Source organism: Panthera pardus, unplaced genomic scaffold, assembly GCF_024362965.1.
Source record: "Panthera pardus isolate Hobbes unplaced genomic scaffold, ASM2436296v1 HiC_scaffold_24, whole genome shotgun sequence".
In the NCBI taxonomy this organism is placed as follows: Eukaryota; Metazoa; Chordata; class Mammalia; order Carnivora; family Felidae; genus Panthera; species Panthera pardus.
In genome coordinates this window covers 69,585,621-69,729,799 of record NW_026526810.1, presented here as the reverse complement: position 1 = coordinate 69,729,799, position 144,179 = coordinate 69,585,621, and the positions used below count along the sequence as shown (strand labels likewise).

At 35.2% G+C, this 144,179-nt stretch overlaps 1 long non-coding RNA gene across 1 annotated transcript; it reads right to left on the bottom strand.

Annotated features, from left to right (window-relative positions):
* Window positions 1-43,736: 43,736 nt before the first annotated feature.
* LOC109254943 (uncharacterized) lies at window positions 43,737-115,787 on the bottom strand. The gene is made up of 3 exons (XR_002075031.2): window positions 115,600-115,787; window positions 103,139-103,249; window positions 43,737-43,828 (listed from the first exon to the last, which is right to left on the bottom strand). It is a non-coding gene; the product is annotated as an uncharacterized LOC109254943 (long non-coding RNA).
* Between the last annotated feature and the right edge of the window lie 28,392 nt (window positions 115,788-144,179).

Genomic DNA, 144,179 nt, shown 5'->3' with positions numbered 1-144,179 from the left:
TGGCTCACTTCTAGGTCTAATCTCGTTGTCAATATCCTTAGAGGTTTAAGTCAGTGTTCTTAACTTGCTGGTATGTTTCTTGCTCATTCTTTTAAAATCTGAACTGACAGAGTAGCAATCTACATAGTTACAGTAATATTTTTAGCTGCTTGTTTTTCCTTTTAGTATTTCTTTGATATTTTAATATTTCCTTTTTGGTTTTTACTTTTTTTTAAACAAACATTTGCCAATCTTGAATCTGTGTCTCTTTTTTATTATTTCAACCCATGGTGTAATGGCTACTATTTCTATAGTTTTTAACATATTTTCTGAAGTTCATATATTTGATGGCACGTCCTAATTTTTATTTGTATTTTTTAATCATGATCACTTTGTGCCAATAATAGAGTTCCATGCCCTAACTACCCTTTAAAAATTGTTCATCACCATGGCAGACAGATATTCAAACTCTTAACTTTTCAGCCAGGCAAATAAGAAAGGACCACTTCTTTTTGTTTTAACTGAATAAAAGTTCCCGTCAAAATGTGGATAAGTTTTTCTCATTTCACATCTATGTTTTCCTTCTTCGCTAACATTTTGCTAAAGTGTGCTTTCCATCACTCTATCATCACTAAATTCATTAATGTATTTACCTTGATAACGTGGCTATGGAGCACTATGACATATAAAGTGCTTAAAAACAACATGGATAGCTTATTTCTAGTTCACGACAGGTGCTCAAGTAGGCTTGGTAGTGGGAAGAGTCTTCTGCTCCATGTACTCATTCAGGGTCCCAGGATGACCAAGATCTCAATTACCTGGAATGTCCCAATTCATTGCACGTCAACCAGAGAATCATGTTCATATCACTTCTGCCCGTAATTCATTGCTCAGAACCAAGTATACGATTTTGCCTAATGACAAGAATTGGCATATAAATCGGATATTTGGTGAGAACCATTACCCCCACCTAGTTTGTGGATTACTTTGCATCTATATACTTCTTACCTCCAGCTCCTTTGATTAGAATTATTTCCTAAAAGTAACAGCCACATTCCAATTATGAATACTATTCCACTGAATTTCTGGTATATACCTACTAGCCACTTTTACTAAAGTATCAGGTCCTTACTTTATTTGCAGTTTTGCAAACAGTTATTGAAGCTCCACATATCAATATCTTTTATCTCTATATGTATTTCCTATGCATTCTCTCTACAATGATTATTAATATGACACACCTCCTTCTTTTATAAAATCTAGTTTGTGGGTTTGTTTTTGTTTTTGTTTTTGAGAATTCCCTCCTCTGCTATTTCATTTAAAATTATCCTGGTCAAATAGGAATGTTTTGCTAACCACATTACTCTGAGTACTGTAAGATCCAATGTCTTTGGCAATAAGAATTTTAAAATCCTATTTTTAACTTCATATCCACAGCCATCTGTTCACTGCTCATAAATACGTGTTCTTTCAAATTTTAACCTTCAATTGCAAGTGGCAAATAGTCCACATATGTTCCCAAATGCTTCTATTTACTATTATATTTACTAATTTGCTCATCAATATCACTCGAAAGACAGTCAAGTTCTCTTTATTCATTCATTCTTCATGTATTACTTAATTTAGCAAATGTGTATTGAATATCAACACTGCCAGACATCGTAATGGTGTTGCTTAGTATAATCTTTCCAATATATTTCAAGAAAAGCTGAAGATGAGTAGAAATTAAGGAAGGGATAGTTGGCTGAATATACATATGTCTATTTTGTTACCTAATGAAATTCTACGAAACCAACAACAAAGTGAATTTTTCAGTCATTAACCCATAAAAATGAAAAGAAAGAGAAAAAAGACACTAGCATCACAACTGTAGAAGCTGGAAAGCATATGAATGAGTAGAAATGCCTAATACAGTGAAGAAATCTGAATCATAAATCCGTAATGGGACAACTCAGAGTTAACTTAATTTTTTTTTTCCACAGGATCTGGAAAGTCACAGGGCAATCCTGGATTTGAAGGACAAGAAGGCTACACTAAGAAGGCCTAACTGAAAACCTGTCCAAGAAACACTCTAGCATCCAATTCCTTCCTCTGCTTTGTTCAACAAGATGATTTCTCCTTCGATATTTTGGAAAACAACTGGAAATTTATTTTGTGAGTAAAAAAGTTAAACAGAATAAGTAATAATGGAGTCTCATTATAGGCAAACTAGGCACCATACTTCAGACTGAAGAAAAATATGAGGATGCACAGAAAGGGTGCTGATGTACACTCAGTACCCTTTCTTCATTGCTTCCTTTAATTACCAAAACATGAGACAGATAATTGTTATCTAAGAAACATTTGAATCATTGTAGCTTGAGTTTTAGTAGCTTATGACAAGACACACAGGCAAACACAGAGAGAGAGAGACAGACAGACAGACACACAGAAATGGAGAGGGAGAGGGAGGGAGAAGGAGGGAAAGGGAGAAAGGAAAAGAGATAAAGAGGAAGGAAGGGAGAAAAAGGAAAAGAAAAGAGAGCCCATGATAGCACATTCTCAACTAAAATATCAAGTTAGATCACCCCTTAAGAAGTAAAGCACATATCTGCCCTTTCCACTGACAAGCTCAGTGCTTTCAAAAGCTTTAGTGTTGGGGTGCCTGGGTGGCTCAGTCGGTTGAGCGTCCGACTTTGGCTCAGGTCATGATCTCACAGCTCGTGAGTTCAAGCCCTGAATCAGGCTCTGTGCTGACAGCTCGGAGCCTGCAGCCTGCTTCAGATTCTGTGCCTCCCTCTCTCTCTCTGCCCCAACCCATGTGCATTCTGTCTCTCTCAAAAATAAACATCAAAAAAAATTTTTTTTAAGTTAAAAAAAACTTCAGTGTTGCAGTTTTAAATCTGAGCAAACAATAAAGGATAATTAAAAAGATTGGAAACATACCAATATGAAAGATGTGGACCAAAACAGGCAAAAAGAAAACATTTGACAAAAATCATTGCCTAGGGAGGAAAGAAAATATAAAAATAAAATCTATTAGAAAGGATAAGAGAACATACAGGAATTCTGAAACAAGAAAGGAGTGCTTTGGCAAAGAGACATTCAGTGAATTTCTAAAAATTTAATGTTTATTTTTATTTTTGAGAGATGAGACAGGCAGAGCATGAGTGGGGGAGGGGAAGAGAGAGAGGGAGACACAGAATCTGAAGCAGGCTATGAGCTCAGAGCCTGATGCAGGACTAAAACTCATGAACCGTGAGATCATGACCTGAGCTGAAGCTGGAAGCTTAACCAACTGAGCCACCCAGGTGCTCCACATTCAGTAAATTTAAAAGAAACTTCTGGACATTAACATATTGGTGGCAGGGTTAAAAATTCAATAGTAAGTATTAGAAGAAAATCCTGAAGATATCTCCTAGATATGACAACACCGAGACACAAAAATGAATTGTAGGATGGGGTGCCTGGGTGGCTCAGTCAGTTAAGCATCAGACTTCGGCTCAGGTCATGATCTCATGGTTCATGAGTTAGAGCCCCACATTGGGCCCTGTGCTGACAGCTCAGAACCTGGAGCCGGCTCTGGCTTCTGTGTCTCCCTCTCTCTCTCTCTCTGCCCCTTGCCTGCTCACACACTCTTGGTCTCAAAAATAAATAAACATTAAAAAAAATTTAAAAAAGAAATGAATTGTAGGAGATAAAAGAGCAAAAAATTAGAGAACCTTCTCAAAGGGCATAAATAACAACCACGTAGCTGGGCTTCTGGAGAAAAGAAAAAGAAAAAAAGATGTGAGGGAATACATTACTAACATTCATAATGCTAATTATTCCAGAATCTAGGATGTAAGGTCCAGATTGAAAGTGCCCACTAAGTGTTCTGTTCAAGGAAGACAGACCCACACCCGAGGCACATCATTCCAGAATGTCTGAAAACTGGGTAATAAAGAGAAGCTTCTAAAAGATTCTACAGAAAGAAAACAAGTCTTAGGCAAAACATGAGAAACCAAACTGGCATTATTCGTCTACCACACTAGAAATGACTTCGGAAAGTACTATGTACCTAAAATTCTATGATGACTCAACTTATCAATTAAGTATGTCTGGAAAATAAAAATATTTTAATATGTACAAAGTTGCAAAAATTTACCTGTAAATACCCTTTCTCAGAGAGTCAGAGAACTACATGGGAAACAAAAGAGTCCACTGCAAATACTACACTTAATAAAATACTTATTTAGGGGAAAAAAGTAAATAGTAAAATATATTACCATTTCTTTAATCAAAATTTATATCTAGCATTTGAGGTTTGTTTTTGGTTTCGAGGATGCTTGGGAGTGAACACAATACTAATGGTAACTTTGCTTTTTTGTGTTTTTCTTTTCCTGGTTATCTCACCAGTGACATTTTTTTCACTTCAGGAAATAGGTATAAATAAAACTATTTAGATACATCTTCCCTGATTGTTGTGGCTAGGAATTCCAGTACTATGTTAATTAACAATGGTGAGAGTGGATATCTGGATCTGTTTTATTCCTGACCGTAGAGGGAAAGCTCTCAGTTTTTCTCCCTTGAGGATATTAGTTGTGGGTTTTTCATATATGACCTTTATTATGTTGAGGTATGTTCCCTCTAACCCTGCTTTGTTGAAGTTTTTTATCATGATGTGGTACTTGGTCAAATGCTTTTTCTGCATCTATTGAAGTGAACATACGGTTCATGGTCTTTCTTTTACAATGTGGTTTATCACAGTGATTGATTTGCAAATTTTGAACTACTCTTGCAACCCAGGAATAAATTCCATTTGGTTGTGGTGAATGATTTTTTTAATGTATTATTGGATTTGGTTTACTAGTATTTTATTGAGAATTTCATCCATATACATCAGGGATATTGGCCTGTAGTTCTCTCTCTCTCTCTCTCTTTTTGTGGGACTGTTTATATGGTTTTGGTATCAGGCAACAAAAAGAAATAAAAGGAATCCAGATCAGCAAGGAAGAAGTAAAACTTTCACTATTTGCAGATGACATGATAGTAGATATAGAAAACCCAGAAGATTCCACCAAAAAACTTGCAGAACTGATAAATGAATTCAGTAAAGTAGCAGGATGCAAAATCAATGTAAAGAAATCTGTCTCATTTCTATACACCAATAATGAAGATCAGAAAGAGAAATTAAGGAGTCCATCCCATTTACAATTGCACCAAAAAGAATAAGATATCTAGGAATAAACCTAATCAAAGAGGTGAAAGACCTGTACTCTGAAAATTATAAAACACTGGTGAAAGTAATCAAAAGCAATTAATATTTTAGTTATAATAATATCAACATTGTCAAAGAGTTAACAATAAATTGAATAATTCATCATAAAGACAACATGGTGTAAAAACTAATATTATCCTTAATAAGCATGTGAATGAATAAACAGAAACAGAGACATTTAGCAAGTTGATCGGGGTCACAGAGCTAGTAAGTGATAGACTCAAGTATAAATTAGGCAGTTTGGATCCAGTTTAGAGAGAGACAGATCAAGAGACAGAGACAAATCAAGAAACATACTTTTTTTTAAAAAATTTTTTTTTAATGTTTATTTATTTTTGAGACAGAGAGAGACAGAGCATGAATGGGGGAGGGTCAGAGAGAGGGAGACACAGAATCAGAAGCAGGCTCCAGGTTCTGAGCCATCAGCCCAGAGCCTGATGCGGGGCTTGAACTCACCAACCGTGAGATCGTGACCTGAGCTGAAGTCTGACGCTCAACCAACTGAGCCACCCAGGCACCCCAAGAAACATACTCTTAACTATAGATGGTTACCAGAGAAGAGGTGGTAAAATAGGTGATGAGGATTCAGGAGTGCACTTGCTGAGATAGGCATCGGGGGTCGTGCAGAAGTGTTGAATCACTGTATTGTACACTTGAAACTAATATTACACTGTATGTTAATTTACCGGAATTTAAATAAAGACTTAAAATATTACATGTTCCCCCTGGTCCTAAAAGTTCCTGTAATTCCCTTTGAAGTAAAAATTAGAAAAGTTCATTAATGCTTTTTGCAGACTCTTACTATGGGAGTTCCAAAGGTTCTGAAAGAGGTTTCATCTTGAGTGCCTCCCAAACACTATTTAGACAGCGGAGTAAACTATAGAGAAGACTAATAAGATGGAAAAGTACAGAAAATTCTGTTGGCTTTCTCAAATTACTTTTAGATAGGGCATGATAAGCTATGATTACAATTAAATACTTATTTTTCCATAGAATACCATATTTATTTTTTCTTATACTTCTTACAGACATCCATGTAGAGGTGGAAAATATGATTGAAGAGAATTCTCTTTTGACTATCGCCATAATATAAAGTGAAAGAGAACAATGAATTTTATTTCTTTTTCCCCTCTTTGGTTGATAGGGAGCACATTGTTAAAAGATCATGGTTAGATTCAATCTCTCATCCTCATGTTTATCTTTCTATGTCATTTGCTAAGAGGTTAGTCTCACTATTTTCTTTTTTTTTAATTTTTTTTAATGTTTACTTATTTTTGAGACAGACAGAGCATGAACGGGGGAGGATCAGAGAGGGATCAGAGAGAGAGAGGGAGACACAGAATCCAAAGCAGGCTCCAGACTCTGAGCTGTCAGCACAGATCCTGATGTGGGGCTGGAACTCACAGACCGTGAGATCATGACCTGAGCCAAAGTCGGAGGCTCAACCTACTGAGCCACACAGACACCCCAGTCTCACTATTTTCAAGTTGTTAGTTAATGTTCATTTACTTCTATCCTGAAAATCTCCTTCCGAGTCACTTTTCTCTCCAATAATAATCTAATAAGCTGGTAATATTCAAATCATGTAGCCACTTTCAATTCTTTCTAACTCTTTGACTTAACTTCTCTGTGGCATGTGACCCTAGTAACTATTCCCTTTTACTTTAAATTCTCACTTCATAATTTCTAGGACACTGATTCTTTTCCTGACACTATTGCTATTTATTCTCAGTATCCTTGCTGGGCATTTTTCTTCTTTACTTAACCCCTTTATCTTTTTTTTTTTTTCCTGAATGATCTCACCTACCTCCACAGTTCTAAATGCTACCTAATTTTATTCACTCTCTTGTCTGTATCTCAAGTCAGGGATTTCCCATTACCTTCAGGTGAGAATTTGGCTGTCCCACAGAATTCTCATTCTTAATTTATCAGTTTGTCCAAACTTCTCCTCCTTCAATGCTCCTTATCCTATTACAGAAATCCCTAGAGATGGAGTAATTCTGAACTACTTTTTTTCTCATGTTCCTCTTTGCAGGGTGCCTACACTCTATCAAAGACTTTCTCTGTTACCTACTCCTTTCCAATCCTACAGCAGATGCTTTGGCAGGGACTTATGATTGGTATCCCAGCTCTCTACCTGTTAGTGCAGTACTTAAGCAATGTATTTAACTTCTTTCAATCTCAGTTTCCTTATCTGTAAAATGAAAATAATATGACATTAAGTCATAGTATAAAGTGTTAATTGAAATAATAGATGTAAATGCCTTTAGCATTTCCTGAAACTAATAACCATGTTTATTTTTAAGAAGTAGAAGAATAGCACGGATCTTTCTAAAATGTAAAAGAAGAGTAAGAGAAAAAAAGAGATAAGGAAAGGGAAAAAATAGTGTGCGTCAGAGCTGGTTATAATCTCAAGGTTTGTAGAACATTTAATTGTGTCCTTTCATCAGGATTTTGTGGCTGCAGGATTTTCCCTCACCTTCACTGAGGTCTTAGTTTTCATACAGTATTTATGATTTCTTTTCCTCTCTTTGAGGAAACTTTTCAAAAATCACTCTTTTTTTGCAGGTAGATTACCTTTAGTAATATTTTCAAATATTGTTGTAGTAACTTTCAAAACAGTTGCATTTCTACAGATTAGACTAGAAAGTGAATTTCTGTCAAACAAATCAGATTTTCACATTGAATTCTAATTTAATTCAGGGATATGTTCCCACCTTGCTGATGACAATGTTCAGTGGAAGATGCCAAGATTGAAGCTTCAGCTACCATCAGCACAAATCAGGAAGAGCCAGCTATGCAAGCATCAGCTCTTTACATAACATTTTCTTTCTTTCTTTCTTTCTTTTTTTCCCCAGGATGCAACAGATGTGAACAGCAGGGAAACAACTTTTATGTCTCTAGCAGAATTCCATCAATTTAAGTCTTCAGAGACTGCATAACAACTTTGTCATTGATTATCTAATTCCTTTTTGGCAATTATTTATAATGTGTGTCACCAAATAATGGGGATAGACAGGTATACATTCCACCAAAAAGTTTCTGGTATGGAAACTTACATCTTTAAACTCCTCCATAGTAAAGAAATCAACCGAGACATAGGCAAATCATTTATATATATATAAAAAAAATTATATTGTCCTAAATACCAGATTTATTTTAATTTCACTTGTGGATAGAAAGACAACTTCTTTAAAACTCAATTTTACAGTGCATTTTCATGTTAATTATCCACTGGAACGAAAATAATGCCAAGAAGTACACAATCTAAACTTGTTCATGTACATTTCAATTTGGCTTAATTTTCCTCTCATTTCAGGCTTTTAATTGAAACTGGTTCATCCTTCCAAAAATATTAACAGGAAGGGCTACAATTAAACTAACAAAATGGTGCTTGAATGCTCTGCAACCTTTAGCAAACACTAGAACATTTTAAGCTACTCAAGAAAAAAAAAAGGCAGAAATACTGAATGTTCTGCCCACACATAAGCATATGGGCTTTCCTTGTGTCTCAAATCATAGGAAATTTTTCATTTTACCCCCACAGCTTCAGTTAATGCATGTAATAGAAATGGATATTAGAAATCTATTCTCATTTGTTGTAATATGAACGCAAGCAGGGAAAACAGTAAAAATCTGCAGTGTCTGCACATTTACTAGCACTCTGGTTTGTGGGAGTAGGAATTATTTATGGACATTCCGGCACAGCTCTAATATTTAAAGGGCTACAAGTCTTTCTCAATCAAGAGAAATGTCCTATAGAGATTTCTATGAATTAACCTTGTTAAAAGTAAAGGGAGGAAAGTCTGCTTTTACATGGATTAAAAAGGACTTAGATGTGTGATGCTGGCATAAGTCTTTTATTATGCATTTCCTTATATTAATTTGCCATGTGACTTTATCAAAAAAAATTGAAGTGGTTATCATCTGTAGGAAAGATTTAAGACAAAAATACAGTGGCATTCCAAAATTCCTGAAATCTTGTGTTTACGCTGGTAGTTCTATGTCAACTTGTTCTCCACATACACAGAAATATATAAAAATAGGAAAGTAATGTTTTTAATAAAGTAGCTTAAATTTTTAAAAATATGTTGTAGATAAGAGAGTTCATATTCTTCTAATTAAAGAGTATGTTCCCTGGCCTACCAACATAAAAGATAGTTAAGATGATATTCTGCTTTTTCCCTAATTATAAACTAGGCCAGTTTCTATATTCTCATTCCACTCACCAATGGTGACTCACTTTTCTTTTTTGTTTTCATATGGCACTCTAGAACTATACAATAGTACCTCAAACAAATCTGCCCAGTTGCCTGTGCTCAAGGACAGAGCTATGCGTTTCTTTCAAAGAAAAACAGTCCTGAGTAAGCTGGTGAGCCTTTCCACTTTAATTCATACAGTTGAATATTTATATACCAATATAATTTTCATAGAGAGTAAACTAGAAATCTATGCAAAATAGGATATAAAAAATGAAATTGGTAAGTGAAATACTTCACAGTACTAGATAGAAACTGTATAGCTGGGAAGGAGCAGTAATCTTGCTAAAGAAAGAGACTCTTTTTAATCCAGATGATAGAAACCCATGTTGACTGCCAACACCTTTACAGGTAGGCAGAGCAGGTACCCACAGAATTAAAATCTCAGTTTTTCATGGCTCTTGACAAAGAATAACTACTTTCACTATAAACATCAATCTTCAGGGAAAGTTCCATGATATGGTATTACAATAAAAGGGGTATTTCCCAATCATATCATTGTTTTTCACCTATATCCACTTTATATTTTCTGACATAGTGTTTTTACCTGGTCTATGCAACACAGGTATGAAATACAGATTTAAACTCTTTAAAGATATAGTCCAGAAAAAAAAATACTTGAAAGAGTAACAAAAATACACTCCAAAGCATTTTTGGTACTGTTGCTTACCAGCTTCTCTTCTTTTGCACAACTCAATCCACAAAATAAATCCTGTGTGGAAATGTAAGATATTCTCTCCAGCTCTTACTGCCTCATATAGTCAGTTACCCCAAATGGCCCTACTTCAAGCAGGCAGCATGCAGAGATGGTTACTTAAACAGATTTCTGTCTGTTTCTGTAGTTACACTATAAAGGACATTCTGTATGATATTTCAATAAAATACTACCTGAAAAGTAATATAGGCCCAATCTGTAACCTGGAAATTAGCAATTACCGTTCTTAAGGCAAGTTACTTACGCACACTCTCTCTTTCCCCATTTGAAATCATGTCCCTATTTAACAAAGATGATGGAAACATTTGGAGATTGCCTTTAGGATAAAACAAACAAATAAATACTACATTATTAGAAAGATATGTGTATTGTAAGTTTGAAACAGAATTATATATATTTAATGGACAAATAGACATATATTTGAAGAGTGTTTGAAATCATATTTGACACCTGCAGAATTAAAGTAAACACAAGCAGTTTTGGTACGTTCACCTCCAGAATGAAAAAACACTAGATTTGGTAGCTGCCATTTCAGCCTTAATTTTCTATAGTTCTATGATTATATATTTTTAAAAATGTAAAGAAATTTATAAGCAAAGAATAATAAGCAAAGCCTTAAAATCACCATAATTTGTATTTAATTTTTTGTGATTAAAGAATTTGAGAGGAAAGAATAAAATAATGAAGAACTTGTCCTTCTTTTCATCCTTGCTCTGTTTTGGTCACTACTGTACCTACTGTACAGTATAATATAGTACTGTACAATATAATCAGATACGTCAAGGATGTGACTTGTGCAAACTTCTTTGTGTTTCTCATATATATAAAACCTGAGGTAAGAAAAATATTGTAAAAAATTAAAATATAGTCAAGATGGTATAAAATGTTGTAAAAAACTAATTATAGTTTGGATAATTGTAAAACTAATTATGGTGGATATTCCTTCATCTGGAAGACCTTTGCAAACATGAGGACAAAATAGTGATAGGATAGCTCCTTCTATGGACATGAACTTCTAGTAAAGTAAAAGTTCAATTAACAAATCATCAAAGAATATTCATAGTTGCATCTCTCTAAGAATTAAATAGACATCTTTAATAAAATCTATAGTAGAAAATATTAGAATCTAAGTCATGATTTTCAGGTATTGTCACCACCCATTTGATAAAAATTTAGAGGCAGGGCAGATAAAGTTATTCAGCCTATAAGAAATGACCGCTGGGGGCGCACCTGCGTGGCTCAGTGGGTTGAGTGCCTGACTTGATTTCCGCTCAGGTCATTATCTCAAGGCTCCTGAGATCCAGCCCTGCATTGGGATCCTCTCTCTTCCCTCTCTCTGCCCTTCTCCCAGCTCATACATTCTCTCTGTCTCAAAATAAATAAATAAACATTAAAAAAAAACCAGAAATGTTCCTTGAATGGCTTTGGCAATTTTCATAGCTCTTTGAAATAATTGGAAACAATATATATGGTACAAATGGCTAAATTAGAGATAATTCAATCACAAAAGGCAAATGTTGGCAAACAGAGAATTTGGGATTCAGAAAGTATCATGACAAACTCATTCTGAAAACATATATTGAGCTAGAACATTAGATTTTGTTTCGATTTTTGCCGAATTCTCTGGTCTAAAAAATCTATGCTACTGTTCCTATAACTCAGGAGTAGACTTTGGCCTTGAGTCTGTGCCTCACCTGAATACTGGAATGAAAGTTATTAGAGTAGTTGAAGATGGAGTGGATGACTGATGAGGCAATTTGCCCTCTCTATGCCCACGAAAGCTTTCTTGAATCTAACCTTCTATCCTGGAAAGAAAGGAAGCAGAATCTCTGAAATGTGACATTTCCCAAATAGAACAATCTGAGAAACCCAATTACCATCTCACTCATTCTCTCTACCACTCTCTCCTTCACAGAAACTAACATCAGAGGTTTAGTTACAGTCTCAACACTCTCACTGTATCTTTTCTCTATGAATGTTTGATGAAGCAGATTTCTTCAAATTTCCATCCAGCCCATGCACAAACCAGTTGCATTTGATCTACACTTTTAAATTATAAAATTCTGTATTGTGCTATACTTTAGAGGCACATCAAGCAGCAGAAGAGAACAGTTTGTGGTCAAAGAGTTTGCAGGATAAATATAATTTGCCCCGAGGAAAACTAGAATGAATATCCATGAGATACTCATCAGTCTTTCTTTTTAGCTCAGTCCCTGACAAATGCAGATAGTATAACGTGAACACGTTTATTTTCCATGTGACCTGGTCAGACACTTGGTAATGCTAGTAGCTGGCATTTCTTAGGGAAAAATCTAACAACTTAACTTTAATTGAGTGCACTGAAAGATAGCCACCAACATGATTTTATTTTTCAAAGATTTCCCAGGATGGGAGGAATGTTCATAGACCTGACAAGCATAGTGATTGCTTTCCCTCTGGGTAATAAAACCAGCTACATTTCTCTCACTTTTGCCTGTAGTTCCTAAATGCAGAAGAAAAGCAATTATCACATGAAATGTATGCCTAAGGTATTCTTCCTGCATTAGTCAGTAGGTATCTATTTCCTTTTCAATTCAGTATCTTTGGAAGGAAAGAAAAAAAATTCTAGGCTATGTAAGATATGTCCCCCAAATAAAGTATTTGGGAGATGTGGAAGGTTTCTTTTTAATCTGTTTTATTGACTTTAATCTAGACAGAAGTCAGTTTTTCTCTAATTATAGAGGGTTTCTCATAAGCCCATCATTTTAAAGAAAAAAAATTCAGAAACAAGAAAAGTCCTCTAAGTTTGTCACCTTCTAACACTTATTCTCTTTCATTTTTGAAGCCTTAACATAAAACAAGCATTTGAGATAGGTAATTAGCTGATTTGAGGTTTACATAAAAAAATTATTATGCTCTCTTTAATATGCTCTATGTGTTTACTTACAGATCTTTCATAGATGTTTTTGCTTTGAGCAGGAAGTTAACTTAGTGTATCACTGTTTCTTAAATAATATTCATAAGTGATAGAAAACAAAGACAAAAGAAAATTGTGACCTAGGTTTTGAGCATTCTATACTACATCTCAGGCTGAGAAGAAAAAAAAACCTCAAATACTTTTGGGGAAAAGTAATGAGTTTGATTAGACTGCAAAATATTCAGTTTTGATATTGGCAGAACCTTTCAATAATTCCACTTCTCACTCATATTCGGAGTGCTACTCTAGGTGGATCTAATATACATTTTGAATCTTCAGTGCCAAACCTAAGTCCAGGCAAAACAGAAATCTCAGAAGTCTTAAACATGTGTTCAAGAAATACATTAAAAATTTAATTGAATTTTAAAATGTTTGCCCAATATTTACCCAAATATCAGTACACACTCAAATACACACTTGCACATACATCAAGAACTGTGCTAAATAAAGGTGGAGAACGCAATGGTGAATGAGATGGACGTTATCTTAGCTGTCACGGAAGTTAATTCTTAGGGAGAATGAAAAATTATAAATACATTTTTTCAAAGGACCAAAAAATCACAACTGATGAATTCAATGGAAGCAATAAATGGGTGTGGGGAGGTGACTGGATACTTTGGTCAAGGGATAAAGATACGAATGGCAAAATGTAGGATGTATGAATAATGGATTGAATGAATGTACTGAGTATTTGGTGAGCATTTAGGTTGTAGGAGAGATGAAATTTAAGAAAAACCGAGCCTTGGAATTTCACTAAATAATTCTTACCAACTGGATAGCTAAAGTCAACTGAATTTGTAACAGTTAACAGACATTCTTAGAAGTGAATTCTAAGGTCGCCAGTGGGGATCAAGAGGTCAAAAGGTCAGAACAGATGTATGATTATTCTCCAGATAGACTCAGCACACTCTCAGAATCATACTTATAAACTCGTGAGGTCCTAAGGAAAATGAGGGAAGCTTCTAATAATCATCTGAAGAATTACAAAAGAATTTTGTACTGTGGGTATTTGATAATGATTGTGAATTGTTTAAACAGCAAAATGATTATAAGATTGTCCTCATCATAACTATAATTGGGAACAACAGTTTCATAATAATGCAGTTTGTGAATTTGAAAGCCAAATACCTGCCATGCATTTTACACACAAAATTGATTTTACTCATAAAAATGCTGAAAACAGGTGTCTTATCTACATTTTTAAATAGTACAGAATTGGTAGGATTTATTATTTTTATTATTATTATTCAAAAGTATACTCCCCCACACACATATTAACATACTAAAATGCCTCCAAAAGTAAAAATTACCCATTAAAGTAAAAGAAGTAAAATTTGCCTTGGTGTCTCTCCACAAAAGGAAACATTTCTAAGTTTTTGATATGTTAGACAGTATTTCTCTCTCGGCCTCCAAATTTTATGTTTCTTGTGTATTTATAATTGGAGTCAGATATATGCATATTTACATATATATACAAATATTTTTCCAAAGATTTTTAACACAATGTAAACCAACTACATTTCTCGATGGTTTTTTTTTTAATTAAAAAAATTTTTTAATGTTTATTTTTGAGGGAGAGAGAGACAGTGTGAGCGGGGGAAGAACAGAGACAGAGGGAGACACAGAATCCGAAGTGGGCTCCAGGCTCTGAGCTGTCAGCACAGAGTGTGATGCGGGGCTTGAACTCATGGACCACGAGATCATGACCTGAGCTGAAGTCGGACGCTCAACTGCCCAAGCCACCCAGGTGCCCCTTGATGCTTTTTAAAGCTAAAACCTTTTCATGTACATATTTTCAGATTATTGTGTCTACAAATAATTCATTTTGAGATAGTACAGCTAAAACCTTTTCATGTACATATTTTCAGATTATTGTGTCTACAAATAATTCATTTTGAGATAGTACATTCCATGTGTGTATCATATTTTACTCAACCATTTTCCTAATGAAGTCAATTGAGGCAGGTTCCAATTTTTGTTAAACACAAGATTGCAACAAATGCTGTGATGCATATATTTTTCTGTATTTTTATTTGTCATGCTCTTCTTTTCGTAGAACAGCTTCTTAGGATCACTGGATCATAAAATCTGAGAAATTTTTACAGATGAAAATTGCATTTTAAAATATTGTTCCAAGGGTGCCTGGGTGGTTCAGTCAGTTAAGCATCCAACTCTTGATTTCATCTCAGGTCATGATCTCACAGTTCATAAGACAGAGCCCCACATCAGGCTATGTGTTGAGCATGGGGCCTGCTTGGGATCCTCTCTCTCTCTCTCTCTCTCAAAATAAATAAGCATTTAAAAATAAATAAACTATAGGGGTGCCCGGGTGGCTCAGTCAGTTAGGTGTCCAACTTTGGCTCAGGTCATGATCTCATGGTTCATGGGTTTGAGCCCCAGGTCAGGCTCTATGCTGACAGTTCAGAGCCTGGAGCCTGCTTCAGATTCTGTGTCTCCCCTCTCTCTACCCCTTCCCACTCATGCTCTGTCTCCCTCTCTCAAAAATAAAGAAACATTTAAAAAAATAAAAAAAAATTATTGTTCCAACATATACTCCTATCAAAACTAAACTGGAATACCTATTTCTATTTCTCCCCACTTTAAAAAAGAAGTGTCATAAAACCTTTCTTTTTATTTTTGCTAATCTGTTAGAAAAGCAAAAGTTACAACTCATTATTGTTTTTAGTTAGTTTTTAGAGAGACAACTTATATTGTCTAAAGACAACAGTCAGGTATTGAACTGCAGTACGTAGGACTGTGTCCTATGCATGTATATAGAAAATAAGGCGTTTGGATTTGCCTTGAAGAATTGATTTTTGACCAATATTTGAGCAAAACACAGTGTGATTATCAAACAGTAGTGAACAATGAAAGTAGCACCAGTTTATTTTATCTTCAATTATCTTAGAATCTTTTGGTGAGCCTACTATTTACTCCTTTTGGAGAGGGTTAGGTCTAGGTTTTCAAGCACCAAGGTATGTGGATAAAATCTTATTTATCCCACTCACATCAAATACATTAACTTTTTACCCTTGAGATGTTTACAGTTTAATGATGAGTCTCATAAGTAAAACAAACACTTAAAAAATTTAAACCAATGTGGATGGCACTGTATGCCATGCATATGGGAGAAGTAAAATAGAAGAAAGCTGGGAGAGTTGCAAAGCCCTAAATTAACAGAATTTGTTTTTATTTTTAAATTACAGAAAGTACTTTCATATCTTCATGATCATCCCTGTTACCACAGATAACATTATAGGAAGTAAGAAAATTGTACAATCATCAGCAAGTAAGCTAAACTCATTGTGGCTAGTAAATTAGGAAAGATAAGAAAGCAAAGTTTAGCACACAAATAGAATCTGACAAAAGAAAGCCAGGCTTTCCCTCAATATTGGTCCTCAACAAAGAGTACAAAAGGAAAGCATTAAAGACCTATGTGGCTTTAGGGCGCAGCTATACTTACCATGCACTCTGTCTCTGTTGCTGTTTTGCTGACAGAATTTGACCTTAAGAGCCAGCATTTAGAGATAATAACAATGATTTATACACACTTAAAAATCTGAGAAAAACTTAAGAGTTTAACACAAATGGTTTATTTTCAAAAAATTAAGTTTATTTCCAAATATTATGCTATCAAGTAGAGGTCACAGGCAACATGTATATACCCTTGTAAAATAGACCTCTCTACCCGAGCTGCATATTTGACAGGGAGTAGAAGCACTCAAAGGCCTACACATGTGCAATATTCCCAGACAGGGACATAAACACACATATATACAAACCTTAGTTTTAGCTGTTGAATCTCTCAGCACGTTCATCCCAAGTATATACTCGCAAATCAGTCATGTTTATATACGGATGAATTTATTGAGCTCTCTTTCAAAACTGAAGTCTTGTGGCTCCTAATCTGACCTTGACTTTATGCTCTGGGCACACAGCTGAAAAAATCCCCTTCTGGTGTTTTAAGTTCTTGTGCCTGATTATCTGATTTCGTAACCCACCAACCAACCAAGTCTCTTTCTGGGATGGAGGATTTGTTATCTGAACAGGGCCACTTCAAGGACTGGAGTCTTCCATCTGAATCTGGGTTCTATGGCCAGAACTTCTTAATGACCCAAATCTGCTTAATTCTGTAAGGATCTGTGAATATCCTGTGCTATGGATTCGTAATGACCTCTTACTCATCACCAAAGGCCAAGGTAAGGAGTAAAATCATATGGACTTTTGAGTACTTTAAATTTAGGAAATTTAATTAAAGACTACTTTATTCCTTAAATTCATACTCTTACGTTATCAATACAAATGTTCCCTTTTTTAAAATACATGGAGGAGTAGATTGCTGTATAAAACTTCAAATCTGATATAATAGATGAGTGATTCATTTCAGCTTTCCAAAGCAAAGGCATTTCAACCAATCAGAGCTGCTATACAAAACAATGAAGCTCCCCCAGACAGATCTGCCATCTGGTCTCCATAGAGACCATGAAACCAGGGAGCCACAGAAGTGCCACAGATAGCCAGTCCTAGGAGGGAAGGCCAATAATGCCTCATCGTAACCTCTACCCTCCCTTGGAATATTGTGCCAGGAAAACGTTCTCATATTTTACTCATGCATTACCCATCTACAGAACCCAAAAGGCACTTTTTTTCAGGACGATACAAGTTCAAATGTCAAGCTAACACTGTAACAGTATAAAGTTTGTAGTTTGGTTCTAAGCCAGGACAAACATGAAAGAGGAGGTACAGAAGCTGATGGGTACAGGAAAGGAATGCCTGAGTTGGCATTCACAGGTAATTACCCAGACAACGAGGGAAGGCCCATATAGTGCGATGCAAGCTTATGTTAGCATCGCCATGAACTTCAGAGCACTCTCTTCCAACAAGAGCAGGAGTGTGCTTCAGAAAATTAAGAGACTGAATGGAAAGAACATATTCCAAACTTGCATAATACAAAGCATATAAAACACTAAGTGCCTATGTAGACTGTAAATGCTTCCTTAGAATGAGAGCAATTCCACTTTCCCCAAAGTACTTCATTTCAAATGGCTAGTGTAGGCACATTCTTTATCCTCAGTACTATTTCATTTATTGTACGCAGTCTAACAACTGTCAGATATTTTAGAAATAGTGCTAATATGGGCAAACACTAGAAAATCTTTAAAGCTTAACAAGAGGAAAACTTTATAGAGTGTGAAAAAATCCTATTGCATTCATATCTTTATTTTTCCCCTGGTGATTTTTATGTTGGAATGACTGCTGTGATTTTAATACTAACACAATCTGTTCACCCAGACCTAGGAGAGAGAGTGATTAGAGTTTTAAAATAATATACAAGATTCTTTATTAAAAAGATTTAAGATTGTCAGAAAATCTTTAAGTTGTAACTATTTCACTCCAAAGGGTTGTTTTCTAAGTATCCCTTTATTCATATGTAATTGACTGAGGATAGATGTATAAACAAACGTGTAATTTATTGCTTTTGCATTACATTCTTCCTGACTTTTGGCAATAACTAGACACAAAGGTTAAGTTTGTCTCAACCTCATAAATGTTCCCCCACAAAATTCTTATACAATGACAAGAAGTTGGTTTGGAGAAAAATGATCACACAGGTTTTGTTTTGTTTTAAATTATCTACACAACGTTTCAGAGTGAGAACATTCCCAATAAAGGATACTGCTAAAGGATGAATTTCTTGATTAAAAAGATAAATTTAGAATATAATTAATCATTAATCATTGAGTCATTTAAAATCTCATAAGTCTCTGTATGTATACATGCATATACCCAACGGATATTTTTGAGCACTTGTGATGCACAGTGGTGCTAGAAGAAGAAGAAAGTAGTGAACAGATGTGAAACTTGGCTCTGTCTTTCAGGAACATATATTGTAATAAATTTAGGAATAGCCCAGCCCTTAACGAATATAAACTCTAAAGTGTTAATGCAAGTGAACAAAATTACAGAACAAATGACAGTTTAGTGCAGTGCAGCGGAAAGCATATGTGCTGTAGAAATTCAAGTTTTGGGGCGCCTGGGTGCCTCAGTCAGTTAAGCATCCGACTTTGGCTCTGGTCATGATCTCACAGTTTGTGGGTTCAAGCCCTGCATCGGGCTCTGTGCTGACAGCTGGGAGCCTGGAGCCTGCTTCGGATTCTGTGTCTCCCTCTCTCTCTGCCCCTCCCCTACTTGCTCTCTCTCTCTCTCTCTCTCTCTGTCTCTCAAAAATAAATAAAAACATTAAAAAAAAGAAATTTAAGTTTTGGTCGGGTTGTGAGAGGAGGCTTCGTGGAGAAGGTGAGACTTGAGTGGACTTGAAGAATGTCTAAGATATGGAAGAGCTAATGTCAATAAAAGAACCTTTCTTCACAGTGGGTAGTAAGGGATGAAAGTACATAACCCAAAACATGGAAACAGATAGGAGGGAATTGCATTGGCCTAACTGAAAGATGGGCTAAGGAAGCTAGTGAAAAATAAGGCTGACGTAGTAGAGCATGTATCAGTGTATTATAAAGTTCAGTTGCATGTAACAGAGACTTGACTGCAGTGGCTTAACCGTAGAACTGATTATTTCCGCTGCAAAACAAAGAACCTGGCAGTGGACAGCTCACGGATAGCATGGCAGCTTTAAGGCACTATTAGATTCCAGATCTTTTTTCTTTTTCTGTTCTGCCAGTCTTACCATCATCAGCATGCTGGTTGCAACACAGTTCCTGCATTGTGATCTGAGTATCTGTGCTCGAGGCAGATGAAGGGCAAAATGAAACCTACCACTCTGGAAAGCTTCCAGTAAACTCACCTCTTTTTATCCAACATCATGTCACATGGTCACTTCCATGTACAAGGGATCTGGGAAATCATGTTCTATTTTATTTTCAACTGGCCACAGTGGTATACTTACATATCAGAGAAGAAAGAATAAGGGGGGAATGTATATTTGGAAAGCAACATGCAGTATCTGCTTAAGATTGGTCCAAAAGTTTCAAAGAAAAAATAAGATGCAAATGTGATAGGTAATAATGAACTATTGTAAGTTCCTTAACAAGGCAATTTGGCAGAGAACTTCCACTTCATTAAACTCAGTTTGGCAGCAATATGGAGCAAAGAGAGGCAGTCATGGAAGGAGAAAGGGGAAGGACCTAGAACAATGCTGCAGTCTCACAGAAAATGTAATGAGAGCCTGCGTTTGGGTACTGACAGTAGAAATGGGAAAGAAAGGAGCCATCTACGTATCCGAACAGGTACTATTTTACACAGGTGTTGAAGGACAGTGCATATTAAATGTTATGCATTTTTCAGCCTTGAAAAAATTTAAGAATTATTTGTAAGACCAGTTTCCCGATTTGAAAACTAAAACACAGGAAAGGCCAGAGATGAGTTCCATGTTACAAGGCATCGGTGACACACCTTGGACCAAACTCATTTTCTAATTCCCTGTCCAGTACTATGTAATTTTAAATGTCATTCCCATGACATATTTTGTTATATTATATATACTTTAAATAATTATATAAATTTTAATAATAATTTATATTTTATATAGTAAGTTCTTTGGAGTTGCATGAAGATTTAGGAATCTAGAAAGTCTAGTAGATTTAGATTATTTTTATTACTATTTCTTATATCATATTAAAAATAGTTATAGTGCTTCTGCTACTATAAGAATATTGCTAGAAATTATATTTCTAGCCTGCAGAAATAAGAACTAAACAAGATAAGACGCATAGGCTCCCTGTAAATGATTAGAAAGTGAAGAGAATTATCCTGTACTGATACAAATTGAGAATGTTGTTATTTGCATATTTATCATAGAAAAGTTGCGTCAGGAAAGAAATTATTCTAGAGGGGTTATTTTTAAAGTCCTGGTATTGGGGTGCCTGGGTGTCTCAGTCAGTTAACTGTCGGACTTCAGCTCAGGTCATGATCTCGCGGTCTGTGAGTTTGAGCCCCGTGTCAGGCTCTGTGCTGACAGCTCAGAGCCTGGAGCCTGCTTTGGATTCTGTCTCCCTTTCTCTCTGCCCCTCCCCCCCTCAAGCTCTGTCTCTGTCTCTCTCTGTCAAAAACAAATAAACATTAAAAAAAAAGTTTAAGTGTTGGTATTAGTTCTTTGATAAAAAGCCATTCACTTTTACAGTATTTACTTTACTTGTTTTCCCTGTATTCACCTGCCCTATTGTGTCTCCCCATCTCTAAAACTCTGCAGACCGTTTATTCCAAAGAGAATAGACATTTCACAGAAGACCTATCTTATTATCCAGGTTTTCCTGCGATATACTCCAGCTAAAGTGGTAAAGGACTGCTGATTTCCCATCTTCCCCAAATCCTATGCTCACCTTCCATTCAGCAAAACTGACTTCTCCTATCTCCCGTTTTCTTAGGCCTTTGCTTTCCTCTTAAGAATAGGTCAATAAACACTTTTCCAAAGAAGATATTCAGATGGCTAAAAGATACCTGAAAAAATGTTCAACATCACTCATCATCAGGGAAATACAAATCAAAACTGCAACAAGGTAATACTTTATACTTGTCAGAATGGCTAAAATTAACAATTCAGGCAACAACAGATGTTGGCAAAGATGCGGAGAAAGGGGAATCCTTTTGCATTGCTGGTAGGAATGCAAACTGGTGCAGTAACTCTGAAAAATAGTATGGAGGTTCCGCAAAAAATTAAAAATAGAAGTACCCTATGACCCAGCAATTGCACTACTAGGTATTTATCCTAAGGATACAGTTGTGCTGTTTTGAAGGGGCACATGCACCCCAATGTTTAGAGCAGCACTACTGACAATGGCCAAAGTATGGAAAAAGCCCAAATGTCCATCCACTGATGAATGGATAAAGAAGATGTGGTGTACACACACACACACACACACACACACACACACACACACACACTGCAAAATTACTTGGCAATCAAAAAGAAAGAAATTTTGTCATTTGCAACTATGTGGATGGAACTAGAGGGTACTATGCTAAGCAAAATTAGTCAGAGAAAGACAAATAATATATGATTTCACTCATATGTGGAATTTAAGATACAAAACAGATGAACACAAGGGAAGGGAAGCAAAAATAATATAAAAACAGGGACAGGGAGCAACTCAGCATTGCTGGAGGGGTTTGGGAAGGGGGGATGGGCTAAATGGGCAAGGGGCATTAATGAGGACACTTGGTGGGATGAACACTGGGTGTTACATGTATGTGATGAATCACTAAATTCTACTCCTGAAATCATTATTACACTATATGTTAGCTAAATTGGATGTAAATTAAAAAATGAATTAATTAAAAAAAGAATATGCCAATAAATTTAACAGGTTTACTTTCAATAATGACATGATACAGGGGCGCCTGGGTGGCGCAGTCGGTTAAGCGTCCGACTTCAGCCAGGTCACGATCTCGCGGTCCGTGAGTTCGAGCCCCGCGTCGGGCTCTGGGCTGATGGCTCGGAGCCTGGAGCCTGTTTCCGATTCTGTGTCTCACTCTTTCTCTGCCCCTCCCCCGTTCATGCTCTGTCTCTCTCTGTCCCAAAAATAAACAAAAAACGTTGAAAAAAAAATTAAAAAAAAAAATAATGACATGATACATTATCTCATCCTAGACAATTTTTGTTTTTAATCCTATATTTTAATAGAATAAAATGGGATTTCAGACTTCAATAGGGAGGTAGCAATTGCTCATCTCTTTAGGTATAATCAACAAATAACACATGATGCATTTATGCAATCCACAAATATTTCTAGATTGTCTACTACATGCCAAACACCAGAGATGCAATTTCAAGAAAAATAGATAAGGTGTCTGCTCTTATGGAGTCTAGAGTGTGGTGGAAGATTAGATGCTAGCCACACAAAGAAACAGAACATTCCAAACTGTGCTGAATTCCATACATATAAAACACAGGTTTTTACGAGCAATCTTACAGGTGAGTCTTTGGGGGACAGAAGAACAGAGAGAGATTTACTCATAAACACCTCTGTTCTTCATACAAGTATATATGTATTTTTTTCTTTTACTAAAACTTCTACCTAGTGTGCATATCTGGTCTTTTCTACTTCATACTCTGGGATTTAATATTATAAAACTTATACATTGATATAAGCATCTCACATTTCCAGCAAAAGTAGTCTTCCCTCTAAGTGTGTAGCTCATTCTACAGACTGTGCATCGATTGAAGCTTATGGAATTTAGAGATGGAAGACAAGTAGAAGTAGAGAATATTTTTAAGCCCGTATTGGAAAGAATTATCTTGGAATTGATATAGCATTTGGGGTCACAATTTAGAACTTTTCCAGAGCATAAACTCTGAAAAGCATGATTTCTCTATGTGTTCATCAGTGATGACTATCATTTTTATAAAACTGTGTCTTTTTTTTAAGATTCTAATTTTAAGTGACTTTGGAGAAGTAAACAAGAGGCGATGCACAAGACATAAAAATGATTTTAGAGCTGGCAAATTGGTCTTTTGAGTAATGATGAGACTGAAGAAATTGATATAATTTAGCTTGCAAGAGAGAGAATTTGGTGGTAATTTATTAGTAGTTTTCAAATGTGTAAAGGATTAGTGAGGAGGAGATGGTAACCAGATGTTCTTGATCTCTAAAGTGGAAAGAAAAGATTAAATCAGTTTAAAGTGCAGCCAGAGAGATCAAGGATAGATATAACTTCAGAAAATAAGGGAAGATAAGCACAAGAGCAGACCACCAAAAGAAATTATGCGGTTTCTGACATCTGCCACATACTGTTCAGATATAGCTCTGTTTGAGGGTCCCTCCTGCCTTATATATCTCTGATTATTTGCATACAACATTTGCAACAAGATTTCTTGGGAGAAGATTAGCTAGAAACCCAACTAGTAGTAAGACTTAAGCAGTCAGAAAAGGAAAAAAAGCAACATATTTCAAAACAATAATAATGATTTCATATATGCCCTCAAGACACAGAATAGGAGCTGAATGCAAAATTAGCTGAGCTCATGTCTTAAAAATTTCTTTACTGTAGTTTTCAAGATTATTTGGAGGCTAACTCCTTTCCTAGCTGTTATGGAAGAAATCTGATTAATGAACTCTGGATATCTAAGCAATTCTTCAACAGATCTTGGATCCTGACAACTGGTAACACATGGCCTCGAAGTTGAGCCTTTTAGAAACAAACTTGATAACACAAAACTAGCTTATTTCTCATTCTGTTATAGGTTGGGTATTAAGAACTGAAGTAAATGGGGCAAAATGGGATCATGAACAATTCAGGCACAACAAATGGAGATTTATATGCCATTTCTGAAGCTTCATGTTAATGGTAATAGTAGCAATTATAATAATATTATGTTATATACCAGGCAATGTGATAAATATATATTTTATTTTCTTAATCTTCACAATAACCTTATGAGTTGAGTACTTCCATTACCTCTAACTTACAGATAAATAATCTTAGATAAAAAGGTAATTTGCATAAGGTCACATATTCAGTAAATAACAGTCTCTGAATTGAACACAGTTCTTTTTGTTCCTGAGTGCAAATTCTCAACTGCTATGAAATGCATTTACCAAAATCCAATGAAGTCTACACTCCTCTATCATGGGAGAAATTTTCCAGACAAATTCTTCCTGCCATTCAGGTGCTAGATGTGACTATTTCTTAAAGAAATGGAAGCAAAGTAAAATTACAATTTATAATGATGTGTTTACACTATATTTAACATGTGTTCTAAATTAAAATTTGTAAAATTCAATTATTTAATTGATAGGATTATTACTTGCCACCTGCCAACCTTTGAAAAGCCTTATGGAAATTCATTGAGATGAAGGTTTTAATTACTTTAATGCAGAACACAAGAGAGACATCGCTAGAGTTACAAGAGTGCCAAATACTTTGTAAAATATAAGTGGTAAGCAAAAGGAACCAGACTTCTTAAAAAATGAATTAAAGACTAATATATAAAACTTCACTGTATTTAGAATGAAAAAATTTCTCCTTGACTCAATAGTGTCTCCATTATCTTCCCCACAGTCATTCTTCATTATTATCCCTACCCTTAATCAAGCCTTTAAAAAAATTATCTAGGGGCGCCTGGGTGGCTCAGTCGGTTAAGCCTTCAACTTTGGCTCATGTCATGATCTTGTGGTTTGTGGGTTCAAGCCCCGCATCGAGCTCTGTGCTGACCACTCAGAGCCTGCAGCGTGCTTCAGATTCTGTGTCTCACTCTCTCACTCTCTGCCCTTCCTCTGCTCGTGCTCTCTCTCTCAAAAATAAATCAACATTAAAAATTTTTTAAAATGTGTAAAATATTTTTCATGAAACGAATCTCCTTACTTCCTATATCTCTATTGCTTAGTTACACTTATGTACCATTCTTAAATTAATTTTCTTGAAATAGGACTATAATCACACTGCACTGCTCAAAATTTCTTGGTCATGTCCTCTTGACACAATAAAATATTATTATAATTGCCATCATTATCTAGTTCAGATTTCTTTTTTTTTTTTTTTTTTACCGAGCACCTTCTATGTGCCAAGAATTATGGTAAACACTTTGTACATTCTGTCTCATTTTATCTTCACAAAAATTCGAAATCTATATGTCGCGATCATGATCTTATAGATGAGAAACTGAGGCTCAGAGATGTTTCTGTAGCTGACCCAAATCCAGAAGACAGAACTTGGGTTCAAACAAGCTTTTGCTCTGCTCCTGCAAGAATAAACTCCAAGCTCTTTCTTCTGGCATCTACAATCTTAAATAATGTGTCCCAATGCCCTGGGTTTCATACAACTCTCCTTCAAACATTAACACATCTTGAGCTCAGCTCTTCTCAAGAGAGTCCATGTCTCTCCAACTAAAAGAAACTGGACATTCTTTCTGAACAGTAATACCACTATGTGCATATTTTTGTCATTAGTTACTTTCCACAGGTGTTTCATTACCTAGCTTATCATCTCTTTTGGAAGGCTAAACCATTTTATTTTTTAAAATATTTTATTTTTAAGCAACGTGGGGCTTGAATTCACAACCCTGAGATCAAATGTCATATGCTCTATTGACCGAGCCAACCAGGTTCACCTAGAAGACTAAAACATTTTGTAACAGCAAGACCAGTGTCTGATTAAAATATGCATGCTTTACAGAGACTAGCACTGTGACTTGCTAAAATAATTGTTAGTTGCTTCTGAATCAACAAATGAAGTAGATCTAAATTATTTTCAGGAATTTACTTAAGCCTTAGAAAACAGTATAAGAGGTGAACAATGTAGGATAGTTAACAAGGACATAAGTGGACGTTTCTCCTCTGAGAATCTTAACAAACAGGATAGATTTTTATCTTCTCTGAGAATTTCCAAGTGGTTCCTGGAGAATGGGGATGGGATTTAAAACCAACTAAAAGTATTTTCCAATTATTTAACTTTATGAATGAATAAAGAAGTTTGGGTCCATTGGCATTAACTATGCAGAAAATTAGAGGAAATACGCTACTAAGGACACATCTGTACATTTTTGTGTTTGTTTTGTTTTCATTTTCTTTTTGAGCGATGTAAGTGCCTCAAAAGATTTAGAAAAATTTGACTATAGTTTATTCACTCACTTAAATCTTCAAGGATAAGTTTGACATTCCATAAAAATTTTACATCCATATTTGAGTTTGGAAAGAAAGGATGGGAAGAAAACTGCTCATGTCATTTTATCACTTTCCCCTTTCTGCTCAAGGCAAAAACATAACCATATGAAATATAGGGCACGGGAAATAGACTATGTTAATATAGGTTGTAAAAGTCTAACATCATTTGCAATGCAGGCTGAGGCTATGAGGAAGGCAGGAGTTATTTCCCTGAAACTGTTTAACCTATAGACTCCTTCCCTCTTTCTTTGAGTAGAGATATGGCTGAGAGCATAGTGCTGAATGATGATGAAGTAATACTAAACGCGAACCTCTGCTCAGTTCCCAGTATGAAAACATGCCTCAGCCACAAGTAATAAAGTAAATACAGAAGCTGCAAAAATCTATCACCAGAGGAAAACAATAATTTAAATGAGTGATAAAAAAGGCATTTCATCTATGCATGATAAGAAACCGCTGAACAAAACAAATTACACACCACACCAGAATAGCTCAATGCCTCCAAAATTGCAAACAGTTTATAATGAGAGAGAAGAGAAAACCACAGAGACTCAGAAATGAAATGAGAGTGTCCCTCATATAAAGAATGCAAATATTCTGTTCCTGAAAACCCCACCTAGAGTATTCTACTCAGATGCAAGAATTGTATGCAAGGAATACATGAACATTAGTGATGAATATTCTGGATGGCATTTTGAATGAAAAAACAGTACTATCTATGAGGCATAATTTGCCACAAACCAAGATGCCTGGAAAATACCACCTATGTTACACCAGTATCTCCCAGTTACTGTTTTTTTCATGTAAAGTTAAAATATGCTCAAAATATGGCATGACCTTTGCTATCTAGAATAATATTTATTATTGATAACCATGGCTTTATTCTGATGTTTTATGCCTGAAATATTATAAAAGCAGTTTCCACTACAGAAACTGAAAAACAGAAATACTTGGAGATTTTCTGTGCTATGCATTAAGTCCATTTCTATCCACAGACAAAACTCAGATCTCATGAACTCCTCCGACATTAACTATAATAACAGCATATTATTATTGTTTTATTTCTGTTACTTTGTTGTTCTAAGCATTTATGGATGAAGTCTCACAATCTCAGATTCTAAAATGAGAAAAGAAGTTAGAAATTGGAAAGTTCTAGATGATCACATATTTAAAATAAATGCTCAGGGCTAATGGATAATAATCTAGAGTATGTACTGAGTTGGAGGTACACTAGATACTAAGATGTAGGCTTAGGTGGTAATCCATATGCATTGAGCAAATCACATGGGTAATTGTTGAGCACGAGAAACAATGATGACCAATTGAGAAATAAGACTGATGATTTTTATCATTTATTAACATGGAAAAAATTTGGTGAGAAAAACTTCTGAGAAAAAAATTAGGTGATTTAAGAGTCATGTCACTTTGTATGCAGTGACCATCACCTCCCCATTTCTGCCTTCCTCAAACCCTGGAAATCACCATTCAACTCTCTGCTTCTAGGAGTTTGACCATTTTAGATTCCACATAGAAGTGAGATCATACAGTGTCTGCCTCTCTGTGTCTGGCTTATTTCACTTACCATAATGTCCTCCAGGTCCATTAATGTTGTTGCAAATGGCAGGAGTTTCTTTTCTTTTTCTTCCCTTCCCTTCCTTCTTCCTTTCTTTTTTCTTTCTTTCTTTCTTTCTTCTTTCTTTTGAGAGACAGAGAGTGTAAGAGAAAGAGAGCATGCAAGCATAAGTGGGGGAGGGGCAGAGTAAGAGGGAGAGGGAAGGAGGGAGAGAGAAAGAGAGAGAGAGACAGAGAGAGAGAGAGAGAGAGAGAGAGAGAGAGAGAGAGAGAATCTCAAGCAGGTTCCATAACTGTGAGATCATGACCTGAACTGAAATCAAGAGTCAGATGCTTAACTAATAACTGAGCCACCTAGGTGCCCCTACGATTTTCTTCTTTTTAAAGGCTGAATAATATTCCCTCATATGTATATACCACATTTTCTTTCCATTCACCCATGATGGAAACTTAGGTTTTCATATCTTGGCTATTGTGAATAATGCTACTATGGACATGGGAAGGCAGATACCTCTCCAGGGTCCCAATTTCATTTTCTTTGGATATATATCCAGGAATGAGATTGCTAATCATATGATAGTCTTACTTTTTAATTTTGAAAAAACAAAACAAAAAAAACCCTCTATACTATTTTTCATAAGGGCAATACCAACTGACATTCTCATCAACAATATACCAGGATCCATCCCCTTTACTCCACATTCTTTCCAACACTTGTATCTTTTTTTTTTTTTTTTTTTTTTTTGATGCTCATCTTAACAAGTGTGAAGTGTAACTCATTTTGGTTTTGACTTGCATTTTGATTACTGATGTTGAGCATATATACACACACTTGTTGGCTATTTGTGTGTCTTCTTTGAGAAATACCTATTTAGGTCTCTAGACCAATTTTTATCAGGTTGTTTTTCTGTTTTGTTGATTTATAATAGTTTCCTTTATATTTTAGATATAAACTCCTTGGCATATAGATGGTTTTCAAATATCCTCTTCCTTTTTGGAGATGCTTATTTATTTTGTTGATTACTTCCTTTGTTGTGCAGAGGTTTTTTAGTTTGATATAGTCTCACTTTTTTTTTCTTGTTACTGTGCTTTTAGCACCATTCAAAAATCATTGCTGAAATCAATGTCAAGGAACTTTTTCCCTAAATTTTCTTCTAGAAGTTTTATGGTTTCAGATCTTACATGTAAGTGTTTAATCCAATTTGAGTTGATTTTTGTGCATAGCAAAAGATATGTCTCAAACATTATTTAAGTAGATATCCAATTTTTCCAAACTTATTTATTGAAGAAATTATCCTTTCCCCTTTTTGTATTTTTGGAGCCCTTGTTAAAAATTAATTGACTGTACATATCTTGGTATATTTCTGGACTTTCTATTCTGTTCCAATGATCTATGTGTCAACTTTTATGGCAATACCATACTGTTTTCATTACTATAGCTTTGTGATATAATTTGAAATAAGGAAATGTAATGTCTCCAGCTGTTTTTCTTGCCCAGGATTGCTTTGTCTATTCAGGATCTCTTGTGGTTCCACATGAATTTTAGATTTAACTTTTTCTCTTAATCTCTTAATCTCAGAAAAATGCCATTGGGATTTTGATAGGGATTACTTTCAGTCTGCAAATTACTTTAGGTAGTATGGACATTTTAACAATATTAGTTCTTCCAATCCATCAACATGGGGTACCCTTCTAATTATTTGTGGTTCTTCAATTTCTTTCATCATACTTTTATAACTTTTACTGTACAGATCTTTCATTTCCTTGGTTAAATGTATTCCTATGTACTTTATTTTTGATATTATCACGAGAGTGTTTTCTCATCTTTTTTGGATCGTTCATTTTTATTATGTAAAAAATGCATCTGATTTTTGTATGTTGATGTATCCTGTAACTTTACTGAATTCATTTAGCAGTGTGATTTTTTAGTGGAATACTTAGGATTTTCTATATGTGACCATGTCAACTACAAAAAGAGACAATTTTATGCCTCCCCTTTTGATTTGGAGAGTTTCAGTTATGCAAATAAATAAGTCTAAAGATCTGCATAATATACAGCATATAGCTAATAATAATATGTTTTATCTTTAAAATATTATAACAGAGTAGACTTTATGTTAAGTGTTTTGCAACGAAAAAATTAATACTAATAATAGGGGCAAGAGAAAGCTTTGGGAGTTGATGGATATGTCAATGGACTTGATGGTAGCGATGATTTCATGGGTGTATGGTTATCATCATAGCATACTGAGTTATATACATTAAACATGCCCATCCTTTAAAATTTCAAAAAATACATAAAAATAAAAATTACTAGAAAGCAGAGAGAAAGAGATAAAGAAAGAATTGTGTCAGAAGTAAAAGTAAAACCAACTAAAAAAGAATTGGGGAGGGAGAATTTAATAGTCACATGGGTCAAAGAAAGAAAATGAGTGCTAAAGAAGCTTTGGAAATTAGAAGACAATTTAAGAGGCCTTATAATAAAAAAAAATTATGTTATAGAATAAAGGATTATTTAATTTTCCTTAGCAATATTGTGATGAAAACACAAAAAAGAGAACAGATTAAAAACGGTAAAATGATTCTCTGTCCCTCCCCCATTCATGCTCTCTCTCTCTCAAAAATAAACATTAAGAAAAAAAAAAATTTAATGGCAAAACAATTGCAAAACTGTAACACAGTCTTAACTCTGGTGTTAAAAGTACATAGTATTTTTTTATTAAAAAATTCTGTAATAACTGTCAAATACCAGTAAACAATATGCTATCAGAAGACTACAGTTTGAAAGCCCATAAACTGAGTAGGTTAGGCCCCTTTCTGAACATTGTATCTACTACTGGTAACAGAAACACCTGATTTTGACACTGGAACAACAGCTATAGCAATTTGCACTGATGGAACAGGCCAGTGGCAAGACTCTAGAGGAGTAATACGGTCTCATACCCAGAAGTCAAAATTTTGGTATATGGTAGCATGTCTCACCAGTACCCATGGCTCATTAAAACAGGATTCGAGAGGGGCGCCTGGGTGGCGCAGTCGGTTAAGCGTCCGACTTCAGCCAGGTCACGATCTCGCGGTCTGTGAGTTCGAGCCCCGCGTCAGGCTCTGGGCTGATGGCTCGGAGCCTGGAGCCTGTTTCCGATTCTGTGTCTCCCTCTCTCTCTGCCCCTCCCCCATTCATGCTCTGTCTCTCTCTGTCCCAAAAATAAATAAAAAACGTTGAAAAAAAAAAATTAAAAAAAAAAAAAAAAAAAAAACAGGATTCGAGAAACTAGCAGAACATCAGAAAATAACTAGTAGAAAACTCAAAAACAAAGATGAGCATACAAACAAAGTTCTAAAAAATATTATTAGAGGAGCACCAAACTCAATAATCAGAAAGCTAACAGAGAAAATAGTTATTAGAATAACAAAAATATAAACTGTAAATAATACACCTAGTAGATAAAAGAGAACATTAAATTCATAATACTCTAGTTTTTTTAATATGGACTTTAGAACTAAAAATATACAATAACTTGCAAATAAATATCTTAGGTATTAGTACCTAATACCTAGATTAGATTAGATTAGATTAGTACTTAGGTACTGAAAAAGATTAGTAACTTAGAAAATTTAAATGAATGTTTCTGGAAAAACAAGATGGAAAAACCCAAAATGGTTAACATAACAAAAACAAAAAAATTAAAGATAGAGCCTCATAGAGGATAGTTTCAGAAATTCTATCTGGCACCTATGATGCAGAGTATAAAAGGAGAAAATAAAGTTATATCAGAGTTTTAAAATACATTTTCACAAATGAAGAAAGTTCACCCTTCAGTTTTAGAAATTTCAAAAGAAGCAAAATAAAAATCTAGACATTAAAAATACTGCTTTAAAATTTTTAACTAAATAGCTGAATGAAAGAGCAGATTGGAGATAACTAAAAAATAGAAACAATGAGGTAAAAAATAAGTCTGAAGAAATTTTCTAAAATCTAACATTAAGTTGTAAACTAACCAAACTAAAGTGAGATTAACAAACAAGAAAACAGAATGAGAAGTTCTAAATGGCTGAGATAAAAGAACCATTTTTAGAAAAAAATGACTAAGAATTTTTCATAATGGAATAAAAACATGAATTTGTAGATCTGAGAGATAAACACACAAGCAAGACAGATACCTAGACAAAGATTAATATAACTACAGAAACCAAAGACAGTGGCAAAGTTTGAAAATAGCTGAAGGGAAAAGACAGATTACCTATAAACAACTGAAAATCTACAGTGAAAGCAGATATTTGAGTGTTCGTGAACAAGAATCTTTACAATTGAGTGGTTTTTCTATTACCAAAAAAAAAAAAAAAAAAAAAAAAAAAAAGAAAAGAAAAGAAACAGAAAAAAGGAGATATCCTAAATCCATCATCAGGAAATTTAGTAAATAAATATTTGAATGTGTATGTAATCTCAAACTATATAGCTGTAAAAATGAAAAAAGTTACAGCTAAAAGTATCATAACAATAATTTTTATGCAAAATTATAGGTAGTCATAAATGTAAATAAAGTGGTTATCTATAAACAAATGAGCTTGGAATTTTAGGAATACCCATTAGTTTAGTGAGGTTTCAAGGCATGCAGTGTGTGCTATCTGGAGAAGGGGTGGGGTTATAAAAGGTTCAGCCAAAAAGCAAGGGTTACTCTGTTTTCCTCCAACATTGCCCAGGGGAGGCAGGTGCTAGCCAACAGCCCCAAGTCTCAGGTCAGCTTAAAAGACTCCACCCTACAGTGACCACAGAAGCATCTGGCTTGCGTACTTAATAGCCCCAGGCTTAAGGTCACTCAACAAACACTCCTCCCAATTACATTTAATTTGAAGGAAAAATGAAGGGAAAAAGACCAAAATAAAAGGGGAATAAATTTTGAGGATTTCATTATCATTATTATTTATTTTTGGAGAGTGCACAGGTATATGTACTTGCTTAGAAAAATAATTGCATAATGAATGGTGAAAGGCCAGAGAAGGGTAAGGTCACAGAGCTATTATAGTATAAGTATTTTGAAGGAAGGACAATGCTTCATCTAAAATTTGCAGATCAGGCAGAACGAAGGAAATTAGACAAAAATGAAGATGCCATTGATGGTAGAGCACATCATTGAGAAAGTTTATGTTAACATCTCTTTTTGTTGAAAGTGAAGTAGGAAAATGATGAGTTACTTTGAGGAGCAGGGGTAGGGATTACGAGAAAAGCAGTAACATTGAACAGCTATATGGGAATAAGAAACAAGAAACTGATCAAAAACAAACTGAAGACCATAGTTGGCTGAGGAATGCTGAGGGCCTAATTAAAGACGGAGAGAATACACTGTAATGGCTCAATCAACCTGGTATAATTCTTCTCTAGAAAGAAGTTCTTTGTTAGCCCAAGGCTGGGTGTGAGTGTGGCAAAGGAAAAAGAAATAAAAATAAAAATCATAGAGGAAATGAAAAAGCTAGCTAGAAAGTGGTTGACATTGAATTATAGAAACTACTGGATAATAAGTGAAACTAGAATATGTGAAAATGAAAATATCTGGGAGATGAAAATCTGATGTGACCAAAGGGATGGGAATGAAGGGAGAAAGTCGCAAGAATAAGAGAATATGATTAGAAATTAACTTCTTACATGCACTCAGTTATTCCCTATCTCACTACTCATTGTTTTCAGTACCTATTAATACATAGTATTTTCTTTTTTCTTCAGGACTGGAATTTTGTTTGTGTCATTTATTGATGCATCCTCATCACCTAGAGTGGCTAGTGGCACAGCAAGAGTATTCGATAATTATTTTTGAATTTCTGAAGAATTGTTGGAATTAAGATTTCGTTGGTGGTATGAATCTTGTTGTGGGCAATAAACTGGATGAAAGGGTTTACAAAAGTAAAAGGCCTTCACCTGAGAGAATTAAAAGGGAAACACTGACAGCAGAGTTTAATAGAGCATCTCATTCGTAGAAGATGTGCTACTATATATTAGTTCACAGGTAGACCCCTGGAGTAAATTTTAAATAACCTACTTGGTGCTGGCTCCACAATGCATTAGCAGTAGGATACTGAACTTAATTATCGTGAACTCCCATTTTCTCATTCACAAAAAGGACTAACACCTTTTTAACATTTTTGTAAGGATACAGTTAGATAAAAGTACACACTCACTTTGCACCTCATATGAGGATGAGTACACACTCACTTTGCATTCCTCATATAAGGAATGCTCATAATATTTTAGGTATTTTCAAATGCTCCTCAAATTACTGTGGTATAATCTACATTCCCCTTTTATGCACTTATTTTCTTTTTTTTTAATATATGAAATTTATTGTCAAATTGGTTTCCATACATCACCCAGTGCTCATCCCAACAGGTGCCCTCCTCAATATCCATCACCCACCCTCCCCTCCCTCCCACCTCCCATCAGCCCTCAGTTTGTTCTCCATTTTTAAAAGTCTCTTATGCTTTGGCTCTCTCCTACTCTAACCTCTTTTTCTTTTTTTTCCTTCCCCTCCCCCATGGGTTCCTGTTAAGTTTCTCAGGATCCACATAAGAGTGAACACATATGGTATGTGTTTTTCTCTGTATGGTTTATTTCACTTAGCATCACACTCCAGTTCCACCCACGTTGCTATAAAGGGCCATATTTCATTCTTTCTCATTGCCACATAGTACTCCATTGTGTATATAAACCACAATTTCTTTATCCATTCATCAGTTGATGGACATTTAGGCTCTTTCCATAATTTGGCTATTGTTGAGAGTGCTGCTATAAACATTGGGGTACAAGTGCCCCTATGCATCAGCACTCCTGTATCCCTTGGGTAAATTCCTAGCAGTGCTACTGCTGGGTCATAGGATAAGTCTATTTTTAATTTTTTGAGGAACCTCCACACTGTTTTCCAGAGCAGCTGCACCAGTTTGCATTCCCACCAACAGTGCAAGAGGGTTCCTGTTTCTCCGCATCTCCTCCAGCACCTATAGTCTCCTGATTTGTTCATTTTGGCCACTCTGACTGGTGTGAGATGATATCTGAGTGTGGTTTTGATTTGTATTTCCCTGATGAGGAGTGATGTTGAGCATCTTTTCATGTGCCTGTTGGCCATCCGGATGTCTTCTTTAGAGAAGTGTCTATTCATGTTTTCTGCCCATTTCTTCACTGGATTATTTGTTTTTCGGGTGTGGAGTTTCGTGAGCTCTTTATAGATTTTGGATACTAGCCCTTTGTCCAATATGTCATTTGCAAATATCTTTTCCCATTCCGTTGGTTGCCTTTTAGTCTTGTTGATTGTTTCCTTTGTTGTATGCACTTACATTCTTTACCAAGACATTAAAGATCCCAAGGAAGCTTAGTAACCTACCAGGTCTAAAAGTCAAACAATTGCACCTACTGAGCATCAGTAATGTATCTCTAAGTATTTTCATCAAGGAGCAAATAAATCACCATGGCAATGATATTAATGAGACCAACTAAATGTGTGTTGTATATAATGATGAATTTGCACTATAGAGCCGAGGGTGTCAATGTTTAAGTCATATCAACAAGTTCACAGAACATTTCTGGAGAGAGATAACCCTGTATCTTTAAACTCTGGTGCATCTTATCACATTGGAACAAGGCACAGCGTCATTGGCTTTTCCAACATGTTTACAGCTATTTGAGTCAAAGAGATGATGCTTCTGTTAAGAGGTGCTGAACTGAAGGGACAGGCGCTCATCCAGACAGCACAAAGTGTGAGCTCCAAACTTTGATGGCTGAATGCAGATTTTCATTTTAAGCTTCCTCTTGCCTTCTTATAAACTATCCTGCCTTTAAAAAGCAAAAGATTCACCAAAAACATGTTTAAATTGTATTCTGCCTTCTGTTTGGCCAATCAGAAATGATGCATCGAAATAGTTCCATGTGAAAAAGGCATGCAAGAATTATGTCCACCAATTCTTTTATAAAGAGTGTTTCAGACTGTCAAAATGGACTCTGGATAAAAAGGAATAAAAAAAATTCTCTACCACGACTAATGGAAATTCACTCTTTCCTTGCTTAAGAGTCTCAATTCATTAGACAAAAAGTTTAAGAAATTGTGTACACACACACACAAATATATTCACAGATAAAAAAAACACAAATAGAAATATCCATTGATAATAAAACATGTTTTATAAGGAAAAGACAATTTCCAAAAGAATACAGTTTTTACATAAAAGTAATGTAATATACGTTTCTTACTCTTGAGAAGGAAAAGAGTTGGTCATAGTGGTAGAAAAGATAGAAGAAAGAATTATTCTTTGGATGGTGCATTCTTTTACAGCACCACTTTCATTACCAATTTTTCATCCTTTTTGTGGCTCATGGTTATCTCATGTTCAAACTCCATTTAGTACATTTAAAACAAAATAGAAAAGCTAATCAATCATAAAAGCACTCTGAAATACATGGAAATTGTTCATGTGCACAAGAGATTTAAGAGTAAAAGAGATGTTATCTCTCCATTCCTTTTATTGGCATGCATACAAAAGAAAAACATTTGGGGTTCATCCAAACATGGGACACAATTCAAATTTTTCTATAATTTTTCTAGGAACTGTTTTGTCAAGTAAATTATTGAGTATGTCTTTGCCTGAAATTAAAATGTCAAAGTATCACTTTTTATAGCATATTAATTTAGTGTGCCTCTAACTGAAAAGTCATCGTACTGGAACAAAAGGAGACTTTGTCAAAAACACAGAAATATTCAAGGGCTATTATGGTAAATAGTTGTTAACTGAGCAGGCATTATGTTAGATAGGTCTGTTGTTTGCAAATTATTTTTAGCTCTATTTTTCTGAAAGAGAAAAACTGAGTCAGAGACATTAATAAAATCACTGCAATATTTTGTAAGGGAGTACAGATTTCAAAACACTGAGCTCTGAAAGACAGTTCACAGTAACGTTTTCTTAACAGAAACACACACACATAATTACTAATGTAACAGTCTGTCTATAGTGGAAAAGCAACAGTTTTATCACATGCTTATATCTGCAGACATCAGAACTATGGAAGTCAAGAATATCTTTATTTTCACTACAGTCTCAGAAAGTCATGAAAAAAGGCTCAAGGTTTCATTTAATTTAAGGACTATTGCTAGGCAAGATGCAATTACTTTTTGTAGAGTTTATTTCAAGAATAACTATGTTGTTTCCCCCACCCCACACTGTGGCATGATGTCCTTAATCGTAATGGCTGTAGGGCAAGGGCTCAGTTTGCTTCATCAGTTTATCATCAAGAAGACAAAAAGGACTAGATTAGAGATATTACACAATTCGGCCCTAAAGAAGATGTGCACAGTGTTGCTAGAGGCAGGACATGGTATAATCCGCTGACCCATGTGGCGAATATGCTGGTTTTTCATGGGCCCGGAATACTTTCAGCATCATTACGAAAGCACAAAATCTGCATGTCGAATTAATTTGTGCTCTCTTCACCTCACATTGATTAACACAAATTAAGTTTCACACTAATCACCTAGAGCAGTTAACAAGTAGTAGTATCAAATTCCATGACTTTCCCTCACTATAATTTTTAAACTACTCTTTCCCCAATTCCTATTTAATAGAATCCTGTAGTGTTCATTTCAAAGAAGTCATGTAAAATGAAGGTGCTCACAGCATGCCTCAGATTTTCTCAGCGTTGAAATATAGAGTTTGGAGACACTTGTGTATTTCATAGCTAACTTGGTTTCAAAAAATGGTCCCAATAATTAGTGAAGTAACAAGTGTGGTTTTAAACATCTTAAGTATTCTATGAATTTGCATCAAGAAAACCCAGAGGCATATCATCAAATCCTGGATTGTATTCATTTACATAAAAAACCAAACGTAGAGGTATCACATCAAAGCAAGTCCTAATACGAACAAATGTGAGGTTTTAAACTGCTCTTCTTATAATGTTGTTTTCTATTACCTCCTAAGGGAGTTAGTGAAAGAGGAAGTTTTGTTGAGAGTCCACATTTCAAGTGTTCGTATAACAACTCCCCTTAATTTTAGGTTTCATACACATAAATACATGGAGAGATACCATGAAAGACCTACAATAAAGCATATGCTAAATATCAAAGGGGGAATAGATTTTATTAATAAACAATACGGTTTTATATTTTATGATAGAGAACATGAGAATGATACACCAATAAAAAGTCAAGTTAAGTACTTAAGTCTAGTGAGAAGTTGTTCCCGCCAAGGTCAAAGAGGTTGCTGCCTGTGTTCTCCTGTAGGACTTTGACGGTTTCCTGTCTCACATTTAGGTGTGTCACCCATTTTGAATTTATTTTTGTGTATGGTGTAAAATAAGTGGTCCAGTTTTATTCTTCTGCATGTCACTGTCCAGTTTTCCCAAAACCATTTGTTGAAGACATTGTCTGTTTTCCATTGGATATTCTTTCCTGCTTTGTCGAAGATTCGTTGACCATTGTGGGTCTGATGCATAGTATCTTGTTAAATGTTTAAACATTTGAAATAAAATTGTGTCGGTAAAAATTTATACAAATTGGGGGGCTGGGGGGCTCAGTTAATTAAGCGTCAGACTTTGGCTCAGGTCATAATCTCACGGTTTATGAATTCAACCCCCATTCGGTCTCTGTGCTGACAGTTCAGAGCCTGGAGCCTCCTTCAGATTCTGGGTCTCCCCCTCCCTCTGCCCGTCCCTCACTCACGCTCTGTCTCTCTCTGTCTCTCAAAAATGAATAAGCTTAAAAAAAATTTTAAATTATAAGATACATGACGTCTTCAAGAGTGGACTTTTATCTTATATCCCTGGTACAATTCCTTGGTACGTACTGGATTCTTAATATATTTTCTGAATTGATTAATTAACAAAAAGTACTAGGCACTTTATAGGACATGAAGTATTAAAAATGGAATACACTGAAGACTCAGCCCTCAAAGAAATTATAGTCTAATGGAAGAGCTCATAGATACTGAGAAGTAATCAAACTAATTAGTAATGAGAATAAAATATAGATCTATGCAGTTCATTTAGATAAACATGAGTCCATATTTTGAAGCACTAAAATGGTGAGCCTAAAAAAATCCTACCAGAATAGTTGGAGCTATCATTTATAAACTTTGAATATCAGATGAAGTTCTTATGTGGTCCTATTTAATTTATGGAGTTGTAAATCACAGAGCAATGGTAGTGTTCCTGAACTACTCTAGTGACTGAATAGATTTGTTTCACTGCCTAATTTTGAGAATAAGGCTTACTCTGAATCATCTACCAAGTTCTTTCCTATCACATCATTTGAGTGATGATCTCAAATTCCTACATGTAGGGAAAGATGTATTGTTCTTTACTTTATAATTAGGTTACTAAACAGAGGCAAGTCTTTCTGAAATGATAGACTAAGGACCTCTGATAAATAACTCCTTTGTAAGAGCGATCAAAATACAGGAAAAATTTGTCTAAGTCAACTTTTTCAGAATTCTGGAAATGATAAAAAGCTTTCAAAATCCAAGAAGTATCTGTTCAAGAAAAATGTCTGAATCTCAGTAAGAAGAGTGGATTTGTGGTGTTTTAACTTGCCCTATCACATTCTCCTCTTGCCAGATCTGTGGTAGCCTTAAAAATCAGTAACCTAAGAGTCATTGGAGGGAGAGGAACAGATCTGGAGCTTCCATAAAAGTCCCATTCCTAGAGAAGTGTTACTATTTGAGCTCTGTAGCAGCTCTCTGGACAAGGCCCTCTTGCAAGGCTTTTCATCATTTGATCTGACTCAGCTTGTCCAGTGGAAAGTCTTATCTCAAGGTGTTTGTTGAAAGCAGTCAGCATCAGTTATTTAATCTTGAAGCTGCCAGAGACAGTGATACCAGGTGTACCAAATAAGAGGATAGCCAAAAAATTTTTTAAAAGGAAAAAAAACAGTTTATGAGGTACCCATATGGGACTTTGATAGACTCCAAAATAATCCTAGGTTTGTGTGTATGCCCCAGAATCCCTGACAGTCCCCTAACCCATCCATCACCTGTAGGTGACCTTCAGGATATGCACAAGCTAGAAATGAATAATGCATAATTGTAAACTGGAGAGTTGAAGTCATGTCCCATCACACACACAGGGCCCTTCTGCAAAGGTTGGAGACTTATCGGTTCAAGCCATTTAATAAAATATCTGTCCAATTATCAGCTGATCACTGTTAACTGTAGCAGGTACTTCAGTGGGCACACATGAATTAGTCAAGGAGAAACATTACACAAACAGTAACAACAACAAAACCTAATGATGAATAGGAATCTTTTTTTTCTAGAGTATCCACATAATATTATTTCAAATGTTCAGTTTTCTACAAAAAAAATGAGACATGCAAAGAAATAAGAAGTATGGCCCATATACAAAAAAAAAAAGATAGGAAGAAAAGAAGGAAGGAAGGAAGGAATGAAGGAAGGAAGGAAGGAAGGAAGGAAGGAAGGAAGGAAGGAACCCAATGAAGTTATTAAAACCATCTTTTAGGAAAACCAAGTGTTGGACTTACCAGACAAATTTAAACAATCTGCTACTATAAATATTTTCAAGAAACTAAAGGAAGTCATGTCTGGAGAATTAAAGGGAAGTATGAGAACAATATCTCACTGTATAAAGAATTGCCAATCAAGACACAAACATAATTCAAAAAGTACCAAATATCATTTTTTTAGTGGAAAAGTAAAATTACCAAAATGAAACTTCACCAGAAATGTTCAAAAGTAGATGTGAACTCACAGAAGAAAAAATCAACCAACTTGAAGATAATTCAGTTGACATTTCTCAATTATTTCTGTTGGAACAGAAAGAAAAAAGAATGCACAAAACTAATCAAAGTCTCAGAGAACCATTGGATAACTTTAAATGTACTAAAGTATGCATAAAGGTAGTCAAGAAAAACAGAAAACACAAGCAGATAGAACATTAGAATGAATAATTACTAAAAACTACCAAAATTTGATGAGGAATATTAATTCGCATATGTGAGAAGCTCAATCAACTCCAAACAGATTAAACTCAAAGCTATCCATACCCAAATATACCCACTATCAGAAATAGCGAAGGCCAAGTGATAACGGGATGATTCAAAGTGTTGAAGGAAGCTGTTGACCAAGAATTTCCACACTCAACTCCTGGACACAAAGTTTTTGTATATTATTGAAATTAAACTGACACTAATCTAAACTAGATTTTTTAAAAAATTTTTAAAAATGTTTATTCATTTTTGAGAGCAAAGCACAAGCAGGGGTGGGGCAGAGGGAGAGGGAGACACAGAATCCAAAGCAGGCTCCAGGCTCTGAGCTGTAAGCACAGAGCCCCACGTGGGGCTCGAACTCACTAATTGCGAGATCAAGACCTGAGCTGAAGTCAGATGCCTAAGTGACTTGAGCTACCCAGGTACCCCTAAACCAGATTGTTTTAAGTTGTTACTTTATAATCCCCAGGGCAGCCATTTTAAAAGAAAAAGATGTACCATGTAAAGAATAACCAAAAGGGAGCTGAAGTGGCTATATTAATCTCAGATCCAATAGACTTTAAGACAAAAATTGTTACTAGAGAAAATGAAAACATTTTCCAATGGAAAAAAGGTCAAGTCATCAGGAAGATATAACAATTATAAGCATTTATGCATGTAGTAAAAGAGCCCTCAAAATGCATAAATCAAAAACTGACATACATAAAGGGATAAAAAGATAATTCAACAATAATAATTGGAAACTTCAATATCCCACTTTGAATAACAGATAGAAAACTAGGCAGAGTGACAAGGAAATAGAAGACTCAAACAACATTATAAACCAACCAGATCTAAGAGACATCTATAAAACACTCAACCCAACAACAGAGAAAAACATTCTTCTCAAATGCATATAGAATATTCTCTAACACAGACCATATATCAGGCCATAAAACAAAACTCAATAAATGTAAAATGGTATAACTGATACAAAGTTAAAATACTAGAAATCATGAAGAAATGTGTTCTGTTACCACAATAAAATGAAATTAGAAATGGAAGAAGCAAATTAGAGTATTTCATAAATATGTGGAAACTAAACAATGCATTCTTAAGTTTCTAACGGGCTAAGGAAGAAATTAAAATGGAAATTAGTAACTACTTTGAGATGTATGAAGATAAATACACAATATGCCAAAACTTAAGGAATGCGGTTAAAACTGTACATGGAAAAAATATATTTATGGATACCTATGAATATAAAAGAAAGATTTCTAATCACCTTATTCTTCCACATTAAGAAACTAGTAAAAAGAGCAAAGTAATCTCAAACCAAGGTCAAAAAGGAAATAATAGAAATGAGAGTGGAAATAAATTAAATAAAGAAGAGGAAAAAATAGAGAAAATTGACAGAATAAAAACGTGGTTCACTAATCTTCCATTAGACTGAACAGAAACAGGTGTTGAGAAGGATGTGGAAGAACTGCAATCCACATACTTTACTAGAAACACAAAATGGTGCAATGACTTTGCAAAACTCTTTGGCATTTCCTCAAAATTGTTGTAAATAGAGGTATTGTATAACCCAGCAATTCCACTACTAGATATATAGCCAAAATACAGGAGAATAAAAACATACACATGACTATTTATAGTGGCATTAATCATAATGGTCAAAAAATGAAAACAAATCGAAGTCCATCAACCAATGAATGGATAAACAAAATGTGATATACCCATTCAATGTAATAGCCATCCAAAGGAATAATATTATGATACATACTACAACATAGATGAACCTTGAAAACATCCTAAAATAAGCCAATCACAAATGACCACATTTGTATAATTAAATTTATATGAAATGTTCACAATAGGCAAATCCATAGAGACAGAAAATAGATTAGTGGTCAGAGGCGTGGGGAGAGAGAGAAAGAGAAAGTGCATGCTAATAATGGGTATTCTTTTGGGGTGATTAAAAGGTCCTAAAATTAGACAGTGGTGAGAATTACAAAACACTGTGAATATACTAAAAAACTAATGAGTTGTACATTTTACAAAGGTGGATTTTATGCTATGAGAATTGTACTTAAAATAATTAAGGAAGATGAGAGTGAGGCAGGTACAGTCTTCTTATATTTGAGGTTAGATCTTTACATGATTGCTTCAGTCTCCATAACTGCCTTTCATTTCCTAATCATGCATAGCCAACAAATTCCATATTAATAACAAAGTAAAGGCACTTTTTTGACATGTCTGAACAATGTGTTGTTGAAATAAATTAACATAAGTTAACAATGTATAAGCCAAAAGCAACTTTTGAATAAGACATACTGCTAAAGAACTTAATTACATCGAGGTGCCAGATGAAGCTGCCACTTCCCTAGTTCAAGCCAACAAGGAGAAAAGGAAGCCAAAAATAAGAAGGGAAGAATGGAAACACTTACCTGAATGATCCAGTTTTGGTTGGTGACTTAAGACAGTTCCAAAGAACTCTCATATCTTCCTAGCATCGGGGCTTCTAAGTGAAGAAGGAGGAATTCTGGATATGAGACAAGAAGTTATGCTTTGTTAAGCATAAAGGTAACCTCCAAAGCAAGAATGAATATAGAACAAATGAGAAAAGAGATCCAAAAGTTAAATAAAGGTTTTTCTAAACTTTTTTCATTTGCAATTGTTTTTTCATACAGTCCACACAACTGTAGTGATTGCTTTCTCTGTCATGTAATTTAAAATGAATTTCAGACCACTATCATATAGGATTATATGTGTGTAAATAAAATATCTAAATTATTGCTTCTCAGTCAAGTGAATCAGAATAACCCATGAAAATATTGTAACATTGGATTCCCGTAACTGTGTCCCAAATTCATGGAATCAGAATATCCAGGGTTGATGACTAGTTGATGATACTGATGATGGCGATGGTGATGATGAAATACTTGGAGTATGACTTTTGTGATCAATCAGGTTTGCGAATCACCAGGTATCATTATGAAACAAACACACACATACAGTACGTATAATCATGCAATCTGAAATCTGGAATGTGTAAATTAAGGATATATAGAGGGGAAGTACTTTCCATAAAGATATATGGCCAGTTAGCAGCAGTGTTGCATAAGAACCTAGGTTGGTTAAAAACAGTCTTCTATAGGCTGAGCTTATTGTTTCCCTTTACTTCAATTCCCACTGATAGGCGATGAAATTTAAGACTTAATGTTATGTAGCATGGTACAGTTTCTTGCATTAACTTTAAAATCACTTTAAAACCACTGGCCAATAAAACATTTCACTCTTGTAAATGATAAATATCAGGAACAGCTGGAAAATAAATTATTCTTAAATTTCCATGTATATTTATGAATTTGGAAGACCATTTCATCAGAGGTGAAAACACGAAACAGTAAATGATGCTTGCCTCTGGGGAGTGGGAAGGTGAGGTAGATGTGTAGAGTAGGAGGGATGCTTATTTACATTGTAAATGTGTTATAATCAGATCTTCCCATTTTTAAATAATAAAAGGAAATAAAATTATTTACAGAATAAAAGGAAAGAAAATTAACTTATCCAAGAAAAGTTATTAGTTTTTCTATTGCTGTGTAACAAATTAGCACAAACTTAGCAACTTAAAAAAAACATGCATTTTTTATCTCAAAATTTCTGTGGTTCTGGGAACCAGATATATCTTAACTGAATCATTTAAAAGAATGTAATTAATGCAATGGCCAAGACTGAATTCTCATCTAAAAGACAGACTAACTAGGAAACAGTCCACTTCTAGTCTCACTCACATTGATGGAAGAATTCCTTTCCTTGTGATTGTATGCTGAGGTCCCCAACTTCTTGCTGCCTATTGTCTGGAAGCTACCTTCAGCTCCTAACGGCCTTCCTCAGTTCCTTACCATATGAGTATTTACTTCTTCAAAGCTGGCAACGGAGTCTTACATTACACAATCGTGGGAGTGACATCTTATTACCTTTACCATCTTCTATTGATCAGAAGAAAGTCACAGGATGAGCAAGGACTTGGTTTTTGTAGATCTTGCTGATATAACAGATTATATATTTTGAAAGGAAACAGGTATTTATTGAGACTCTTTTTGCGTCAGGCACTCTATTAAGCATTGTAAGATTCTGTATATATTTCTTACGGCATTCATATAAAATACTGATACTACCAGTTATACTCTGGGATGAGAACTTAGAGTCACTTTTCTTACGTGATGCAAGTAGCAAGTGTTAGAGCATGAATTTCAACAAAAGTCTTCCCTTAATCAGAGCTCTTCTATTTCTATTCTACTACATTACTGTGTTAGAAGACAGGGCTAAAAACAGGGGGTTTTTTTGCTCCCCAGTTTGCATAAGGTAGTACATGTTAAATGGGCAGAAGTGAAAAGAAGGGGACGTGGAAAAAATTAACAGAAGCATGACTAAATCAACTTACATAAGATTTCACAAGTGAATTCAGTTTATATTATTTGTAATTATTGAAGGCAAATACACAACATTGAAACTTAAAAAGACAGTACTTAGATATAAGCCTTGTGGATTATATAGTTTAATATCCAAGGGCACATAATCAAGCTTGTTTTTTGTTTGTTTGTTTTAAGGAACAAGTAAAGAATTTAAAGCTTTCTCCAAATAGACTTTCCTTTGACAGTTAAATAGTAATAAAATCCACTTAGAAGTTTCGATTTTCTCTTGTAATTGGCAACAGTAATTTCTACATTTTGGATTAATTACTAAAAATTTTCATTTCCCATAGGTGGCAGCATAAACTTCAATAGAATATACATTACTAGCAATGTTAGTTCAGATCTTCTTTTCTCATAATGGCAAACTACTATTTTGAGGGTTTTCTGATTCCACTGAGTCCATCTTTTGAATCTATTTAAAATGTTTTAAGTAGAGAATAATTTTTTTTAATTTTTTTTAATGTTTATTTATTTTTGAGACAGAGAGAGACAGAGCATGAACAGGGGAGGGTCAGAGAGAGGGAGACACAGAATCTGAAACAGGCTCCAGGCTCTGAGCTGTCAGCACAGAGCCCGATGCGGGGCTCGAACTCACTGACCGCGAGATCATGACCTGAGCCGAAGTTGGCCGCTTAACCGACTGAGCCACCCAGGCGCCCCTAAGTAGAGAATAATTTATTTTGTTAGAAGTACAAGTATAATGTAAGTAAAAGTAAATGTACAAGTATAATTTTGCATCATTTTTTGAGACAGCCTTATCATTCCATGATGAATAAATGAAAAAAGAACTAAGATTAAAAGCCAAAATCAATAGTTTTAATTGATATAGTTGGGTAGTTAACATGCCACTTTCAAAGTTGACAACATAAGATGATTTTATAATGATCAATGAATTCTTGTCATGCACTGAACTCTCCTTTTTGCAGTATGTACAAGTATGTAGGTGTATAATCTTATATGCAATCATGTCTGACTGGATCAGCTCTCTCAAACTCTTTATTTTAAGTTTGTTTATTTCTTTGGATTCCCAAAGCAGTTAGAAAAGGGTTCACATTTGTGTTTTAAGGAATGTCAAAATATTCAATCAACTGGTATTTTTCCATACCTTTTGAATTGGTTGAAAATTTTTCACTCTCCAAAGTACAATATTTAAATTCTACTTAATGAAGTTATATACAAAACAAAATAAATAAACAAAAATAAATAAAAATTCAGTTGTAGTTAATCTTAGGTTAACGTTCACCTGGAAATGTCTTGATTTAAGTGCATTTGTTTCCTTTTTCATGTTTCGATAGATCTCCTTTCTTTGTTTTTTGTATAAATTAGCTCTTGAGAATCCACTGTATTCCAGAGAAATCTCATACTTCACAGAAAGCTGACTGGATTTTAGTACAGGATATTTTAACACATTTGTCTACCTTTAGGTGTTTTGCTTTATATTTCAAAGGTATGATAGCAGTTCAACACTCAAATATCTGCCTTTTATAACTTATCTCCTAAGATATGTTCCAAAACAATGAGGTATATTGTTGACAAAGAATTAAATGTAATAATCAAGCAATTAACCAAGGGTATCTGCAGCACTATATAGAAAGACAAATTAAGAAGACTACCATGGTATCCAGAAGCCATCTGTTAACCAATGTCAAATTGATGATAAAGAAAATTGAGTTCCCTTGGCAGTTGGTTTTTCTCCAGCTGTATACAGCTATAAAAGAGCCATCAAAGACAAATCTGCATTTGTTGTTAATTCAGAAATGCAGTAGATAGGCACTGAGAAACCTCCAGTGACAACTTTTTATTCTGAAAGTTGATGCTAAGATTCCTGGGAAAGTTACACATTGGGCCTTGGATAGGCATTTAAGACCATCTTGACAGGGCAAAATGATGATCAGTACAATTTTCATATGCATGTATGTGCACGCAAATACAGTAAAAATCTGCTCAGACCATGAAATAATGAGATAATCACTTCTAAAGTAATCAACAATGCAAAGGTTAGTTGAAAACTTATACATTTCCCCCAACATTTATTATTGCAATATTCCAATGTGAGTCTCACTTTAAGAAAAGCCTATGACGAAGCAGTACTAGAAAATAATCATAAATTTGGACGGCCTTTAGAAGTAAGACCTGAAAAAGACTAATGTCAAAGACTTAACAAAGGGTCCTCAAGAATCATTATAATACCAACACTCAAAGGAAACTTTAAAAAGTTAACATAATGCCTTGAAAAAGGTTGGGATCTGGAGTCAGGCAAAAGTGATGTTTCAAATTCATACTTCATTTCTTATTAGTTATATGACCTTGGGCATATTACTTAATCTGTAGTGGTGTGTGTATAAAAATGAGACTGATAATAACCGTGCATGGATGTTGAAAGGATAAAATGAATTAATGGGTGTCAAAACTTATTTCTGTCAAATAAAACGTTAAATGTCTTATCAATGGATTATTGAAGTAATAATAATTGCTAAGGACTTTAAGCTTATTGTAGAGAGGTCACCAGGCTGAGGATCAGGAAATCTAGCTTGTTCTACCAGCTTTCACCCTGTACAAATCATTTAAGTTCTCTGGACCTCAGTTTACTCTTTGCTAAATTGAGGTTGGGATGGGGATAGAATTAAAATGACTATATTAATTCTAAAATCCACTTATTCCAAGGATTTGCGTTAGATTACAAAAAATAAAAGCAAAATATAAAATCACATATTTGCAGAAGAACAATGTTGAAACCATCGCAATCCGTTAGATGTGCTGTGTTTATTGCTAATTTCTTAAAATAAAAATTTAACAGTGGAAAAAGTCAGCTTTTATAGCCCACTTAAGGTTTATGTTTTTATTAGAATGTGTTTTTTTAATATATGAAATTTATTGTCAGATTGGTTTCCATACATCACCCAGTGCTCATCCCAACAGGTGCCCTCCTCAATATCCATCACCCACCCTCCCCTCACTCCCACCCCCCATCAGCCCTCAGTTTGTTCTCCGTTTTAAAGAGTCTCTTATGCTTTGGCTCTCTCCTACTCTAACCTCTTTTTTTTCCTTCCCCTCCTCCATGGGTTCCTGTTAAGTTTCTCAGGATCCACATAAGAGTGAACACATATGGTATGTGTCTTTCTCTGTATGGTTTATTTCACTTAGCATCACACTCTCCAGTTCCACCCACGTCGCTACAAAGGGCCATATTTCATTCTTTCTCACTGCCACATAGTACTCCGTTGTGTATATAAACCACAATTTCTTTATCCATTCATCAGTTGATGGACATTTAGGCTCTTTCCATAATTTGGCTATTGTTGAGAGTGCTGCTATAAACACTGGGGTACAAGTGCCCCTATGCATCAACACTCCTGTATCCCTTGGGTAAATTACTAGTAGTGCTATTGCTGGGTCCTAGGGTAGGTCTATTTTTAATTTTTTGAGGAACCTCCACACTGTTTTCCAGAGCAGCTGCACCAGTTTGCATTCCCACCAACAGTGCAAGAGGGTTCCTGTTTCTCCACATCCCCTCCAGCACCTATAGTCTCCTGTTTTTTTCATTTTGGCCACTCTGACTGGCATGAGATGATATCTGAGTGTGGTTTTGATTTGTATTTCCCTGATAAGGAATGACGTTGAGCATCTTTTCATGAGCCTGTTGGCCATCTGGATGTCTTCTTTAGAGAAGTGTCTATTCATGTTTTCTGCCCATTTCTTCACTGGGTTATTTGTTTCTCGGGTGTGGAGTTTGGTGAGCTCTTTATAGATTTTGGATACTAGCCCTTTGTCCGATATGTCATTTGCAAATATCTTTTCCCATTCCGTTGGTTGCCTTTTAGTTTTGTTGGTTGTTTCCTTTGCTGTGCAGAAGCTTTTTATCTTCATGAGGTTCTAATAGTTCATTTTTGCTTTTAATTCCCTTGCCTTTGGGGATGCGTCAAGTAAGAAATTGCTATGGCTGAGGTCAGAGAGGTCTTTTCCTGTTTTCTCCTCTAGGGTTTTGATGGTTTCCTGTCTCACATTCAGGTCCTTTATCCATTTTGAGTTTATTTTTGTGAATGGTGTGAGAAAACGGTCTAGTTTCAACCTTCTGCATGTTGCTGCCCAGTTCTACCAGCACCATCTGTTAAAGAGACTGTCTTTTTTCCATTGGATATTCTTTCCTGCTTTGTCAAAGATTAGTTGGCCATATGTTTGTGGGTCTAGTTCTGGGGTTTCCATTCTGTTCCATTGGTCTATGTGTCTGTTTTTGTGCCAATACCATACTGTCTTGATGATTACAACCTTGTAGTAGAGGCTAAAGTCTGGGATTGTGATGCCTCCTGCTTTGGTCTTCTTCAAAATTACTTTGGCTATTCGGGCCTTTTGGGTTCCCTATGAATTTTAGGATTGCTTGTTCTAGCTTCGAGAAGAATGCTGGTGCAATTTTGATTGGGACTGCATTGAATGTGTAGATAGCTTTGGGTAGTATTGACATTTTGACAATATTTATTCTTCCAACCCATGAGCACGGAATGTTTTTCCATTTCTTTGTATCTTCTTCAATTTCCTTCATAAGGTTTCTATAGTTTTCAGCATACAGATCTTTTACATCTTTGGTGAGATTTATTCCTAGGTATTTTATGCTTCTTGGTGCAATTGTGAATGGGATCAATTTCTTTATTTGTCTTTCTGTTGCTTCATTATTAGTGTATAAGAATGCAACTGATTTCTGTACACTGATTTTGTATCTTGCAACTTTGTTGAATTCATGTATCAGTTCTAGCAGACTTTTGGTGGAGTCTATTGGATTTTCCATGTATTATATCATGTCATCTGCAAAAAGTGAAAACTTAACTTCATCTTTGCCAATATTGATGCCTTTGATTTCCTTTTGTTGTCTGATTGCTGATACTAGAATTTCCAGCACTATGTTAAACAACAGCGGTGAGAGTGGACATCCCTGTCATGTTCCTGACCTCAGGGAAAAAGCTCTCAGGTTTTCCCCATTGAGGATGATGTTAGCTGTGGGCTTTTCATAAATGGCTTTTATGATCTTTAAGTATGTTCCTTCTATCCCGACTTTCTCGAGGGTTTTTATTAAGAAAAGATGCTGAATTTTGTCAAATGCTTTTTCTGCATCGGTTGACAGGATCATATGGTTCTTCTCTTTTCTTTTCTTAATGTGATGTATCATATTGATTGATTTGCGAATGTTGAACCAGCCCTGCATCCCAAGAATGAATCCCACTTGATCATGGTGAATAATTCTTTTTATATGCTGTTAAATTCGATTTGCTAATATCTTACTGAGAATTTTTGCATCCATATTCATCAGGGATATTGGCCTCTAGTTCTCTTTTTTTACTGGGTCTCTGTCTGGTTCAGGAATCAAAGTAATACTGGCTTCATAGAATGAGTCTGGAAGTTTTCCTTCCCTTTCTATTTCTTGGAGTAGCTTCAGAAGGATAGGTATTATCTCTGCTTTAAACGTCTGGTAGAACTCCCCTGGGAAGCCATCTGGTCCTGGACTCTTATTTGTTGGGAGATTTTTGATAACTGATTCCATTTCTTCGCTGGTTATGGGTCTGTTCAAGTTTTCTATTTCCTCCTGATTGAGTTTTGGAAATGTGTGGGTGTTTAGGAACTTGTCCATTTCTTCCAGGTTGTCCAATTTGTTGGCATATAATTTTTCATAGTATTCCCTGATAATTGCTTGTATTTCTGAGGGATTGGTTGTAATAATTCCATTTTCACTCATGATTTTATCTATTTGGGTCATCTCCCTTTTCTTTTTGAGAAGCCTGGCTAGAGGTTTATCCATTTTGTTTATTTTTTTCAAAAAACCAACTCTTGGTTTCATTGATCTGCTCTACAGTTTTTTTAGATTCTATATTGTTTATTTCTGCTCAAATCTTTATTATTTCTCTTCTTCTGCTGGGTTTAGGGTGGCCTTGCTGCTCTGCTTCTATTTCCTTTAGGTGTTCTGTTAGATTTTGTATTTGGGATTTTTCTTGTTTCTTGACATAGACCTGGATTGCAATGTATTTTCCTCTCAGGACTGCCTTCGCTGCATCCCAAAGCGTTTGGATTGTTGTATTTTCATTTTCGTTTGTTTCCATATATTTTTAAATTTCTTCTCTAATTGCCTGGTTGACTCATTCATTCTTTTTTTTTTTTTTCATTCATTCTTTAATAGGGTGTTCTTTAACCTCCATGCTTTTAGAGGTTTTCCAGACTTTTTCCTGTGGTTGATTTCAAGCTTCATAGCACTGTGGTCTGAAAGTATGCATGGTATAATTTCAATTCTTGTAAACTTATGAAGGGCTGTTTTGTGACCCAGTAGGTGATCTATCTTGGAGAATGTTCCATGTGCACTCGAGAAGAAAGTATATTCTGTTGCTTTGGGATGAAGAGTTCTAAATATATCTGTCAAGTCCATCTGATCCAATGTATCATTCAGGGCCCTTGTTTCTTTATTGACTGTGTGTCTACATGGTCTATCCATTTCTGTAAGTGGAGTGTTAAAGTCCCCTGCAATTACCACATTCTTATCACTAAGGTTGGTTATGTTTGTGAGTAATTGTTTTATATATTTGGGGGCTCCTGTATTCGGCACATAGACATTTATAATTGTTAGCTCTTCCTGATGGATAGACCCTGTAATTATTATATAATGCCCTTCTTCATCTCCTGTTACAGCCTTTAATTTAAAGTCTAGTTTGTCTGATATAAGTATGGCTACTCCAGCTCTCTTTTGACTTCCAGTAGCATGATAAATAGTTCTCCATCCCCTCACTTTCAATCTGAAGGTGTCCTCAGCACTAAAATGAGTCTCTTGTCGACAGCAAATAGATGGGTCTTGTTTTTTTATCCATTCTGATACCCTGTGTCTTTTGGTTGGCACATTTAGTCCATTTACATTCAGTGTTATTATAGAAAGATATGGGTTTAGAGTCATTGTGATGTCCGTAGGTTTCATGCTCGTAGCGATATCTCTGGTATGTTTTCTCACAGGATCCCCCTTAGGATCTCTTGTAGGGCTGGTTTAGTGGTGATGAATTCCTTCAGTTTTTGTTTATTATGGAAGACCTTAATCTCTCCTTCTATTCTAAATGACAGAATGCTGGCCAAAGGATTCTCAGCTGCATATTTTTTCTGTTCATCACATGGAAGATTTCCTGCCATTCCTTTCTGGCCTGCCAAGTTTCAGTAGAGATATCTGTCATGAGTTTTATAGGTCTCCCTTTATATGTTAGAGCACGTTTATCCCTAGCTGCTTTCCGAATTTTCTCTTTATCCCCGTATTTTGCCAGTTTCACTATGGTATGTTGTGCAGAAGATGGATTCAAGTTATGTCTGAAGGGAGTTCTCTGTGCCTCTTGGATTTCAATGCCTTTTTCCTTCCCCAGATCAGGGAAGTTCTCAGCTATGATTTCTTCAAGTACACCTTCAGAACCTTTCCCTCTCTCTTCCTCCTCTGAAATACCAATTATGCATAGATTATTTCTCTTTAGTGCATCACTTAGTTCTCTAATTTTCCCCTCATACTCCTGGATTTTTTTATCTCTCTTTTTCTCAGCTTCCTCTTTTTCCATAATTTTATCTTCCATTCCCCTATTCTCTCCTCTGCCTCTTCAATCCTAGCTGTGGTTGTCTCCATTTTATCTTGCAGCTCGTTTATAGCACTTTTTAGCTCCTCCTGGCTGTTCCTTAGTCCCTTGATCTCTGCAGCAATAGATTCTCTGCTGTCCTGTATACTGTTTTCAAGCCCAGTGATTAATTTTATGACTATTATTCTAAATTCACTTTCTGTTATATTGTTTAAATCCTTTTTGATCAGTTCGTTAGCTGTCGTTATTTCCTGGAGATTCTTTTGAGGGGAATTCTTCCGTTTCGTCATTTTGGATAGTCCCTGGAGTGGTGCGGACCTGCAGGGCACTTCCCCTGTGCTGTGGTGTATAAGTGGAGTTGTGGGTGGGGCCGCAGTCAGACCTGATGTCTGCCCCCAGCCCACCATTGGGGCCGCAGTCAGACTGGTGTGTGCCTTCTCTTCCCCTCTCCTAGGGGCGGGATTCACTGTGGGGTGGCGTGGCCCGTCTGGGCTACTTGCACACTGCCATGCTTGTGGTGCTGGGGATCTGGTGTATTAGCTGGGGTGGATCGGCAAGGTGCACAGGGGTGGGAGGGGCAGGCTCAGCTCTCTTTTCCTTCAGTGATCCACTTCAGGAGGGGCCCTGCAGAACTGGGAGGGAGTCAGACCTGCCACCGGAGGGATGGATCTGCAGAAGCACAGTGTTGGGTGTTTGTGCGGTGCAAGCAAGTTCCCTGACAGGAACTGGTTCCCTTTGGGATTTTGGCTGGGGGAGATGGCGCTGGCGAGCGCCTTCGTTCCCCTCCAAGCTGAGCTCTGTCATCCGGGGCTCAATAACTCTCCCTCCCATTGTCCTCCAGCCCTCCCGCTCTCCAAGCAGATCTGTTAACTTATAACCTTCCAGATGTTAAGGCTCGCTTGCTGTCAGAACACACTCCGTCAGCCCCTCTGCCCTTGCAAGCCAGACTCAGGGGCTCTGCTTGGCCGGTGGGCCGCCCCTCCGCCCCAGCTCCCTCCCGCCAGTCCGTGTAGCGCGCACCGCCTCTCCGCCTCCTCCGTGGGCCTCTCGTCTATGCTTGGCTCCAGATAATCCGTTCTGCTAGTCTTCTGGTGGTTTTCTGGGTTATTTAGGCAGGTGTGGGTGGAATCTAAGTGATCAGCAGGACGCGGTGAGCCCAGCGTCCTCCTACGTCACCATCCTAGAATGCGTTTAAGTAAAAATTTATTTAATTTATTCATCCCAGCCACCTAGTTGAACAAGATTCAGCCAGAACTGTGTCTGACTTTTCTTGTACTGGCAGCTTAGAACTTTAGAGTTAGACAAGATTAAAAAAAACAAAAACAAAAAAAAACAACAAAAACAAAAACCAAAAAAACAACTTATCCACTCCCCACTTAATGGGTGGGAAAAAAATACCATATGAGAGATATTTGTAAATGAGAGAGTATTGGTTCTAGAACCCACATCTCTTGACCCCTAGATCAATCTTTGTTCCACATCACATTTCACTGTTTTTAACAATCTTGAAAATGCATTCCATCTCTTGTCACTGTCTCTGTTCCTGATTACTTATCTGATTTGATTAACTTTGAATGAAGTTACCACATTTTAGTTTAGTACTGCTATGTTGAACAAGCATTTCACATTGGATGATCTCAAAATACAAATGTGTTTGGTCTCCCATTGCCACTTGAAAATGTCTCCCCCCTACCATCGTACAAAAACTTAGCAACCCTCATCATTTTTCAGCTCATTCCTAAATATCAGACATTCAATAGTCATTTCAGGTTACAGCATACAGTTTCAATTCAGAAATACTAAATGCTGCTTCAAGATAGTAACCAATATTTGAATCTTCATTAAAAAATAAGAATCTTTTCCTTTTAGGCATGGTTGGCTTCTTCATGCACTTCTCCTTCCATTAGTTAGCTGCTGTACTGAGCTTACATGATCAGTGAATTCAGAATGAGAGTGAAAGCTGAAGAGCAAGGCTGTTTCTGTTTGCCTAGTTACTGCTAATGCAGTAGGCAAGCTTAAATTAAATTTAAATTATAAGAAAAATATGCAGGATACAGTAGGAGTTTGGATATAGAGAACAAATAAAAACAGTTAAAAGTAAAACACTGATCTTTGACACAGAGCAAAGGCAACACAATGGAGAAAATTCAGTCTTTTCAACAAATGGTGTTGGAACAAGTAGATACACATGCCAGGAAAAACAAACAAACAAAAAAAAAAAACAAAACACAAAATAGAATCCAGACACAGACATTTCATCTTACAACCTGATTTTTAAAAATGGGCCAAAATCTTAACAGGCATCTCACCAAAGAAGATATACAAACTCTAAATAAGTATATGAACTATGTTAAACATCATATGCCATCAGGGAAATGCAAATTAAAACAATGAGATAGCACTGCACACCTATTGAAATGATGAAATTCCAAAACACTGACAAGCACCAAATGCTGGAGGGGATGTAGAGCAATAGGAACTCTAATTCATTGATGGTGGGAATGCAAAATGGTAACGCCATTTTGGAAGACAGTTTGGCAGTTTCTGATAAAATGAGCATCCTTTTACTATACAATACAGCAGTCACACTCCTTGGTATTTACTCAAATGAACTGAAAACTCATATCCACACAATAATCAGCACACAGATGTTTTCAGTAGCTTTTCCAGAATTGCCCAACCCGGAAGTAACCAAAAGGTCTTTCAGTAGGTGAATGGATAAATAAACTATGGTATATCAACACACTGCAATAACAGCCAGTGCTAAGAATAAATGAGCTATCAAGCCATAAAAAGACTTGGAGGACATATTACTAAGTGAAAGAAGCCCATCTGAAAAGGCTGCATACCGTATGATTCCAAAATTATGACCTGGAAAAGGCAAAACTACGGACAAAGTAAAAAGATCAGTGGTTTCCAGAGGTCAGAGGAGAAGGAGGGATCAATAGGCAGAACACATAGAATTTTTAGGGCAAAGAAGCTATTCTGTGCGATACAATATTAGATACATGTCATTATATGTTTGTCAATACCCATAGAATGTACAACCCCAAGAGTGAAACCTAATGTGAATTATGGACTTTGGATCATAATGTTATGTCACCATAGTTTATCAGCTGTAGAACGGTACTAGTTTGGTGAGGAATGGTAATAGTGGGGGTGGGGTGGGGTGGGAGTACATGGGAACTCTGTATTTTCTGCTCAATTTTGCTGTGATATAAACCTGCTCTAAAAAATAAAGTCTATTTTTTAAAAGATAAGGCAGAAGAGTTTAACTTAATACTTTTAAAAAAAGATAAACTGGGACACCTGGGTGGCTCAGTCGGTTCAACGTCCAACTTCAGCTCAGGTCATGATGTCATGGCCTGTGAGTTCAAGCCCCACATCGGACTCTGTGCTGACAGTTCAGAGCCGGACGCCTGCTTTGGATTCTGTGTCTTTCTCTTTGCCCTTTTCCTTCTAGCACTCTGTCTTTCTGTCTCTCTCAAAAATAAATAAAAACATTAAAAAAATAAATAAATAAAATTAAAAAAAAGAGAAACTGAAATTTTTGTTAGATAATTATATAAAGAGTTAGCTTTGGGCACATTCAGTTGGAGGTAAGAGTAAGTTTTAAATAAATTTTTAAAATGTATAAATGTCCTACTACAAAATGAATTCCCCTACAAAAGAAAGGAAGAACAAAAACAGAGACAACAAATCAACTATAATTCATGTAAGACTACCTATCAATCTTGGATCTGTTTTAAACAATATCTAAGGTAAGAAAAAACATTAACCGAAATATAGATGATCACATCAAAATCACTAAACAAATATGATTTGTCATAGAATATAAACCAAAATATATCTAATTCATATTCTAGAATAAATTAGACGTGTATAAGCAAAATAGAAAGAAAAGAAAGCACTCTCTGTCCCCCGTTCATGCTCTCTGTCTCAAAAATAAATAAATGTCAAAAAAAAAAAAAAAATAGGGGCACCTGGGTGGCTCAGTCGGTAAAGTTTCCAACTTTGGCTCAGGTCATGATCTCATGGTCCATGAGTTTGAGCCCCACGTCGGGCTCTGTGCTGACAGCTGAGAGCCTGGAGCCTGATTTCTGTGTCTCCCTCTCTCTTTGACCCTCCTCCATTCATGCTCTGTCTCTCTCTGTCTCAAAAATAAATAAATGTCAAAAAAAAATTTTAAAAAAAAGAAAGAAAAGAGAGCGTGAGGTACCTACCATAAAGGTTAGAAACAAAATGTGACAGTTTCTAATGTTGAGATTCAACATTAGGATGTTTACCCCCCAGCTAGCTTTAATAAACCGTATTCATTCTTTAGAAGCAAAGTAATGGTTAGTGTAGTATGAAATAGAAAATGTATATACTTCCATGTATTTCAGTATATACCTCCATAATAGCATTTACTACAATATATTCAATCACTTTATTTAAATATACATATAACCTCCTATGGAAAGGATTTGTATGAAAAACACTTGGCACAGTGGCTGCAATACAGCTGTCTCTCAAATGCATGAATAAATGAATAACCAGAAATATATTGAGCTGTAGGGGAGAGTAAGCATAATTATACTATTTATTATTTTCTAAATGTATATTCTTAGCCAGTAATTATATACTTTAAAAATATTACTCTGCTTAATTATATGATTTGTGATTATCCATTACTATATCTGAAATAAGGAAATGTCAATTAAGTTCTTTGACCACACAGTCCATAAATGGAACTGAGTATATATACCCAAGTACATATATCAAAAACATTTGCACTTCCATTATACCATATACCTAGGAATTATATGGTTTCACTAAGTTATATTACTTGAAAAATAAATAGTAAGTGGCATGACCAAGGTAACATAGACAGAACCTTAATTCCAGTGTTCATTTGGCTCAAAGAAAGGATTATCACTCAGTCTGTATTCTTTTTGTGTTCATATGTAACAAAGAACCATGACTAATAATGTCTAGCTAAGCAAATGGCTACTAACCTCTAAGACATATGAAGTTAACAGTAGAAAACGGGGAAAAAGAGCCAGGGCAGAGTAAAAACAGCATGCCAAAAAGCCTCCAGGAAATAAATAAATAAAAGTTGAAGTAAATAAATAAGATGTTATGACAAGATTTAGAGGAAAATGTTCCCTGGGAACTCCAGGAAAAGCCACAAAGGACTGTAGTTTTGGCGTTGCCTGTGGGAAACCAGTGCGATTATTATTCCAATGACCTTCAAGATATTTACTACATCAGTCTTTCCTGCCTAAGGTAGGGACCCATGATGTGTGGTACAAATACAAGCCAGTAGGTGAACAGGTTTAAGACGCAATGTTCTGTTCACTGGTTTATCATGTACAGAATGATGAGATATTAATATGATAGAATGAAATTATGCACAAAAGCCTGAAAAGAATAGTCTGAGGATGAAAAAAAAAAGAGAGAAAGTCATAGTTTTTATATCATCTGGGGCCTTCTTTGGGCCTTTCTTTTCTTGGGTCTCCTTAGCAGACATGGCTGAGAAATTTTTACATGCTTAAAATAAACATTGAAGAGTTGCAGGTCACTTCCCAACTATAGTTATTGTAATAAATAAAATTAGGGAATAATAGCTAGCTTGAAGTCACTTCCTGGTAGAGAACACAGACAAGGAAACATGACCACACAAAAAAAGGAAAGAATGGGGCTGAGGCTCAACTATTTGGTACCCACTGTGATCCCTGTACCCGTGAAGAGAGAGAAAACTGGAGTGTTTAGCTCTGGCAACCAGTGGAGACCAAAAATTTGTCATAGGAAGGTCGAAGATAGCATGAATGACTGGTTACATCTAGAATACTTCCAGGGAATAGGGTCTGACAATTTTGCTCTCTTTTCCTAGAACTATGCTTTGGCAATTAACCTGTGTGCATAAGGTCCATACACAATATTTTTCGTGGTTGTAACCATTCTTGCCAGGCTGTAAACTAGCCCATGTTGGACTGAAGTTGGGTCAAGCTGACAAACAGAAGCACATGTTACAGCAAAGACAAATAACAGTAACTCTACACAACTAGTACACGTGCAGACCCATCCTAGGGAGAATCTAAAACTTCTGATGTCAAATCATGTCGTGCAAGGCAGAAAATCAGAAGTTGGAATGAGTTTTTATGTTGACAAACAAGTCAGTATTTGAAAAGTTACAACAAAGAAAAGGCACATCTTAGCTTTTTTCAGTAGAAGAACGAAGGAAGGGTAAGGTTACCTGCGTTTTCACCAAGTGAACTTTACACTGAAAAGAGCAAAACAAACATGAAAAATTGACAATTTCAAAATAGATAAGAACAGTAAAAGAGTACCTTTGTACTTAGTTTCTAGATCTATACACCATGGTTACTTAAAAGTGGGGGCAAAAAGTGGTATCATTGCAAAATAACTGTTCACTACATTTTGAATCTAATGGAAAATGTATATGACAGACAAATATTACTCTAGTAGTGAGTTTCTTATTTATAGAAATGACCAAGAAACTACAAAGGATGTTGAAAAAAGACAGTTTTCAAGGGCTGTGAGGTTCTAATAGATAAACTCTAAGTTACCTTCCAAATGTTAGCGCTACTAAGTGCTAAGAAACACTGTCATCTTGGATCACCTGGGTGGCTCAGTTGGTTAAGCATCTGATTCTTGATTTTGGCTCATGTCATGATCTCATGGTTCATGAGATCAAGCCATGTGTCGGGCTCTGCGCTGAGCGTGGGGCCTGCTTGGGACTCTTTTTCTCTCTGCCCCTCCCCTGCCCACATGTACTCTCTAGCTCTCTCTCAAAAATAAAAAAAATAAACATTAAAAAAAGGAAATCATTGTCATCTTTATTATCATAAGAAAGCATGATATTTATTATATTATATGTCCATGTTAAAACTAGTATATATAAAATTAGGCCGAAAACTCCAATAGGCTGCTTTGTTCTAGTCTCAGAATAGGCCCTGGATAACTTTGAATGAATTAATTATTTGCTTCTTTCATTCTTGCCTAATTATACCTATATTAAGCAAACACATTTAGGCTTTAAAGTCCGAGCTAATTTGAATACAAATGTAGATAAAAGGATAATGCAATTATATGACCCTTAATGTTTATATAAAATCAAGATAACCTGAGATTTTGGTGTATCATGTGGTTTTAGCAAGCGGTATGCTTGCCAGCTGTTTTTTTTTTTTTTTTTAATAAAATAATACATAGGAACCTCTCACTAGAAAGAACAAATGTTGTATTTGAGTACTTCCTGTTAATCTCTCCCGCCCCTACCCAAAGTACCACCACCAGCATTAGCACCTCCATAATAATTACATCTCTTACAAATGAGTGGTAGAGTATTATGGTGGGAGGAGACTGAATTAGGAGAATATGGGAGAAATCAGGCTTGTAAAAATTGTGAACAATTTCTTTCTAAAATATGATTAAAGAGGAACCCACATTTACCCAGAAAATTTCTTAATATTCTGACAAATAATCTCCTTATTTTTGAATAAAAGGACCACAATTGAGACATCTGATTACTGTAACATACATCCTTATATGAAGTATAAATATTACTTTGTATATTATAAAATTATTTTCTCAAATGTAGAAGATATACAAAAGACACTTAATATTTTTAAAAGAATGGATGAGATTTACCTCTTAGTTTTTCACTGAAAGAGCACACATAATAACTTGTGATCTTTCCTAGCCAACTTTCAAAACCAGTGGACAAAGACACAGATATAGAAAACAATAAATTGTTTAACATGTCTATACTAATTGTAATGTACAAAATCCTAGTTACAGCTCTGGAAGTGGTCTGTAATGTCCAGTTATAGACATACAAACAAGAAGAACAGATATTAAAATAGGAAAATTCCCAGCCTGTCAATATGAATTATGGTCAAGAGTATCAGTAGACAAATAAGACATAAGGTTATAAATATGAAGCAGAAAGTACAGGCCTTAGCTATTACACTGGAAGTGTTTCTCAAAATAAAATTTAAGAACCAGATTCATACCTTCAAAAATTAACCACAGCTTCTATTGATAGAAATTTAATTGTAAGTTTCTATACAGTTATGTTTTGGGGGTGATTGAAAGTCCAAGTGCTCTTCGTTATATGAGAACTGCAGGCAAAAGTTTTTCTCAGCTTTCAGATGCAACACTTTGATGCCTATAGAGTTAAAGATTGTTTCAACACGAGATGTCGGGTAGAAAAGCAGAAATGGCAATCAACAGACAGAAGATTCTAGGCTACCACTGAGTCAAGGAGACAAGCACTAACAAGAAAAATGAGAAAAGAGGGATTTAAGAGTAATCGAATACCATTAAAAATTTTTTAAAAACTCACAATTTCATGACAAACAATAGCATTATCTTGTATTCACCCAGCTCATTTTACATATACCAAATGTCTTGGTAGAGATGATTGCATTAATGCACACAACAATTGGTCTCTGATACAGAATGGAAGCAGGTCACATTATTTGACAGTCATAGAGCAATTCAGTAATTTTCTGAGTAAAATCAGAATCCAAGCAATCATAAATTTTAATTTACTAATCTATTTCCTAGCTTGTATTACCTATACAAAATGTTTTCAATTTCTTCCCCTATTCAAGTGGCTGCACACTTCACCATTTGCTGATGTCAAGTTATCTTTGAACAATGATCAGCTACTGATGAAGAACATTATTTCTCTATCACCTCTGAGGACTTCAGAGTAAACAACATTGCAAAAGAGATATGAGCTAGGATGCCATTATCATAGGCTAGAAACATCCAGAAAACAAAAGACATTATTTCTTCTTAACTCTTTTGAACAAATATGTAATATATGTCTAACCATCAGAATAACGAAATAATATGTACTGATCTGTGACAATAATTTCAAATATTCCTGTAACACTACTTTTCATGTTAGATCTTAATTGAAAGAGGACACTAGCATAAATCACCTTTTTACAATAAAAACCAGTGATTTCCTCTCAACTCAATGCAGTAAGGTGGAGTCATTTCACTTCAATGTAGCCCCCACAAACATAAACAAGGTAGCCATCTCTCAAGTCATGTCTAAAACCAAACTGAAACAACAACTTCATAATGACTGATGGCTTCAGGGGAGCTCTACCTTAAACAAACAAACACACATACACAAATAAACGTATCCCTATTATGTGGAGTAAGCGATGTTTGTTAGACACAAAACTATGATGTGGGTTAAAATTTTTTTTCTGCATTAGCAGAAGGAAGACAAAAATCTTAATAGAGTAGAACAGCCTACATGTTAAGGATTCCTGAAGTCTGCAAGGGGTGATGCTTCCTAGTATTTATTGGTGTAGAGAAGGTGCTCCTGCTCTTCCTAAAGCTTCTAACACACTGTTAGCCATCATGCTTTAAATGAAAAAATCCTGGAACAATCTGGAATTACCTGGTTCCCAAGCCAGCCAGCCTGTCAACATTTGAAAATCAATGTTACCAGTTTCTTGTCTAGTGGGAGGTTTACTTAACAGAGGTAACTCCACAGTCATCCTTGGCACACCTGGTGACAGAAACACGATTTACACAGCTGCACAGTCTGGGTTTGTGTTGAGAGATTTAGCAGATGAGGCATAAAATTTGAAAATATGCAGCCAGGGAGATGGGTAGTATGAAAACCCTCTGTTCCATAAACATCGGTCTTCAGATTTTTGTTCATAAGTCTTTCCAGCTAAGTAGAAAAATGACAAAGTTCTAAAAAAGTATATGAGTATGCTGTAAAATAAATAGATTAGCCAACATGAACTGGCATAAATAAATGTTCACCATTTTAATGTATCATTATGCATGACAATTGAATGAACACATTGGTCAGGATAATGTTGGAAAACAAAAATAAGAAATTAGGCCTATGGAAACATGAGGGACAGATTCAGAAAATATAAACAAAGGTATCTACACTTATCTTGTTCAGAAGGTAAAGTGGGAGTTAAAAATGTAGAGGGGGGGGCGGGCACCATCCAGGAGATTCACCTGGCTATGCTTGTTGTTGGACCTGAGATGTTGTACAAATTAGCTCTATGAAAAAAACGGGGGAGAGGCAGATAAAAATCATGAATTTGTTAATGTGTCTTCTTCTGTGTGCCTTTTTAATCTAGCACTATTGTACCCAGTTAAATCCCAGTTACTAAATAATAATTTGTATTGCACTACCTCCCATGGAGAAAAGATTAATCCATAAAAAATCTTAGGGATATACCATGAATGATCTTCAGTTCATATAGAATGAACATGTTTTATTTTTTAATAATAGTATTTAGTTAATGATGCCACTTTTTCTTTATCATTAATATTCTTAGTGCAAAATATTTTGGAATGCTAATATATTGAATACTTTTGTTTTACCAACTAAATGCTAACAATATTATATAGCCATATGTACCTCACTCATCCTGAAACTTTACTACTCTCTATTATTTTAAACGTATGTACACATTAATAAGGACAATAGCATTAGAACCTTATTTTAGAACATGAAAAGAAGCATAATACATGAACAAAATAAAAATAATAAACATAATTACTAAATAGTTGTCAAGCATAAAGCTGATCTTGGATGAGCAAATGATGTAGAAATTAACACTTTCAATTGCTGGTCAAAATAAAGTGGTAAAATTTGAGTCAACTCAGCCTAGATGCCAATTACTCCAAGAAGCCTTCCAACATATCCCAACTTTAAGTGACAATTTACTTGCTGAAGTCTCAGAGCAATTGATTCATATCTGTTTTATGAAAAAAAAAAATACTACCCATGAACCATTCCATATAATTCATTGTATACTTTATCTCTTCTATCCCTCTGGAAAGTTTTAAGGGCAGGAGATTTATCTGATTTGTTTTCTAAATGGTTAATTTAGATTTGTTTTCTAAATGGTTACTTTTTAACGAATGAATGAATGATAGTCTTATAAGGTCTCAGGGTATCAGTCAGGGTGACAATTCTCATCTGGAGCTTCTTATTACCATCTTCCAAGATCACTGATCATTGACATAATTTAGCCTCTTGTGGTTGTAGAACTGAGATCCCCGTTTTCTTGACATATTACTCCCTTCAAATTCAAGCAAACAAAGGACCACTGCATTTTTTTAAGCTTTGAATTTCTCTGAATTTGCTTTTAAGGGATCATGTGATTATATTGGACCCTGGCTGCTGGATAATCCAGGGTAATTTCCCTGTTTTAAATTCAACTAATCAGTTAATTTAATTACATCTACGAAGTTCCTTTTGACATGGTAAATAATATATTCACAGTCTATGGGTCAAGGGATCAAGGAGTAGAATCATCTTGGAGGCTACAATTCACCTACCATATCTATCTTGTCTAAAATTTTATTTTCTAATATATACTTATTTGAGTATGGAAGCAGAATTTTATTAGATCACTATTCCTAAAGATGAGAATATAGTCATTTTCACATTCATACTTCAGGGTGAATTAGTCAGAATTTTAATTTTTTAAAAACTAACTTGGGGTGCCTGGGTGGCTCAGTTGGTTAAGCGGCCGACTTCGGCTCAGGTCATGATCTCATGGTCCGTGAGTTCGAGCCCCGTGTCAGGCTCTGTGCTGACAGCTCAGAGCCTGGAGCCTGTTTCAGATTCTGTGTCTCCCTCTCTCTGACCCTCCCCCGTTCGCGCTCTGTCTCTCTCTGTCTCAAAAATAAATAAACGTTAAAAAAATTAAAAATAAATAAAATAAAAAATAAAAACTAATATGTGCACTTAAGGAATAAGATTTATAGAAATGCAAAGGATAATATAGAAGGATGGTGTCATTTTATAGCATGGACAGGTATTTCCCAGGAGAAAACTAAAGAGTGGCCTCAGTGCACTACTAAAGTGTGGCATTCTGGAGTAGGATGCTACAAAGTAGGAGTGAGCAGGACAGAGACAATGAAGAACCATAAACAGCTTCCTAAGGGCTATAAGTATTATAAAGAGGCAGGTAAGCTAACCAGATCTTAGATTTCCCTCCTCCTTTACCAACTACTTAAGCACCACACAGACACACACAGACATACAAACACACACACACACACACACACACACATACACACGCACACATACACACGCGCGCACACACACACAAATTCCTAGACAGAAACAGAGGTACACGAACCATTCTAACAAGTTTCTAGAGGTGAGAAACCTGTTTCTGTCTCCTGGAGCACTGCACAATCTTTTCATAAAATAACAACAGATTTGGGATTGAGGTAAAGGGGAATTTAGAATAGAAGGAAAGATACAATATGCAAGTATTTCTAATGGTTTCAAAACACCCCTTAACTTCCATGAATAACCTTGTCTCTTCAATTATTGCAATGTATATTTAAAGAAAGAAATAATTTTCTTTTGGAACAAATATTGAGTTCACAATAATCCAATCATAACCTCAACAGGGAGAAAAACCAATCTCTGTTTCACTTCACTGCACCATAGTATTTAATCTTTTTCTATTGATAGTTAGTGCATGCAATTTCCATTAGAAGAGTTTTAAACATCAGAGGTAACATTTGGAGGCAGCAGCAGATTCACAGCAGCTCTTTAATATTTGGTCACTTCATAATTAGATTATAACTTTACAAGAAAGCACATACAAGGCACTGGGTCACAGCTTTAAAGCTATAAAACCAATAAAATCATCCAGGGTGTATCATTATTTTGAAATGACTTATAAGCAGTTTCATTTTACTGCCAAACATTTTTATAATTCCTTTCCCAAAGACAAATGTGTTCAGCTTGATTTGTGTTTGTCTTTGCATTTAATCATGTTTGCAGTCCTTTTTTGAATTTACAATTAATCCTCTTTACATTTATGTAACACTATTCCAAACTTTTTCTTCCTAAATTTATCTTAGTGGGTGATTGCTTATTATATTTTTATACTGTTGTAATTATTATATATACATAGTGCTTTGAGCATCCTGACAGAAGGTGTTTTATAATTGTATTATTTTATTGCTCAAACATTTGCAAATAACATATTCATAAAGTCTAAAACATGTAAACGTGACACAGATTCTAATGCAGTTCAGAAAAACCACTAGATCAGGATTCTTTTTCTGTAAATGTAAATCAACATTTTGCATACTACTGACAGAACTACATCTCATATGGGCCTAAATTAAGTCACTTCCCTCAAATGGTTAATAGATCAGTCATTTCTACATCAACACAAAATACAGCAATAGCCAGTAAGGCTAAACATGAATGGATTTTTTCTTTGTTTTGGTGGTAATGGCATTCAAAAGGGATATTAAAAAAAACAAATTTTAAGGAAAACAACGAGAATGAGGAGATTAGGACCTAGGTATAGCTCTTCCAGTTATTGAGCTTACCAACATATTATTTGACCACTACGATTTTGTTTAGCATGTATGAAAAGGTGAGGCTGAGTCACAGAAACACCAATATATTTTATAGTTATGAAAATTCAGGAATCAATGCATTTAAGTGTGTTCTCCCCATCCTTATCTGATTGAAAGACAGGAAACTGGGCATAAAAATGAATTCTTTTAAAATATTTAAATGATGGGGCACCTGGGTGGCTCAGTCCGTTGAGCGTCCGACTTGGGCTCAGGTCATGATCTCGCGGTTCGTGAGTTCAAGCCCCACGTGAGGGTCTGTGCTAACAGCTCAGAGCCTGGGGCCTACTTCAGATTCTGTGTGTGTGTTTCTCTCTCTGTCTCTCTGTGCCCCTCCCCCACTCATGCTCTCTCTCTCTCACTCTCTGTTTTTAAATATTTAAATGGTTTAAAGAATAATAATAATAATAATAATAATAATGCAAGCTCCAAGTTGACTTTCTGCCTTAAGTTATTTCACTGCTCCATTCCATACAAATAGGAATATTGTTGAGATAATTAAGAAGCAAATTTGTTATCTGAAATGAAAATAAGAAATGATAACTAGGAAAAATATTAAATGTTTATGCAATTAGCAATAGGAATCTTGATAGGAGGAATCAACATAATTAACATACTAGTTCTGACAGGTGGGAAACTTGATGAGAGACAAAGAAAAAATTAATAAAAATAAATTAAGAAAGTTCACCCACCAGACATGGGCGAAAGGATTTTCATCTGCCAAAAGTGTCCAAAGATTTGCACTAATTCCTTATTAAAGAGTGGTTATGAGTTCATATCAGAACTTCCCTATATATTTCTGGTTCAGGATGAGGAAATCAGCACATAGGTTTTTTCCTCTTCCTTACTAAAAGCCCACTGAGGTGAAAGATACCTATTTTGAAAATAAGCATATATATTTCATACATAAGCACTGTGAATAGGAAGATCAGTAGACATGGTCTTAATAACAGATGAAACAGAGTGAAAAAAAGCCATAATCCTCAAAAAGGAGCAAGTGAACACAACAATAGGCATGAGGACAATACCCTTCAGTGGAGAGTAAGAGATTCAAACAGGGTACAAGCCTAATAACAGTGGTTCATGTTCTAAGAGTCTGAATAGGACAGAAATCACTTTAATATCTTAAAGTCTTCCTATGCAATTGCATGACTAGACCTCCTTCACCGTCCACAGGTAAGCCCTGCCTTAGCAGAAGTGCTGGTTACCTCCAGACCCAAACTAAAAAAGCCTAAAAAAACTGAACAATCTAACAAGGAGGACTAGGGGTTCTAGTGTAGGTATTAGCATGGCAGAATTTTTCCACTTTTTATTTAATTCTACTTTATTTATTTATTTTTGACAACTAGTTTTTTGGAAGTTGGAAGACTCATTCTATCTGATATAAAGCTACAATAATCAAAACAGTGTGTCATCAGTGAAGGGACAGACACATAAATAAATAGGACAAAACAAAATATCCACAAATATCCACACAACTATGATCAATTGACTTTTGTCAAATATGCAAAGCATGCCTTTTAACAAAGGTGCTGGAACATTTGCATATCCACATGCAAGAAAAAATAATGAAGCTTTGACCAGGTATCTCGTATAATAATGAACTCAAACAGATCATAAACCTAAAATGTTAAACTCTAAAACTTCTAAAGGAAAACAGTGATCATTTTTGTGACCCTTAAAATAGGCAAGGGTTCTTAAATATAACATGAAGAGAACGAGTTCCAAAGAATGTATTGATAGATGTTACTTCATCAAAATTAAAACTTTTTTTTTTTCTGTGAATGACACTTTAAAAGAATTAAAAGGCAAACTATTGACTAGGAAACATATCTGCAAAGGTGAGGTCTCATAAGGAACTTGAATCCATAGAACATAAAGAACTCTTAAAACCCAAAAACAGGAAAACAACCCGGTGAAAAAAAAAATGAGGAAAATATTTGAAAAGACACTTCACCAAAGGAAATAGGAGTGGTAAATAAGTATATGAAAATTAGTAGTCATTAGGTATATGAGTTAAAACCACAAAGAGAAACAGATTGGCAAAGAACCTCTACTGGATTGGCAAACAATAACCCAATAAAGCCACAGGCACTGTCCAGTTTGCAGGGCAATCATAAAGTTCACACACTGATGATAGCAATGCAAAACTGGTACAGTCAAGAATTTAGTATTTTCTTATAAAATTAAACACGTATTTACCATATGACTCAACAATCCCTTACCTAGTTTTCACCCAAGAGAGATAAAACTTATATTCATAAAAATCCTGTACCTGGATGTTTACAGTAGTTTTATTCATATGCTCCAAAAACTGAAAACAACCTAAATGGCCTTCAGCTACTAAAAGGATAAAAAGACTGTGGTGAATCTATACAATGCAATATTACTCGACAATAAAAGGGAACGCATTGTTGATACAAGCAACAGTATGTCCATATTTCAAATGCATTATAACAAGGGAAAGAAGCCAGTCTCCAAAGGCTTTGTACTTCGTGCTTCCATCTGTATGACATACTGGAAAAGGCAAAACTGTAGCGAATAAGAAAAGATGGTAGATGCTAGGTTTCAGGAATTGCAAAAGGATGAATAAAAATGGCCACCACTGGGGAATACTCTGGGTGATGGGACTGCCCTATAAGTTGCTCATTGTGGTAGTTACACAACTCCGTACATTTGTCCAAATTCACAGAACTGTATACCAAAAAGGTAAATTTTATTATCTATAAATTTAAAATGTGTGTGTAAAAACTAACAAGGAAATTTTGAACTATGTTACTTAAAAATATGTTTATCTTTTGAGAGAGAGATTGACAGAGTGTGAGCAGGAGAGGGGCAGAGAAAGAGAGGAAGACAAAGAATCTGAAGCAGGCTCCAGCCTCCAGGCTACAAGCTGTCAGCACAGAGCCTGACGTGGGGCTTGAACCCACGAACTGTGAGATCATGACCTGAGCTGAAGTCGGGTGCTCAACCTACTGAGCCACCCAGGCGCCCCTATATTATTTAAATTTTTAAACATTATCAATAATAGGGTTAAAGAGCAAGAAAACTGCTGTGGGAATAGGGTGAGTTTTACACTTACCTTATTGATTTTTTTAAGTGTATATGTATATCTTTTTATAAAAATGAACTATATAGCATTTACATTTTTTGAATGTTTATAGTAACTGTATTAAGATGAGAATACATAGCAAATTGATCTTATTTAATGATGTGAATCTAGTAATATTTATATAATCCTTCCGATGCCTTCACAATATGTGAAGATAAGCCATTGGTCAGGGGGTATTCAAAGTTGATTTCTGAATCTGTTAGACCCCAAATAACAATTATTTATGAATCTTATACATAACACAAACAGACAATTTGAGCAACATTCTTTATATACCCATATCTTAACCTTATTTTTTGTCAGAAAGTCATCCATGAGGGTACTAGGCAATTCTAAAAGTTTGTTTGTTTTTAAAATGTTTATTTATTTATTTTAAGAGAGAGAGAAAGTGCAAGCAGGAGAGGGGCAAACAGAGAATCCCAAGCAGGCTCAGTGCTGTCAGCATAGAGCCCAACTTGGGGCTCAAACTCAAGAACCGTGAGATCATGACTTGAGTTGGAGTCCAGAGTCAGACACTGAACTAACTGAGCTACCCAGGTGCCCTAAAAGGTCTAATAAACAGTGATTAATCCACTAAAAGATGTGTGTCTCAAAGACTTTATACATAACATGAAATTTTCAATACAGAAAAAAACGTTATGACTTCTACTACACAGGACACAGATCTCAAAGCAGGCTAGTAAGACAAGCTGCTGTTTGAAAAATAGCATACTTCTTGGTCCAAATTTTTAGTATCATTTTTTTTTCTTTAAATTCTCAGGAAACCCTACCAAATACTATTCTGACCCTGATAAATATGATCTTGTCCTTTCTAACTGCAATACTACTTTTCTCATGGAAAAGATGGTTTCCATCACAAAATATTATTAAATAATACAACTCTGTCATGACAGATGCTTAGAAACCTGCCTATATTTTCCTTAGTCTTTATTTTGAACATCTCAACCCTATCAAAACCAACTTTCTGACAACATTCATGCTTAGAAACCAAGGAATACCCATTGATTCTGAAAAAGACAGGTCTGACTACTAAAACAGGCACAAATTATAAGACCTGCTAAAATGAAATTATTGACCTCTTTTATAAAAGCTTCAGTTCTATTTTGGGGAATTTTTTTTTCATTTTCTTTGACATGGATCTTCTACATTTAATACAGTTCCTGCATATACTTTCTAAATTCAATCAATTTCATGATAAAACCAAAAGGAGGATCCCAAGTGTGGTATTATACAACAAAACTCTTATTGAGGAATAATACACAGCCCCCTTTATCCTATTTCTTATGGTATAAGACATGCTGATCAATGTATTAGTATTCTGAACCTGTCTTTTTATTTGAACAACATTGCAATAATAACCAGAGATGGAAAGTTTATTGAGGGAGGGGGAGGAATTACATTCCAACAAAGAAATAGATTTCATTTTAAGTACCCAGGGGGTTATTTTACAAGAAAGTATAAAGTTTTTAAAAAAATACAGCTTGGCAGTGGCCTTTATGTCTAGAATATTGCTTTCTCAACATAACCCCCATTGAGGCAAAAGTAATATTAACAAATGATAAAGTTTTGCTGTAATTCTTAGTGTTTTAATAATCATAGTTATAACATGCCAAGTAAATTAAACTCCTTAATCTTTTCCCCCTATTTTACTCTAACACTGCATTGCTGTACTTGGAAAATGATCATTCCACAAACAAAGTCACTAATCATCCAAGACTGATTAAAAAGAAAAAAAGTTTTCTTGATTCCTTGTGACCCCTAAGCTGAAGTCTTTGAATGGGAGATTAAAGCTTAATTATTTTGATGTACCAGTTCAGTGTTATCAATCTGTTCACCACTTCGAAAGTGTAAACTGCTTGAGTAAAATAGGTGAATGCTCTGTCCTTTCCCTTTTTAAAGAATTCACATTTTCAATTTCTAGATGAAAAATAATACTTTGACTGAATGTTAATCATACTTTCTGCTGACAAAGACAGAATAAACCAGGAGATTATCTAGAATACTAAGGGGATAGCAGTATGCATAAATCAATACTGCCTCTACCTACATTACTAATCTTCTTTGGGACATAAAGCACAAAGTTGTTTTTTTTTTTTTTTTTAATGTAGACCACTTTGAGATAAGGTTTAATGTGTGCTCTCACTCTCATTGCTAACCTATTTTAAGCTAAACTATTTCAAATATGAAACATAATCTGAGAAGAGTCAGTGCTCCCTACCCCATCACTATTACCTACTAAGCACTGCTCCAATCAGGTAACCACATCAATTTCATGTATGGACTTCCAAAAATATTCTATGCTACACAAATATTGCCTTATAGAAATTTTAACATGAAGCGGCATCTTGTATTTTTTTCATGGAAAACATAGTTTATATATTGATCCATACACATATGTATAGTGTTGGTATGTTATTCTGTGTCAGTCTTTCATAATTTGTTTAAATTGCCACTTAGGTGTCCAGAAATAGCCATGTCCTGATGTTGATCCCCTTCTGTTATTTCTTACAGAGAATTTCCTCTTTAAGACCTTCCCTGTAGCCATGCACAAAAGAAAGGGATCTCATGTAAGGTTGCTTGAGTTCAAATTTTGTCTCCACCATTTTTCACCATATGATATTTAGCTATATTATTGAACTTATCTAAGTCTCAGCTTATACTTCTGTAAAAATATATAATTTCTCATAAGTTTTATAAAGCATAAAATTCATGAAACATACATAGTACAGTCCCTGGCATACTGTTAAGTGCTTTATGAATAAACAGTATAGGTATTGATACCCTTATGCCCAGAGGCCTTCTGGGATAGAAGGTAGAATCATCACTACATAGGAAGCTTTAAATATATCCTCCAAAAGTATCCATAGCCCTGGTCCTGACACATGCCGATTCACAGAGTGGTGGGAATTTCCTAATATCTGCATAACTACAATGAGTAGATGGGTCTTGTCACAATGGGGTATTCCTCTAAAATGATTAGACCCTTCCCATTTAGAGCCAGTAAGTTGCCAATAACTTTCACATTGCAGACTCAAACTCAAAGACCCCATATGTCTACTAATAAGCTCTATATAAAAATTAATTTACATATATCAAGTAGTACAATTGTCTGAATTACATGCAGAAAACTTACATGCATGACAGTTAACCCTCTTCTTTCTCTTTGCAGTACAGATTCAGCTGTGCCCAATAAAATGATATGTCACTCCCTTATCCCCAGAACTAAACAGCCAACTGTGCTTGCATTTAACTGCTTTGTAAAAAATGGGGGTAAGAGGCGGAAATTGGGTCCACCGTTCCCTTATATATGCGTATAACATGAAGACATAATGAAATGGCAACCCATTATCTTATTCTCTAAGTAGTCTTAGTTCCTGCATAGCACTGTTTGAGTGTCTCATATTATCTTATTTATTTCCACAATATCCATGTGTAAGGTGGCTATTATTATGCCCATATTACAGAAAAAGGATCAGAAGCTTAAAAAGCATAGATAACTTCTTAAAGGTCACAAAACTATTAAGTGACAGAGCTAGCACTAAAATCTAGGTTTTTCCACCATATCACACTGTCTTCCATGACTAAGTACAGAGATTTTGTATGAAACAGGCTAAATTCTGCAAAGGTCTTAACTAAACCAAATTCTTTTTTTGTTGTTGTTGTTTTCTACAAGAAAAAAAGCCTATGTTCACAGAATCTAATGCTAATCTAATACTATATTGAGCAGCATGTTAAAATGTAAAACACAGCAACTGTTGGGGCTCCTGGGTGGCTCAGAAATCACTCCTGATTTCTGCTTAGGTCATAATCTCGGATTCGTGAGTTTGAGCCCTGTACTACTGCACTCCGTGCTCATAACACATAGTGCGCTTCGTATCATCTGTCTCCCTCTCTCTGCCCTTCCCACATTCATTCATGCTAGTTCTTTGTCTCTCAAAAATAAATAAATGTAACCATATAAATAAATGTAACCATATAAATAAACCATATATAAAACCATATACATACACACATATATATGTGTGTATATATATATATATATATATGCACACACACACACACGTGTGTGTGCATATATATATATATGTATATTTAATGTAAAACATAATAACTGTTGACATAATTTCAACGGTATCATCAAGAAGGTGAGCAAGCAGAGGTAGACCAGCAAACACTTTAGAATGGACAGATATGACAACACAAGAAAATTTACATAAAATAATGTAATCGATCAAATTAGCACATTAAAGCCAAGGAGACTAAATACTTTCAGACCTCTAATTAGAATACTGTTTGTGCTCAAAATGGTTGTACATTTGGCTGGTCAAACAATGCTTTTTTTCCCCTCCCCCCGAGAGAGAGAGCAAGGGCATGTGGGGGAGAAGCAGTGGGAGAAGGAGAGAAAGTCCCAAGCTGGCTCCATGCCCAGTGCAGAGCCTGACTCAGGCTCCCTCTCACAACTATGAGATCATGACCTGAGCTGTAATCAAGAGGCAAGACACTTAATTGACTGAACCACCCAGGTACCCCAAACAATGCATTTTTAAATGATCACCATTGCTCTGTAATCTAGAGAGAACATAGGAACACTGGCTAGTCTCCAGTAAGGAACGCCCTTCAATGCCACTGAACAAAAACAAAAAACAAAACAAAACAAAAAATCAACTTCTCCATAAAGGAATTAAATGTACAAACTTGTCTTCATTAGAACTTTGCTTCAAATCAGTGTTTCCAAGTTATGGTATAATCTTAATGATAGTAATTTACAATGTTCAAATTGCCTTCACATTCATTTATTCATTTGGGCCTCATAAGAACCCTTTCCTGCTGACAAGGTGAATACCATTATCCCATTTTTTGAGATAATAGAATTGAATTTGAAGTTAATGCATCTGCCCAAAGATTCTTCTTTCCATTATTGAGAAAAGACACAATTTCCTTACCCTTAGCCAAATGTTCTTCTAGCAATAATGGCAGTGATGATAAAATAAGTACATCTACAACAATACAGTACCAATATTTATATCTTGAGTTCCCAAGCATGGATGTAAAACTCCCTATGGTGTGCACTTAATGATTGTATATCACCTCATCTAATCCTTATAACAGTGCTATGAAATAAATTTTATCTTAAATAAGGAAACTGAGGCAGGGAGAGGTTTCACTAACTTTCCTACATGATAGAGCTCATAAATATCAGAGTAAAATTAACTTAGATGTTTCTCAAGGTAACATTGCCTATAAAAGACACAGTTTAGAAATAGCCTGGGTACCGGTCTCCTCTAATTATACTGTTCATATTACAATAAAGTCTATATTGTACTTAAGACATGAATTATTATTTTATAATTTTCTAATTTAAAATCTTACTATTCTTTAAATATCATATAAAAAGTATTTACCTTCATTAGTATGAGGATTTTGGGGGTGGTTTGATATAGTTGCTTTGGAGCATCTCCTCCTCTGATCATATTAACAAATGAATACTTTCTTTTTTCCTTTAGCAGGAGAACATTTTCTTCTCCAGTGCCATACGTTTTATTCTCTCTGTATTTTTTTTTTCCTTTAGCAGGAGAACATTTTCTTCTCCAGTGCCATACGTTTTATTCTCTCTGTATTTTTCCTTGCATTTCCCTAGGTCTTGACTTCTTTCTCTTTCCCATTATCTCTCAGTCCAGATCATTGCTATATCTAATTTCAAAGACTCATTTCCATCACAGTTAGTTCAACAAACGTTAAGAACTTGAAATACTGGAATACTTTATTAAGTGCTATGAATACAGCAATGGGTGAAATAAACATGGCATCTCCCCTTACAGATAAAGGCACTTATATAAAGACATTGACATTAAGCAAATGCATTAATAATTAAATAATGGTCAAAAAGCAGTAGGGAAAAAAAAAGTAGGATTCATGATGATATGGGACCTTTAATAAGAGAGGTTCATGTAACCAGTAAACTCAAGAAAGGTCTCCCTGATGAAGTAATTTTTAGCTGAAATTTGAAATGTGAGTATGAATTATGCATATGAATAGGGGAGGGAACTTAAGGCCCTGAGGCAGGAAGGTACTGAATTAAGATAGTGGGGCTAACGTTTTGTGAAGAAGGATTAGAGTCCACTAGGCTCCTGAGGTAAATTAAGAGCCATGTATGCCTTATTTATGATATTCATTTTCTTCTAAAATGGAAAGAAGCAATTGAAGATTGTAACCAGGAAAGGATTTTCTGTTTAAAAACACACACCAGTAAATGGGGAAAGAATTGATTGGAGACGCTAAGACTATATATGAGGACATGAGTTATGCAAAAGTTATAAAATCTTAGGCAAGAAATGCTAGTAGTTAAAATTAGAACTACATCAGTCAATATGGCGAAATAAACACACATGTTTAGGAATCTACACTTGGTCATTTATAGTAAGATTTGAGCTAGAGGAGTCAAGAATAAACTCAAATGTTTTGGTATGAGAAAGTGGATACACATTTTTGATATTTCTGAAATATTAGAAATCAAGTTTAAAACATGTTCACTTTCAGATTCCAAGGAGAAATGAGGAAGTTGAGAGAAAAAAAGCTATATATATGAAACAAAAAACACGAAAAATCAAACTGTTGTATGTTTACACTACTCAATAATTAAAAGGAACAAATATTTAGTACATGCAAAAACATGGGTGAGTCTTCAAAATGTTGTGCTAAGCAAAAGTAGCCAGACACAAATCACAATATTAGGATTCTGTGTATGTGACTATAAATAGGTAAAATCTATACTGAGAGATAGTAGACAAATGGTTGTTTAGTGCAGAGGGGAGTAGGGAAAAGAGGTCAAAGAGAGAGTTAAAGGGACAAGATAAAGCATTTTGGAATGGTGGAAATTACCTAGAATGGATTATAATGATGATTAAACGATGTATACATACATATATATCAACACTGACTGAGCTTACAGTTAAAATAGGTACATTTTATTATATGCAAACTATGCCAATAAGTTGATTTTTAAAAGATATATATGTGAATCAGCTAACTTTATGCTTTTTACCTTTTTCCAGAAGATACAAAAATAATCTGTTAATTTTATGATAGGAATAAAAACAGTGTTCAAGGAATTGAGGATTCACTCCTAGCAATAATACTCTCAACACACAAAAATAAAGATATGTTAAATTGTATGGAACTGCGGAATTTGAACCTTCCTTATGCTTTAACTTTAAATTGAAGTTGATCAATAAAATTAAAATTTTCTACTCTGTAAAAGACACCATCAAGAATATGAATATACAAGATACACAATGGAAGCAAATATTCACAAAGACACATCTGATAAAGGACTATTATCCAAAATATACACAGAACTCTTAAATCTCAACAATAAGAAAATACTTGATTAGAAAATGAGACAAAGACTTTAACAGACACTTCGCCAAAGGAGATACAGAGATGGCAAATAAGCATATGAAAAGATACTCCACATTATATGCCATTAGGGAAATGCAAATTAAAACAACAATGACATATCACTACACACTAGAACGGTCAAAATCCAGGACAATGATAATATCAAATGCCGGTGTAAATGTGAGGCAACACAAACTCTCATTCATCTCTAGTGGGAATTGCAAAAAGGCACAGACGCTCTGGAACACAGTTTGGCTATTTCTTATATAACTCAACATAGTCTGTCCATGCAATCCAGGAATTATGGTCCCTGGTATTTACCCAAAGGAGTTGAAATTTTATGTCCGTACAAAAACCTGTACAAGGATTTTTTTAGTTTATGTATTTATTTTGGAGAGAGAGAGAGAGCAAGCAGTGGAGAGGGAGAAAGAGAGGGGGGATCCCAAAAGGACTCCACAGTATCAGCAAAAAGTCTGATATGGGGCTTGAATTCATGAACTGTGAGATCATGACCTGAGCCAAATTCAAAAGTCCTACTTAACCAACTGAGCCACCCAGGCACCCAAAAAACCTGCACAAGGATGTTTATAGGAGCTTTATTATTTAGCTTTTATCTAAAACCTGGATAAACCAGATGTCCTTCAGTAGGTGAATAGATAAATTGTGTTATATCCAGACAATGGTGATAAAGGAGAATGGGTTTTTAGGCCATGAAAAGACATGGAAAAATGTTAAATAAATTTTACTGAGCGAAAGCAGCCAACCTGAAACGGCTACATAGTATATAATTCCAAGCATATGATATTCAAAACTGGAGACAGTAAAAATCAGTGGTTGCCAGGGGAGAAAAGGAGGGGTAAACAAGCAAAACACATAGGATTTTGGTCAGAGAAAGTATGCTGTATGCTATTATGGTAGCTACCTGTCATTATACATTTGTCAATATCAAGAGTGAAAAAAAAGTCTGTTACAAAATACAGTCTATTAGAAAGGAAAAAATTGAGGCTGGTGATTATATTTCAGCTCACTTGATATAACTGAAGAATCTTGCTGGTAAGACTGCACTTTAGAACTTTACTAAATATTTTTTAAAGTTTTTATATATTTATTTTTTTATGCTTTTTTTCATTTATTCATTTTTGAGAGACAGAGGCAGAGCACAAGTGGGGGAGGGGTAGAGAGAGACGGAGGCACAGAATCTGAAACAGGCTCCAGGCTCCAGACTCCCAGCTGCGAGCTGTGAGCTGTCAGCACAGAGCCCAACGCGGGACTCGAACTCACAAACTGCGAGATCATGACCTGAGCTGAAGTCGGACGCTTAACCGACTGAGCCACCCAGGCACCCCAAAAGTTTTTATATTTTGAGATAGAGAGAGACACCAATAATGCATATGCATGAGAAGGGCAAAGGGCAGAGAGAGGGGGAGAGAAAGAATCCCAACCAGGCTCTGTGCTGTCAGCACAGAGCCGGACACAGCACTCCATCTCTCAAACCACGAGATCAAGACCTCAGCCAAAATCAAGTGTTGGACGCTTAACCGACAACTTAACTGATGCATAACGCTCCCCTTTACTAAATATTTTCAGAAGTTATATTCTATATGGGGCGCCTGGGTGGCTCAGTCAGTTGGGCTTCCAACTTCAGCTCAGGTCATGATCTCACGGTCTAGTGAGTCCTAGCCCCACATCGGGCTCTGTGCTGACAGCTCAGAGCCTGGAGCCTGTTTCTGATTCTGTGTCTCCCTCTCTCTCTGCCTCTCCCCTGCTCATGCTGTCTCTCTCTCTCTCTCTCTCAAAAATAAATGAACATTAAAAAAAAATAAGAAAAAAAGTTACGTTTTATAAATGATTTGTCACTCAGATCATCTGCTCAGTACCTCTGAAAATGTTCCATATCTTTATAACTATTTCAAATTCAGATCAGATTATTAATCTCCCCTGTGTTTCCAAGGTATTGAGTATTTTACTGCCCCATTGGAGGCCTGAACTAATTTTCAAGTGCAGATATCACAGCCCATAATTTTATAAACTTTCAACTAAATTTAAATTTACTTTACCTGTGATTAATAAACACAAGGAGTGAATATCAATTATAATATTCAAATGGTAGTATTTAAAGCATTTTGGTGACTTCCAACTGGATAATACTGCATTTGGAATACTTCACAGTATTTTAAACAGGTTTATATAGAATCAAATAGTTTTGACTCTATTTAACAGTTGCATTGTGCTTACACTTTAAGTGGAAATTATCACCTGGTAATAACACTGGCAATTTTTTAGTGGCTCCCATGAAGAATACGTAATTTGCTGAAAACATAAGTATACAGTTTGGTTACCTGTCAAAGTTGAAAAGGGAGAAAAAGCAAATTTGTGACACACCTGACATACAGCAGGGTGCTACTAGGAGGGCGTAAACTGCCAGAGTTCAAGGCTTGATTAGAGCACAAGATGGATAGGATTTGTCTGCCTTTAATTTTTAGACTGTAGGGATATTTTGTCCACATTTACCACTCCAAGCATTCATAAAATAAAACAATGGAATCATGCCCAGAAAAGAAAATTAAAAGTCCAGCTTTAATTATTAGCACAATTTAACATGGAAAATGAAAAGCAAATGGCAGCTGGAAAATGAAAGGAACAGAAAGGGAAAATAAAAATGTCTGTTATCACTAAAAACATATTTTGTGGAAAACAAGAGAAAAATGAAAATTGCTAATGGAAATTTAAATGTACTTACCACTTAACTATGAAAACTAAATTCAGAAGAATCAATAAACTGAATTGTAACCACAATGAAAATCAACAATAATAAAGGTTTAAATAATACCAGATAATTTTGTGAATACAAAACTGTTCAGGGACATTGGACTCTTGGTTTCAGCTTAGGTCACGACAATACCAAGGGTACTTGGGATTCTCACTCTCTCTCTCTCTCTCTGCCCCTCCCCCATGCATGCATGTGCACATGCATATTTGCTCTCTCTCTCAAAAATAAACATTAAAAACAGACTGCCCAGACTTCAAGATAACTTTAAGAAAAATAAAGGTACATTCTATCAGTTTCTAAGTAAGATGATGACTTGTACATAATAAAGTGACGAAAATTCACACCCACAGAAGGAAATGTTACAGTTGGGGACCAGATAATCAGTGACATCACAAATTTGACACAATGGCAGAAAAAGAAATCCTCTACACAATTTTCCTTCTTTAGTACAAGTAATATCTCCCACTTCTATTTACCCTGATGTGCAGTTACCTAGTATAATTCAATGAGGGAATAGAGAGTGATTACACTTCTGTCTCAATGGATGAAAGTATTTCATCAGGGATGAGTTACCTGTCCATTACACTGTCTAACCCTGCAAAAGTTGGGCGAATCTAGCAGAGACATAATACAATTAAAAAACAAATATTTTATTGTTCTGCAGTGTGGACAGAAGCAAAAAGACTGTTGGGGCAACTGAGTGACTCAGTCAATTAAGTATCTGACTCTTGGTTTCAGCTCAGGTTATACTGCAGCCTTAAGTACAGTCTGAAAGACATACACACGGGCAGCAGGATGCACACATGGAAAAGGCCATAGTTTTTCTGGTCTGGAGAAACTTGAAAAGAGAAGCCAGCAATCTTGGAACTACAAGGATAGCAGTGGAATCAAAACTAGGAAACAGCCAGAGAAGGGAGTATTCAAACTTTTTCCCTGTGACTGTGACCGACCCTTCATGAACCACATGCGAAAGAGATTCAACAAGAGTTAACTAAGGAAAAAATATCTGAATCAAGACCAGATTTGTCCCCCAAGAACCAAAATGTAAAGGTCAGGTACGATCAAGAACAATACCTACTAAAAGAAAGGAAACAGTAATCATTACAGGATAATAACAGAATCAAGAATCCACATAATGTAATATTCATAATGTCTAATATACAAACCAAAATGTCATGATATACCAAGAATCAAAAAAAAAAAAAAAAATGGGACACAGGACTAGAGAAAAGAAAATCAATTAAATCCCAAACTAAGAGAAACCAGATGTTAGTACTAGCAGACAAGAATTTAGAAGTGGCTACTACAACCTCAGTGAAATAAAATACCATGTATTTAGAGACTGAATATTTCAGCCAAGAAATGGAAAATTCCAGCAGAGAAACAGAAACAAAAAGAGAATCAAGTGGAAATTCTAGAAATAACAAATAAAATGTACAGAAGGAGACATAGAAGAAATTCTTTTTTATCTACGATAGAACAATATTTCTAAGAGTACATGAAGCACAAATCATAAGAAAAAAATGATAATTTGGAATTGATTTGAAAAATGTGCTTCAAAATACAACATTAAAATAATGAATATGTACACCACACACTGGGAGAAATTATTAGCAATACAAATGCTTGATAAAGGGTATGTTTCCAGAACACATAAAGAACATTTCAACTAATGTGAAAAATGTGACATTTAAACAGATAATTCACAAAATAAATATAGATAGATAGATAGATAGATAGATTGATAGAAAAATGGCCTATAGGTAGATGTTAAAATGCCTGACATGCCTAGGTATCAAAGAAGTCCAAATTAAAATCATAATGAAATAGCTCTATACATTCAGTAACAGAGAACTAAAACGACTGACAATAACTAGTGCAGATGTGAAACTGAAATTTTCATACATTGCTAGTGGGAATATTAAATGGCAACCATTTTAAAAAACAGCTTGAAAGTTATTATTAATTAATTAATATACAAAACACAAACAACCCAGAAATTCCACTCCTAGGTATTTTCAGAAGAAAAATAAAAATACATAGCCATACAAAGACTTGTACAGCAAGTCATTTAAATAATTATTGCTCCCACATAAAAACAACACAAATGTCCATTGCCAGGCAAAATGATAAATTATGGTGTATTCATACAATAAAATGATAGTAGGAAAATAAATGAACTACAGATAAGCAAAACATTTCATGATCCTAAAACATTATGTGAGTAAAAGAAATAAGATACAAGAGAGTATAAATTGCATGATTCTATTTACATAAATTTTTAGGACAGGTGAAATGATTCTACAGTAATAGCAATTACATTAAATACTGCACTGGCAAGGGCTGGCTATGAAGAGATAATCGCCAAGAGTTATGAAGGAAATTTGGGGGTAACAATAATATTCTAAAATATTCTAAATAAAAATATTCTAAAATATTCTAAAATTATTGGGCACAAAGAATATATTAGAATATATTTGAAAAATTCATGGAACTGTTAACTTAAAATGAATGTATATTCTTGTATGTAAAGTATATCTCAATAAAGTTGATTACAATGCAATTATGATTTCATACCCAAAACTTAATATAATTCATTATATGAATGAAATAAGAAAGGAAAACCACATAATTATCTCAATAGACACAGAAGAACCATTTAACAAAGTCCAACACATTCTTTCCTGATAAAACATATCAACAAAATAAAAGTAGAAGAGAATTTCCTCAACCTGATAAAAGGCATCTACAAAAAACAATCTAGAACTAAAATCATTCTTAATGGTGAAACACCAAGGTTTTCCTCTAAAACTGGGGAAAATAAAGCATGTGTTGGGGGCGGGGGGTTGGGTGGTAGAGGACAAAGAGAAGAAAGGAAATGAAAAATTTTAAAGAGGAATTACCTTCTGTATACTTGGGGAAGGTGGGGGAAAGAGGTGAAGGTGGTCAAAAGGTACAAACTTCTGGCTATAAGATAAGTAAGTTCTGAGGATGTCATGTACATGACAGTTACTAGAGTTAACAATACTGTATTGTGTATTATAAAATTACAGAGAACAGATCTTAAAAGATTTCATCAGAAGAAAAAAATTATAACTATGTAAGGTGATGAATGTTTACTTAGTTGCGGTAATCAATTATTTTGCAATATACACATATATCATGTTGTACACTTTAAACTAATACAAGGTTATATGTCAATTGTATCTCAGTAAAACTGGAAAAATATTCCAGATTAACCAATTAGACAAAAAAAATGTCTTCACTCTAGAAAGGCAAATCAGGCAAACTTGAACTACGTAGAAAAGATATTCCCTTTCAAAAAAGCACCGCATGATTGCTAAATGGAGCACAATTGGATTTCAGCAACAACTTAAAAACTCAGCTGGACAATTTTGTGCACTGAAAAAATGCACAGTCATATACTGTCCTTAGTTGCATATTTTATTGTCTTCTTGGTGATTCACAATGCACAATAGAGCACAAAGAATATTTAGAAGCTTTAATAAACATAATTTCATTGTTTTTAACCAATCATTTCCCAAAACTGTAGAATATAACATATTCTCAATATATTTATTAAATAACTAATTTGAAATAAACTCTTCTTCTGTTACAAGACCAATTAACATTCTAGGCAAATGTCACTCTACACAACTATCTTTAGCTCTCCTTAACTACACTAAATAATCCTGTCCTGCTAGGAAGGCTTTTCACATATTTCAAGGTAGAAGATATTCTCTGAATGATCAAAGTGATCAGCAGTTTAACTGCCAGGTAAGTAGCACCTAATTATACACTTTACAACATAAAAATAATGACATTGTATGATGATTACTATAGATATCTCTTGTCCTTTATTGTTAAAATTAGAGTGTTGCAAATACTCAATGCTCACTTAAAACAGCAGAGGAAGTTAGAATAGAGAACTTGCACTTTTATATGGGATTATCAAAATTCTCACTTTTTTCCTCCTAAGGTCAGGAGATTTTAAAATAATTTGAATCATGTCACAGGACATGGAGGTGTATTTTTAGTAAAACTTGATTTTACTTAGTTAAATATCTCATTATTTTAATAACAAAAGAAAGTGTCTTTGATTACCACCCTCTAATTTTTTGTATAGTCTTAAATTGGCAACATCCTTATCAAGTTTTACTATTAGGACTCCAATGACTTCATAAAATGAGTTGGAAGTTATTTTATTCTTCTCCATTTTCTGAAAAAGCTTATATAAAATTGATATTACGTATTCCTTAAAAGTTCAGTACAGTTCAGTGAAAGCATCTAGGACTGGAGTTCTTTGGAAAGTTTTTTGATAATTAATGCAATTTTTATTATACCTATAGAACTATTCTGATTTCTATTTTATCTTGTGTCAGTTTTTATGTAATGCATTTTTAAGAAATATGTGCATTACATATAGTTGTCAAATTATTGGTATTAAGACTTATTACCATTTAGAAACTATATGATGTGTATGATAGTTCTCTACAATTTTAAAACTCTCAGATCATTATATGAGATCAAATGAGAAGAACTTGACTAAATTATTTTCAGTCTCTAAGCCTTTTCATTCTAAATGAAAATAAAGAAATGGCAAAGGGGATATACATATCATATATATATATATATATGTGAAAGTTTTATATTTTTAATATATTACATAGTATTCCTTTACTTGATGAGAAATTTAGGTATATGTGAATTATTATTTAATTACTGTATTAAATAAAATGAATTCACTTAAAAATGGAAGTTTCCAACTTCCTGTTGGAACTAACAGCTGGCAATAATATATAGATATAAAGGCAATGTTAGTATGATAAGTCATTTTCTACTATTTTATATCAACTTAGCAATCAGAAATCACATAAGATCATACAAAGTGTTACAAACTCAACTCAAAACAAAAAACAAATAAAAACAAGTCCAAACATCATTGTACGTGTTTTATGAGAATTCAGTTAATATTCTGGTTTACTATTTACTACCTGAACTGAAGAAAGAGAAATAGAAGACTTCAGTATGCAAGAAAGCATAACAAATTACTTTTAAAAACAAAAACAAAAAATATATTGTCTCCTTCATTTCCAAAGCAAGATGGCTCACTAAGCTTTAAAAATAATTAATTATTTAAAAGGTCAATTAATATGTTGTACTCTTCAGGTTTAGATTCTAATCTTCTGTAGAAGAAATGGTCAGTTTTGTTGTTGTTATTTCTCTCATAGAAGATTCTCTAAGGTTTGTTTTTTTTTAAGTTTATTCATTTTTGAGAGACAAAGAGAGTGCACAGGGGAGGGGTATAGAGAGGGAGAGTGAGAATCTCAAGCAGGCTTCCCACTTTCAGCATGGATCCCCATGTGCGGCCTGAACTCACAAACTGTGAGATTATGACCTGAGCCAAAACCAAGAGTTAGACGCTTAACTGATGCTTTAACCAGGTGCCCCGATTCTCTTAAGTTTCTAAGAAGCATGCATTTACAACTTAATGCCTGATTCACACTTATACCCAAAACAAAAGTCCTTTGAGAAATCTGTCTCCTGATGCTTAAGTTTTCTCCTAATCATCATATAAATTACCTCTTTCCAAGTGCTTCTAGAAATATTAATATTACATCTAATATGAAGTACATGAAATACATCCAAGAAATAAGCTGCATTTACCCAGTATAAGGGATGATGCCAAATTTGACAGAGGGTTGGCACTTAACACATATCATTAGTAATTAAAGTTTGAAAACATGTTTAGCCTTTATTGCTTTAACACTTTTGAATAAACACAGAACTGAATCATACGATGCAGAAAAAAATTTCCTTATGCCTTATACATCCTCTGCCTTTTAACTGACAATTGGCCCATCCATCTAATCTTTTTGTGATAAGGCTTCTTTGAAGGAAATTCTGAGTTCTTTCCTGAGTTTTTTTTTTTTTTCCCGCTTTGCTCATCATTTCATGTATACAGTAGACCTAATAATTTTAAGTATTTAGAGTATTCATCTAATTGCTTTAATGAAAACACTTGCTGATCATCCTACAGTAGGCAAGAGCAAAGACAGCTGCACATATAGTTCTATAAAGCTCTTACTCCATTATTTTTTTAACTGCAAAACTTTTAAATTATAGTTAACACACAATGTTACATTAGTTTCAGGTGTACAACATAGTAATTTGACAAGTCTATATGTTAATCTATGCTCAGCACAAGAGTAGCTACCATCTGTCACCATACGATACTATTACAATGCCACTGACTGTATTCCCTATGCTGTACCTTTTATCCTCCAGATTCATTCTTGCCATAACTGGAAACCTGGATCTATCACTCTCCTATATTCTTTATAATTATGTTTTCTCTAAAATTTCTTTATATTGGCTACCTACCAGAAATTAATATAAGGCTACCCCAGATCATTTTTTAAGTTTATTTTAAGAGAGAGAGAGAGGGAGGGAGGGAGGGAGAGAGAGAGAGAGAGAGAGAGAGAGAGAGAGAGAGAGAGAAAGAATATGTGGGCATGCAAGAGAGCGAGAGAGGGGCAGAGAGAGAGGGAAAGAGAGAATCCCAAGCAGGCTCTTTGCTTTCAGCACCCCCCTAGCCCGACACAAGGCCCCACCCCACGAGCTGTTAGATCATGACCAGAGTGGAAATCAAGAGCCAGATGTTTAAATGACTGAGCCACCCAGGCACCCTCAGATAATTTTTAAAGTAGCACACTTTCATTTTTCACCACAAAGTAAAAGACAGCTAGAAATGAGGATTTTTAGTGTGTGTGTGTGTGTGTGTGTGTGTGTGAGTGTATGTAAAACCTTTTGAAAAACTCCTGAAAAAGCCGGGAAATCAATATTCACTATTACCAGAAACATAAGCTAATGCTATGCAAATCCTTAGGTAAAATACTAATGTGTAATCTGCATTAATATCACTTTAAAAATAGCATTACACATATTGTGAATAACAGACGTGATTTTTCATTCACCTTTATACTAGAAAAGTATTTAATTTTATATATATTAAATAGAATAGGTCACTCCTTTCTTTTCCCTATTGGATTACTGAGTACTTTGGGGAAAAAAGAAATAAAAATTCTTCTTTCATATGTTTATTAATAATATCAAGTGATTGCTTAGGTTCAATAGTGAAAATATTTCATTTATTGGTTAATTTGAATATAGTTCTTGAGCACTTTTTGATGTTAGATTCTAGGTTACACAATAAATATAAATGTAATGCTAAAACAACTCTTCAATACTTGCTATACCAATTAGAATGATATCAAGGTACAGAAATTCTAAATAAAATAGCTTAAATAATGAGAGGATATATTATCTCAAGAAAAAAGAAATCCAGATGTCAGGAATACTACAACATTGGTTAATTTATACTCAGTGTCAGGATCAAGGGTCCCAGTTTCTTTTGTTTATAAAAAAGAGTGTGTATACCTGTTTTCTGTATTATCACGATGGCTACTGCAATTCCATACAGAGCCAACAACTTCCAATGAATAAGGAAGGGGTGTTTCTTCTTGACAACTTTTACACCAGTGGAAACTCCCAACTTTATCAAATTTCAACTATTTTATCATTGGCCAGTATTGACCCCATTTCCTTTCTCAAGCTAATTATTGGCAGAGAAAATTGAGTTATGAATGGCTTAACATCATAATTTATCTGCTTCTTGGGCTCCAGATAGTATGATGTTTTATTAAAATATGGACTAGTAACAGAGATTTTTTGCATGAAGAGAATTAAGTTTGTAAACAATGGGCCTCAGTATACTGTCTTATAAGTGCATGAAGAGAATTAAGTTTGTAAACAATGGGCCTCAGTATACTGTCTTATAAGCAGAACTTTTTCAGGCACACTCAGGCTATTTTTTGAAACATGGTTTTCTATTTCTTCAACTTCTCCCAACTCCAACAATGAACTCCTGCCTTTAAGAGTCAGCTGTAGGTTAAAAATTAAAGACAAAATCTAACTATGTCTTACATTTAAAAAAAACACCAAAATAAATCATGAGAAAATTATGCGCTATTTTGTTCTGAATGTACCAATAATTGTTTACTATTACAGAAAATTTCTTCACCAATGGTAATTTTACTAGTGATATTTGAGTCACCCACACAATACCCTCGAATTAGTTTAGATCTGTGGCAGACACAGACAGAGCATCTCTACTTTGTTATGCCTTCCAGCACAGTTGTGTCTGAGTATTTATGTATTGAAATACATAATTATGTATTGAAATATCATAATTTTATTGTAAATTGATTTTTCATTTCTTTTTGAAAAATGAGCTATCCATTATGAACTGCTAGCTTTCCGTTCCACCAGGACATAAAATGGGAAGTGTATAGAAACAATCCATTATTTGAAAATACAGCATAAGTGAAATTAGACTTCAATAGGTCCAGAAGACATGGCAAGTTCACACAGCTCAGACACTACTGTGTTGCCACTTTTCTTCTTTCTTACACCAATGGCCTCATGGAGGGTTCCCTATGACAAGTCTATGGAGTGAAAAAAAAAAAACCAGGCCTTATTCACAGATGGTTGTATATAATATGTTACCACCATACACTTTCTGTATGAGTAGGAAGGATAGTGGTAAAGAGATCCTACAAGCAGACAAAATATGAGATGGTATTCCTGATTGTCCACACTCAGTGTAAGGATAATTAAATAAAAGTGTATATATACTGATTTATGGTAGTGTTTAACATTTTGTTTTTAAAATTAGTCAGGAAAATGAAGAGAATGTTTGTAAGACTGAGATTAGAAAGCCTAGAGTAGGGGTATGATGGTATCCTGCTCAAAATGAGTACAGTTTGTGAAAATATTTGTTTCTCATGTGAATATTCATCAAAGGGCATCCACTGAAGACGAAACTTTCCATAATCAGGTGGATGAGATAAAACAATCCATACAGGACAGACAACCACTTTATCAGGCACTACCTTTCTTATTTAATGAACTCAAGTATAAAATCTCAGGGCTGCAATAATAGAGTTTACGAACAAGCTTAATACCTTAGAATTGTCCTCATTATACTCTGTTTTAAGCAGACATCAATGCTGAGCTCCACACATGGCACCAACAGTAGGAAATCTTCCACCCACCTGATGGCAGGTTGAAATTAAATCCTTTCTATTATGAATAGCATCATAATCTGTTCTCACTGAAAAAGAATCTTAACTAGCTAGGCATTTGTAATGGTAACCCAAAACAGCCAAAAATAACTTATCAAAGTTGCAGTTGTGGGTAGCTGTGACTTAGTTCCCCCTGAGACTTTCCAAAGAGTATATGTAATGTCTCTTAATACTATCCATCTGAGGATCAATTGTAAGAAGTACTTATCCAAAGGTTCTCATCTATTTGAGGGCTGCTCCTGGAAATGTTTTACTTTTCCAAAATGAGATAAAAATGAATATTTAGATTTTCATGTCATCAGAGAAGCCCTGGGATAGAAACTAAACAATGTGCTTACACAGTTCTGATTTCCCTCACACATATTTCCTTCATCCTTGGCCAGAATTTTAGATAGCCAACATTTTCTGAGCGGAAAGTTCATACCTTTATTCCTAAGGGGTATGAACCCTTACTGTCATCCTGTGGTATATGAAATTGCCCATTCACTGTTATCATTAGACAAGAAAGAAAAAAAATATACCAGCAAATCCTCTGAGTTCCATATATATATATATTTCAGTTTGAGAAATTACCGGCATACATCACTACATAAGTTTAAAGCCTGGGTAGCTCAGTCGGTTAAGCATCTGACTCTTGATTTCGACTCAGGTGATGATCTCACAGGTTCACGAGTTCCAGCCCCACATCAGGCTCTGTGTTCACAGCTTGGAGCCTACTTGGGATTCTCTCTCTTTCCCTCTCTTTCTGCCCCTCCCCGACTTGCACTGTCTCTGTCTCTCTCAAAATAAATAAACTTTTGGGGCGCCTGGGTGGCGCAGTCGGTTAAGCGTCCGACTTCGGCCAGGTCACGATCTCGCGGTCCGTGAGTTCGAGCCCCGCGTCAGGCTCTGGGCTGATGGCTCGGAGCCTGGAGCCTGTTTCCGATTCTGTGTCTCCCTCTCTCTCTGCCCCTCCCCCGTTCATGCTCTGTCTCTCTCTGTCTGTCCCAAAAATAAATAAAAAAACGTTGAAATAAATAAATAAATAAATAAATAAACTTTTTAAAAAATGTTAAAAAAAAATAAAGAGGACAGCACAATGGCTTTATTTGCATATATTGTGAAATAATTATAATAGGTTTGGCTAACATCCATTTTCTCAAACAGATTAAGAGAAAACAATAAAACACACACAAAAAAATTTCTTTATGATGAGAACTCTCAGGGTTTAAGCTCTTAACAATTTTCCTATATATCACACAGCTATAGTCATCATGTTGTACATCACATCCCTAGTACTTATTTATCTCATAACTGGATGTTTGTACCTTTTGACCACTTTCTCCAATCCCACCTCTCTCACCATGTGCCTCTGGTAACCACAAGTCTTATCTCTCTTTTGGAGAGGTTTTTTTTTTTTGTTTTTTTTTTTGTTTTGTTTTTTTTTAATTCCAAATATACATTAGACCATACAGTGTTCATCTTTCTCCATCTGACTTGTTTCACTTGGCATAACACCTTCAAGGTCTGTCCGTGTTGTCACAAATGGTATGACTTTCTCATTTTTAATGGCTGAATAATATTCCATTGTAAATATATACTACAACTTCTTTTTCCATTCATCCACTGATGGACACTTAGGTTAGCCATGTCTTGGCTATTATAAATACTGTTATAAACACGAGGGTGCAGATATATTTTCCAGTTAATGTTTATATTACCTTTGGATATATTCCACAAAGTGGAATTACTGGATTGTATGGTAGTTTTAATTTTAACTTTTTAACTTTTTTAAAAAAATGTTTATTTATTTTTGAGAGGGAGAGAGACAGAGTGCAAGCAGGGGAGGGGTAGAGAGAGAGAGGGAGACACAGAATCTGAAACAGGCTCCAGGCTCTGAGCTGTCAGCACAGAGCCCGCCGCAGGGCTCAAACACAGGATCAGCAAGATCATGACCTGAGCCAAAGTCAGACGCTTAACCAACTGAGTCACCCAGGTGCCCCATTCATTTTAACTTTTTGGGTTAAAAAGTTAATTTTTAACTTTTTAATTTTAACTTTTGTCCATACTGTTTTGAATAGCGGGTGTACCAACTTACAATCCCACTAACAGTGAACAAGGGTTCTCTTTTTTCCACATCCACGGCAGTCCTTGTTATCTTTTATTCTTTTTCATGATGGCCATTCTAACAGGTCTTAGGTCCTTATCTCATTGTGGTTTTAATTTGCATTTCACTAATGACTAGTGATGTTGAATATTTTTTCATGTCCCTGTAGCCTTTTGTGTATCTTCTTTGGAGAAATGTCTATTCTGGTCCTTTGTCCATTATTTGTTTTTTGTTTGTTTGTTTGTTTGTTTTGTTTCTGCTATTGAGCTGTATGAGCTCTTTATATGTTTTGGATATTAACCCATTATCAGATATATAGATTACAAATGTTTTTTCCCTTTCCATAGTTTTTTTTTAGTTTATTTACTTATTTTGAGTGAGAGAGAGAGCACATGCACACAACCACATGAGGGGCAGAGAGAGAGGGAGACAGAGAATCCCAAGCTCCATGCTAACAGTGCAGAGCCTGAGATGGGGCTCAATCTCATGACCATGAGATCATAACCTGAACCAAAATCAGGAGTCAGATGCCTAACTGATTGAAACACCCAGGTGCCCCTCCCATTCCATAGGTTAGCTTTTTATATTGTTGGTGGCTTATTTTGCTCTCCAGAAGCTTTTCAGTTGGATGTAATCTCATGTTTATTTTTTATTTTGTTGCTTATGCTTTAGGTGTTGTATCCAAAACCTCATTACCAAGACTCATGTCAAGGAGCTTCATTCCTATGTTTTCTTTTAGGAGTTTCATGATTTCAGGCCTTACATTTAAGTCTTTACTCCATTTTGAGATAATTTTTGGAGTGTAAGATATGTGTCCATCTTCATTTTTTTACACATAAATATCCAATTATGCCAGCACCATTTATTGAAAAGACTACCTTTTCTCCACTGAGTATCCTTGTTTATATGCTTGACCTTATATGCTTGAGTTTATTTCTGGGCTCTTGATACTGTCCCATTGTTCTATGTGGCTGTTTTTATGCCAGCCTCATACTATTTTGATGACTATAGCTTTACCGTATAGATCAAAATCCAGAAGTGTGATGCTGCCTGTTTTGTTACTTCTCAGGATTTCTTTGGCTATTTGGGGACTTTTGTGGTTCCACATGCACTTTAGGAATGTTTTTTTCCTACTTCTATAAAAATGCCATTGGAATCTTGACAGGGATTGCACTGAATCTATAGATGCCTTTTGGTAGCATTGACATTTTAACAATATTAATTTTTCCAGCTCATTAACATAGAATATCTTTCTATCTATTTTTGTCTTCTTCAATTTTTTTTTCATCAATGTCTTGTAGTTTTCAGAGTAGAAATCTTTCACCTCCGTAGTTAAATTTATTCCTAAGTATTTTATTGTGTTTGATTCTATTGCAGATGAGATTGATTTTATTTCTTTTTCAGAAAATTAGTTGTTAGTGCATAGAAATGCTACTGATGTTTGCATGTTAATTTGGATCCTGCAAATACTGAATTCATTGATTATATTTAACAGTTTTTTGGTTGAGTCTTTAGAATTTTCTATATATAAAATTATGTCATCTGCAAATAGAGACAATTTTATTTCTTCCTTTCCAATTCCGATATCTTTTGTTTCTTTTTCTTGCCTGATTGCTTTAGCTAGGCTTCTAAACTATGTTGAATAGGAGTGGTAAGAGTGAGTACACTCTTGTCCGGACATAATTCTGTATGTTTCAATCTTGAAACAGGACCCTAGTTGACTTCTTGTCCACCAAAATGAAGAACGCATACATGTAACCTGATCAAACTGTTTTATCCAGGATCTCTAATCGGTCAAAACTTAAAGTTAAAAGGATAGAAAACCTAAATAACATAAGTGGGTTATTGGGAGTGATGGTGAAGGGAATTAATCCCAATGTCACTTGATTTATAGACTGTTGATTCTAGAAAGTGGAGACAGAGCACTATGTATTTGCCATTAATTGAATGTATCCACTAAAAACTTTAATATAGTGTTCCAATAGATGTTCTCAGGTTGGCTCATCCACTGAGCCTTTAATAGGCTATTAAATTATTATATTACACTGGCTGCTCCTGGATGATTCTTCATAGAGTAAACTTTGTTCATTTTATGACCAAGTGCCCATTATTCCATGTCTCTTGCAGTAAAATAATCCCTTTTCGCTTTGGCAATATTATATAGGAATCCTAGGTCAGCAAATCTGGCATTCTCTAAGTCCTCAGAAGGTGGTGCTGGTAGCAATTTTATGGGCTGGGAAAATAACCCATTTTCAGAATTGGTATACAGTCCATTAAGTCTGAATCATGACCCTCTCCAGGGTGGAAAGAGACTCATGCAATTAATTTTCCACTAAGTAGCCACCTGGTCATCCCTAAACAATGGTGTGCTATTGACAGGAGAAAGGGTTATGTTCTCATCTATTAGTTCTCATCTATTTCACCAAGGACAGTATGTGGATCAATTTTACTAAGGAGGGGCATAGGCCACTGGGTCCATGTATAACCTCCATCCCTGCCACCAATGACACTCTTCATGGGGTCATTGGGCACGCACTAAAGTGGCTAAGAAGACAGCCTATCTTATGTCCAACTGACAAGTCATTCTTTCCATCTGATATTTGAGTATTTCCTCTGGGGTGGGTATCTTTCTGATGAGAATTAGAAAAGACAAAAAAAATCTAAAACTGTTGGCCCAATCCCATTAGTTTTCCTAAATGCCTTATAGTGGTTGCCGTGTGTGCTTCTCAGGTACCCTTTGGGAACTAACACTCATTGTCCAGCTGCTGAACATTTCTATAGCCAAAATCTCACAGCTGAATGACTTTCCAAAAATTTCTCTCAGTGAAAGTATGCAACCTTGCCCTAGGCCATAGTCCCTCCTGGAGTCCGTATCCAGTGACTAGCTAAAGCAGAGCTATAAACTTTGCTGAAAGTTGGGAAAACTCTAGATACCCCCCTGAACTAGCTAAGACCTCTGTTGAGACAGAATCACAATTCATTTTCTCTTCCATTCAATCTTACCTCCTTTACTCCCTCACATATGCCCCCAAGGGTATTTACTCAATTAATTTACTGAATGAAAACCTTAATCTCAATCTCTGAAAGGCAACATAAAACAAATGGTACCAGAAGTAGCCTGAAAAAAACCTGGGATTTTGGTGCTGTGCGACCAGCTAGCAAGAAAGACTCCATCGCTGGGAATAGATATAACATAGAGAGCCAACAAAATATAGTATCCATGCAATTTTTAAAATTCTCATTGATGGTGACTTGATAAGGAATACCAGGGAAGGAAAGATACTGGTGGGGGCAAAAAACAGGCATTTAAGAAAATGGGTAAGTAACACAGTATTTATGGAATTGACTGGCTTTCTCTAGGTTCTAGTGCATTAAAGAAAGTGGATGAAAGGCCGAAGATGATTATTTATCAATTAAAGTCTTAGTGTGAAAACTAAAGAACTTTCTTAGCAACATGTGGAGACTCTCAACTTTAGCAGCCAGAGGGCATGAGAAGATAAAGATTTGAACCAGGAATTATCTATAAACTTATTTATAAGAAGAGCTACAAGAGAGTGTGAATTACCAACCTCATTTAGTATGTTTTAACAAATTCCGGTCATTGATTGGAAGAGAGAGGGACATTAAGGAATGAATTGGAAGTTATTTACATTGATGCTTTCAGAAATTCTGAATCTTCCAATTCGTCTGAACTGTGTGGTGCTCAGAAATGGTATATTTCTCCATGTTAAAGGTGAGTGTACCTTCTTGCTTGAAGACGAAATAGAGGCCTCTGATTTGCACGAAAGCATGTCTCTTCCACAGGGTTTACCCTCACTACTCTTATTGATCACCAGGCCTGTAAGTACAAGGAAGCTACAACAGAGCATGACAGGGAAGTGTTGGACCTACTGAGAGAGCAAAGGAAGTATAGCTGAAATAATATTTAAGATGTAGCCATCAAATACTGGCAGGATCCTAGGGAATGTACATGGTCTGAGCAAGCAAGGGAAGAATTTTTAGTTGCATAATGGAGAATTTATAGATATGAGACACTCTCATGATACAAGATTTATCATCTTAGCAAGACATCCTCCAGAATATAGTATTAATATTCTGTTCTTGGAAATGGGAAAGCTCTTGATTGTTGGATAAAGTGATGGCTAAGAGTAAATAGAAATGCCAAATTTTCCATAAAAGACAGTGAAAGAAGAGATTAAAATTCTCAGAGAAATGGACATACTTTAATAAATATGCTACCTGAGGCAAAAAACCTCATCAGCTGTCTAAGGTGTAAGGTGGCTCAAAAGACACTTTCCTTTTTAAATTGAAGACGACACAAAAAAATGGCAAAATATCCCATTCTCCTGGATTGGAAGAACAAATATTGTTAAAATGTCGATATTACCCAAAGCAATCTACATATTCAATGCAATCCCTATCAAAATAACACCAGCATTCTTCACAGAGCTAGAACAAACAATCCTAAAATTTGTATGGAACCAAAACAGACCTCAAATAGCCAAAGCAATCCTGAAAAGGAAAACCAAAGCTGGAGGCATCACAATCCTAGACTTCAAGATGTACTACAAAGCTGTAATCATCAAGACAGTATGGTACTGGCACAAAACCAGACACGTAAGCCAAGGGAACAGATTAGAGAACCCGGAAATGGACCCACAAATGTATGGCCAACTCATCTTTGACAAAGCAGGAAAGAATATACAATGGAATAAAGACAGGCTCTTTAGCAAATGGTGCTGGGAAAACTGGACAGCGACATGGAGAAAAATGAACCTGGACCACTTTCTTACACCATACACAAAAATAAACTCAAAACGGATGAAAGACCTAAATGTAAGACAGGAAGCCATCAAAAGCCTACAGGAGAAAACAGGCAAAAACCTCTTTGTCCTTGGCCACAATAACTTCTTACTCAACACATCTCCGGAGGCAAGGGAAACAAAAGCAAAAATGAACTACTGGCACCTCATCAAAATAAAAAGCTTCTGCACAGTGAAGGAAACCATCAGCAAAACTAAAAGGCAACCAACAGAATGGGAGAAGATATTTGCAAATGACATATCAGATAAAGGGTTAGTATCCAAAATCTATAAAGAACTTATCAAACTCAATACCAAAAAAACAAATATCCAGTGAAGACATGGGCAAAAGACATGAATAGACAATTTTCCAAAGAAGACATCGAGATGGCTAACAGACACATGAGAAAATGCTCAACATCACTCATCATCAGGGAAATACAAATCAAAACCACAGTGAGGTACCACCTTACTCCAGTCAGAATGGCTAACATTAACAACTCAGGCAACGACAGATGTTGGTGAGGATGTGGAGAAAGAGGATCTTTTTTGCACTGCTGGTGGGAATGCAAACTGGTGCAGCCACTCTGGAAAACAGTATGGAGTTTCCTCCAAAAATTAAAAATAGAACTACCCTATGACCCAGCAATTGCACTACTAGGTATTTATCCAAGGGATACAGATATGCTGTTTCAAAGGGGCACATGCACCCCCTATGGTTATAGCAGGGCTATCAACAATAGCCAGAGTATGGATAGAGCCCAAATGTACATTGATGGATGAATGGATAAAAAAGATGTGGTATACATATACAATGGAGTATTACTCAGCAATCAACAAGAATGAAATCTTGCCATTTGCAACTACGTGGATAGAACTAGAGGGTATTATGCTAAGCGAAATTAGTCAGAGAAAGACAAATATCATATGACTTCACTCATATGAGGACTTTAAGACACAAAACAGATGAACATAAGGGAAGGGAAGCAAAAATAATATAAAAAGCAGGGAGAGGGACAAAACATAAGAGACTCTTAAACATAGAGAACAAACAGATGGTTGCTGGAAGAATTGTGGGAGGGGGCATGGGCTAAATGGGTAAGGAGCATTAGGGAATCTACTCCTGAATCATTGTTGCATTATATGCTAACTAACTTGGATGTAACTAAAAAATAAATTTAAAAAAAAGACACTTTCCTTTTTAACCAAAGCAATAATGAATGTTCTAGGGAAAGGGGCACCACCATCACTGAAAAGCTCAGTGGTAACTCATGGGTGTAGGACATAATAAGAAATGCTGTTTTAGAACAGGGATCCCTGAGAGCTGCGTGATTGATAGGATCCCTAAGTAATAGAGGCCAGATGGCAGTGCTTAAATTAGTGTGAAAGTTGAAGTAGCAGCCAACAGAACATGACCTTTCTAGAACGAAGGAAATGGTTAATAGATCACTGTGTCCCTGAGCAGAAAAAATGAGCTGCCAATAAACTGCTCAATCTAAATATTCAAAAAAATTAAATATACACTGCCAAAATACTGAAGGCAGTTGCCCCTATAAAAAACAGACTTTTGTGAAAAAACTGGTGGTTGTCAGAAGACAGTTGGGTGGGAAAATGGGTGAAATAGATAAAGAGGATTATGAAGTACAAAATAAATAAACTTAAAAATTTTCCAATTACAGGTATGAAAAGTACAGCATAGGAAATGCAGTCAACAAGATTGTAATAATGTTGTTTGGTGACAGATGATGACTACACTTATCATAGTGAACACTGAGTAATGTACAGAAGAATTGTTGAATCATTATGTTGTACATCTGAAACTAACATAAAACTTTATGTTAATTATATTTCAATAAAAAAAATCTCCCTCAAAATAAAAATTATACATGTCTAAAATTAGAAGAATGATTAAATAAGTTTTGAAGCTACTAAATAAACAAAAACAAGAAACAAAATAACAACAACAAAAATACTCTCTTGGCCAATTCTTTGACTTGAGCCAGTTTCAACCTTGAAACTCATGGACACAGGAAGATGGAGTCCTAAGAGGAAGGTCTCTGTAACACCAGAGCAGGTGAATAGAATAGTGACTTTCCCATTATTTCCTCCAAAGGGACCTACAGCCACTTACTCAGATACAGTAGAAAAATTGAATACCCAACATTGTAAAGATAACTGAACACAGGGTCACAATATAGGGTCATATTGATTCACTATACAATGAGGGCATCATGTTAATCAAACCAGATGAAGAAGAAATGCTAAGTACACTGATGGCCTTGGTCAGACACATGAACTTGTGAGGGTAGCAGAAAAGAATTACATTAATTCTGGAGTCCACTATATGAGTACAGTTTTTAGGTGTCTAGTGGTCTGGGACCTACTGATACAATGCCTGCAAAGTAAAGAATAGATTATCAACATTCGTGCATTCTACCACTTAGAAGGAAGCTTCTGCTTCTAGATGAAGCATATTATATACAACTCAAAAGCTAAATGTGAAGACTTCTGGGATTTCCTTCAAGCTTTGGCTTTTCCAATAGAGCCAGATATTCCATTGAGAGCCATTTAGTGACTATTTCTTCAATACCTCAATTGCAACCTCCTGGGCTTACACTTCTCCATCTCTTCCCATATCCACATGGGTTGTAATTGCTATATTAAACCCTTAATTACCATAATACTTAAAGTGTCATGATACGATACGGAATAAAAGATAATGAAATCTAAGTCAGACTCAAAATTCCAAATAAAGCTAAAGCAGAGCTAAGCTATGTGTATTAGAAACGAATACTTTATTACAGGAGAAAATCTTCATGACTTTGGAGTAGCTAAAGATTTCTTAAACAGGGCACTGAAAACAATAACTGTAAGGTAAAATTTTAATTGGACTTCATTAAAATTATCAAAAGATAACTCCACAAATTAGGAGAAGATATTTTTCGATACCTGCATCCCACAAGAGACTTACATACATTTATTGGAAAAAGTCAGACAACCCAAATAAAGGGGGGGGAGGAAAATGACTTAGGCAATTCTCAAAAGAGGGTATTTCAAATCACATATAGACTTACAAAAATGTAAATTATAAACAAAATTCCACACTACTGCAAACCCACTAAATGGCTAATGTTTTTAAACAAAACCAAGCGTTTTTGAGATGTAGGGCAAACGGAACTCTCATGGACTGCTGGTGGGGGTATGAGGTGATAAAACCATTTTGGAAAATTGTTTGGCATTATCCACTAAAAAAGTTGAACATACCTATGCCTTTAGACCATGGAACTCAACTCTGCTTTTTACCTGAGATGACACACTGGATAGAATAGTTATATGACACTCTCAATATCAGAGATCTTACCCAGTATCAAAAGTTACTAATAATTCAAAGGCTAGAGGTAACTGCAAGGTGCAAGCAAAACTTGAACTCCAAAACATCTTAAACATATTCAGTCATTTATTGGTGCCTAAGTCATTTATTGGGCTGGGGTTGTGCCAAGAAAAAAAGGAAGAGCCAGACATGGATGAGTTTTAGAATTACATATGGGGATCTGACAAAAAGCAACATATCTAGGGGCACCTGGGTGGCTCAGTTGGTTAAAGGTCTGATTCTTGATTTTGGTTTGAGTCATGATCTCTCACAGTTAGAGACACTGAGCCCTGAGCCAGGCTCTGTGTTGACAACAGGGAGTCTGCTTGGGATTCTCTCTCTGTCCCTCCTCTCTCTGTCTCTCAAAATAAATAAATAAACTTTAAAAAAAAGCAACATATCTAGTCCTTTGCAAAACCAGATTAAACCATGTTGGATTAATTTATTATTAATTTGTAATCAGAGAGAGGGAATGATCATAGAGAAAGGGGTCAATTTAACCAACTTAAAGTTTTTGGGTTTTTTTTAATGTTTATTTATTTTTGAGAGAGAAGAGCAGGGAAAAAGAGGGAGACAGAGAGTCAGAAGCAGGCTCCAGGCTCTGAGCTGTCAGCACAGATCCTGACATGCGACTCAAACCCACAAACCGTGAGATCATGACCTGAGCCAAAGTTGGACGCTTATCCAACTGAGTCACACAGGCGCCCCAAAGTTTTATAATTTTTTAAAAAAATTCTTTCAAAAGTCTTTTTTTAAAAAGTCGGTTAAATACATTGTATAAACTCAGGATTATGGAACAATTGCAAAAAAGAAATTTGCTTTGGTAGAGCCACTTAAAACATGTTTCTATTGCTTTTATTAGGGATTACAAATGGAGATCAGGGTGCATCATAGTCTCTTTAACTCATAGTCTCTAAGATTTGAAATCTTAAAGTTGCTGGATAACATAAAATATTTTTGATAAGTGAAGACACTAATGAAATAAATTATAAAACCTCATGATTAAATGAAAATAAGCAGAAAAAGGGAAGCCAGAACAGGGAAGGTCAGAGAAAAAAAATTACAAAAGTACACAATTCAATTTGTGTGTAACTGTCTATAACCCAGAAAAAAGAATTGTAGTAGTAGATTTTAATTGCCATTGCTGTTTGTTTTGTTTGCCATTCCTTCTCTCACCCTCAGGCCGAAGGCTGTGCTGTCACAACCAAAATATTTAAAAAGTTCTTACGTATTTAATGATAACAGCAAGAAACACCCCAAAATACAATGTCCTGAATGAACATAAAACAATATGCTTCTAAAGAACAAGGAAAGAACAAGGTTCATGTTGTAGAGAGTAGCTTTCTGCTTCCCTGTATTATCACTCAAAAGCTCAGTCTCAGCAGCATAGAGCATGAACAACCAGATTAGCCATTTGTCATCTTTCAAACTCCTGAATGGATGACCCTTGCAAAGATGGAAAAACAACCTTGGTAAAACAGAGATAAGATGGTTGTTAAGAAGGGAGAGGGAGAATAGTTGTTAGGTTTGTTTGGTTGTTTGTTATTCCCCTTCCTCTGTACTAGAAAGAAGAAAATAATAGGAAATAAATTTATAAAAAAATATGTTTTTATTTTTATTTTTTAAAATATAATTTACTGACAAATTGGCTTCCATGCAACACCCAATGCTCATCCCAACAAGTGCCCTCCTCAATGCCCGTCACCCACCTTCCCCTCTCTCCCAACCCCCATCTTTGTTCTTTGCATTCAATGGTTTGCCTCCCTCCCTCTCTGTAACTTTTTCTTTCCCCTTCCCCTATGGTCCTCTTAATGTTAGGTACAATCATAATGATGGTAATCCTTCAATTCAAAAGGTGAAGGTACAGAAAAATAAGATCAAAATCTATGTAAACAGGAATATGATAAGCTATCAGTGCATTTATTTGCCTAATTGTGATACAGTGGGTAAAAGGTAAACCACTGAAATTGAGTAAAATTACCTTAGAATAAGGATCAGGAAGCCCTTACTCATAGTGGGTAGTAAATTTAAAGAACTATTTGTTTCAAGAAGTGGCAGTGGCAGGAAATTCAACTGGATTCAAAATGATTTTCATCAAATTGATTAAGGATAGAACTATACAAAGTTACTAAGAAAAACCGGGGCATGATTAAACTTTCAGTTCGAGTAAGGAAAACTAATCCATACCACTTAATGACGTAACTTGTTAATTGTTCACAACAGAATAATTGCTTGGAACTGAGATGTCTACTAGAAAGTCACCAGCCACATATGGCTGTTTAAATTTAAATTTAAATCAATCAAAATAAAATAAAATATTCAGTTCTTCATTTGTAATATACACATTTCAAGTTCTTAACAGCTTCATGATGTCGGTAGATGCGATATTGGACAGAATAGTTTATAGACCATTTCCATTACCAGAGGAAGTCCTATTTTGCAGTGCTGGTAAAATGTCCTGTTTCAATACCTCTCATGTTACAATATTGTATTTTACATCTCACTAAAAAGAAATTCTGGTGTTAAATATGATGTTCCAAACCCAATTTCATAGGAAAATAAGTTCTGAGAAATGTGAAAAGAAGTTCCATGAAAAATAAGTGGTAAAAGTTCTACAGTAAAATATCTTGGGAAAATATTTCATGCAGTGGCCCACATTAGTTTCACAGAATATTGTACATTAGTATATTTGAAATGACACTGAAAAATTCTGGAGTAAATATACAAGCTCAACTTTTCTTACACAAATGTTCAAAAAGACAATTTTTTTTCTTAGACTTCTCCAGTGATTTTAATATCCAAGAAAATACAGAAAAATCTTATGGTATGAATCTTAAACCTATAAATCCAGATCTCATTATGTGTAAATTTATTCATATAACTTGTAAAGTTGGTTTTGTTCTCAAGTTATGACTTAATAAGAATGAATGAGTTATATAACTATCAGCTTATGATAATAACGGTACCTTTTTCATTTTACTTTTCACAACAATTATTCAGTATACAGATGTGGAGTCTTTCTTTTTTTTTTGAGAGAGAGAGAGAGAGAAAGAGAGAGAGAGAGAGAGAAAATGAGTGGGGGAGGGGCAGAGAGAGAGAGAGGGGACAGAGGATCTGAAGCTGGCTCCACACTGACAGCAGCAAGCCGAGCTGAATGCAAGGCTCCAACTCAAGAACCATAAGATCATGACCTGAGCTGAAGTCAGATGCTCAACTGACTGAGCCCCGAGGTGCCCCTACAGATGGTGAGTCTTATTTTAAAGATTCAGCATTCATTAACTTGCCCAAGAATAATGACAACATGCTATAGAAGGATTTATAGCAAAGTTGGCTTCAGTCTAAACATTGTACCTTTTACATTTAAAAAAAATTTTTTTTAATAGCTCTTCTTCCCCCCAATACCCCAAATTATGCCATAGACCAACAAGCAAAGCAGGTAAATGGACAATTTCTCAAACTGAATCTGCGATGGGTAACTCAGATCCCACCAATGATGGGAATAAATCCAATTCCACAGTGGTCCCCAAAGAGACTGCTATCATTGCACCAAATTCTGGCACAGGCTAAGCACTATGCTTCCTGATATAAAATATAAGATAACAAAACGTGATCTTTTACTTCAAAAGGACTTAAATCTTGAGAGAAGAAAGCTGAGATAACAAATTTACATGTAATTAATGGCATTCTTGATGTGTGGAAAGAAGTGTAAGCTTACCTTGAGGAGTCAGATATGATGGTACTGATGAGTTTTGACTGAGATAAAAAATATTTCTTGGATTCCTCATCAGACAACTGTTGGAGAGCTTGCAGTCATGAAGAAAGGCATCTGCAAAAGCAAAGTGGCATCAGAAAGCTGGCAAGTTTTGAGCAGAGCAACTACTTTGACCAAAACGTGAGTATAGATCACCTAGTTGAGATAGTCCTCTATAGGATGACATGAATATCACTTGTCATTATTTGTCATACTGAGCTGAGAGGCCACATAAGCAATTGAAAACAGAAATGGTACAATTTTATTTGTCTGTCAGAAGCATAACTCAGTATAGATTTTAAACTGATCAGAGAGCAAGAAGCAGGGAAATCGGTTACGAGACAATTCCAACAATTCCACTGAGTAATTTTGGATATGGATAATGACAAGTATCTAGACTAAGGTAGAGTCAACAGTAATAGAAAATATTTTTGAAAAATAAAAGATGCTGAGTTTTATGAAGGTGATTGTGGAACGTTCTTATGAAGATATCCAGTAGAAATTTGATTCAGAAGTCTGGTGTTTGAAAGAAAAGTTAACTCTAAGATAAACTCTGAAGTCAATAATACTAATTTTCTAATGGCTAGTCAAGGGAGGTAACTTTGACCTCTTATTTCTCTCACTGAAGACTCCACTATTCTATCATTATCAAGACCATCAGTGGGCTTTGAAGATTCCACTTGATATTATACACATATTAGTATCAACCTTTTTATTAGAGTAAGGTCGGGTAAACATGAGTACAAGACTCTAAATATATGTTCTTCCCTGTCATAATATCACGGCTTTAAATCATCCTAATAAGTGATCATTACATAAAACTATCCAACCTAAAAAGCCAGATATTATTAAATTATCAAAAATTTCCAGTCTACACCTCCTAAGGACATTTTTCAAATCTTTACTGTTGTTTATACATCTAAGCAGATAATTGGTGATTAACTGGCCATTTGATCATTTTAAAAATTAGCATATTTTCAATGTTGCTGCCAAAGTCACTAAATTACATAAAGAAAAGTACTTAATTGTAACCAAAGATTTCCACATCCACTTGAAAAAGAGTCACATACTATTTTGTATTATTTTTCATATTATGCTCAATTATATTTTTAAACCAAGTTAGGCATAAAAGGCAGGATGGAAACATTTTGAGAATATAAATTCATTTGAATAAGAACAAAATTTCTGCTAAGATTATGATATATGTTTTGAATACTGAGCAAAAACTCTAAGGATCAAGCCATGCTGGATATCAAATCAAAACTATAATGAGATATCACCTGTTATCTGTTAGGATGGCTATTATAAAAAAATGCAACAGATGACAAGTGTTGGTGAAGATGTGAAGAAATTGGCACCCTTGTACACTGTTGATAGAAATGTAAAATGGCACAGCTGCTATGAAAAATAGTATGGAGATTCCTCAAAAAATTAAAAATAGAACTACCATATGACCCAGCAATCCCACTTCTGCATACATATTCACAAGAATTGAAATCAGGACCATGAAGTGATATCTGCACTTCCATGTTCACAGCAGCTCTATTTTCAATATCCAAAATATGAATGGGTAAAGAAAATGTGATATATATATACATATACATACAATGGAAAATTATTCAACCTTAAAAAAGAAGACAATTTTTCCATTTGTGACATCGATGAATCCAGAAGACTTTATGTTAAGTGAAATAAGCCAGATACAGAAAGACAAATAGTACATGATCTCACTTATACATGTGGAATCTAAAACAGTCAAACTCATAGGAACAGACAGCAGCATGGTGGTTCCCAACTGCAGGGTTTGCAGAGAATGGGGAGATGCTGGTCAGGAGTACAGTTTCAGTAATTCAAGTCGAGTAGTTCTGAAGATCTAATGTACATTACGGTGAATATAGTTAATAATGCTTTGCTGTGTTTTTGAAATTTGTGAAGAGCGATCCCTATGAAAATAACACCAGCATTCTTGACAGAGCTAGAACAAACAATCCTAAAATTTGTATGGAACCAAAAAAGACCTCAAATAGCCAAAGCAATCCTGAAGAAGAAAACCAAAGCTGGAGGCATCACAATCCTGGACTTCAAGATGTATTACAAAGCTGTAATCATCAAGACAGTATGGTACTGGCACAAAACCAGACACGTAAGCCAAGGGAAAAGATTAGAGAACCTGGAAATGGACCCACAAATGTATGGCCAACTCATCTTTGACAAAGCAGGAAAGAATATACAATGGAATAAAGACAGGCTCTTTAGCAAATGGTGCTGGGAAAACTGGACAGCGACATGGAGAAAAATGAACCTGGACCACTTTCTTACACCATACACAAAAATAAACTCAAAACGGATGAAAGACCTAAATGTAAGACAGGAAGCCATCAAAAGCCTACAGGAGAAAACAGGCAAAAACCTCTTTGTCCTTGGTCACAATAACTTCTTACTCAACACATCTCCAGAGGCAAGGGAAACAAAAGCAAAAATGAACTACTGGCACCTCATCAAAATAAAAAGCTTCTGCACAGTGAAGGAAACCATCAGCAAAACTAAAAGGCAACCAACAGAATGGGAGAAGATATTTGCAAATGACATATCAGATAAAGGGTTAGTATCCAAAATCTATAAAGAACTTATCAAACTCAATACCAAAAAAACAAATATCCAGTGAAGACATGGGCAAAAGACATGAATAGACAATTTTCCAAAGAAGACATCGAGATGGCTAACAGACACATGAGAAAACGCTCAACATCACTCATCATCAGGGAAATACAAATCAAAACCACAGTGAGGTACCACCCTACTCCAGTCAGAATGGCTAACATTAACAACTCAGGCAACGACAGATGTTGGTGAGGATGTGGAGAAAGAGGATCTTTTTTGCACTGCTGGTGGGAATGCAAACTGGTGCAGCCACTCTGGAAAACAGTATGGAGTTTCCTCCAAAAATTAAAAATAGAACTACCCTATGACCCAGCAATTGCACTACTAGGTATTTATCCAAGGGATACAGATATGCTGTTTCAAAGGGGCACATGCACCCCGTATGGTTATAGCAGGGTTATCAACAATAGCCAGAGTATGGATAGAGCCCAAATGTCCATTGATGGATGAATGGATAAAGAAGATGTGGTAAACACACAATGGAGTATTACTCAGCCATCAAAAAGAATGAAATCTTGCCATTTGCAATTACGTGGATAGAACTAGAGGGTATTATGCTAAGCGAAATTAGTCAGAGAAAGACAAATATCATATGACTTCACTCACATGAGGACTTTAAGATACAAAACAGATGAACATAAGGGAAGGGAAGCAAAAATAATATAAAAACAGGGAGGGGGACAAAACATAAGAGACTCTTAAGTAAAAAGAACAAACAGAGGGTTACTGGAGGGGTTGTGGGAGAGGGCATGAGCTAAATAGGTAAGGGGCATTAAGGAATCTACTCCTGAAATCATTGTTGCACTATATGCTAACTTGGATATAAATTTAAAAATAAATAATAAAATAAAAGAGAGGTGGTGTTGAGAAAAAAAATTTGCTAAGAGGATAATCTCAAATGTTCTCACCACAAACAAGGAAAGAAAAAGAAAGGGTAAACTATGTGAGGTGATAATTATATTAATTAACTTCATTGTGATGATCATTTCACTATATGTACATATATCAAATCACAATTTCTATCTGCCAATTATACCATTAAAAAGCTGAAAAATGTCAAATGATCAGTCAAGTTTGTAACATTTAAATTTTGAGGACTTTGAAAAATTACATTTGATGCAAATTAATGAAGTGTATAGCAATGTCTCATGACAGTATTCATCAAAAAGTCATTTGTTCCTCTTGCACCTTTTTTGAAACAGTGTTTGAACACACCCATACATCCTAATATAGCTACATGGCTCCAAAAGGTTTTGTGATTTGCAAAATCAAAATAAAATTGCAACTAATAAAGATATTCAGAAGAGTATTTTAGGAGAAGTGAAGATAGTGCCAAAGGAGATTTTAAAATGCTTTAAACAGTGATAGTGTTATTGGAGTCAGCATAGAAACTTTCAGAATTACAATATTAAAGAATATAATACTTACTTGAACATGTTCCATCATGTTTGCTGTAGTTTTTTTTAGTATAATTTATTTAGAAATAAAATTGATAGCATACACCAAACTAGCAGCTAATAAGTTGCTGAATAGGCCTCTTCTGTCAAATTTGCTTATTAAACAGACAAGAAAGAGCTGAACCTAGCATATAATACATTTGCATGTAAATTGTATTTCTAAAATACTTAAAAATAGTTTATTTTAGGTAGATTAAGAATACCCTCCTTAAAATTTATAAAATCAATTTGCATATCCAGACCTTTAAAACTGATAATGAAACATTAAACTTGGTCCATCCTGTAAATGAGTAATTAATTCTACACTTTAGTTTACTGAGATCTAACTTAGATAATTTTTGTTATATCAAACCAAATACATATGTTTTAGTGAGGAAAAATATTCCTGATGGTATTTTGTTCCATACAGCTGTACATTATAGAAAAGAAAATTTCAATTTCTATATAAATTATTCTTTGAACATTTTCCTTTGAAACAAATGAGACACTGAAATAACAGCAAAACAACTAAAAGAAAAACAGGTAAAATAAGCATATGATTTTCCCTTTGCTCTTCAGTTAAAGGCTATGTTTAAAATCCTTTGATTTTAGTCAAAACACATTACTGCTAAACTGTTAGGGTAGTTCCATTAAATCAGAAACAAAGGAAATATATATCTGGTATGACTTCTATTTCCAAACATCGTTCTGGTTTATTTTGGTAAATTTACATTTACTAATGTAAATATAAATTGTAAAAAAAAATACAAAGACATAAATATGAATATATGTTAAATATCTCTAAGTTAAACAGGCAATTAAAAAGTAATAAAACACAGTTTAAATGATGAATTATCAAATATATTAATAATGAGAATACTTAATTTTGGCTAGGGTACAGTGAACAAATTCTCTTAGGCACTGTAAGTTGGAATTAAATTAGTACATCTAGTCTGAAGTCACTTTGGCAGTTAATGGCAAGAGGCTTTAAATGAGGCTGTTGCTCTAAAATTAACAAAACAGGAAACAATGGATGTTGGTGAGGATGCGGAGAAAGGGGAACCCTCTTACACTGTTGGTGGGAATGCAAACTGGTGTAGCCACTCTGGAAAACAATATGGAGTTTCCTCAAAAAGTTAAAAAATAGAACTGCCCTACAATCAAGCAACTGCGCTACTAGGTAATTACCCAAAGGATACAAAAGTATTGATTCAAAGGGGTACATGCACCCAATGTTACAGCAGCATTATTAACAATAGCCATATGGAAAGGGCCCAAATGCCCATCAACTGATAAATGGATAAAGAAGAAGCGGTGCGTGCGTGTGTGCGTGTGTGTGTGTGTGTATACATATATATAGACATGTATGTCTATATATATGTATACATACATATAGACATGTATGTCTATATGTATGTATACATACATACATACATATACATTATGTGTATATATAATGGAATATTACTTAGCCATAAAAATAATGAAATCATGCCATTTGCAGCAATGTGGATGAAGCTAGAGTGAATTATGTTAAGCAAAATAAATAAGTCAGAGAAAGACAAATATCACATGATTTCACTCATGTGGAATTTAGAAACAAAAAAAGATGAACATAGGGAAAAGAAAAAAAAAGAGAGAGACAGAGACAGAGACAGAGAGAGAGACAGAGAGAGAAGCAAACCATTAAATAGACTCTTAACTATAGAGAATAAACTGAGGGTTGCTGGAGGGGAGATGGGCAGGGGGATGGGTTAAATCGGTGATGGGTATTAAGGAGGGCACTTGTGATGAACACTGGGTGTTGTGTGTGGGTAATGAATCACTGAATTCTCCTCCTAGTCCTGGTATTACACCATGTGTTAACTAACTAGAATTTAAACAAAAACTTGAAAGAAAACAAGCAAAAGAAGCTGTTCCTTTGTGACCAAGGAATCTCATCTCTAAGGAGCTGTAATCATAAAATAGTAAAAACTGAGCCATAGTATTGTGAAAAAAAAGATGTTTATAGAAATAATATTAGTAATAGACAAAACTAGAAATCATAAATGTTTAACTATAGGTAACAGGTTAAGTACATGTCTGTATAAAAAATTACATGAAGCTACCTAAAATTCTATTTTGTAAGAATATTGTAATGATATAACAATGCTCACAACATATGTGAAGTAAATAAAAAACAATGTATAAATTGTATTATCTAATTTGGTAAAAATAAAGAAAAATAAATCATATATATACATATATACTTATACAAGCTTAGAAAGTCTGAAAGAATAGATGAGATAGATGATAGATGGATACATGATAAATAGGTAGACAGATAGATAGATAGATAGATAATAGATATAGATAGACAAATAGAAAGTAGTCAGACAGACAGTGGTTATACCTTGGTAGAATTCTGGGTAAATTTTCTTTTCATCTTTTATTTTAACCTTCCTAGGATGAATATGTATTAGTTTTATTATTTTTAAAAAAGAACATGTTGTAAATCCCTAGGAGATACACTTTATTGCATAATTTATAACATTTTAATTGTTTAAAAGAGTTATTAAACTCTTTAAAGTTTAATAAACATTTTGGGGAAATCTGGCGCCTTCTCCATTTTGCCTACTCATTTGTGGATGTACCTTTAGAACATGATCTATATAGAAATTAGCAGAGTATAACTATTAAATAATGACAGTGCTATTGCATGCACGGTTTCAGAAATAAAATGTAAGTTAATAAACTCTTCATGAAAATGACACTATTTCTCAGAAAGACCCTACTGGAGATTGCTGGTTGATTAAGCCTCCAGCAAGATACATTTCTTTTCTAGTTCTACACTTACTGATTCTGTAGTAATAAGTGCAATGAAGAATTACTGCTTGCATTTACCTCAGCACAAGAAGCCCTGTTGTTTTTCATCAGAACATTATGTTTCATAATTTACTTTTCAATTTCCTGGATATATCAAGAAAAATAAAATGAGTTAAAAGAAAAAAAAAAACCTGACACCTGAGACTCCAATTCAGATCACCTAAAAATACAATGAGAAATGTAAAAGAGTTTCTCCATGAAAACAAAAACAATTTTAATAGATCAGAAATTGAAATTTTAAAAGTGCAATTTGCTGACATAAAACTTCATTTTTAAATATCTTTATTTCTATATGAGAATAATAGCTAATATTTGGGTAGACTTACCTCCTTTTCATGTTACTGATTCTCTGTAATGAAGTTTATAAGGGACAAGTGCATCTAGCAGGCATAAATATGAATGGTAAACTCTATTACATTTTTTTTTTTTGGTTTGCCAAAAGTACTTTGCTATAATACATTTTGGATCACAGTGACAAAATTCTGCTTCCAGGTATATGAAGATTCAGCAGCAAAAAAAAATTATTTGCAAGTGACATAATAGACTTCTAACACTTCAGTATCCTAGAATACTATAGCAAGGTGACAAGTAGTGATAGCGTCTTCGGCTCTTTCTACATATAGTCACAAATTAATTTGGGGACATCTTTCAGCTTTTCTTTTTTAAAATTATGACAAAGACCAACTCAACGATGTGTTTTAACTGCCATCAGTAGAGTGTTAGGAAATCTAAACAACCTATCATTTTTACAGGTGTTGTGGCCTAATTTTACCTCTCATTTCCTATTTAAAATTTGAAACATTTTGGAGATAGTTTGAGAGTTTTCTTTTTTTTTTTTTTTTAATTTTTTTTTCAACTTTTTTATTTATTTATTTATTTATTTTTGGGACAGAGAGAGACAGAGCATGAACGGGGGAGGGGCAGAGAGAGAGGGAGACACAGAATCGGAAACAGGCTCCAGGCTCCGAGCCATCAGCCCAGAGCCTGACTCGGGGCTCGAACTCACGGACCGCGAGATCGTGACCTGGCTGAAGTCGGACGCTTAACCGACTGCGCCACCCAGGCGCCCCTAGTTTGAGAGTTTTCAATTAATCCTCTCACTAGTTTAGACAAATTTTGATTAAAACATTTCTTAGATCCTTACAGTTCCAATTAAATTTTATTGATTTTATCCTTTGTATTAATCAGTATAGGACAGACTAAAAACACAACTGGACCCAGATACATAAAAGATCAGCGCAATGAGAAGTTATTTCTTGCTGTATGGAATTTCCAAGTTTTTAGAGTACAGGAAATGTTTCCTTCCCCAAATCACTTGAGAATCCAAACTGAGAGCAACTTGTCTCACTTCAATATGCAGTGTGCAAGGTTGCCTTGGAGACTATACTCTGTCAGAACAGGAAGTGAGCTTGGAGGAGGACTTGAAAGAGATCAGGTGTGTGTGAGGGGTGGAGATTCCTATTCCACAGAAGAGAATATAATCACATGTACATATCTGTCTGAAAGAGAATCTGGAAAATAGAGTTCAGGAGAAAGAACATTTCTTGGAAGCCTGAAAATAGCTGCTACCAAGTTGGTCCCTCCACCCGCGTATACTTCTTCCCAAAGGAGACAACATAATCCACTCGTTAGGGAAGTCTGTTCAAAGTCTGTTAGGTTTGAATTTGGTTTCTCGCACTCTAATGACCTCTGAATTAAAAGAGAAGTTATGACTGCTATCCCTCCACACTCAACATTAGGGAGAGAGTAGGACTGTTGTATGAAAACTCCCATTTTGGAGAGGGAAAAATGAGAAACACATCACTGTCCTTAGTTCATGGCAGGATAAAATCCTACAAGGCAGGCACTGTGGAAAGCCCATTCCCAGGGACCTGGAGAATGTTTTTGACTATACCCAGAGACTGTTCTCTGGATGGATATTCCCTTCCTTTTCAGTATATCCTGTGGCCCTTGGCTCTGCCCTTTGAGAAGTCCCTCCCTGCTGTCTTCAATGGCTACATCTGAAGTGGCTGGAGTGAAGTATACCTTACCTGGAAATTTCACAGTTCAGATAATTATTTTCCTGATGGGGAAATTTCTGGCATTCACTGGATTGATGATCACATTCTACCCTACCCCACCTTATTGGGACATGAGGGCTTCTTTTAAACTTTCTCATAAAACATCAGACTTACAGCAAAGTTAAAAGAATAATGCTAAAATACCCATATCCATATCACTGAAATTCCCAAATCATTAATAACTTTATGGACTGGTGCTTTCCGAGACAATATAATTCATTAAAAATGTGTATGCTTCTGATAAGCTCCATGTCCCAGTCATTTCCATGTTCCAGTAAATGCTGCCAAAGATTTTTCCTAGCCATAATTTTTAAGTCAGTTCTATTAAGTTGGCTTTATTTCTTTGCTCTTCTTCCTCAATCTCTCTCCCTCTGCCTCCCTCTCTCCCCTGTTGATATTGCTTTAAGGTCATCTGAAACAGTAGGAGTGCATGAGAAGACAGTTCTTCTCAAGCTGATTTTTGCACAAGCTGAAGCTCTTTGATTATACTATCCTAATGTGCCTTTGCTTCTCATAGCCTTTTTCGGTCCTACCTCTTATTGTTCAGAGTTCAGAGCAGTTGCATTTTCAAATCCATTTTCAAATGCTTCTAATATAGCTTTCTCTATTCCCTTCAATCTCTCTTTAAAACTAGCTAATTTTTGCCTGATCTCAGCTCTTTCTCATAATCTATGGTTCAGTGTAGCAAGTAACAGTCACACATTTATTAACTTTCTAGCTTTTTCTCATCACTTACCCTAGAGCTACAGGTCAAGTAGGCGTTTGTTCTACCTCCCAAATAATTACAGGTGACAGTTTTCAAGAAGTTTTGCTACCGCATAGCTCCCAATTCCACTTTGTCACTCACTGTATACATTTTTCTCACCACCTACCACAGGACATCCATTTGCTTTTTTGTTGCTACAGCTAAATTTTACAACACATTTTAATGTTTTACAGCAGCACTCCATTTCAATATTACCATTTTTCTATGAGTTAGGGTAGCTGGGTTATACACAATGGAGCTACACATATAATGATGTAAAATAGTATCACTCTCATGCAAACTGTCCAGGGACATTCCAAGTCAATGACCAATCATGGTGGTAGGATATGGGCACTCTAGGAATTTCTATTTAGGGCAGAAGGGGAAAAAAAAGTATGAAGCAGTGCTCATTGGTGATTTTTTTTTTTTATATAAGACGGACCCAGAAATGTGCCTATCACTTTCCTCACATTCTACCAGAGGATACTTGATTACATTCACAGCAATCTGCACAGGAAATCAAGGAAACAGCCTTAGTTTTGTACCCAGTAAAAAAAAAAGAGCAGGTGAGCAGGTGGTAGTCTTCACCTCACTTGTGAATTTCTCAAAAGTAGTTGCATAACTCATGAGGAATCAAGTATATATAAAAATATAAAGGCATGTAAGGGTAAAGAAAAGTAAAATATGTTGAATGGAAAAAGCAACAGTAACCACGGAATTTATAGTCATTCATAATTTGCACTTTATACTTTGAGAGGAAAGATTTCTTCTTCCATATATATATATATATATATATATATATATATATATATTCCTCTAGTCACTGTCTCTTTGCTTATACATGTTTTGATATCAATGATGATGAAATTATTATTAGGTTGTGAGCTTTTACATTTTGTTTCATAGATAAATGTGCATTTGGCAAAAAAAAAAAGGACAAAGTAAACTTTCAAGTTTCAATAAAGCTCTAATTTCTGATCACTCTGACTTAGATACAATTATGCCAATCACAAGGCAAATATTACTTTATTTTTTAAGAAAACTAGTATCTTTTAACAGTGGAAAGGATTTTCTGTGTCTACATAATTCATTTCTGTTAGGGTTGTCATGTTTGTTTTTCTGATATAATTCAGGATTTTGTTGTGGCAAAGGAGAGCACTGGACTGCAAAATAAAAACTAAATACTATATATACGTATATATATATACATGTGTATATACACGTGTGTATATATATATACATATACACGTATATATATATACACGTATATATACATACGTATATACACGTATACACACGTATATATACACATATATACATATACACGTATATATATGTATATAATATCTAATCTAGAGTATATTACTTAGTTCTAACTTATACATATTTAAAAGGGATTTTAATATATCCTGAATGTGGTCAAGGGTAAACTATAGTGTGGCAATGATATTCCATGTGTACATAAACATTAAAGATAATGATTATATTTATTAAGCAGTGAGTAACAGAATTTGTTGAATCTTCATGAAACACATGGTAGAATTGTGCCTATTTTACAGATAAGAAAATCGAGGCTCAATAGTATTAGTACTTACCCAAGACCCAAAAACAAAAAATAAAAGAATGGCTGTTTGGCTCCAGGGGCTATTTAACCATTTATCTGTGCTTTGTCTCACATACTGCTCAACTCCCATGAAGAACAAAATTTACTAGAGGAACAAATTACCTACTGGCATCCAGAGTAATGTGGTTTCTTATAATACATGTCTATTAAACTGATTATATCCTATTTCCTCTTGGTTAACTGTTGGTTATTGACTAAACACATAACATTGTCCATCTAAAAAATACTTTTTGTTTATCTGTTGCTCTGCAAATTTCATATATATTCAGGCTCAAAGTCTATTACATTAGAAATAATTAAAATTCATAAATATGGCATTCCTCTCTACATGGATTTTAGTTTGTATTTCAAACCAGGCAAGACACAATGAGATTATGTTGTACACGCAGCATGACTTTAGTTACGAATGACAGCCATATCTCATATCCTCAAACCTATGATACTTTTCTATTTTTCTCACTCAACCAACACTGCAGTGTTACAAATAACTTCAAATTTAATGACAGCATGAGCACGCACCTACCTTCGTTGAAAAGTTGAAATTAGGTTGTTTTTCACAATGCAAGTAAAGTTTCACTGTTAAAAAGAAGAAACTTATGAAAAGTAACGTATTCTAATAGACCTCTTTCAGACTATCTCATCCTTCCCAGTCAATCATCATGAGTTGGATATCAAAACAAAACAGAATGAATAGAAGATCAAAATGATACCAACGAATATATGCATTGCAGCTTGTATTTTAAAAGTTAAGCCAATTTTTCTTTACCTGGGTGATTTGCTCTTCCGCTAGTTTCTGTTTTAGAAGGTTGTTTTACCATGTCTCTACACCATATGGCGCAAGTGCCAGTCTGACTATCAGACAAAATACTAGCCATGAGGGCTGCGCAGATGGCCCTCACCCAGGACTGCATGTGGAGGATTTGCTGTTTGGGACTGGTCCTCTAAAGAAGTAGTGCTGCTACAATGTCAGGCCTGAACTCTGCTGATTACCAACCCCCCACTTGTCTACCCTTAGATGTAGATATATTTCTTACCAGAGTCTGAGAAGATAATACAGGTACTCCATGTTGAGGCGGTCAATACTGCTTCTGCTCAGCTGCATACTTCATTCTCTTTATGAATCGGTCTTTCCTCAGCACTGTTGCAGGTTTGGGACACAGGAGGGAGTTAAAAGCTGTGACCCGAAGACAGCACGTGTAGAGTTCCACTGAAGTGGAAACATTATTCCTGAAAGCAGAGAAAAAGAGTGCTCTCTGCAAAGAGAATTAAACTTTAGTATAACTGATGTGGGTAACTAAGCATCAATACACTCTGCAATAAACTCTATCAAATGTCTTCCTCTAATTTTAAAACTCACAACACCAGAATATAAATGTGTTCCCTAAAAGCAAGTAGTAAAGTGTGCCATTTTCTTTCTCATTTATTTATACCCCAAATCTCTAGGAAACTACCCATGAATGAACATTATCTCCTCATTCTACCGTTAGGGAAACTGAGACATTGATGGATTAATTAAACAGATGACACCTACTGGCTTAAATTTTTCCCCCAAGGCCAGAGATGTTTCATAAAACTATAAAACTGTTTCTTACTTTAGGTTAAGTGAAATGAGAAAATTAGACAAATCCATTACTCTTGTTCCCTCAAGATGTCAGTTACCAAAACAGAGATGGAATGGGTGATTGTAAATGCATTACTGAGGTCTTTCATTACTTACAACCTTTATAGATGGCTTAATAGTCACTCATTAATGGGTACTACCTAACTTAAAGTACGATGTTCCCTAATGAGTGGATTCAGCAACATGAGTACCCAGAATTCATTCATACCAAAGGCCTCATCTTCAGTGCTGAAGAGCAAAGGCCACTAAGACATAAAAATGTTTGTTTCCTAAACTTAACCTAGAGGCAATACTTGGTTATATTCTATTCTTTTTACATTTTGTCACCTTTCCTCAGACCCAAATCTAAGTAATATTTGTCAACAAATTAGAACTTTACATGAAGATAATAAAATATTTAAATACACACTCTTTTGTTCTCAGGATATTTCCCTTAGGAAAAACCCTTTCTCTCAAAGTTTAATTTGAATAGTAGGGTGAGAAATTGTTAATGACCACTTATTTCTGAACTGCTTATCTAATCTAATGTCAAAGACTTACTTCAGAAAGTTCACCGTATTCTTTTGATTCATTTTTTACTATATCATTAATAATTACAAGTGAGTTCTGAATGAAGAATGGTGTATATGTTTCTGTTACCACATTTTCTTTATCCATATTCCCAGAGATAACATTTTCCAGTTCATTCCAAGGTTTCCATAATCACCTTTCTTGAGGTAAAAAAAAAAAAAAAAAGGACACAATGAGAAAATAGAACAAACAGCAGCTAATGGAAGGAGCAGTTCATAAAAAGCTATAATGGCAATTCCACCCAGACAGCAAAGGAATGCAGCATTTTCACTGAGCGCTACCTGACAGATTCAATAATCAAGGGAAAGCCTTAATTGATGACACTTCATTAGCATAATGAGTCGAAGCTGGGAAAAGAGAGTCCCTTATTAATTAATCAAGCAAAGCACGAACTGTTTCAGTCTCCTACACTCTGCCATTTTCCATTAATCAAGAAAATGTGTATTAAACTCATTTGAAATCCCGGCATGTGGAATATCATTCCAAGGAAGAGCAATGGCAAAATGGTTTGTCCAGTTGCACGCATCTGCTCTGGACTCATTCATGCCTCCAATTCTGTTCTGCAACAGTGAAACCACACCCAGAGAACACAGAGTAAGTGGTTCTCCAAAACAGGTAAATCGGCATCTCATCAGAAAAGTAAACAAAACCCCATCAGCCTCAGTAAGAAAAAAAAAAAGGAAAAGAGAAATTAAATTATTTTGCCATGCCTTCATCTATTGTCCAAAACCTCTGTTGTGTGAAATATTATATATATCTACATATATATACACATATATATACATATTATATACCTTATAATTATATATATACACATATATATATATACACACACACACTTACATACAAAAATTTTATAACCCGTTCAAAATCCATAACTGATTCCAGACTCACTATTTCTGGCAATTCATATTCCATGAGGTCACAAGAGAAATGATTATTGGTTGTGGGCTCTGATACAAAGAAGTCATATACCCTAGGTCCCCAACTAACTACAGGCACAGGTGTTGAGAATCAATGCTAATGAGGTTAACAAGCCAAGATCAAAACTGTGGAATCCCTATAGCAGAATGGACACGCAAAGAGAATAAAATCAGGATTTTATTATTGTAAGGTCACTTCCCTGTGATGTCTTTTATAATCTTCAGGTGAGAGGTGGCTGTCAACACATTAATAAGCTAAAGAGAGCATAGAATTTTGAAATCAGATCACTGGAAAGGAAGTCTATAGACTTGAATTTTAGATCTAGCTTTGACAAACACTAACTAGTTATATGACTTAGTTCAGTCCCTGGATGATAGGAGTTTTAGTTTATTCCTATATAGTAAGAAGTTTGGACCAGGAGAACTCTTTTTTTTTAAGTAATTTTTTCAAATGTTGTATTTATTTTTGAGAGAGACAGAGAGAGAGCAGGGGAGGGGCAGAGACAGGGGAACACAGAATCTGAAGCAGGCTCCAGGCTCCGAGCAGTCAGCACAGAGCCTGATGTGGGCTTGAACTCACAAACTGAGATCATGACCTGAGCCGAAGTCGGATACTTAACTGACTGAGCCACTCAGGCGTCCCTGGACTAGAAGTCTTAATTCTCGTATTTGTAGTCTAAGATCAAATGCCATTAAGAAAGCAATTCAGATCAGGCAAGGGCCTGATTTACTCATGTAACCAACCATGGAACCGTTATGCAATTTCATAATAATGGTTTAATCAGACTCTCCCTTGCTTTTTATCTGTGTCAATGTCTCCACCTATTGTTGTGCCCATTGTGCACTATCCAGGTACAGGGTACATCCTCTGCAAAGACTAGAGGTGACCAGAGCTCTCTAGAGTTATGCAATACCCGAGCTGTATGGCCATACGTGACAGCTGTGTAAACCCAGCCATGTAAAACCAAAGTCAATTTGTCCCTCTTATCTATATATTTCATATTTATCTATACCTGCTCCAGTTCAAAATGGATGTGAAGAATTATATAGATCTTAGTGGTTCCAGGGTAAGTGGAAAAAATAAAAACTGATCAAGCAGGAAACAATTTTATCCATTGCCTATTTATCAGCATTATTTTTAAGTGCTCGATATTCAAAAGACAAATTTGTTTGACAGAAAAGTGATTCATCTAAATATTCAAGTGGCTGCATTAAGCCCAGTAACAAAATAAACACACATCTGAAGCACTCTGGGAATTCTAGAACTTGAGTGCGGTGATATACAGATCACCAGAGCAGAGTCATTACTGCTCCGGGGGCTCGTTCATGTCAGCCAAATTGGTCCCAAGTGCTGAACGTTAACTATTTGAGCTGTGAGTGGAGATGGGCATTACCTCCTTGCAGGGCAATAACTTGTATCAATTTGGAAAGAGCTCAGCTTTGTGATGAGGAAGATTTTATAGTAATAAATTGTATTTTCTAACTCAAAAATGGCCGAAGCCATCACCTATAGCATGGGATGATAACCAGGGACTGCATGTTCTCAGTAGCTATTTTTTCTTATAAATATTTTATTGATTTTTCAGATCCACAAAGACTCCCTGTTGTCATAAAGTTGGTTTAATACATACAGTAGGCTTTGTTCTATGCATATAAAATGAAATTTTTTCTCAGGTATACTAGAGATAGGAAAAATGCCTGTTATATGCAGGACCTAACTATTTTTGAATTCCAACTATTGACTTTCCAGGAAGACTTTCAGATCTTTTCACTATCTGCTGAATATTTTTGCAGTGTTCTGCTTTTGTGTACAAGCATTACCAGTCAATAAAGAAACGTAAAACTGATTTAAAAATGAGAAAATATATGCCAAAAACAAAGTTAGCACAATTAAACACAAACAAAAAAGGAAAAACATCTACACAGTGATTCCAATTCTTTTTCTTAGATTCTGAGAAAGGGCATCAAAAAATACATGTTTATTTCAATAAATATCAGACAGTGGCATTTTGATAAAGAATGACTCTCCCCCTATTGTTGGAAAAATAATGAATTCCTATAAAAAGGTAAGAAGTGAGATAAATTAGAAGGATGGAACCCATTATCTTGATAACCTGAGAGTATAAAGTAAGGCTAAGAAATTGCTTCACATAAAACAGAGCAAAATAACAGAGCCATTTAAAAGAAAATTCTATAGATGGTTAATTTAACAGAGATTTAAATCTCTTCAAATTTTAAAGTAAGTACATTTATTTTAAAATGTAGGTTGAATTTTTGAGAAGTAACTAAGTTTAAGAGCTTCCCTATCAACCCATCTATGAAATTATTTTACATCTGAAAAAGCCAACCATATTCATCAGGTATGAACTTAATTCTTGTTTTGGGAAGATGCATTATCCTTTTCAGCCCATTTACAATACTATTTTGTGTGCCGTAAGACAAATGCCAAAAATAAACAAACAAAGAAATAGATAAAACCACTCATAAAATACATGCAATATATAAGGCACACATCTGCAGGGAAATGAAATGAAAATTATTCAAGTTCAAAGAATACTATTATTGGAGAGAGCCAACTTTAGAATAATCTTATACTATAGGAAAAGTTACAAAATATTTAACTTCATATCTGCTATTTTCCATAAACCTTTAAGAAGGGTAGGAATGGCAGAAGAGACTGAGAAACTGCTTGAAATAGTAAGCACATCAAAGAAAGATCTAGATGTCCACTGTTTCTAAGTATATTTCCTTCTATGTCCAACTCATAAAAAAGCAGAGAATAATGCGCTGAATACTACTAGGAAAAAAAAAAAGCCCATCCACAATTTCGAAGCCTTTTTATTCAGTCACAAAGCATACTGTCGTCAATAAGTAATCATCTTTTAATATTTCCTGAGGATCCCCTGGATATAGTATGCAACACAAAGTATTTTGTAGACATAAGAGCTCAGGCTCATAGAGAAGCAATGCTCAAGTGACAAAATGAACAAGTGATGAAGGCAGAAACAAAATCCGTATCTTCTAATTGCCAGATCACTGCTTCACGCTAATGCCTGTTTTGTTGCACTGCTGGCCCAACAGGTATACCTGATAATCCTTGGAAAAAGAGAGTTCATGCTATTTTAACAGGATGACTGAGAGAATGAAAATGAATAGGATTTCTATTCTTGATGCTTTTTATACCTGAAATTGGGGGTCCAAGAAATTACTCTGCATAGCGATCAATACTAAGAGCCACAGTCACTAGGCCTCTAAATAGTTGCAAAGGAAATAGAAAAATTCAATTTTGACCCATTTTAATAGGTATGTGATGCAACATATTATTACAGCAGAACCTTATGTGATTATAACTAATCTGAATATTTTATTACTGAAAAAAATTGGTTATGGCATGATTTGAGATTATTGATATAATTCATTGTATAAGGAAACTTTCAAAGAATGCATGTTTTAAAGAGAACTTATTCCAGGAAGTTTCTATGTCAAACCAAGAGCCAAAATTTAAGACAGAATATAGTTTTACAATAATTGTTTTGCTACTATGAATCTTCCAAAGAAAAATTAAAATTAATTTTTAAAAACTCACTGGGACAGTTCAGGACTTTGATAGTTCATATATATAAATTTTCCTGAATATAGAGGTGAAGGATAAAAGAAAAGCTCAGATGAAGACTTAAGACACAGTACAAAACCTAGAAAACTTTGCTAGCCATGATGTGATCATCTCTAGACAGATCTAAAGGCTAATAATTTTGGTAATCTCAAGTCTTCTCACTTTTCTCTATGATTTTTACAAATAGAATTATTCACATTTTATACTCAGGTTTCACTGAGAATAGTGTACATGGATGTTATAATAAATCAATGTAAGAAACATAGTGCACTCACCAAACCTTGGGGTCTCCATTAAAGTGCTTACCTCTACTTGTTTTAGAACATAGATTCAGTACACATTTGATTATAGAAATCTTTAAAATTTGAGTTCATTTGAGATAGAGTAGCAATATATTCTAAATCTAACTTTCAACTAATAATTCGATTTAAGTGTGCTCATGGGGAAAATGACACACAATTTGAAACCAATACTGTCCCAAGAAATTGATATATGCTCATTCAACCAAAGAGATCAAATAGTGGATACTAAATTTTTAATATTTCTTTTTACACTGCTGCCTTACTGCAATATTACTGGCTTGCCTCCATTGTACCTTTCATTGGTTCTTTTTCGCTGCCCTCTTCCAAGTCTATGATGTAGAGCTGAGAGAAAAAGATGTGTGTAAACACGATTCATGATACTTCTAAAGAAGTGATCTCATGGGATTTACCTTAGAAATCTTGTCATTTTGTGACAGTTACAAAAGTGCATAATCATTGTATGTGTATGTTAGTGTTTGTGTGGAAGCAATGCTGTATGTTCAATTTATTAAATCAATAGATATTGACAGCTGGTGGAAACCAACAGATTTAAATTCTGCTTATATGCTTTGCTTCAAATTGGGATAGAGATAATGGCTATCAATTTCAGAGAAGAACCAATGTAGATTATATCAATTATAACACTTAGAATCTCTTAAACAAATATTATGTACTAGTAAGTGAATTTTGCCAAAAATGAAAAAAAAAAGCTTTATAAAAAAGAAAACCAAGTTTAATATTTTGATACAGTAACTCAGTGGGGAGAGGAATAATTATTATCAAACTATATATTGCAAAAATTAATAATCACTGGAACATGTGAAATTGAGTCACACCCATCATTTTAGAGTTCTTTTTTATATTTCTCCCTCCAAGGCCCTTACAGTTATTGTAGTAATATAGTGTAAGAAAATAAAACCTCCAGGGGCACCTGGGTGCCTCAGTCTCAGGTTCTTAAGCGTTCGACTCTTGATTTCCACTCAGGTTATGCTATGAGGGTCATAGGATCAAGCCCTGCATCAGGCTCCACGCTGAGTGTAGAGCCTGCTTGAGATTCTCTCTCCCTCTCCCTCCCTCTCTCTCTCTCTCTCCCTGCCCCTTCCCCACTGGTGTGCATGCTCTTGTTCTTTCTCTACAGACAGAAAGATAGATAGATTAGATAGATAGATAGATAGATAGATAGATAGATAGATGAATGGATGAATGAATGAATAGGTGAATAAAATTTTAAGAAAATAGAAGCTCCACCATCACAAAGAGAAAACACTGAGAGATTTCATTATCGAGGTGAATATATGAATCACCCTTATGCAAAGAGTACAATTTTAACTAGAATACAAAAAAGCTTCTGCCAAAGGTGAGAGGTAAAAAGTAATCAGATCCTTCTAGAAATAACATCTTTGGAGAGTTCATGGATATATTAGAAAGTTCGTAAGTACATAGCCACAACAGCTCTCTCTACGAGGGAAAGATAGGAAGTAAGTGTGTGTGTGTGTCTGTGTGTGTGTGTGTGTGCGCGCGTATGAATCAAAGATCATAAGATTAATGTTCCTTCTCTTATTTCCCCAGGTCCGATCCAAGGCATCTACTTGTTTAGAAAATGTGCTGCAATATTCACTTCACCACATCTCTTATCTATATGCTCTTTCTGATCCCACAAACAACCTTAGTTCAGGCTGCCTTTACTTCCCTAGAGGAATAGGAGAGAGGTGGGTAATTACAGAAGTCACATTTGGGAAGGTGGAGTGACATGTTTAATTGGAAGAGGGATTCTTCGTCCAAAGTAACAGTGGAAAAATCAAACAGTGTAGGTAGTTACAGATGATGCAGGTGAGTTCAAAGTTCTGTGATGGAGGGTAAAAAAGGTACATGTCTGATTATTTCTGATTTCTTTTTTTTTTAAAGCTTATTTATTTATTTTGAGAGAGAGAGCAGAAAGAGAAAGAGGGAGAGAGAGAGAGAGAATCCCAAGCAGGTTCTACGCCGAAAGTTCTGCTCAAAGTGCAGAGCCCAGCACAGGGCTCAAACCCAAGAACCAGGAGATCATGACCCATGATTATTCCTGATTTTTCAAATTAAGTACAAAGTTTGGTCATCAGTGGAGAGAAAAACAGAGAGGGAGGTTCTAATAGAACATACAGGGGAAATAATATGATATCAATGCTTGCTGTGAAGCCTATCAGATGTTTTAGACAAGGCACACAGCAATGAACCTTACAGATATAAAACCAACCTTTTCTTGTACCCATTCTAATTCAAGTCAGATAAGAAATGCTCTGAAAATCCACCCTGACCAGCAAATGTTCTTTCAGAAGATGTAGAAGGGCAGGAGTAACTGCAGATGATATTGTTAAGGAATCATGGTGAAAACATACACATGGTTCTCCACTAGTCTTTGTACCAAAAAGTTACCCCAAGAAAATTGTATGTCAAACTACTTCCAATATATCTGTCTCAAATTTTCTCAGTAATTTTATTTCTGGTTCCAAAAGGAAGCATCTGCATTCTGATGCAATCTCTGCCTTGAGTGCCTTATGACTTTGCCTTGGCCAGGCTAGATGTGGATGTTCTCATTGTTCATTTGGTCCTTGACAATAAATCTATTTTTCTCACTGGAAAAAACATAAAACTCTACTCACAGTCATATCAGTGGAATATATATCCTACTTTGGATCCTAGGTAAACAAGCCAGATATATCAGCAAAAATTATCATGAATATTTAAATGGTGATTACTGCACTGAAGTACAAGAGGAGAAAAAATCTACTGTATTTCTGGAAAGAAAGTAGAACAACCCTTGGTAAGAGCAAGGGAGTGATCTGTTTATTCGAATGGTAGAGTCATTTTCAAATTAACAATATACATACTTAGTTATAAAGGATACTAAAGACATCTACTTAAAAAAAAAAAATTGAAGCACTGGTTGGGGTCTGATTCTCATGAAGTTAAAGCATGCTGAAGACCAGTCTATGAGGAAGCATCATTTGATGCTAAAACCAATAATGCTGATATACAATCCCTTAAGCCTTTCTGTCCTAGGAAATGTGTAGCATTTGAGATACAAACTGTAATTCAGCAGTTGTCCTCCAGAAACAGATGTGTTGTTTTGTTTTGTTTTTTTGTTACCATAACTAGGGGGTGTGCACCAGGCATCTACTGGGTAGACCCTCTAAATTCCACTAAACAACCTATCAAACACAGGAGAGACCCTCACAACAAACGATTATCTGGTCCAAAATGTCAATATCACTGAGACTGAGGAGCTCTGTTTTCAATAATAACCAAGTGGCCACACTTGTAAGAAGACTGAAGAGTGGGTACAGGATTTACCATTCCCATGTATTCAGGGTTATTCTTCTTTATGTTACATTTTGAATGTCCTCAAATAAACCACGGAGACACAACCTTGAATTCATGTGGATTTTTAGTCATTATTTAAAATGTTCTCTCTTTCCTCTTATATGAGGACTGATAACACTTTTTGGTCATATCATTGGTCTCTCTCTGGAACTCGCTCTGCTCTCTCCCTACAAAATGTTATAGCCTGCCTCCTACTTCCAACACAGCCCACCTCCATCTCTTCTTATCTAACTTCACACTTTGTCCCACTGTTGTACCCTCAGACACAAGCAAATGACTTTGATCTGGACACCCTTGTGCTATGTTCTTACTATATCCCAAGGAATAGTGTGCCAACTGCAAACACGTACCTCACTATACAGCTGGGATATTTTACAAAATGTTGTTGGAATAATGTATCAATACTTACCAAAGAACTAATGGGAACTAATACACGCTGAACCATATCTTTTTTTACCCCTCACACTTCAGAGTGTCAGACCATTTGTTAATTGTAGTTTTCATTTGTCAGAGAACAAAAATACCCTGCCACAGATGCCCACCAGCCCTGGAGACCTGCCAAAGGCTGCAAGTTCTATAGGCACTTTCCTGGAAACACAAAGAACAATGTGTTTATTTAATTATGTTGTGCTAGGAGCTCACAATATTTAGCTGCTTCCAACTTATCTGCATAATAATGACTGCATGGAATCAGTTATAGTGATAAAAGCACTTTCATACAGGAGGTATTGTTCTTTCCTCTTGAATCATATATCTCTTTATCCATATACATGCTTTAAATTCAGGACATGTTTAGATAATCCTCTTTGTGACAGCTTCTGCAGCATCTCCGAACAGAAATAAAAATAAAGAGAGCTTGGAACATTTTGTTCCTTTTAGTATATAAAGAATTGAAAATGCAAAGCAATGAAAATTTAAGGATTTAGAACTCCTGATAAGTATAAAATCTTTACCAACCACACTATTTCAAATTTTAGAGGGAAATAACAATGTAATAATAAATTAGTCTGTAGCATGTGGAGTAGCTTTAGAAATGAAGTGTGTTTTTTTTCCCCACAATATGCCATTGAAAATACCTCTTCCTGATGAACTGTCCTCATTTTTTTATTGTACAATGTTAGGTTACTTATTGCTCTTTCAAAACGGGCCAGCTCTCATCATATATTTTCTGCATATTTTATTATGAATGATAAAATTTGTTTATGTGAGTAAAGTAAAAAATGCCCACATTTTCCAGGAAGAACTAGTTTTTGCATAGGGCAAGATTCTCTTTTCCTTAAAAAAATACTAAATTTGCTTACTTAAATTATGTATCCTCTGAGCTCTATTATCTTTTGACATAAGGCACTGCATCAGTTAGCACATGTATATGTAAGAAATACTATAGAAGAGAATATTCAATCTGTCCATGGATAAGCTCCCCAAATTCCCACAAATAAAAGTAACTAGGACAATCATTCTAATAAGATGGGGGTGCATGGGGGATGTTTCTACCTAGGAATATTTTTAAGTTATCATTTGTCTCAAAAAAAATTCATTTGTTCTCAAAATCCCTACTGGCATTTTTATATGACTTTAAGATTGCAAGATACTCCGGTTTGATTTGGCCTAAATGCTTTCTTTCTTTTCTTCATTTACTTCATTTTTAAGTTAAATAACTAGTCATGGTAGAATGGTAGTGCAATAGGAAAATCTAGATCCTAATGGCTGGAATTAAAAATAAGGCAAAATACACGTACAAAGGTTGTAAGATGCTATGAGATGTCACAGCACGAGTGCTGATGATTGTAAATAAACTACATTTCCATGAAAAGTATTCAACTTGCTCCAAACTGCTTGCAAACACAGAAGTGAGTATCACATAGGGAGATCAGAAACTCTCACATAACAACTATGCAGATGTTCTATATTCTATGTCAGCATACCGAGGCAGGAAGTTCTGGAGAACAGTTTATAGTTGATTCAAAAATGGTCCTTTCTAAAGAGGAAACATAATTTCTTTTATTCCACAAAAGACCTTCCTAGACATACCCTTCCTCTGACCAAGAAAAGACAATTCTCAAATTTAGGAGAAACAGACCTCTTCACATCCAAAGAACTATGAAAGCAAACCATCTGTTTACTTTAAGTGGTTGCCATCAGCATTTCTGAAACATGACTACCACACTATCTTTAAATTCCTTCTATGAAGATAAGCAAGCTGTGTTTCTATTATTTTGAGTATCAAATCTATATAGCATAGCAACGAATATACTTAAAACCTGTAAGTAATATTCAAAATGATGAAAGGAATAATAACAGCTAAAGTTAGAGCCAACAACAAAAAAAATGGCAGAAAAATCAATAGCGCCCCCCTTACGAGGAAGGATTCGGTTTACGTCTTAGGTTCAGCGTGATTTAGCCTAATCTATGAGGTACAGACCATGAAATTTACCAGATGGTGAACACACAAGGAATGCTTCACTCCATAGTGATAGCATTCCCACCCTGTACAGACGGACGAGAAAAGTTGGCAGATAAAGTTCACATCATTTGTAATAAGGCTTTAAATAAAAAGAAATATGTGCATCATCTGTGGATGGAAGAAGCAAGAGTTCCTATAATTAAAATAATCTCCCTTAAATATTCTAGCCATGATTTACTGCATGCAGCATCTTTCTCTCAAAGCACAAAATATTCCTTAAAACTACTAAAATAGTACAGTATATAGAATAAGTCTCTCATTTTATGATTTCAACATTGACAAGTTGTGGTTTGTCTCTGATAAATAACATGGAAAGGAGGAATACTGCTGGCAACTATTGGTAATAAAAAGACATATGTCTTAATCCAATTCAACTCTACAAATATTTTTAAGCACATATATGTTCTGATTATTCTTTCTTTCACAATGCACAGGCTTCTTAAGAAGTTCACTGTCTAAAGAGTGATGAGAAACAGGTCTTATAAGAAGACTGGGACAAAGAAAAGGACATCTGATGATGTCTTAGAGGATAAACAAAGCTTCCTGAGTGAGGTGAAGACAAATGGGCCAGGCAGAATGGACACATGGAAAGGTTGTGATGTGAGAGAAAAGACAGACTGGTGTGAACTCCATAGGCTGAGGTGAATTTACAGACTGCTTTTGTTGTTTATTTCTACCTCTTAAAAAACTGTCTTTATATATAATTTCTATTGTTTGAGGTATCCATACAGTTTCAGTAATTAGCTTTAACTACAAAAATCTTGTTACAAAGCCAGTGGTTAAAATTTTTTTAATTCAGAAATCCAAAGTAACAGTTGCAAATCCTTATTGTAAATCACTGGCCCCAAAAGAAGAACACATAAGCTTACCATGCATTCTATCTAATAGGTAGGGGAAGTAGGTTATATTTGTATACTTAATAACACGCATCCAGTTGTAAGGTTATCAATATTCTACATCTAAGTAAACATGCTGCCCATCAGTTCTGAGATGAATATTACTATCATACTAATCTTATTACTTCTGTGGATTGATAGAAAGCAGTTATGACTTCTTTTTGTATTCCACATTTCACATGTGGATAATGCAGCACATTTTATAGGCTGACAGCGCACAGCCTACATGGGATTCTCTCTCTCCCTCTATTTCTCTGCCCCTTCCCTGCTTATGAGTATGTGTTCTCTCTCTCCCTCTCTTTCCTCCTCACAAATAAACTTTTAAAAAAAGTTAAGAAAAATAAGATTTGCATGCAATACCTGGAAAATCCTCATCAATTGTACCAAGATAGTGACCAGTGCTTTATCTAACACACATCAACTCCCTGCCAAAGATCCTTAAACATCTGACTCTCCATCACCTTCACAATCTGCAGAAAGGCACACATCATGATCCATGCTCACTTCCAACTTCACCTCTTGTTTGGCTTCCATCATCCTATGCTTTGACCATATTGAATTATTCCATCTTTGTGTTACAAGCCCAGGTTCTCACCTCCCATCTGTGCACCTGTTACTTTGTCTGCTTGATGCTCTTATACCACTTCATCTGATTAATACATTCTCAACTTTAACAGTTTAACACAGATGTCACCTTGTCAAAGAATCCTTTCCTAGGCCCCCAATCTAGACTAGGTGCCTCTTAAAAGTGTTTCCTATGCACCTTATCCTTTATCAAAACCTTTGTCACATTGTATTTGCTCATATGTTTGCACTTCCAGTAAAACAGAAGCCACATACTGGAGGTAGCTCTGTTTTTCAAATGCCCAATACTATTTCTAGCCATTAATAGTTGCTTAATAAATGTCTATTGAATGAATGAATGAATGAATGTAGACATGCAGATGAACACTGTTTCTCCCTCCCTTTATATGGGCATTTTGAGGTTGGCTTAGGAATGCTGGGTTATTTTTCCTCTGTCTTCATATTGAGTTTTTATTCATTTAATTCATGTGTTAGAGAAAATTGATTTTCTTGCCTGACTTCTTAACTCAGCAGTACAGTTTTGACAATGCTGGAGCCTGGTGTTTTGTTTATTTGTTTTTCTGTGCTCTGAATGGATTTCAGTGGTTTGTTCTGTACAATTCACTATTATAGTCTGAATTTCAATGAGAATTTTGAAGTGTCACAAGCTCTGTTGTGTGTGTGCATGTGTGTGTGTGTGTGTGTGTGTGTGTGTGTGTGTGTGTTGCTTCTGAGGGGAGAAAGACCAATGTTGGTGGGTTTAATATCCATTATTCTTTAGTTTCTTTTACTGGGCTAGTTAATGTGCATTATCACAGATATGTATGTCTTTATGATATCTGACATTATTATAAAATAATCCTATAATTCCAAGGAGTTTTAGTTACACATTTGGTATCTTGATATGAGAAAGCAAAACTACCAAACACCTGTTAAGTTATTCTGAACAATCTAAAATTGTCTTCAATAACAAAGTCTTACTTTTATATAGCACTTAAAAATCCAATCATAAAGTATCTTATTTAAATAAAAACAATATTTAACAATTATTTTCTCTACCTTCCAATGATATGAGTCAAAGAGGTATTAAAATATTTTTTCAGAGATCAAATTGAATTGATAGGACACATTTCTCCTGAATCTCAGCCCTGGTCTCTATTCAAATGAACAACAAGGTAGAATAAATAACTGGTATTTCCTCAATTAATAATTCTAACGATAATTTCACAGACTATCTTTTCAAAGAAAAGTATGATTTTTAAAATGTCTTTACACTGTTTCTTATAGTTCCTTTCCTGAGTGATTTGGGTAATCCAGAGAAACAGTGGTGTGACAATGGAAAGACACTAGCAGACACAATTAAGGGATTTACATTTTTTTAAAAGAAAAGTATAAAGAAACTTAGAAAAATGATTAAATAGATAAGGAGGTGATGCAGCGTATTGCCACCTGAAAGTACAAATTTCCCAGTCCTCCCAAAGTTCCTCAAAAAAGCTTAGAGCTATTTTTGTTTTTAAGCATACAACTACTGATAAAAGGACACCTTTTGCTGGATGTGAAAAGGCGCAGCTCTGCCATTGCCAAAGGATTTTATGTTCTGCTCCCAAGTCCTCTCCACCTTTATGACATCTGTCCTGGGCACTGGCTATGTGCTTGCTTGCTTATCACTACATGTAACTAGAACAAAACCAGCCACAATTTTTTCCCCTGAACAACTAAGTGAAACAAAAGTCAGTTGCAAAGGTGGAACATGCCCTACTTGTGTTTCTTAATGAGTTGGATGGCACCATTAGCATTTGGAACAGGATAGCCAGCATCCCTGGCTCCTACCCAATAAATTCTAGTGCTATCTCTTGGTCATTGTGCAACCAAAAGTGCCTTCCTTACATTTACAAATGCCCAAGTTTCCACCCATAGAGTGGGGAGCCTGAGAATTCTTCTTGCATCAAATGTTTTGGGGGGAAAAATCAGTTTTTGTGTCTTCAAGTTTTATTGAAAAGATGCTACAGTAGTTCCTGTAATCATCTTTTTCCATTCTTCCCTTCTGCAAAATTATCTAAAAACAAATGTCTAGAGGATTAATGTTTATCTATTATATACCACATATGTATGACATGACCATATTGTATATGTGTAAATATACATATCATATATGTATGATATGTATGAAATAAGATTATATATAACAATGAACAGTGTATGACAGATATCAGACAAATGGAAGTGGATATATTTCCTATGATTTGAAGTTAAAAGGATACACACCTACCACCATTTTCACTTATGAGTAAATTCAGATACACTTTGGAGAGGGATTTATTCTCTGTTCAAACTCTTTTCTTGATAGGAAGTAACTTTACACTTCTGAACAACAATAATTGTAAAGTTGGTAGAATTGTTTTCGTTATATGAGTCATTATCTGCTTACTTATAAGCAAATGGCTTTAATTTTGACATCCAAGGGACACAGGATACAAATAATATACTGCATATTTTCCAGGAAAATCCTTGAAAATTTTAAGACTTAAAGGACTAAATACTTAAAAAATTAAGATTTTTACATACTAAATGTTCTTGGTCCTATCATTCTACATATAGCATAATTTCCAAATATCTCTCAATTCTGATCCCTTTAGCCCAGACACACTACAGACAGTTAACATGTCTCTTAATAATGCAGACTCTCAAAGTGAATGCAATAGGCCAAGCTATGTGACTAACACAGATAATTACGAGGATATTAACCCCCATGTTTTGGATAGTATCAGGGTTTCTACAGATAACATTTGCAGAAGCTTCTGTTATTTTGGGCAAGTACAACTGTTAACTGAGTTATCAACTGATTTTAAAACGTATACTTTTCTCGCACAATACATATCTCAAAATCCTATTGCAGTAAGATCTTTTACATAAAGATCTTTATATAAATGTAGTGTCTTATTTAATTATCTACCTAAATTCATATGCTACTTTCAGTTCATAATTCTGATTACCAATATTTTGGCTCTCCTAAACTTTGTTTTCCATAGATTCGAAAAAAATTTATGACAGTTATGTAATCCCTTTTACCTATAAAATTATAATAACATTTGTCTGCCCTTAATAGTAAAATTTAATAAGTTATATGTGTAATAGCTTGTATCCCACATTTAAATTTCAGCAGTGCCTACACAGCAGACCCTTAACAGCTATCACTTCACTTTTCTCTTCCCACCTCACTTTCACCTCTGCAACATTTATTAAATAATTCAAGATGAAACTTTATAAGATACCATCAATAATTGCCCTCTAGATTCACTATGATCTATTAATAATATACTTGGGAGTGGTGATTAATTAACTCTTGATATGCCAACCTATAATTCATTTGGACAATAGTCCCATATTGTTTTAAATCTATTGTTTAACACCTTCCAGAAATTCAGATATATTATGTTCACTCCTTCAATAACTTTAGCAATGAAAGGCAACAACCACAAAGCATATTAGATGGCAAGATATGTTCTTAGTAAATTAATTCAGATCCCTAAATGATTAACAACTGTTTATCTTTTAAGTTTTAAAGTTCAAACATAAGAAAAATTGAGAGAAATGTATAACCTATAAAAGCCTAACAACACATAATGTAACAGGCATGCATTGTGGGAATAACTAATTTCCCTCCAGATTTCATTCTGACCTTTCTTTTCATAATAGAAAACAAGTCCTGTTCTCAGAGCTTTAGCAGTGCACATATACCTAGCTGCCCAGGCAAAAATCTGGTTGTAATGCATGTGATCAAGGACTCAGTCTTTACAAACAGAATGAGTAAAAGAGATGTGTACAACTTCCTTTTAATTTCTCTAAAAGAAAATTGCCTGCTTTCCACTGCCTCTCTAGTTGTCTTCTCCTAGGCTAGAGATGGAAGTGATTTTGATGTGCCAGCCCCAACAATGCAATTTAGGCAAGCACCCATTTGAATGGTAGAACTTAAAACATTAAGAAATTCAGATTATCTCTTGATCTTGTTTGTGAAGCAGAACTGCCTACCTCTACACTATCATGTAGTGTAGGGAAAATAAGTTTCCATCCTGTTTTTTAGCTTCTGTCTTCAGGATCCATTTGCCACATTTTTAGCTTATATCCTAATTTTTACCCTTAAAAACTCAATGCTAAACTGTTAGGCATTAACTTTTACCATATTTGCTTCAGATTTTTATTAACAAAATAAATGCTACAGATACTACTGAATTATTCTTCTCTCACTCTTCATATTTTCCTCTCTCCTTCTCCAGAGGTAATCACCATTCTGAAGACCAGCAGGAAAAATTATTTCTTGTCTTCACTCTGATTTGCTGTTGAACCAGCAAAGAAGCTCTGAAAAAGGTACACTACAAAAGGCTATCAATGAGTAAATAAACATAGCTTCTCATTGACTGTCTAGTTGCTTATGGAGGTGTGTTAACAGTTTGGTGAGAAATGTAGTCTGTACAGAATAGGATAGGTGGCACACTGGAGGATCCCAGAGTGCTTTATTAGGCTTTGGAAAGGAAATGTAAGTCCTTGAGGTCTATCTCACACACACAAACACAAAAATATATAATATATATTGTGCTGTGTAACACTGATACTCTCTTGTTATTGCATTAACAGACTAAAAAAACAGGTCCTGGTCTGTTAGAACTTTATGCTTTTCATATATTTAATGGTATTTTTAAATCAGATGCTCAGTCTTCGTGAACCAGATACTGAGCTCAGGGATAAAGAATTGTTGAAGTATGGGCATCCAGTTACACTGCACTGTCACTCCGTAAATATTTGTTAAATTACACTGAATGCATATTAGAGTGTAATCCAGTCAAAACTAGCAAAAATGAGGTATAAATTTCAAAATAGTAACATTTTATTATGGATTTTTTGCTGTGATTTAGAGCACTCTGCTTTTTAGTATATATAAAAATTCATACAGTAATGGAAAATGTGTGCCACATAATAAATGAAATCATATAAAACTGGCTTGATACCACCACAAATTAGATATTTCTAAATGAAACAACTATATTTATGTCAACAGAAATAAACATTAACATCCAATACCAAAATATTCCATCATTTACCTGGTAAAGTTGCACACTGAGTTTTACATCTTTACTACCTTTACCTTTACCACAGAGTCAATACCATTACATATAGACATATAGTTTTTATTTTCTCCCAGTCCCAAACATTGGTAATAAATGTCGATAAAATGTTGGTTATAAAAGTTTAAGGAACAAGAAATGCTTTTGCAGAACAGTAAAATATTAGCTTCAGCAATTCTCAGACACTATGTTAGTGACTAGAGCTTGATCTTTACCTTACAACCAAAAACTCTTTTGACCACGTTATCCAAAAAGTAATCCCAGTATATTGTGCTAGTTTGGGATTCCCTCGACAAAAGAGCCTGAAGTAAGGGTTCAGATACAAAGTGTTTCTTTGGGGAAGTGATCAAATATAGAGGAGTGGGAAAACAGAATAGCAAAGCAGGCAAAGAGGAGAGCCAGTTCAAGGGTCCTTTGTTGAGCTGGTTTTCATTGTGGACAACTGTGGCTCAATTCCACTGGAGAGGTACTGTGCAGCTCTGTGGGATGTGTCCCAGAATTGGATATTATTTTTTGAAATAGGAGAGTATTTTTTACCTTTCATTTCCCTCTGATGTATCTTTAATCAAAAGCTAAAGAATTTATATTTTATAAATAATAATATATTATTCACTGAATATTGTATATGACACAACTTTTCCAGGAAATTACTTAATGCACATTTCAGATGACCAAGTAAGACTCCGAAACATTAAATAAATTCCCCAAGTTTGTCCAGTAATAAGTGGCAAGGCCAGGACTTAAAAACAATTCCCAATCAGGAAAACGATGGCACAATACAATTAGTATAATACAGAAGGGTTCAATGGAGAGATTATCTATAAAGATATCATGTAGGAAAACTACTAGGGATAGAGTGATGCCCTAATGATAGGAGAAAGAAATAGTTCTATTCCTCTATCTACAGGCATAAAGAAGGCAATGCATGAAGACCACACTGATAGGAGCTGTGGTTTTTGGCAGTAGAACACAGCCAGCCTGACTGCAAGGAAAAGACACGGTGAATAAACAATCTACAAGAAGCTGAAGAGCAGGAGGAATATGACAGCGCATGACACTTCAGCCTCTTGCAGCAGGCTAAAACAAAGTGGACATGAATAGAGTGGATCTGAATAGACGGGGAAACAAACAGAAGATATTTAGTACAAGAAGACCATCAGATTCCAAAGCCATGTATTTAATCACTATGTTATTATGTCATTTTTAAAGAACATTATATAACGATTTGTTCAGAAAGTTTGATCTGCAAGATGATATATAAAAAGCATAGGATGGGGCGCCTGGGTGGCTCAGTCAGTTGGGCGGCTGACTTCAGCTCAGGTCATGATCTTGCGGTCCCTGAGTTCGAGCCCCGCGTCGGGCTCTGTGCTGACAGCTCAGAGCCTGGAGCCTGTTTCGGATTCTGTGTCTCCCTCTCTCTGACCCTCCCCCGTTCATGCTCTGTCTCTCTCTGTCTCAAAAATAAATAAACGTTAAAAAAAATTTAAAAAGCATAGGATGTAGTTGATAGTACAATCGGGGAAATCAAGTTGATTTGCAATTATCAAAGAGAGAAGATTGAGGACCTTCAACACTTGTTGCAGTGGGTATGGACCGATCACAATTACACTGTAGAGGTAAAATCAACAGCACTTGACAACTAAATTGAAAACACAAATATAAAACAAGGGATAGTGAAAAGGTCATGTACAAGCATGAGTGTCTTGCTCAAAATGACACTATTAAAAGAAACAGACAAAACAGAAAGAGAAGTGGGTTTAAGAAGGAACATGGTTATTTTATTTGGGCACAGATTATACTTGAAATTCTAATGAAATGTTCTATTGAAAACGTCTAGCAAGTTGTTGGAAATATAGCAATACATCTCTGCGAGGAGGTCAGAATTTAGAATACAGACAAGAGAAATCATCTGCAAAGAGGTAATATTTATAGCCATGAGGTAGGATAAGAAAATATACATAGAAAGAAGTGCCTTCTATAGTATGTAACATCTATGTGAAAGGTTAAATTTACTTGAAAGACAACAAACTTAATGTATCTAATACCTAAGTTGAAAACATATGAAGCAAACAAACCAGAAGCATAACATTAGAAATTTACTTTTAGAGACCCACATTTTAACTTATTTTAGCAATTAATAGATTAAGCAGTCAAGTAATCTGTAAATTTACAGATGATTAGAATGATGCAGTTTGACAAATTTAAATGGATATAAAGAAAAATAACGCACACAAAACTTTTCTTTGGATTATATTCAAGAACAGTTCTGGGGGGGGGGGGGAACAAAACTGAATATGCATGCTTTCTGTGTAAGTCAGAGAAACTGACCTCAGAGACACAGAACCAATAGGATATATAAAGATATACATAAGAAGAGATTTATTACAGAAATTTGCTTGCACTGCCTCTGTCTGTAAGCTAAAGAACCAGGAAAGCCAGCCTATAATTCACTCCAAGTCCAAAGGCCTGAGAGCAATGGGGCTGCTTTTTTAAGTCCCAGAGTCCAAAGGCCCTAGAACCAGGAGCTCCAATGACCAACAGCAAGAAATGATGAATGTTCTGGCTCATGAAAAGAGAGCAAATTTGTCCTTCTTTCACATTTTTGTTCCAGCATGGTCCTCAGTGGAATGGACAATGTCCACACACATTGGTAAGTGTGACTCTTTACTCACTCTACTGAATCAAATGCTAGTATCTTCCAGAAACACCCTCATAAACACAGCCAGGATTAATGCTTTACCAGCTATCTGGGGATCCCTTAGCCCATTAAGTTAATAAATGAAATTAATTACTATCCTTTCCTAGCATTATATGTTTAAAAAATCCCCATCAGATAAATTGGACGATGTAAGGAGTAAGATTTTGAAAACTAGAGAAGATACAATGTGACCATATCTTTAAGTGTTTAGGACAAAAATATTTTTTAAAAAGGTGTCATAAGAAGAAACTATTAAAACCAAGTGATTAAACTGGAATTGGAATTATGTGATTGTATATATCAACAACATATCAAGAAAATGAAAAGACAGGTCAATAAAATATTCATCACACTTATAGTAATACAAACTAACATAAAATATATATTTAAAAATTACTGTCAATTTAAAAAAGATCAATAATACATAAGAAATACATAAAAGATACATGTACACAGATTATAAGAAAAAATATATAGAAAGACACTAAAATAATCACATTTTGAGATGCTTATCATTGAGACACATTTACCAAATATAAAACAAACTAGGACACATCTAGATGTTTAGCTCTAGCTAAAGTCTCAGCCACCACCATCATCAACCACTAGACATGCAAATGAACAAGACTTGACCTGACTTCAGCCTTGAGCTTCCCATCTCTCTCTAAGTGAAACAGGGATAAGCTATCCCAGCCCAATCCAAACTATGAATCCACAAATAAAACAAATGCTGTCATTGCTTGGGGGCATTATATTATGGGGTTGCTTGTTATGCAGAAATAGATAATTGGAACGGATTCTGAAACCTACATAGAATGTCACTAAAACAAAATCTAGAACATGTGGCTTCAGAACAGGGGAGGGGAGGAGGAGTGCATGGGAATGACTGTAAAGAAGGGTGCTAGTAGAAACCCAATGGCTTTCAAGGAGTTTGTAGATGAGCACTTAAAAGAGAGTGAGGATTACTGTAAACCAGAGGAAAAGGTGTCTTTTACATAGTAGAGAAAAGCTTGCCAACATCCTTTTCTGAACTAATGTGAATGATGGGAAACATACCTAATGAACTGAATGATCTAGCGAAAGGTAGAGAATTGGACATATAGCTGCCTATACTAAAAAGTGAGAAGGAGATAAGTGAATATAAAGTGGCCAAGACTTGTGACAAAACTGCTTCTCATTTTCAACCTGTCCAAGATTCTCAAATTAAGAAGAGGAAGAGGCTTCCAAACAAAAGTCAATCCAGAGAGAGACCACAAGATTATTAGTTATGATCACAGAAAGACATAATGCAGTGTTTCACAAAACTATTCACTCATATAAAAGATCCCCTCAAGATTTTAAACGCATGGCTCAGAGATGTTTTCCTTTAAAACACGGGATGGGGAAAGGTGGTGGTATCCTGGAACCTAATCAATAAATAATAAACTTTCATTTTCTAACATTTGTAATTCCTCACTCAAAATATTATTAGAATACATCCATTCCATAATACAATTGTAGTTATTTCTTTTGCTATTTACACGTTTTTATTTGCCTCTGGAAATGGCCATGAAAACTTACAGAAACCTGTAAAATTTACAATTAGTGTATATCAAGAAATATGCAAATTATGATGATCTAAAACAGAATGGCAACTACAGGGCTTTACTCTGAAGATCAGATTTTTGAAAACCGAATGTCAGAGCTATCCCCAGTGAGGATTTGACCAGAATTTTTAATCTATCATTCATTACATTATGAAACTGTGACTTTATTTGCCCTGGGTGACAAAGCGTCCTTGGTAAAGGGATTATTAACAGTTTCCAGAGACTTGAGTGAACTGGAGACTTGGAGAGACCCTAGAACACAGCCAGATTTCCCCTCAATCTGAATTCAGCAGTTTGCCTAAAAGCTTGTGCAAAGTAGAATGAAATGTCCCCCAGTCATGGGGCCCTGAGGAACAAGTGCCAGAGAAATAGAGCCTGAAATAAAATAGGCAAAAAATGAAAGCCCAAACGAGGTGCTGGACTGACCCTGAGTCTGAACAGTTTTTTTTTGTTTGTTTGTTTTTTGTTTTTTTCTGCAAACACAGTGTGTTCCAATGTTGGGTTCAGTTTTGGGGCGAAAAATCCAAAATTGGTCCTGTCAGGTGACTGTTGGGGAGAGGGAAAGCAGCAATCATTTTAGCATTGAGAAGCTGAGTGATACAAATGACAACTTCAAGAACCTCAAAACTACATGGTCAGTTTTCATTTCAAAACATTATCCAAATTATTAAGCCCTATGGAATGGTAAGCTAAAAACCTAATTAAAAAGCTCTGAAGGTCAGTTGTTAATATATTGAGCTGAGCAGACAAAGATCTGTCAAGTTCCCAAATCAAATACACAAGAATACAAGAGCAACTCAGATACATAATCAGTCTTACTCAAATTGTTTTTCAGTTATCTTTCAGCCTAATCCTTAGGAGAACTGAGAAGAACCCAGAACATTACTGTGTTTGCCCAAAATAAGAAAGAAATAGCCCTTTCTCTTAGAAGATAATATCATCTGCAGTTTCCAGTATTATTTTATAGATACCCTTTATTACAAAATAAAAATTATAAACATGTAAATAGGCAAGGTTATTTGAGCAATAATCAAATATCATACTTAGTGGAGAAATTTTGGCAGCTTTACCTTTGAGATTAGGAATGAGAAAAAGAAGTCTGCATCATTTGTATTCAAAATTGTAATGGGAGGTAATAGCTCAATAAAGCAAATAGAAAACATGTAAGAATTATGAAGAAATAAGACTGCACAAGAAATCTATGGATAAATTTTTAAACATACATGTTGCAGAAAATAAATTAATCAATTAAATAAATACATGTCGTGGGGTACCTGGGTGGCTCAGTCAGGTAAGTGTCTGATTTCAGCTCAGTTCAAGACCTCACTGTTCCTGAGTTTGAACCCCGCATTGGGCTCTGTGCTGACAGCTCAGAGCCTGCTTCAGATTCTGTGTGTGTGTGTGTGTGTGTGTGTGTGTGTGTGTGTGTGTGTGTGTGTGTCTGCCCCTCCTCTGCTTGTGCTCTCTCAAAAATAAATGAACATTTAAAAATAATAATAAATAATAAATAAAAAATGCATGTTGCAAGATTGCAAAATATAAGTTCAATATGCAAAACCATTTAAATTACTATATGCCAGGAATAAATAGAAAATGAAATTTTAAATAATATCCTGAAAAATATTAATTATCAGAAATAAATTTAATAAATGATTTAATGGACCTCAACACTAGAAAACATAAAACATTACTGAGAGAAATTAAACAATACTTGAATAAAGGGAGAGATGTGTCATGTTCACGAATTAGAATACTTAATAATATTAAAATAAAAATACATGCAAAATAATACATAGATTAAATGAATATTTTTAAATTTTTTCATTAGTTACTTTTTGCAAAATAAAATATTTTAAAATTCACAGAAAATACAAATGGTCAATTTTATATACAGCATTCCAGAAGAAGATAACAGAATGTATCCTCTCACAATTCCGTTGTAGAGGCCATAAGTCTGAAGTCAAGAGGTAAGCAGGGCCATGCTCCCATGCTCTGGAGAAGAACCCTTCCTTGTGCTGTCACCCTTTGGCATGTCCTAGCATTGCTTAGCTGTAGACACATCACCTCAATCTCTACTGGTATCTTCACCTTGTCTTCCCCTGCATGTCTATGTCCTTACTTCTTCTTTATTATTATTTATCTTTGAGAGGCGGGGGAGAGTGAGCAGAGGAGGGACAGAGAGAGATGGAACAGAGGATCTGAAGTGGGCTTGCACTAACAGCACCGAGCTGGATTGGGGCTCAAACTCACAAACTGTCAGATCATGACCTGAGCCAAAGTTGGACTCTGCTCAACTGACTGACCTACCCAGATGCCCCCTCACCTCTTCTTTTAGGGACATCAGTTATCAGATTAGAGACCGTCCTATTCCACGATGATTTCATATTTAGTTCCATAACTAATTATATCTTCAAAGACCCTATTTCCAAATAAGGTCATATTATGAGATTTCAAGTGGACATGAAATTTTGGGAAACACTATTCAAATCACTACACTTAAACTTGCTTTAGGTGCTATAACAAATAACAAAGAAAAGCCTTACCCTAATTTTTTAAAATATTTTATAAAAGTGTTTATTGGGCTAAAGTCTATATCGGTTAGAACATCAGAAACCTATAAAAATTAATAAAATTTTAAAAATAGCAAATAAGTTACAAGGTACATAGTGAGGATAGTGTTCAGCAAAATTTTGTTTCTGGTTTCATGTGTATATGTATGTGGTCTGGAAGTGAAATATATTTCTTATGGTGAGTTGTTCTTTAAATGGCTTTAAGGAAATTACTCTAGAGCAGAGCTTCCTAACTATCTCCAAATTGGCCCAAGCTCTTTTTCAAAGTACATGTCTGAACCTCACTAACATTTGTAGAGATTTTCTGGGTTTTTGTTGTTGTTGTTTTATTTGTCTTTTTTTTTTTCTTTTTTTATTCTGGAGAGACAGAGAGGCAGTGCGAGTAGGGGAGAGGGGCAGAGGTGGAGAGAGAGAATACCAAGCAGGCTCCACATTCAGCACACAGCCTGATGCAGGGCTTGATCCCACAACCCTGGGATCACAACCTGAGCTGAAATCAAAAGTCAGACACCCAACTGACTGAGCCACGCACACACCCCATATTTGTCTTTTTCTGTCTGACTTATTTCATTTAGCATAATCCCCTTAAGGTCTATCCATGTTGTCAAAAATGGCAAGATTTAATTCTTTTTTTTATGACTGAATAATATTCCAATGTACACACACACACACACACACACACACACATCATTTTTTTATCCCATTCATTCAATGGACAATGTCCCAAAATGGACGGCTACATTGTTTCCTTACCTTGGTTATTATAAATAATGTTGCAATGATCACGGGCATGCATATATCTTTTCAAGTTAGTGTTTTAATTTTCTGTGAATGAATACCCAGAAATGAAATTGCTGTATCATATGGTAGCTCTGTTTTTAATTTTTGAAGAACACCCATACTATTTTGCACAGTGGCTGCACCAAATTACATTCTCACCAACAGTGTACAAGGGTCCCTTTTCTCCACATTTTGTCACCAAGTGTTATTTCTTGTATATTTGGTGATAGCCTTGGAGCCTCAGCCTGCGGGACAGGTTTCGGGCTTGGTGAACATCTAGTGGCCTATGGAGCTGCTTGAAAGAATATCGGCTGTGGATACCATCTTAGTGCTGTCCTTCTGCCTGGCTCCAACTCGCCAGCATCGCCCAGAAAAGAGCTTAAATACTTATCTGGAGCCCTGATTTATACAACTGTTGCCCGGGGGACACTGCCAGACTGCCTGACTTTGGTGGCCATCAGGGCTTATGCTTGTGGTCTCACAGCATAGGACGTATTGGCATACTTTTAGAAGCTACTGCTTCGGAGTCTGCCTTTCAAACAGACTCACTCTAGATGCTGAGATCTTCCTCCTAGGGACAATGACAGGTCTTGGCACATCCTTAACTACTGGGAGCAATTAAAAATATGTTAGGCTTTTTGGAAAAACATAAAAATTTGAGAGATGACAAAGATTTGAGGCAGGATTGAATAGGAAGTTTCATCTCCTACAGTTGGCCACTTCTTCAAGACTGGGAGAGGTGGCTGTTTCATCTATATAGAAACCAATACAGAAAGTCAAGAAATATGAAGAAACAAGGAATATGTTTCAAATGAAAAACATAAAACCTCAGGAAAAAAAAATAATGAAATGTAAATAAGTTATTTAGCTGAAAAAGAGTTCAGAGTAATAGTCATAATGATGTTTACTTAACCAGGGAGAAGAATGGATGGACAGTGGAGGTTCAACATAGAAATAGAAAATAAAATAAAGTACCAAATAGAAGTCATAGAGCTGAAGAATTCAAAAAGCAAACTGAAAAATACACTAAAGGGCTAACATAAGATTAGATGAAGCAGAAGGAAGAACTGGTCAACTCGAAGACAAAGCAGTGGAACCCACTCAATTAGAGTAGCAGAAAGAAAAAAGAATAAAAAAGTGAAGATAACTTCAGGGACTTATGGGACAACATCAAATGGACTAACATTCATATTGTAGGACTCCCAGAAGGAGGAGAATGAGAGATAGAGGCAGAAAGCTTATTTAAAGAAATAATGGATGAAAACTTCCCTAACCTGTGGAAGGAAACAGACCTCCAGATCCAGGAAGCTCAAAGAGTTCCCAATAAGATGGACCCAAAGAGGATCATATCAAGCCACAAGTTAAAAAACAAGGAGAAGAATATTAAAAGCAGCAAGAGAAAAACAACTTGTGACATACAAAAGAATCTCCATAAGACTAAGCAGATTTTTCAGGACAAATTTCACAGGCCAGAAGGGAATGGCATAACATATTCAAAGTGCTCAAAAGAAAAACAAACAAACAAAAACCTTTATCCAGCAAAGTTATTCAGAACTGAAAGAGAGATACAGAGTTTTCCAGACTAGCAAAAGCTAAAGATATCATCACCACCAAACTGGTCTTAGAAGAAATGCCAAAGGGACTTCTTTAAGCTGAAAAGTAAGGGTGCTAAATAGTAACAAGAAAACATATGAAAGGATAAATCTTACTGAAAGCTAATAATAAAATGAAGGTAGTGAATTAATCACTTATGAAGGTAGTAGGGAGGTTAAAAGACAAAACTAGTAAAAATAATCATGATGATAATAAACAGTTAAGGAACACACAAGATAATAAGATGTAAAATGTGACATCAAAAACAAATGCTGGTGGGGAGACAAAAAAAGTTGACTTTTAGAATGGGATCAAATTTAAGTTGTTGTCAACTTAAAATAGGTTATTACAGATTAAACATAATCCTCATTATAAGCATAAGCAAAAACCTACAGTAAATACATAAAAGAGAAAGGTAAAGGAATATAAGCATGCCGCTTAAAAAGTCATCAAACCACAAAGGAAGAAAGTAGGATAAGAAAGGAACAGAATAATTACAGAACAGTCAGAAAACAATGAACAAAATGGCAAAAAGTGCATACCTATCCATAATTACTTTTAACGTAAATGAACTGAATTCTCCAATCAAAAGACATAGAGTGGCTGAATGGATAAAAAGAAAAATAAATAAATAAATAAAAGAAGACAGAGTTATATGCTGCCTATAAGAGATTCACTTTATATGTAAAGATACAGACTGAAAATAAAAGGACAGAAAAAGATATTCTATGCAGATGGATACCAAAAGAAAGCTAAAGTAGCTATACTTATATCAGACAAAACTGACTTTATTTTTTTTTTTAACATTTATTTATTTTTGAGACAGAGAGAGACAGAGCATGAACGGGGGAGGGTCAGAGAGAGAGGGAGACACAGAATCTGAAACAGGCTCCAGGCTCTGAGCAGTCAGTACAGATCCCGACGCGGGGCTCGAACTCACATACCGAGAGATCG